Raw genomic sequence first — 112,614 nt, 5'->3', positions numbered from 1 at the left:
CTCTCAAGTGATAACGAACCTCTTAACTGATTGAGCCCAACTTAAATAGTTTGATAACCCTCTTAAGGGTATAGTAATGATCTTAAGTAAATCACTCTTATTAGCCATATTCACATAATCCTTAGCCATAAAATGTATCAAGTAATCACTAACTAAAGTGTGACAAATAATCTATGCATGCTAAGTTTTAATTGAGAGAGAAAGAGGGAAGTCAATTAGTAATTTAGCTCTTTCATGCACATAAACAAATAGTAAATCACTCCACATGCTGGCCCATGCCATCTAGGAAAAATGTCGTACCTTTATCAAGAAAGAATCTCAAAAGATCTTGCTCAAAATCAGAATGTTTCCAAGAAGAAAACTTTCCTTCTTGACTATATGTGTCACTTGTATTAAAAAATCACAACCTTTGACTTCCCTTTTTATCTTGAATATTTTAGGTAGGAAATCCCAAATTATAATCCAGCATAGAGAGTCTAAAACTTTCCTTGCGGCAATCAGGAAGCAGCCATCAACGATTCAATGGAAAGCAAACCAGAAAACCAACAACATTCAACAGCCTTCTAGGAAGTTCAACAATTTCAAACATGATTTTGATCATACTAATCCACGGTTATAGCAAAAAACAATAAAATCCTGATAAATAAATAAATAAACTAATTTTCCAAGGATTCAAACTAGCAACAAGGTTTAAATTGCTCCTTTATCGAACTCGCCTGAGTTTGAGAAAAACGAATTCAAAAATCTCACGAAAATACATAAGACATAGCAACACTTAATCTTTTATCCAAATATGACGAATATACTCATTCATCAATCTCCTTCTTGAGATGAATGATCAGTAAACATCTCAACAAAAGAGAAAGAAAAAAAAACTTATCTTTGAGTGAGTTGAGTGCTTCAACCTTGCTTCTTGCTTCACCAAAGAAAACTTCAATGTGAAGCTTGATAAAACAATCCGATTGATCAAGGTCTTAGCCTCGGGATCCTAAACCCATTGTTCTGATACCATGTTAGATTTTAGATCCCATGATAATTAATGTAAGCTAAGAAGTATAGGTAAAGAAGAAATCGAAGAGGGAGTAGAGCAGAGAAGAGGAACAAGTGAAAAAGAAGGAGAAAGAGAGACGATTGGAGAGAGTTTGAGAAAATGGGAAGGAGGATTAGGGTAGAGTGACGTGCCTAATCCTCCCCCTTAACATCAATTTACAATAGAAAAAGTGTCATAATTACATCAATGTCGTTTGCCCTAAAAAGGGTGTAGAAGGGACAAGATAGAAAGAGATTTTACATCAATACCACTATACTCAAATTACAACTTCCAACAGTTATGGCATAAAAAGCTATAACACATAAGAATAGATTCCTTGATCAAATTAGCAAATAAAAACCTAATGAGAGGACTGCTAGATCAAAAATTTGTAAGAGAGGGACCTTGTGATGCTTGCCAACTTGCAAAGAAACACACAAAAAAAATTCAAGTCAAAGAACACAGTTTCAACCTCTCGACCTCATCAACTAATCCACATGGATTTAGTTGGATTTACTCAAACCTTAAGTTTAAATGAACAGCGCATCGACTTAGTGGAGGTTGAAACTATTCTAGGTTCATAAGGGTAGATTTTCTAGCACAAAAGGACGATGCTTTTTCGTCTTTGTTTGTAAAACTATGTGAAAAAAAATTCAAAAGGATCAAGGCTATAGCATTGTCAAAATTAAAAGTGACCATGGAGGATAATTTTAAAATTCACATTTCGAGAAATATTTCACAAAGCATATAGACCATACATTTTCACCTCCTCAAACTCCTCAACAAAATAGTGTAGTTGAGAGAAGACATAGAACCTTAATCGAAATGGAGGGCTATGCTACATGCATACGACATGCCAAATAGATTTTAGGCCGAATCCGTAAAGACCACTTGCTATATCATAAATCAAGTAAGAATAAGGCCCCTTCTCAACAAAACTACTTATGAGTTGTATACAGGCACCTTTCTCAACACTACCTACTTTAGAATTTTTGGATGCTAAAGTATTCATATTTAAAGAACCAAAGGTAAAATTAGGAAAATTTGACTTTAGGGCTAATGTAGAATTTTCTTGGGATATTTATCTCATAGCAACACATATAGAGTTTATAACAAGACATCTATGAGAGCCAAGGGGTCACTACATTCTCCCGCCTCACCACTACCGATATCTTGTGCGCAATCACCATGATGGTAGATTTGGATTTCAGGTACTTCATGGTGAGTAGGATGATGGACATCGCCACCAGTTCTCGAGCGAATGGTCTCCTATTTTCTCAGCCAATTACCACCATCCTATGCCACTACGAGGTTGACTTCACTGATAAGGAGAGCATAAACATGACGAGAAAGATATCTATCGGTTAGACAAAAGTTGGAAAGTTTAGCTTCGTTAAATGGTGAGGTCAATGGGTCTAGAAGGAGGTGATTGGAAAGGAGTCACTTCAAGCTATCGGCTCTAGGTATGAGATGAGCCCGAAAACTCAAGCTAAGCAATTCGAGTTTACCAAGTGGAGGACCATTAAAGAAGCTTCTTCCTTTGTAGACCGATTGAAAGCCCTTGAGGACACAATGGACAACATTTGGGCCACTCAAGCAGCCATTCTTGCCACACAAGAACAGCTGTAGTCCGGCTAGATCAAGATACGAGTGAAGTACTAAGCCAATCTGCATCGCCACCTTAGTTCCCTTAGTTGCCTTTCGACCTCACTTTTTTTACTCCCTTATGTATTTACATCTGCTTACATTACTTTTATTTTGATTTGAGCCTTTATATTTACTATACTTTTGTAAATTTGAATATTATATATGAAATGGCCTTTGAGCCACCTTATGTTACTCATGTTTGAAATTCTCTATCTTTTTTAGTATGACAAAAAGGGGGAGAAACAGAAAAGACCTATTCGACACACTAGAAGAAAAAATCAAAACATAAAATCTGAAATTAGATATGCATAAATTAAGGGGGAGCCATTTCCAAAACTTGCACATTTTACTTTGCTCCAACCTTTGGGGATGTAGTAGTTTTTAATTTTTCAACATTAGGTTTTGTCATCATAAAAAAGGGGGAGATTTTTTTATCGAAAGTTGACTCCCTTCTTGATTTTGATGGTAACAGAACTTAATTGAACCGACAATCGCAAATCAAGTATTTCAAATATTTTTTCCTTAAAGAGACATCAATTTCAAGGTGTAAAGCATTGAATCGATACAAGCTTCTCAATGACCTCAAGCTCCATAGAATGTCAAAGAACTCTTGAAGAAGCACCCCTCAGAAGATTAACAAAATTGAAGATTAGAGTTTTAGAAATCACTAAGAAATGTCAAAAACTCTGTCTATGTAAGAGACCATTCCACTTCTTCTAAAACTTGAGGTATAATGCAAATTTGGAGCTTTAGGACATATTTTACGGTCAAACATGGTTTAAAAAATGCATACAAACATTTTATACATGTTAGAATCACTTAGGATCATTAATTCCCATGCTTTAAAAATCCACATGGAGAACTGACATTGGAATGATCAATCAACCTTAGTTGATTGATCAATCATCGAAAACATGGCCAAATCGTGCTACAAAGCATGATCAATCAACCCATTTTGACTAATCAATCAATATTGTCAAGCCAAAGCAAATTCATGTTGATTGATCGATCAACCTCAGTGATTGATTGATCATGTAGAACTTTGCCAGCCAAGGACATAAAGCATGATCAATCATAACAAGGTCATTGATCGATCATACTTGTAATGCACTGCTAGCGGGAATTCTGATTGATCAATCTTACCATGTACATTGATTGATCAACTTAAAATGTCAGACCCAAGGGAAGATATTGATCGATCATACCATCGATCAATAAGTCACATTTCGATAAAAAATTGTCATTACACACAATTGATCGATAGACGACTTTACACTAATCAATCAGTGTAAACTCAAGTTTTTGAAAATGGGTAAAAAATGATTGGCATGGCTTGGGGAACTTATAAATACCCCACAAAACCTCTCATTGAAAAGTTAATGAGTTTTTATTAGCATATCCACCGGCATTTATTCTCAATCCTTTGAAAATTCTTCCTATGTGCATTTTTGAGAAAGAGAGAGTCAAAACCTTGCAACATTAAACAGTTCTTTCTTTTACCATCTCGTTGCATACATCGTAGTCAAGGACCAACATTCTACATTGTGCTACAAAGACTGGAAACTTGGATCTCTGAAAGGAGAAAGATTTCTCTCCAATTTGGCAATGGTGTAAGTTTTATCTTTCTTTTGAATTTTTCATTTACGATAGGTTCATCTAGAACCTAGTTAAATCTAGATAGAAAAAGATCTTACTAGAGCTAGAATCAAGCCAATCTCTTAGGGAGATTATATTGTAAATTGTGTATTTGACCATACACGTGGATTAAAAGAGAGTTGGAAATCTATTCTGTGTAATTCCAGCTAATAAAGTTAAATTAGTGGAAGTTTCAAAGCATGAGTTATTGGGCGGGCAATATTGTGGTGTGTGAATTTCTACACTTTTAATTTGCCTATTTACTTTATTTATTATTCTATGCCTTAAGTTTTTAAACTTGTAATTCTCAATTCACCCCCTCTTGAGAAACCACCTAGGCCAACACAATTAATATTTAAGTTGTGAAAAATGCTTCCATCCATGTTGTGTTTAACGGTAAAAACCCATTTGCAACCAATAATTTCTTTTTTTTTCTTCAAGGGAGTAAGATCCCATGTAGGAATTATCACATAAGGTCATCATCTCTTCTTTCATTGTTGTTCTCCACATAGTTTGTTGAAGAGCCTCTTGGTATAACTTAGGGATTGGAACAAAAAATAATGCTACAAGAAACAAGCAACAATTGAGAGATATTGGGGTTCTTTATGAATTGCAATAGATTGAGTATCAAATTGTGGACCAAAATGTATAGGAGGAGATTGAGTACTTACCTCAGAAGGATCCACAAAGTGCACAGGATGGTGTTGGCTAGTAGACGTGGGGTCACAAGTGTCGAATTAGTAGGCAACAACTGTGAGTTGACAAGAGAAGAATCTTCCAATGACACTATAGGTTTAGGCATATCTAAAACGGATTAGTTCAAGTAAATTTAGAGGAGGAGTCAATAGGTTTACTACAAATTATGAAGTTTAATCCCTTTTGCACAAGCACATCCACAACACCATGACTTTTATAGTGGTTCACAATCATTGTTTTAGATTGCTACTCCACTCCCAAGAATCTCCTGCCCTAGAATTAAAACATCCACTATGTTTAGCCAAACGACATCTACTATTTAGAAGCACATATGTTCAATTAAAAAACCTGCTCAAACAACTAGGCACTCACAGCAAGAAACACAATACATACATGAACAACTAGGGACTTATGATCAACAAAATTCTAAGTGCAACACTTAGAAAAGAAACTTATAGTTGGTCACAAAAGACCAAGGAGCGAGGGTTACTTGCTTTACAAACAAACTCTCAATGCCTCTTAATAGGCTAATAAAAATATTACAACAAGATAAAGTTCACAAGTATCCTATGTGCAACTACCAAACTGAGCAACACTCTATAAAATAGTTTGAAATATATGCCAATATTTTAAAGAGTTTTGATATTACATATAAAAATCACTCAAAATATGTAATAAAAATCATATCAACAAGCAAGATAATCAAGATAGATGAAAAATAAACTTTTGATACTTAGCATGCTTCGAGACAAAAAAACCTCGAATTGAAAACTTCAAATCTCCAAATTTCAAAATAGGGCCACTAAGTATGACAATAATGCTTAGAAATTTTGTGGCTTTGTATATACTAAAAGCAAGAGAATACTTGGGTATTTATAGGCTTAAATTTCAATTTGAAAAACTAGTTCTTACTAGTTTTCAGCTTGGTTTCTAGCTCATGTCAAAATCACGATGTAAAATATTTAGAAAAATATACATAAAAATACTTAAAATATTCTGTTCGAGTTGCTTAATTTTTTAGGTAGGTCACTTACACAATTTGAAGATCTACAACCAGATATATCACTTCTCGAATAACTTAGAATTCTATTTTTGGAGTTTGGGATTGAGTCCTTTGCTCTAGAGTGGCATCCGGCTTTTTTAAGGATCAAATCTTTCTCTTGACTCCTAAAAACTTTAGGTGGCTAATACCTCTCACCCTACCAATTGTCTTTAACAATGGAAAAAAAAAAGGCTCTCTCATAGTCAGATGGTAAAATCTGACATAGACTTGGATGAACAAGATATCATCCCTTTAGAGTATGTTTGGAACCCCATGTTAATTCTCATTTTCTTATCTTTTTTTTTTTTGTTTTCTAGGGGTTTCTAACAGTAAAAAGTAGCCAAGATACTTTCTATAACATATTGAAGAAAATGTTATATGGCAAGAAAATGCACCAGCGAACAAGTAGATCACTACAAGCAAGCGTGTAGACATATGCCCTACGAAAACCAGGTTGGCTTTTATATCTTTAAAGTTGTTGTTACGACTTGTCAATGAACAAAAGCCGAATAAACTACTGTCGTTAAGATGCAGATGGTTGGAGAATATGTGTGGAGACGACGTGGGAAGGGAAGAAAAAGTGTTTTTGAGGGATGATTCAGAGGTCCAAACGGAGAAGCAATAGCTACGTTTAATGTCTTCTTACATCGAGCTTGAAACGATTGCAATATGTACAGTACGATGATAGAGACAAAATACCCCCCAAGAAGACGAAGTCAACCTATTTGAGCGTAAGCGATTCTGCTGCGTCCCTTGGTAGGTCTAGAGGCAGAGACGTGAGACCACTGATCCACCACCCCCTCCAATCCCAACTCTCTCACCTCCGATTGATCCAAGACGAAGCTCCCCGTGAAGTCGGTCCCCGCAACGGCAATTCCCCTGTGGGAGGGAAGCTTAGCCTTCCGACGGCCGGCTCCGAGGGGGATGTTCCGAAGAGTCCCGCCGGCCGTCCAGTAGCGCCGGCAGCCTTTGCAAAAGTGCCGCGGTTGGTTCACGTTGTAGTTGTTAAAGTAACAAAATTTGGTTTCCGCACTTTTGCATCTGGGACATGGCAACGCTTTGTTTGGCCTCTTCTCGGCTGTGGGACCGCCCTCGTTGTCTGTTTTCTTCTCTTCTCCGACGTCTTCCTTGTCTTCCCTACCTTTAATCTCCACTGGAATCGTTGCACCGAAAAGTTTGATCTTTGGTGCGCTAGAGGCGTCAATTTCTGCCATTAGAGATAAGAGAGGATAAAAGCTGAAAGAAACACAACTAGTCTCCGAGCATCTTTGACAGGCTCGGTGGATTAGAAGAGAAAGAGATGACTGGTGGGTTTTATAGGGAGGAAGCAAGAGAGAAGCTTCAGAAATATTTTGAAACCCATGTGATTGCCGGCGAAGCCTCTCGCTTATTTTACGTCAACTAAATATGTCCTATACGATGCCGAAGGCATAAAAAATAATGTGAAAGCCTTCCTTCGCTTACGTGAACTCTTCACGCCGACGACACCCAAAACTTGCATATGATTCAGTCGAGCTTGATTTAAATATTTCGAGCCGAGTTTTAATCCAAACCTCATCTCGAACCTAAAATTGTTATCGACCTCGAGCCCAAAAATTTTAACTGAGTTCGAGTCAAGCTCAAACTTCAACATATATTTAAAGTTTTTCAAAAAAAAAAAAAAAAATATATATATATATATATATATATATAATAAATTATATATAAAATTATGCATATATTTTACATAAAATTGGACATGACCTTTACATAAAATTGGGTATAACCTAGATATATAATACATATATAAGATTGGGCATGACATCTACTTAAAATTGAGCATAATCTATGTATATAATATTTATATAAAATTCGGCATGACCTCTACTTAAAATTGGGCATAATCTATGTATATAATACCTGCATAAACACTCCATAAAATTATCTATACATTCCATAAACTCTCCATAAACACTCCAAAAAATTGTATATAAATTCCATAAACACTCCATGAAATTGTTTATACACTCCATACACACTATAAAATAGTCTAAACACTTCATACATTGCATAACATTATGAATAAACTCTATACAATAATCAAACACAACAAAATTAAATGAAATATTACTATCAATTTACAATCACCCAAATAAAAACTATAAATCCTTTAAATAAAATCCTATTACTATTAGAGACTTACTAGAAAATTACAAGAAATATTTTAAATTTTACTTAGGAAAGTTAAATGGACCTCTTATTGCCTTTTCTAAGGAAATAAATAATATTTAATAATTAATCTAATATATTACTATACTTATCGATAAATTTTTAATAAAAAAATGTCAAACACAAAATTGCTATGAAAATTGCCTCATGCTAAAAGTATTATATCATCAACTGTCAAATACTTATTCAAAATTTTTCTATACGGTTTTCTAGCCCATCTTAGCCAAAAAATCTCACTTAGAAAATTATATGATTTTCTAACAAAAAATTATAATTAAAAAAATATTTTAAAAAAACATGAGGCACTAATAGTCCCTATATTTCTACTAAAAAAAATTTTTCAACATTTTTTGAAAAAAACACTAATAGTCTCTAGAAACGTATTTCTACTAAAATATCTTTTCAATTTCTTCAAGAGCCATGAGGAAGGGACTAAGAGATTTTTTTTCCTTATTTATGATCTCGCACTTAGGGGTGGCTTCGAATAAATTAGATATAAAATTATGTATACATATTAAAAAAAAATAATGATAGGGGGGGTTCAGGATTGATTTTCAATAATGGATTAAAATGCACCAATATTAATCTTTTTTACTCCAATTGTTGTCTAGCTTGTTTTATAATTTTTGAATCTGGCCATAAATTTACTATGGCCTCCTTAGTGCTCCTAGATGAAAATTTAAATTCTAGGAAAAACTAGAAATATTTTCCTATGATACATATTTCCAAAAAAACTTTTAAATAAAATCCTATTGGTGACTTATTAGAAAATTACAAGAAATATTTTAAAATTTTCTTAGGAAAGTTAAATGGACCTTTTATTGCCTCTTCTAGGGAAATAAAGAAAAATTAATAATCAATCTAATATATTATTATACTTATTGATAAATTTTTAATAAAATAAAATGTCAAACACAAAATTGCAATGAAAATTGCTTCATGCTAAAAGTATTACAACATCATCTGTTAAATACTTATTCAAAAAATTTCTATACAGTTTTCTACCCCATCTTGGTAGGAAAATCTTACTTAGAAAATTATATGATTTTTAATGATAATTTTTAATTAAAAAAATGTTTTAAAAAAACATGAGACACTAGTAGTTCATAGAAACTTATTTCTATATAATATATTTTTAATTTTTTTAAGAGCTATAAGGAAGGAGAGTTTAAGGAAAAAGTTTTTATTTTTTATTTTTTTTACTTTATGATCTCGCACGTGAAAAATGATCTTCGCGTGGGGAGGGGGGATATTATTTCTCCCCAAATTTCTCCCTTGAATTTACTAGTTCTGGTTTTCTGCCGAGATGACGAGGAGGGAAGGGGGTTACAGCGCCGGGGAGGACCTGTCGTCGGGGATGACGGCAGCGACGGAAGCAGGGGTGACAAAAGCGGCTGCGACGGCAAGGAGAGGAAGAAATTGAACGGACGGCCACAGAGGCGGCCAGCAAGCAGCTATCGACGACGGTAGAGGCGGTGACAATAGCCCACGGGAGGGGCTCGACGGTGACGGGGGGAGGAAAAAAATTTCCTTACCTCGCTCTCACTCACGCACTCCCGCTCCCGATCCCGATCCCGATACTGATCCCGATACTGATCCCGACTCACCTAGAGCCGGCTCGCGAGCCGACGAACCGAACCTAGCTTCGGTTGAGCTCAACTCGTTAATTTAAAAGAGCCGAAATGAATCAAACCGAGCCGAACTCGAGCCGGCTCGATTCGAAGCCACCCCTAGACTCTTCAGCCTTCGCATCGGACGCCAAGTCTCCTTCTCTTTCTCACAAGTAATTACAAGGGAATTTAGCCAAAATAACCATTTAAAATAACTTATTTTGAAAAACAATGACGTCGTCAAAATATTTTGAAAACTACCCAACTTTGACCGGTCCACTGCATATGTGTGCAGTCAAAGGTGACACGTAAGCTTTGACTGGTTACATGTCGCCACATCATCTGCCATGTCATTAAATAATTTTTTTTAAAAAATAAAAAAATAAATACACTTTTTATTACCTTATATTTACAATAATAAATTATTAAAAAATCTAATAAACAATTAAAAAATTAACTCTTACTTATTTAACAATATTTAATATCAATAAAAAAATTTATCGTTACACTTTTTATCACTTTATATTTTTTAAAATAAAAATAAAATAAGTATACTAATTAGATTTAAAATATTTAGAAAAGTAAAATATTTAGAAATTTAAAATATTTATAAATTGAAAAAATATACAAAAAAAATATTTTAGAGTTTAAAAATACAATTTATTTTTATAAATTTTATCACATTATTTACTAAATAATAAATTATTAAAAAAATATTAGTTAATTAAAAATCTTACAACACCTTTTATTATCAATTAAAAATATTTATTAATTGAAAAAATATGAAAATTTTACTTGAGTTTAAAAAATAAATGTACCGGTACACTTTTTATTACCTTATATTTAAAATAATAAGTTATAAATATACGAAAACGATGAGCAAAAGCAATTGGATCACCAAAAAACCAAATGGGAATTACTACTGCTTCCGTTCTTTACTGTTGCTTCTGTGCATTTAACAAATGGATCGTAAAGAGAATATTTTAGTCACTTTGGCCATACGATCACGTTCTGTAGAAAAAATATAAAGAAGCATCTCCTTTCCTTTAGTTTGCTAAAGATAATACTTTTCGAGGGGAGCTTTTTTCCTACATTTGAAATAAAAATTAATAAAAAAGAAAGGCAAGAAAAAGTACAAATTAGAGACTAGGTTGGTTGGAAAGATTGCACTTTCATATTGCTTGCTTTCATAGCTTTTATTCAATTTGCTAATTAAGAATCAAATTTAAGTATAATTAACTAAGAAAGTCATCTTTTACAGATTATTTTTTCTGCCAAGTTGGTGATACAATGCCCCATATGGTATTAAAGAATATTAGCACCAGATTACATATGAGTACTTAAGCTCATGCATGGTAAAACTAGACCAACTTACGTTATAAGTACCCCACACTACCGCGTCAAGGTCATTATTGTAAATTATTATTTGATATCTTCAAAGGGTGTTGTTTAAGGGATTAAATCACATAATTCATTATGTATTGCTTAGATAGTATAGTTTTATCATTATTCTGTAATAGAAGATAAAAGTTGATTCAATAATTTTATTATGATCTCATGGTAGAAGAAGATCGCAGGGACATTGGATTATAGTTTCAAGACTTTTCAAAGCTTTACAAACATGTTGGCAACATAGAATCTTTTTTTTTTTTTTGTTCTTTTTTATAAAGAAGACACAAATCTAGCACTACAAAACTTTGAGAAGACATAAGTAAGCTTCGGTGGCATTGATGTAGATACTCTATGATTTTTGGTTTTGTGTGCAAACTGTAACCGAATGTATGTAAATTAGATTAGCGTAATTGTAGGAAACTAATTGTTTCCATTAATCTGTGATTTTGTTCCTTAATTTTAGTATCTAAATTGGACCTAAAATAAGGATGTAATGTCTTCTAAATAGCCTCCTAAACGGAGAAGAATACATCAAAAAAATTCTTTGAAATCCTTCGTTTTTTTCAAAGCTTTACACGCATGTTGGCAACATAGAAACTTTTTTTTTTTTGTTCTTTTTTATAAAGAAGACACAAATCTAGCACTACAAAACTTTTAGAAGACATAAGTAGGGGTGGCTTCGAACCTAGCTGGCTCACGAGCGGCTCGAGCTCAGCTTGATTCCGGCTTGGTTTGATTCGGTATACCCGAATCTCGAGTTGAGTTTGAGATCTAGGATCGGCTCGTTTAAATTAACGAGCCAAGCTCAACAAAATCAAGGTTCAACTCAAAAGCTCGTTAATTAAACCAGTGGTGCGGGATTTGGGGGAGTCGGGATCGGGGAGCAAGACCGGAGCGAGGGGGAAAAATTATTCCTCCCCTCATCACCGGCGAGCCCCTCCAACCGTTGTTGTGGCCGCCTCTGTCACCATCGACAACAGCCTCGCCGACTGCCTTCTGCCTTTCCATCATCGCCGATTCTATGGTTGCCGCTCGATTTCTTCCCCCTCATCTACCTTCGCATTGTTTTCGTCGCCGCCACCTCCGTCTCAATCATCATCCCAGATGAAAGTTCCTCGTCGGTGCCACTGGTTCCATCGGCATCGTTCCTTGTCTCGACGGAAAGCCAAAACCAGCAGAAGATACCTAAGTTAAGGGGAGAAATAATTCCCCCCGAATCTCGAGCCAAGTTCGAGATGCAGGATCGACTCGTTTAAATTAAAGAGCCAAGCTTGACAGATTCAAGGTTCAGCTCACGAGCTGGCTCCTTAATTTAACGAGTGGTGCGGGATTTGGGGGAGTCGGGCCCAGGGAGCGCCGAGCAGAGCGAGGGTAAAAAATTCTTCCTCCCCTCATCACCGGTGAGCCCTCCAACAGCTGTTGTGGCCGCCTTTGTCTTTGTCGACAGTTGCCTCGCCGGCCGCCTTCTGCCTTTCCATCGTCGCCGATTCTGTGACCGCCAATCAATTTTTGTCCCCCTCATCTGCCTTCGCTTTGTTTTCATTGCCGTTATCTCCGTCTCAGTCGTTATCCCCGACGAAAGTTCCTCGCTGGCGCCACTGGTTCCATCGACGTCGTACCTTATCTCGACAGAAAGCCAGAACCAACAGAAGATACCCAAGTTAAGGGGAGAAATAATTCCCTCCCCCCCCCCCCCCCCCTTGGATCTCGAGCCGAGTTCAAGATCCATGATCGGCTCGTTTAAATTAAAGAGCCAGGCTCGACACAATCAAGGTTCAGCTCGAAAGCTCGCAAGTTGGCTCGTTAATTTAACGAGTGGTGCAGGATTTGGGGGAGTCGGGACCGGAGCGCCAAGTGGAGCGAGGGGGAAAAATTCTTCCTCCCCTCATCACTGGCGAGCCCCTCTGACCGCTGTTGTGGCCTCCTCTATCGCCGTCGACAGCTGCCTCGTCGGCCGCCGCTGCTCGATTTCTTCCCCCTCATCTACCTTCACTTTGTTTTCGTCGCTGCCACCTCCGTCTCAGTCGGTATTCCGGACGAAAGTTCCTTGCCGGCGGCACTAGTTCCATCAGCATCATTCCTTGTCTCAGCGGAAAACCAGAACCAGCAGAAGATACCTAAGTTAAGGGGAGCAACCTCCCCCCATCGCGCGAAGATGATTTTGCACATGATCGTAAAGTGAAAAAAAAAATTGAAATTGAAAATATATTTTAGTAGAAATAAGTTTCTAGGGACTACAAGTGTCTCATGTTTTTTTAAACATTTTTTTAACTAAAATTTTTTATTAAAAAAATCATATAATTTTCTAAGTAAGATTTTCCTGCTAAGATGGGCTAGAAAACCGTATAGAAAATTTTTGAATAAGTATTTGACAATTAATGATGTAATACTTTTAGCATGAGGCAATTTTCATAGCAATTTTTTGTTTGACATTTTATTTGATTAAAAATTAATCAATAAGTATAGTAATATATTAGATTTATTATTAATTTTTATTTATTTCACTAGAAGAAGCAATAAGAGGTCCATTTAACGTTCCTAAAAAAAATTTAAAATATTTCTTATAATTTTCTAATAAGTCACTAATAGTAATAGGATTTTATTTAAATATTGTTTGGAAATATGTATCATAGGAAAAATAATTCTTGTTTTTCCTAGAATATAAAATTTCAACTAGAGGCACTAAGGAGGCCATAGTAAATTTATGGCCAGATTCAAAAATTACAAAAATAAGATAGACAACATTTGGAGTAAAAAAAAAATATTGGTGGGTTCTAATCTATTATTGAAATTCAATCCTGAACCTCCCCTATCATTTTTTTTAAATGTATGCATAATTTTATATATAATTTATTTTACATATATTTTATATAGAGTATTAAATGTAGCTTAAGCTCGAACTCGTTGTTAAAATTATTAGGCTCAAGTTCAATTACAATTTTAGATTTCAGGCTAGGGTCGGTCGCGCTCGAGTTCAAAATATTTAAATCAAGATCGACTTGAACAAGGTTCAAACTCAGCTGGATATGATGCCACCCTTATGCCGAATTTTAAGTAGAGGTCATTCCCAATTTTATGTAAAATGTATGTATAATTTTATATACAATTATTTGACATGTATTTTTTGAAAAGTTTTAAATGTATGTGGGAGCACGAACTCGAGACTTGTTTTTTTTCAAAAATTTTAAATGAATGTTGAAGCTCGAGATCGGCTCGAACTTGGTTAAAATTATTAGGCTCGAGCCTAGGCTCGGCTTGAGTTCAAGTTCGAGTTCGAAATATTTAAATCAAGCTCGGGTCGAACATGGGTAGGTTCGAGCTCGACTAGGCTTGATGCCACCCCTAGACATAAGTAAGCTTCAGAGGCATTGATGTAGATACTCTATGATTTTTGGTTTTTATCTTCACCTATTAGGGTGAAGGGCATGGATGTAATTACCACTCTTTAACATCTATAAATAATGGTCAAGGGGGAGGACTAGTCATTCACTCTCACTAATCAATTGCAAGAGTTCCAAAATTTAGAACTATCTTTGGATGTAGAGTTCATTCTGGTAAGAACTTGTTTGGAAACTTGTTGTTTTGATATCCCAGTACATGAGATTTAATTTAGAAACTTTCTTTGATTTTTGGAATTATTCTGGTAAGAGTCTAAACTTGGAAGGTTTCCATCTCTAATCCAACATATGAGTTCTAAATCAACGAACATACTTATATGAAAAAAGGGACTTTGACTAAGAAGGAAAGTTGTTGTTATTAAGAAAGGAAAGATTGAAATCACCAAAGTTGTTGGAAAAGATTCAGCAACGTTGGTCCAGCACTTGGTTTATGTGCCAGCTTTTCTTCCTTGCATTCTCTTTTTACTTCAGCAAACTTCCCTTATTTAAGAAAGCTTTCCTTATTCCCATGCTTCTCCCTTGAATTCACCAAGCTTTATACATGTTTTAAACCTCTACATGAAGATTGGTTGAAGCTTCTTCATGTCGGAAATACGCGTACTCAACACCCCTTTCTGATTTTTAGTATTAAGATACTTGAGTTATACTTGCTAATTACTCTGATATTCAACACACTTGTGAAAGGAGCAGTTGTCTTAAATCAGGTATACAACATTCTATCCTTGTTATATTCTTTGGGTTTGAGCTATTTGGAGAACAAGTATTGGATCTTGAGCGGGTTGTTACGATTTCATTAACTACTCAAAGAATTTGTAATTCCATTGTTCCTATTTTTATTTTTATTTTTTGTTGTTGTTGATGACTAGATTTTTTCATTGCTGAAGAAGTTGTTGTAACATGGCTGGTAAGAGTGATTTACGTAAAATCACTACAGTTCCTTTGAAAGAATTATTGAACTGCCTAAGTTGGTCTCAATCCATTAAGTGGTTTCTTATTACTAGAGATTTATTGGGCCACTTAACTTAGTCATCTCCAATTGTGGATGAAGAAGATAGTACATCCACCAAATGGCTTAAAAGAGGATACACTTGCTATTACTTGGTTGATTAACACTGTGGAAGAAAGTGTTGCAAATAATGTTGTTCATCAAACAAGTATGGGACACCTGTGCAAAGTTATATTCTAGTGTTGATAGCTTGCAAAAATTATATGATATTTTTCAAACAATGTATAAAACCAAACAAGGGAAGAGCTTGTACGATTATCTTGCCTGATTTAGGGGACTTATTCAATAATAATAAAAATTCTCAGCCCTACTCTACCTATATAACAATTCAAGAAAAATAACGGGAGACATTGGTAGCCTCTTTTGCCTTGCTAATATCAAACCATATCTTGAGGTTGCTAAATCTCAAATTCTTAGTTCAGTTGTTTTTCACTCCTTTGATGACAATTCAGCCACATTGATGTGTATCCCAGATCTATCATCCACCTCACATATTGATGTTTCTTTAAGTATGTATTCACATATAGGGGTGGAAATTAAAGTAATATGGGACGCAAAAGAAATACTAAAGGTGGTCGTGGAAGAGGTGGTAAGGTTGGACAAAATTCTTCTAGATTTGACAATTGGACTTGCACTTATTGTGGGGGCTTAAATCACTTAGTTGAAAATCTTTGAAAAATCTATGGTAAACCAGATTGGGTTACAACAAATCAGGTATCTACAAACAATGGAGACAAGAATGAAGTCATGAGACTCATAGAGTCAAGAAGACGAAGAGGATTTATAATTACTTCAAACGTTAAAAAAAAAATGATGGTTCCTACTCCCAACAAGGCTACTCCCACTACTGCAGCAACTACTATCACAAGTAGGGTCTTTGCTATGTCACCTTCTTTATCCTGGATCATTAGTTTTGGAGCCTCTGAGCATCTAACAAGTAATGGTAACCTTTTGCACTCTACCTCCTTGTCTGATTGATAAATTTTTCTCTATACTAGATGGATCCCAAACCAAAGTACATGGGTTGGAGTCCACCTTTGCTACACCTACACTTCACCTGTAAAATGTTCTTTTTTTTTTTTTCAGTTTCCTTTAAAACTCTTATCGATCAATCATTTGACCAAAAAATTTAACTATTCCATCACTTTTTCTCCTACTTCTTGTATTTTTCAGGATCTATAGATAAAATAGGAGATTGGTGGAGGTCATGAACAAGGGAGCCTTTATTATCTCAACTTACCTGCAATCACTGCTACATCCAGTTCTCATATTACAACTCTTCAATGGCATAATAAATTAGGACATCCCTCTCTATAGTCTCTCAAGCATATGTTTCCTTCTTTGTACTTTAACTCTAGCTTAAATTGTGAAGTTTGTCAATTGAATAAGCACTAGATGAGTACTTATTCTCCTCGAGCTGAACCTAAAGGTGTTACTGATTTTTTCTTTAGTTCATGTCAATGTGTGGGGACCTCAAAACATTTCTATTGTTTCTCAATCAAAGTACTTTATTACTTTTGTTGATGATTTTACTTTGGTAACATAGTTGTTTTAACTTAAGGACAAATCTGAAGTCCTACCTACCTTCAAATATTTTTTGTTATGTTTTCTACTCAATTTAATGAAAAATTACAAGTTATTCGATCTGATAATGCCAAGGAGTATATGTCGACGAGTTTCAATCTTTTTTGTAGGGATAATGGCATCATTTATCAGACTTCATGTATTTACACACCACAACAAAATGGTGCAGCTGAGAAAAAGTATAGAAATCTTCTTGAGGTTGCCTGGGCTCTTATTCATCACACGCTTGTGCCCCATTTCTAATTGGCTGCATGTCATTCTTATTGCTTGTTTTCTTATCAAGAAGTTGCCTTCCTCAGTCCTTAATGACAACTCACCATACTCCCTACTCTTTCCTAATGAAGATATGTTTTCTCTTCCTTTGAAGGTATTTGGGTGTACTTACTTTATTCATGTCACATCTCTACACACGAAGTGTGACCTGAGGGCTATTAAATATATCTTTTTAGGCTACTCTCATACCTAAAAAGGATATGTTTTCTGTGATCCCTCTCTAAAAAAATGTGTCTCCAAAGATGTGACATTTTTTGAAAAGCAACCTTTTTACTCTATTGATGGTCCCCCATCGGGTATTTCTTTAGCTAATGGGTTTCCTAAGCCTATTATGTGTTGGCCAAGGTGGCTTCTTAAGAGGGTGGGGGATGAATTGAGATTTTCAAGTTTAAAACTATGGCATGTAAACAACGAATCATGCAATATCACAATTTCAATAAAAGTAAACATTCAGACACCATAGAAGACAAGGAGAATTTTTGTTATCAATGTTCACCTATTGGTATTTACCGCCCAAAAACCCTTTCTTGAAAAATTCCACTATATCAAAGCTCTAATAACTAGAATTTTCACAAAGATTTTGGCTCTCTTTAAGCCATATGTAGCTCAGTACACGTTTTTTACAATTACAATCTCCTCAAGAGATTGGCTAGATTCTAGCTCTAGTCGGCCTTTTCTATGTAGATTAAATAGGTTCTAGATTAACCTTTCACAAATAAAAATGAAATAAAGGAAAACTTATACTCAAATACTTGGAGAATATCTTCTCCTTGAGAGATCCAAGCTTCCACTTCTTTCTAGCACAATGTAGAGTGTTTGGGAGCTTATCTATCTATAATGAAATGCAAGGAATAGATGGAGGAAAGAGGATTAGGAATGCAAATATGTAGCACTCTTTCTCTCAAGAAGTACTTGAGAAGTATTTCAAGATTTAAGAATAATGGCTTCAAGAATTTTCCAATAAATGCTTAGTAACTTCTCTATGCGTGCTTTGGTGGTATATTTATAATTTTTCCATGTCAAACTAGTCATTTTTTGCTCATTTGCAAAAATTACTACTTTGATTGATCGATCATTATAAAGTGATTGATCAATCAATCGATCATAATGGCTCTTTTTTAATCAAGATGTCACTTATTGATCAATGGATTGATTGATCAACAAGTTACCGTTGAACCAGAAAAGTTAAGTTGATTGATCATTATCAAGGGATGATCGATCAATCAAAATTCCCTCTAGCATGCAATGCAAATATGATCAATGAATTAACTTCCTATGATCGATCATGCTTTATGTCCCTGACTGGCAAGATTCTGTCTGATTGATCAATCTTATCGGATGATTGATCATTCCATATAAATTTTGCTTGCCAAGACAATATTTATCGATCAATCCAAATGGGATGATTGATCATGCATTATACAATAGTATGGTCATATTCTGGATGATCGATCAATCGATTAAGGTTGATCGATCATGCTTTATAGTCTTGGACAACACACTCTTGGATGATCAACCCTTGGTGGAGTTTGAACCCATAGTCAACCAAGTTCATTGACCGAAACACATTCAAGTTGGTAATTTCATTGGAGGCCTTAAATCAGAAATAGTAGCTGAGGTAAGGGTATTCCATCCTAGAAACCTTACTGAAACAATTTACCAAACTCATGTACAAGAAGAAAATTTGTCTCTCCTACGGTTCTAACCTAAAGGACCTCCCCCCCCCCAATCCATTCAAACCACAATTCCACAATGGAATAGCACTTCTTTTGGGGATGAACAAACCCGAAGGCCATTAAAGAGGCTCTCCCTTAAATAAATAGATAGAAAGTGAAACAAAGGTCTATGTTTTAACTATGACAAAAAATTCATTTCGGGTCACAGATGCAAAAGATTTTAGTTTTACTTGCTTGAGGATGAAGAAGATGACTCAAGTTCGCAATTTGAGATCATAGAAGAAGAGATCTCAAATTTCAAAATATCCTTCCATGCCCTCTCTAGGGTTCTACAACCTCGAATCATGCAACTTGATGGGTGGATCAAATGCCATTAGGTACACATCTTGGTTGATAGTGGAAGTACTCATAATTTTATGTGAGGAAAAATTTCAAAACACCTTGGACTTCCTCTATATCAAATTTAAGTTTTTTTTGGATATGGTGGGAGAAGGGACTAAAATCCAATGTTCATCTAAAGTAATGAATATATCAATTGAGGTCCAAAGATCTCATATTCATGAGGATTTCTTTGTCCTTCCGATGAAATGAATGAATTTGGTGCTTGGAATGCAATGGTTGCACACCTTGAGAGAAGTTATTTGGGATTTCAAACACATTAAATATGGAATTCTCAATTGAAGATACTCAAATTAAGTGGAAGGTCATAACAGAAGGTGAGCATGACTTTGTCCAACTAGAATCCCTACAAAAAGTGGCATCCTCCCAAGATTAGGCCATCCTATTCCAAATGGTCAGGCCAACGATACTGCAAGGTGAACCTGAGCTTCCTCCTCCATTACAATATATGTTCAATACCTTTCAAGATGTTTTCTCTTATCCAAAAGGTCTACCACCAAGGTGGCTCCACAATCACCGGATTTCGATTCAACCTAGTGCCCCTCCTACAAGCACACAACCCTACCGCTATCCACATGTTCAGAAAAGTGAAATCGCAAGGTTGGTTAAGGAAATGCTTCAAGAAGGCATCATTAGAATGAGTAATTGTCATTGATGAGTTGCTTGATGAAGTAAGTGGCGCACAAACTTTTTTTAAACTAGATGTTTGTTTGGGCTATCATCAAATCCAAGTAGTTGATAGTGACATCGAGACAACCGCCTTTCTGACCCACGATGGACACTATGACTTCTTGGTAATGCCCTTTGGCCTAAACAACGTACCGACTTCCTTTCAAAGCTTGATGAATGATGTGTTCCATCCCTTCTTGCAAAAAAAAATTTCATTAATATTTTTTTAATATATTAGTTTATAGCAAGATTTTTTAGGAACATCTGCACCATCTACATAAGGTCGTGACCACACTTCAACACCACCACCTCCATGTCAAAATAACTAAGTGCACTTTCACTTCATTGAAAGTCCATTATCTTGGACATGTGGTCTCTCAAGAACGTGTGCCAGTCAAACATGATAAGGTCCAAGCTATGCTAGACTAGCCCTTACCAAAAACCATGAAACAACTGCTAGGGTTCTTAGGTCTAATCGGATATTATCGACCTGTTATCAAGGATTATGCTACAATTGCTTGACCTTTGACTACCTTACTAAAAAAAGATGCTTTTATATGGGGTGACGATGCCACCAATGCTTTCGAGAGCCTCAAATAGAAAATGTGTATTGCTCTGGTGCTGGCTCTTCCAGAATTTTGAAAATGTTCCTTATTAAATGGGATGTTTCACGAATCGGTATTGATGTAGTCTTCATGTAGGATGGACAACCAATTGCTTAGTATAGATGACCTCTCAAAGGTAGGATGATCTCTTGGTCCACTTATGAGAAAGAGACCTATGCGCTGGTCCAAGCTGTACAACATTGGTGACATTATCTAATTGAGAGAAGGTTCACGGTTCAAATTGACCATTGTTCTCTCAAATATCTATTGCAACAACATATCACTACTCCAATGCAACAATGGTGGTTGGTGAAACTGATGGGCTATGACTTTGAAATTACTTAAAAAAAATAATCGAGAACGCAATGGCCGATAGTCTCTCCCGTTAGTATAATAATACTCTCCACTAGTTTAGTACTTTGCCTGTTTCTTTACTGTTACAGGATATTATAGAGTCTTTTGTGATGGATCCAATCATACAAGAGATGCTCCAAAAAATGTGTCAAGATCCCTCCTCAATGCCCCACCACAAGGAGGTCAATTTGCTACTCTTCTTTCATAATCAACAATACTCACATAAATGAATAACTCTCCCACCACTGGTCCAAGATCTCTCTTCTGGTTAAGCCTTAAAAAGCATGTCAAGGCATATGTGGCCATTTGCAATGTGTGCCAACGAACCAAATACAACACTAGAACACCAACAGACCTCATGGAACCCTTACCTATACCAAACAAAGTTTGGGAAAATGTATCGATGGATTTCATTGAAGGGTTTCCTCAATGATTTTTGACGTTGTAGACAGGCTAAGCAAATATGCTCATTTTTGTGCCCTAAAGTACCCATACACTGCAAAGACCATTGTTGAAGCCTATCATATAGCCAAACTACATGATATGCTATGAACTATCACTTCATATAGAGACTCAATTTTTTAAAATTCCTATTGGAGAGAATTTTTGTTGTAGGGCATAACTCTACAAAGTGAAGTGGTCAACCAATTTTTAGAAACCTATTTGCATGGGTTCGTAGGCGACAAAACATCTTCTTGTAGCCTTTATCTTCCTTGGGCAGAATACTCATACAACACTTCATATCATCCTTCCTTGAAGATGTCTCATTTCGAAGTAGTACATGACAGACCTCCCTTGATCATTTCATCATATGTGAAAGGCATCACATATGTCACTGCTTTAGAAGAAACCCCGTAAGATCGAGATTAGACCTTGAAACTAGTCAAACACCATCTTGCCTTAGCGTAACAACGCATGAAGAGTCAACATGATCACAAACACAAGAAAGTCGAGTTTTCCATAGGCGATTGGGTCTATCTCAAGCTTCAACCGTATCGACAATAATCACTGACCGCTAAATGGAATCAGAAACTTCCTCCAAAATTTGTGAACCCTTTAGAGTGCTCCAAAAAATTGGCAAAGCGGCATACTGTTTGCAACTACTAGACAAATTCACCATCCATTCGGTATTCCATGTCTCTCAACTAAAGAAGCGACTCAAAGAAACCCAAACCATTTCCACCACTCTGCCATACATTAAAGGTGAAGCAACCACTCTCCCATTGGCTATATTGAAGAAACGTCGAGTACGACATGGCTCTTGCTTACATACAGAGGTCCCCGTTCAATGGGATCAAACCCCACTAGAAGAAGCCATGAGGTAAAGTGAGGATGACTTCCTTTTTCACTTTTCGAATTTTCAACTTGGGGGTAAGGTTGAACGTCAGGAGGGGTGGAATGATAAGAACCCTAGAATCCTCAAATAAAAATCAAAGAAGAAGCAAGAAAAAGCAAGAGAAAAGGTGGCGCATATGTGGACCCATGCACATGTATGGAGGGTGTAGGAGCTCAAGGGCAAAAAAGGAAAAATGATACTCAAGGGTAAAAATGGAAATAATGTTAAGAGTAAAGGGTTGAAATGGAAGTCTTACTTTCCTTCTTTTGATGGATTCCTAGAATTTCTAATTTCCTTTATTAAAGAATCTTTTAAAAATATGATTGTAATTGATTTGAAGTTTCCTAGATTCTCTCATTTGATTTTGTAATCTTCCTTTCATTGATATAATTAAGGAGCCTAATTGATTAAAAAATTTCCCTAAACACGTAATGAAAAAATAATATAAATAGGGTTCTTGGTTAAAAGAAGAATCAATCAAGTCTATACCTAAAGTCTCTCACTTGTTTTGCCTCCTCTCCCTCTCTTAAAATTTGTCGCTCTCTCTCCTCTTCTCTCCCACTTTGTCTCTCTCTATCTCTATCTCTCTTTTGCCTGAAAGAGCTTTAATTATTTATTTTGAAGCTGAAAAGATAAGACCTTCAAGAGCTTATCATCATGATTGGACCATGACATACCACCGTCTGGTTGGGTCTCCAGTTTACCGAGTGGCCAACAAAAGTAGAATTTTCCTAAATTACCGCAAAAAGTTACAGAACAGAATAACGTGTCATTTATTCTTGTATAAACTAGTTCATAGAGGATCAGTAGGTACCAGCAGAGTTTGCCTCTCTGCCCCAAAGAAAGAGCAATAACAAAAAGGTTCTACATCGGGAAGTATAAATACTTCCCTCCTTGAACCCAAATAGCACAAATATATTTTCTTAATATACCTTACTGGAAGTACAATAAGAAACCTTAAATCCATATCCTAACCAGTATTCTGCATCCCTGCAGCAATACCCTTCATAGTCAAGATGAGAGTATCCTCCAGCCCAGGTGCATATTCACTAGTTGGGTTCAACTTGACCAATTCAGCAGCTGGCTTTCTAGAGTCCATGATTTCTTTTGATAAGTGTGGCCTCAGCTCCACAAGGTAATTTGGATCTCTTATCCGCTTCAATGTGTAAGCTTGGTGCACATTAAGAGTTGTGATGTACGAATCACGTAATCGGAGTCTCTGCTTCAAGTAGGGGTCTCCTTCGAGAAGATCTTTGTGGCCAGCAACCTGCAGATAGAATTGAATCAGGACTGCTTAATACAGTAAATGCAACAGTATAACACAAGTGGCAAGATGATTTTTGCAGTCAGGAATCTGCAGATAAGCTTGAACCAGGAATATCTTAACTCTTTCTTAATACAGTAAATGTTTGGAAAAAGAACGCAAGTAAGATGCAATCTATTTTATCCTGAGAAATGATGATGCAATCTTATTTGCAGCTGCTGAAAGAATATAGAAATCCCAAGGATTTTCTTTCCCTCTTTAGACAATGGTGGTTGAGAAGTTTCAACTTCTTCAAGATCAGGTTGAAATGTTTCGCCTATCCATGAAACGTTGATGCTCTCCCAGGTATTGCCAAACCACATGGCTGTTCATCAAGCTTGACTAGTTTTTTTTAATGTTGGAAACCCTTCGCCCTGGTGAGAATTTAACCCAATATCTCACAATAGAAACCCCGCATTGTAACAATTGAGCTAAAGGTCTAAGTCAAACTTGACCAGTTTCACCATAACTTGAACAAGATGTCACTTTTAGTGTCACAAGCAAAATGGCAAGCTGACAATTTTTTTTCACAAAATTGTTACCATGGAAGTGAGGAGCCCACACCCCTCAGCAGCATTGATAACAAAGATATAAAACGACAATAAATTAATAAACCCAGAACTTAAAATCAAATGATAGCTGATTAGTGTTACCTTGAGAAGCAAGCTCTTTGTTTCTTCATAGTTGGCTCTCAAGCGTTCGCCTATCTCCCACAAATCCTCAGACACCAGGAGCTTGTCATACAAGGCAGCAATGCCTGGGTCTCCCTTTGCAAAAACCATTTCAACTAAGTCAATGGTGACCCTGAAGAATGGCCATTCATTATACATCTCTTGTAGCACATGGAGATTCCTAATATCCTCTTCCATTACATGCTTGAAAGCTGCACGAAATCCAAGCCACACAGGAAGATGGAACCTTGTTTGGGTCCAGGCAAATATCCATGGGATTGCACGGAGTGATTCAATACCCCCACTTGGCTTACGTTTGGATGGTCGACTTCCAATATTCATCCGACCATACTCCAGCTCTGGTGTTGCCTGTCAGCATAAAAAACCAATCATTAGTTTGCCTTGGTCTGTTGTTTAATATTCACAATGACCACATGGGAAAATAATTCCCACCAATCACAACACACTTATCAAACCTGGTTGAAAATGGAGAAATGCTAATATAGCGCAAAAGACAAACAAAACATTACTAAGGCATGAAATGGACCTAGACAAAGTGGTCAGCTGGTTTTCAGAATTTGGCTGAAAGATACCATTAATACACTGCCAAAGTTCAGACAAATTGCTGTTGCACTTCACTGTGCAACACCAACTTTGATGGTTTTGTATCAGAACAAGCCAAGAAAAGGTCAGATCACTTACACGACGGAAATATTCAACGAAACGTGGCTCTTGGAAAACAATAGATCGATACTCCTTGGTAGCAAAAATGGCCATCTCATCCAAAAGTGCACGCCATTCTGGCTTTGGTGAGATAGGAGGACGCATTCCATGTTCAAGAGTAGCAGCTGTGAAGCGCTGCAGTGTCCTAAAACACAAGTGCTCCTCTCCAAAAGACTGCTCAATAACTTCACCTTGAACAGTGACACGGAGTGATCCATGAATTGTATCTGGTGGCTGAGACAGTATGGCAAGATGGGTCGGGCCACCTCCTCTTCCAACTGTTCCACCACGACCATGGAACATGGTCAACTTCACTCCATACTGTTTAGCAACCTTTATTAGCTCTTCCTGAGCTTTGTATAACTGCCAAGCAGCAGAAAGACGACCGGCATCCTTTCCAGAATCGGAATAACCAATCATCACTTCTTGCTTTCCATCAATCCGGTTCCTGTACCAATCAATAGAAAAAAGACGTGCAACAGCTGCCGGGGCCGCCTCAAGATCTGCAAGCTTCTCAAACAGTGGCACTACTCTCAGTGGCTTCTTCACACGACATTCACGTTGCAGAAGTTCAACAGCAAGCACATCGGATGGGGAAGTAGCCATGGAAATGATGTAGGCCCCAAAATTATCAGATGGAAGCTCCGATATGACATGTAAGGTATCAAGCACATCAGCAATCTCTTCTGTCTTCGGAAGGTCAGGTCCAAAAAGTGGCCGCTTGCCACTAAGCTCAGACAATAACCATTCTTGACGTTTTTCTTCAGACCAATCTCGATATGAACCAATCCCTAGATGTTTTGTGATGGCATCTATAACATCAGTATGCCGATCTGATTCTTGCCTTATGTCAAGTCTCACAAGTGACAGGCCAAAGGTGGACACTTGCCTCAAGAAATCCAGTAGGCTTCCATCAGCAATAGGTTGGTCCCCACATGAACACAGTGATCTGTAGCAAAGCTCAAGTGGCTCTAGAAACTGGATTCATGGAAAGTTCAATATCTTTTAGAGATTAGCTAAATACTGATATTGTATCTTTAAGGAAATAATAAATCTTGGATTAATCAAGCATTTGCAGCACCAACCAAAAGACATACAGTGACAGGATAAGATACCTGCTCAACATTGGTGAAAGTTGCCTCTTCTGGGATGTCAGAGACCCCATTGGCCAACATATGGCGAGACCGTTCACGGGTAATATATAATTTATCTCGCACATCACCAAGGATCACTCTGTAAGGTTCACTTACAGGAACTTGTTTCCAAAATTCTACACCAAATAAAATTAGGGATAGTTAATTCAATGCGTTCCACTGACCTCTACAGGTAATTTACAATGTTCAAGATGTAACTCATCAATTGGTATATCTATATGATGGATGTAATTTCATGATTAGATTCCTGAGATGAAACAAATATCTATCAATTGGGAAAATTTTCTGAGTTGCCAGAGAGAGCAGTACTTATCCCCCACAAAGGTTATCTTTTCTATCGTGGTTATATTTCTAGAAGGAATAGGTTATAGTACCTATATAATGTTTAGCATCCCTCTTTGAAGACCTGTGCAACTCATTTGCTCGAAAACGAAGCTCATCACTGCATCGCCACATAGATAGCTACAAGCATAACAGGGAGCACAATATAAGCCGAATAAGCATGCTACCAAATAATTAAGGATAAAACATGGTAAGACAATGGGTCAAAAACAAATATGACCTGTAATCAGATAGGTTTTAGGTGGATAGATATACCTCAAACATCAAATCTTCAATCTGGGAATAATACAAGTTTGCAGCCATCATTCGAGCTAACAAGCATACATCTCTTGTAACCTCTGGTGTTACACGAGGATTTCCTACAAACAAAAAAAGGTTTAGTTATTATTATTTCCTATTACCATTTCCTTCAATGTAACACAAAGACATCCCATGTTACATAAAAAATGTATGCATTTTCTGCTAACTATATCTCTTTAAGCAGCAAGAGCTAATGAAATATAAGATTTCTTGAAAATCTTTGGACTTATCAAAAACTTGAATTGACAATAAAACTTCATACCATCACGATCTCCACCCATCCAGGAGGAGAACTGAATAAGTGGAGCATTGTAAGGGACACGCTCATTGATACCAATGTTCTTCAAAGCCGTGTCAACTCTCCTAAGAAATTTTGGAACACCCTTCCAGATTGTTTCATGGAAGTAACTCATTCCAGCTCGCATTTCATCCTGTGGGGTTGGAGGAGTCCTGCGGATTTCATCAGTACGAAAAGCAGCTTGGATCTGTACATAGCAAAAACATTAGGCAAAATCATTGTCAATTATCCATCTTTTAATGGTGCTTACTTTGACACTACAGAATTTCATGTATAATTTCACATTACTCCACTACTGACCTCTCTCTGCAGTGCCTCATCTAGCTCCTGCTTATCATCAGGAGTAATGTCCTTAGCATACAACTGAGCCAGACAATTTCGTATCCTGCAAAAAAGCAAATAAGAAAAACCAGGGAGAATGTTGAAAGATCAGTGAAGGAAGGAGAGGAAGGGAGAGAGAGATTGTACTTGTTTGATCAACAAACCTTGCATGTTTCTGAAGTAACGATCTACGTATGGACTGAGTAGGATGAGCAGTAAAGACAAGATCGACAGTCTGATTTTTAAGAGCATCAAAAACTTCTTCAGGTGACTTCTTAAGTTGCACCACAAGTCTTTTCAGAGTTTCTTCAATATCTGACTCTGTTGTGGCAGAGTTCTCATCAGCAAAATCTCCACGCTTCAGTTTAACTCTTCGTCTGTAAGCTATCTGAACCTCCTCGGCCAAGTTGGCCAAGTTAAGCATGTGTGAGAAAGAGCTAGCAACAACAATGGAGTCGCCAGGATCCAAACTGGTCAACACATTTCCAAGCTCTTCAAGCTTCTTTGGGTCATGATTACCCTCATACTCAGCAGAAACCTCATAACACTCTTGAACCTACGAAAACAAGATATACTTATATTAGAATTGGTAACAAATATCACCAGATATAAAGAAAAATGATTAAATTTAGGATTAAAATGGCATAAGAGAGATATCTACATACTTATTAAGCAGCATAGTTAAAGTGGATTCACTAAACTGAAATATCAGATCAAAATCCCATGGGAAAAATTATCATGTCCAGCGCTTTTGGAGAAGTCCACCTAGGATTGTTTAACTTGCTAATTTCACCCAAATTCCGAGCATTTCTCTAGTCATAACTAGGAAGAGGGCATCAAGAAACACAATCTGCCACAGTGGTTATTATTCTTCCCATTTATTGAATTAAACTAGTCTCACTAATATCAACCAAAAAACAGAAAGGAATGGGTGACGCCCATTATTAAAAAAAAAAAAAAAAAAAAAAAGGAGAGAGAGAGAGCCCCTAAACGTGGACAGAGTTCGAACAATAATTGACTCCATATTGATAGTCCTGTATCTTCGATTATATTCTATCAGAAGTCAATAAAACCCATATTGCAAGTAAGGAGTCCATTTCGATTCCATCCTCCCTATCGAAAATGTGTACTAAAGCATGGATGAGTAGAAGAAATCCATACCGTTTCTTTGATATCATCACCGTGTAGATCTTGTAAAATATCGAGGAACCGATCCAAAAGCAAAGCGTCATACTCCACTAGCTTGTCATCTTCAGAGACCTTGCCAGGCGCCAAAAGCCTAAGCTGCGCATCGATCGATGCCAACTTCTCAATCGAACGAGCCATCTTGCTCTCTACCGAACCTGTTCCTTCCCACTCTCGGTATAAATATACCAAAACCTTCCGTCCTTCACCAAAAGCAATAAAAGCACGAGATTTCCGCTGGTTCCAGCGAAAAAAGCGCAGAGAGAGCTCCCAACAGTTAACCCAATCACGGGCTATAAAAAGAAAGCGAACTCAGCAATCGCTCGTAAAATCCACTGGATTCAAGGGCAATGCACATCCAGAAACTGGAAGCAGAGAGGAAGGAATCACTCACAATCCAGAGACAGAAGTGAGTGGTCTGGCAAGAAGAGGTGTTTATCTCTGGCAATTTATAGAGAGTCGAGGGAGGAAGTCTCTGAACTAACTCGTAGTAGAAGCTGATACGGGAAGGCCAAAACGAATCACCGTGGCAAACTAGCAGTTAGCAACCAACCGGATGGAATATCCGAAATCCGATATCCGATCTCCATTACAACTTGGAATAAGAATAAATGGACATTTTCAAATGACAAAAATGCCCGCCTCTGTCCTCCTCCACGGTTACTTCACCTCTTTAACCATTTTCTTGTAACTTTTCCGTGAATCATTTTCCTTTCACAGATTCCTTGCCCTCTCGTTAATTAGAGAAGACTAAGGAGAGGATAGGTTTTTGCCCCCTCTAAATTTCTAAGAGTAACCATTGATTAATAGAAACTCTTTGGTTAGTTATATGTTTTTGTTTTATAAAAGGAAGACGGTCACTTTTCACTTGTAGACATGACACGTGAATTTGGTGTTGGTCCAGGGGCTTCACATCCGGACATGACAAGGTGTAAGACTCTCTCTTCCACTCTAAAACACTTTTTAGGGAAATTTGCAAGATAGAGATTAATGGCTTGAGAATTTGCCAATTAATGTTCATTCACTCCTTTACACATGGTTTAGTGGGGTATTTATCACTTCTCTAACTCAAGCTAGTCGTTATTTGTCCGTTTGCAAAAATTAGTATTTTGATTGGTCACTATAAAGTGATTGATCTATCAATTGATCATAATGACTACTTTTTTATCAGACAGTGACTTATTGATTAATGGACTGATCAATCAATATGTTACCATTGGTTCAAAAAGTTAAGTTGATCGATCATTACCAGTGTATGATCAATCAATCAAGATTCCCTCTGGTTGTGCAATATGAGTATGATCAATCAATGTGTTTTTTTTATGATCGATCATGCTTTAAGTCCCCTATTGGCAAAGTTCTGAATGATTGATCAATCAAGTGGTATGATCGATCATTCCATGAGAAATTAGCTTGCCTGGGCAGAGATGATGGATCATGGGTTATAGTATGAAATGGTCATGTCCTGGATATCGATCAATCAACTATAGTTGATCGGTCATGCTTTATATTTTTAGCCTATACAATTCTTGATGATCGATCATTCCAATGCCAGTTCAAAAGTGTAGACTTTTAAAGCATGGGAATGTTTTTTTCTAAGTGCCCTAGCATGTTCTAAATGATGTTTATGATGATTTTAAACATGTCTAAGTACAAATTATAACCTAAAGCTCTGATTTCACATATGTACTTAAGGAAAGGGAGTTTAAAATGCTCTCTTACAAAGTGATTGAGTTTAGATATTGTCTATTACACTTAAACTATAAACTTCTCATTGTCTTCTTCCTTGGGGGTGCTTTTTCAAGAGATGTTCTTCAATTGTGTTTGAGGTCTTTAATTTTGGCTTGAAGCTTTAGACGTTGAGATGTTTTTACCCTTGAAGGTGAAATACTTAGATTTTTAAGTTATTAGATCAATTAAGTTTTGTTATCATAAAAAACAATATGGGAGTCAACCTACAGTTAACATTTGGTACATCTCAAATCATGCCCACGAGTTATGGTCCAAACTCCAAAATGGTCACAAAAAAAAAAAAAAATTCTCTACCTTTTGGTTCTTATAACATGTTACAGAAGCCTCCATTTACAAATTTTCTATCGCCTTATACATTTGGTTATTTTCTCCAATACAGAAGAACAATCGATCAATGTCCTAATATCAATAAATATGATATCTTTCTAATATTTTATCAACATTGGACATTTTATTACTCCCCCTTATATATTATTGTAAGTCATTTTTTAACTTCTAAGCATGAAAAGTTTTGGATAAAAACTCACAAAAAGTTATCCGTTTTGTTGCTTGAAACTAAGTTCATTTCCCTTCTAAAATTACTTAGTTGAAATTTACAAGGTCTATTTCTTTCTTAAGTAATAAATGTAAAATCTTTTTAATCTTGATCAATGTGGAACTACCCTAATAGGGGGAACCAAGATTTGTCATCTCTATGAACCATGAGGAGCCATCTTGGATTTGGTTGAGTCTAAGATGAGTTAAACATTCTCACTCTTAAAAATAAAAATAAAAAAAAAAACTTGTTCTTAAAACAATGACATGGTTTGTGCTTGTCAGAGCTAGGTGGTTCCGGTCCACCTGGGTTAGGTTCCGTCCACCCCTGGTCCACATGGGTTAGGTATTTGGCTTTCCGTACTCAACAGACCGATCTTTTGGATTGTATTGGCTAGGCGGTAGGGAATAGGAACGATGGGTGTCAAAGCTAGGTGGTTACGGTCCACCTGGGTTAAGTTCCGTCCGCCCCTGGTTCACATGGGTTAGGTACTTGGCTTTCCGCATTTAACATACCGGTCTGTTCAGTTGTATTGGCTAGGCGTTTGCCAGTACTAACTGTCATATTCATGTTAGAGGTTTTATTATTCTTAAGTTTAATAATTTTATGTTATTAGTAAAATAAATAACATATTGTGTAATGTCCTCATAAGCTTTATATACTTACACTAAAGTCCTCTTAGTGTCATCTCAAAATCATATTTTTTATATCTAATTTTATAAAAATTATTATAACATTTAATGATAGGTTGAACAAGAGATCACTCCCAATTTAATTAGATTCATCAAAACTTAGTCACATCACTAGGTTGGTAACTGACCCATATAATAACTTTGATATCTACATCTCTATGAGGGGTTGTTTTGGTAATATTAAGAGACTAGAAATCACTCTAGGATTGTGATTTTGATGTTACATTTAGGTTAAGAGGATGCCCACTTTGATAGCTTGATTTGATAAGCCAAGAGGAGACAACAAGTGTTGAAATTTTTAATGTTTTGTCACCGACCCACGCCCTTCCGTTCGTGATAAGTTTATTTGAAGAATCTCACATCAACTCTGCTTTGCTGGGAAGAAGGCTTTTTTGTTTAAAATTGTCTGCTTATCTTGATACGCGAGCCACATCCAAGAAGACTTCAATAAAGAAGAAATGCTTATTTTCTTTAGTCCACTCCAAGAGGAAAGAGAGAAAAGCATTGGCCTTCCAACTTCCGCAGTGCCGTTCATGCTTGGAAGTTGACCATCAAATTTCAAAATGTTAGGTAAGGTGGGTGCCTCCCTCGTCTTCCCCAAGTTGCAGAGGGAGAGTCACTCATGCCTTTGGAACTCTCCATATATCAACTTTATTCTCCCAAGTAGCGTGATTTTGGTGCTTTTTTGTGCTTATTTCTGCTTCTTATTTGACCATACTTGATTATTTCGGATTTAGTTTCATTGAAGTTGGACGACTCAAATTATATTATATGGAAGGATCTTGTTCGTAACTATATATTAAAGGATTCTCTCCATTAGATTGAGGACTCCCTATATAGTAGTTTTCTAGATAAAAGTAGTATAGAAAAAGAGGAAATTATAAATTTCTTTATTTCCGATTAAGAAATACATTAAGATTGCACTTACATATAAGGGAACGAATCCCGTTTGAAATAAAAATTACAGATCTGTTCATTTCGAATCATAGGACCAGTTATTCTCGGATCATAAGACCCATTATGTTCAGATTTTCAACACTCCCCCTCAAGTTGGAGTATATGTTAATAATATCCAACTTGCCGAGTAAGTCTGCAGTTTGGTCGTTGGTTCGGATATGGGTTGTCTTAATCATCCTTGTTTGAATCTTTTCACGAACTAAGTGACAATCAATTTTGATGTACTTGGTTCGCTCATGAAAGACCGGATTTGAGGCGATGTGTAAAGCAACTTGGTGTTCACAATACAACAAGGCTGGCTAAGTATGTATGATTTTCAAGTCTTTCAAAATGTTCTTCAACCAGGTAATTTCACAACATGTAGTAGCCATAAAACAATACTCTGCCTCGGCAGTTGATCGAGCCACCGTTGTTTGCTTCTTTGTTTTCCATGAAATGGGTGATTCTCCAAGAAATATATAGTACCCTGTTACTGACCTTCTTGTGTCCCTGCAACGAGCCCGATTTGCATTCACAAAATGCATGTAATTGGAGTATGCTTGTAGAGGACAATAGAATACCTTGTCTCGGAGTTTGTTTCAAGTATCGAAGAACTCTATGCGCTGCCTCAAGGTGTGGTGTATGTGGTTTTTCCATAAATTGGCTTAGAACATGGACGACATAGACCATATCTGGTCTAGTGATGGTCAAGTAGATCAATCTTCCCACAAGACGCCTGTATGATGAAGGATCATTTAGGGGTTCACCATCGGATTGTGTAAGAGCCAAGTTTTGCTCCTAGAAATCCAACATCTTCTAATATCTCCAAGACATATTTCCTTTGGAAGAGAGAAATCTACTTTGAAGACCTTGCTACTTCTATGCCCAAGAAGTATTTGAGCTAGCCAAGATCCTTAAGTTTGAACTGTTTGGATAATAACTGTTTCACATCTTCAATGTGTTACAGATTGTTACATGCCAAAATCACGTCATCAACATACACAAGTATTGCTGTAAAACTGCCTTTGTGGGATTGGAAGAATAAAGAATAATCTGCCTTTGACTGATGAAACCCAACAATCTTGAGGCTATAAAAAACTTCAAAAACCACTGTCTAGAAACTTGTTTCAAATTGTATAGCGATTTGTTTAGTTTGCACACTCGAGTCTCCTCCTTTCGTCCAAAACTAGGGGGTAGTGACATGTAGACATCTTCGTCAAGATCACCATGTAAGAACGCATTTTTGACATCGAGTTGGTGAATATGCCATCCTTGAATAATAGAAACACTCAGTAGGACACGTACAGTGACTAGTTTGGCAACTGGGACGAACATTTCTTGATAGTCAAGTCCTTCAATCTGGTTGTATCCTTTGGCGACTAGGCGAGCTTTGTAACGCTCAACAGTGCCATCAAATTTGAGCTTGACTTTGTATACCCATTTACATCCAATGGGTTTCTTTTCGGGTGGAAGAGAGATGAGCGTCCATGTGTGGTTAGCCTAGAGGGCTTGAATTTTATCATGCATTGCTTGACACCATTCAGGATCCTTCATGGCTTGTAATAAAATTAGTTGGTTCTTTTATAATGGCTCATGAAGTGGTAAAAACTTTATGAGATGGGGATAACCGGGCATAAGAAAGAACGTGAGAGAGGGCATAAGGTGTACATGATGTGGTGACCACATTGGAGGCAGAAGATTGTTCAAGTCGTGACAGTAAGGTCGCTTCCACATGAAAATCATGAAGGAAACCAGGTCGCTTAATGGGCCTGGTAGAGGGGCGACGGGCAGGAGGTTGTATGGGAGTAGGAGAAGGTATTTGAGTGGAAGAAGTATGATCAACGTTGAGAATGTTAGGACTTGGTGATTGAGGAGGTGTGTCTGATAGAGTGTTAAGGTAAGGTATGTCTGGTATAGGGTCATCATAAATAGCAGACATTATAGGAGGAGGAAACATGGAACTCTTATTTACAGTGAAAAGATATTTAAAAGGGAATTCATTTTCAAACAAAGTAACATCTCGAGAGATAAATACTTTATTGAGTTGGAGATCATAAACTCTATATCCCTTTTGTCCATAAGGGTACCCAAAAAAAATGCAACGGATGACACGTGCATCAAATTTGGAGGACTTGTGGGTGTGAGAAGAGGCAAAACATAAACATCCAAAGACTCGTAAATGAGAGTAAGTGGGGATAATATGAAATAACTGCTCATAAGGTGTTTTACCTTGCAAGACTGGGGTAGGTGTTCTATTTATGAGATAAGCAGTTGTTAAAATGGCATCCCCCCAAAATTGTTTAGGAAGATGGGCTTGAAAAAGTAAGGCGCGGGCCATGTTTAGCAGGTGTCGATGTTTGCGTTCAGCTACCCCATTTTGTTGTGGGGTGTGAACACAACTGATTTGGTGGACAATGCCTTTGGACAAGTAGTAAGTGGCAAGAGTGAATTCAGAGCAATTATCACTACACACAACTTTCACCTTGGAAGCAAATTGGGTTTCCACCATACTAATAAAATTAGTAAGGTGAGTTTGAGTTTCAAATTTGTGATGCATCAAATAAATCCATGTGCATCTAGTAAAGTTGTGCATAGTAAAGCCATCAAATAAATCCATGTGCATGTAGTAAAGTCATCAACTATAATAAGTAAATATCGGGCCTCAGAAATCGATGTAATATGGTAACCCCCGTAATATCAACATGTAATTTTTCAAAAGATGATGTGCTAGAAATTGTGATCAAAGGAAATGACAATCTAGTTTGTTGAGGCAAGGGGCAAACTAGACAATTGTTCGAACTACAATAATTTTTATTCAAAAACAGAAATGAGACAGATACTTGATATGATGGATGCCCGAGACGTTGATGCCAAATACTAGATGAAGAATGTATGGAATAACATGATGATGGTTTTGGAGGATCAAGGTAGTAGAGACCCTGTAGTTCAATTCCCGTCCCAATCATCTTCCCCGAGCCTAGGTCCTGTATGGTACAAAAATGGGTAAGGAACACGGTAATGCAAAGAGAATGAAGAAGAAACTTGCTGATGGAAATAAAGTTCAATTGGAAAATTGGGACACATAAAACATTGTGAAGAACCAAGCTAGAAGAGAAAATGACTTGACCAACATGTGTACCATTAGCATGAGAACCATCTGGTAATTCCACTGTTTTGTTCGTAACAGCTCGCCAAGACGTAAGCAATGTATGATAGCAAACAATATGGTCAGTGGCTCCACTATCTAGGATCCATGTGGCTTGCTTATTGGGAGAGGAGAAGTAAAGTGCTTTACCTGAAAGTTCGTCATGAGTAGAGGAGTTACCCACATGATTTACCATTGATGGCTTGTTATGGCTGAGCATTTGTAATATTTGTTGGTATTGTTCCTGAGTAAAAGGAAAGGAGTTGGACATGTTCTTCTTCTCTGTGGACTTAGTAGATTTTGCAAACTTGAGTCTTCGATAGGAATCAAAGGTGTGACTCTTCAAACTGCAATAAGTGCATTTCGAATGTGCTCGACTATTTCCAGCATGGTGACAGTCTTTGTGACATTTTGTACAGGTGGATGGACCACCTTTCTTGTATGAATTTTTGATAGCGAAAATTGCTGCCTCAGGTTGAATGATACTCTGTTTATCTGATACATCTTTCTGTCGTTCATGTCTGAGTACTAGGGAATAAACCTTGCCAATTTTAGGCAAAGGGTCCATTGTCAATATTTGCCCACGTACGGTAGTAAAAGATTCACTTAATCCTATGAGAAACTTGATGATTTTCTGTGTTTCTCGATAGGATGCTTCCTCTTTCATAGAGCCACAACGACAATGTGAGATAGGACCAAGAGAATCTCTTTCATCCCACAATCCTTTGAGTTTGGTGAAATATGAGTTAACAGACATATTATTCTGTATGCAATCATGTATTTCATTCTCAATGTGAAATAATTAGACATTGTTTACTTGAGAAAAACGGTCGCACAATTCATTCCAAACTGCTTGTGCTCCATCACAATAGAATACGTTTGTTGCAACATTTCTGGAATTTGAACTCAATAACCAAGTTTTGACAAGGTTATCACAACGAATCCACTATTGTAATTCATTGTCAGTATTGTTGTCTGGTCGCTATAGAGATCCATCAACAAAACCAAATTTGTTTTTGACGGTGAGGACCATAGTCATGGAATGACGCCATGTGCTGTAATTCTCCTCAGTGAGAAGTTGTGGTACGAGAACCAACCCAGGCTGATCTGAATGGTGAAGATACAATGGGTAATTCAGATTAGTAAAGTTCGATGTCATACTAGAGATATCTTTGTTGGAAGCTTGTGTGCGTAGATTGCGGCTCAGGCTTCGGCTCGGGATTTTGAGCTAGACTCCTTAGGTTCGAGTTGACTCGGCACAAACAAATAAAAAACTGGTATGGCTCGGCTCGGCTCAATTGGTTTTGGCTTGGCTCTGTATTATGGCTAGGCTCAGCTCAATTAGTTTTGGCTGGGCTCAGTGTATCAACTCGGCTTGGCTCAACTAATTTTGGCTTTGACCTTGGGAAAAATCGTTGATTTAATTCAGCGCATAAATCTGCCTCTTATTGCTTTTCTCTTCGGACCAGAGTGAAAGAGAAAAAAACACGAAGAATCGGCGAACCAACTGAACGGTTGATAAATGTCGGCGTTGCCAGGTAGGACGTCGAAGCGCCGTTTGCGAACATCGTCTGTGCGGCAGAGGAAGGCCAGAAGGCGCAGTGGTGGGACGATGCCAGGAGGCTCAATGGAGAATTTGGAACCCGAGCGAAGCCGGAAATGACAATGATGAATCCTTGATGTTGCATTGACGGATTTGGGAGAGACAATTGCTGGAGAATAAAAGAGATCTGGTTGCGTCTCTTGACCATTGATGTAGATTTATCTCCATCCGTCGAACGAGGGTTTGGACCTTGACGAAAATGTCGTCGGAACTGGAAGCAACAATGAGATAGACGAGAAAAAATATAGAAAGGTGCGATTTCAGGATCGTCGCTCTAAAACCATGTAAATTTCTTTAGTTTTGATTAAGAACTACATTAAGATTGTGTTATGGTCCTGGGGTTAAGTACATATGTCTTCCACTCCTAACAGGTCGGTCTTTTGGGTAGTATTGGTTAGGTGCTTAACATATTGCACTTACGGAAATAATCCCGTTTATAATAAAAAATACAGATCCGTTAATTTCGGATCATACGACTAATTATTCTCGGATTGTAAGACCCGTTATGTTCGAATCTTCAACATAAATTGAGAGAAATCCCTAGTACGAAAGAGTGGTTGTTGGAGAATTTCTAAGTGGTTTGAGTAGATTGAGGCAACCATGTCTCCTGATATTATTTCTTAAGTTACCGAAATTCAAAATGCTTATGATTTATGGGAGTCATAAAAAAAATTTGTATGCTACCCAGACAAAGAAAATGCCTACCAGCTTAAGATGCAATTGTAGAGTTCTATGTAGGAACACAAAAACCATTATAGAACTTTGTTGAATAGTTGGTATGAAGAGTTTTACATGAATGACTCTCACAACAAGAAGTCTCACAAAGCTATAATTAATATGGTGGAGTCTAAGCAGAGTCTAATGGAAGTATGTTTCCCAGAAGAGTCTCAGTTGAAGGTGTTTTAGTTATGTTAATCTTATATTTATGTTTGGTTGTTTTATTATGCTATGACTTATCTTTTTAAGCGTTAGACTTTGGAAATAACTAGGACAAATGTAGTTTAATTATAATCAGATCCTACTTGTTTCCTCTATTATTAATAGAGGCTCCTTGTACTCAAATTACAACAAATCAATAAAATATTTCTCTAATCCAGAAATTGATGATAGTACCAGAGCGAGTTCTATTAGTTGACTCGATCAATCCATAAAGATAATATGATCCTTTTCTGATTTATCATATGTAGTGGTTTAGGTTTATATTCTATCTTTTTCTTCCTTTTTTTTCTTCTAATACCTCTATATGAAACTTTTTATATTATAAATTATATATTGACAAAAATATCTTTGACTCTACTTTCCAATACAAAAAGAATTTTGACATGAGGACCTAGAGAAGTTTCTCTTCTTTATATTCTATAAAACTAAAATATTATTGAAACGCGTATAGCGAGAATTACATGAAAGTAAATGGTTATATGATGTTTTTGCTCTAGCTTAAAGGGGAGTATACAATAGTATAAATTGAGCATGAGTAGAATAATTTGGTGGCTTAGATATTATATTTTCATGTAATTCTAGCTATATGCATTTTAGTAATTTTTTAGTTTTATGAAATATAAAGAGGAGGAGCCTCTCTGGGGTCCTCACTCATGATCCTCTAGAATTTTCTCCCACATTCATTCTCTTTCTTTCTCTAACTTAATAACGCGCGAATTCCTTCCTACCATATTTTGTCTCTTCCATAGATCTTCTTCTTATCTCTTCCATTTACACTCATTTTATCAACTCACCAAAAATACAAAGTGGAGACAATGTTGTTCTTGAAGAAGACTTAGTGACGAAAAAATATGAAAGTGTATGCATTTTTAATTATTTGACATTATCTTTTTATACTTACATTGTCATAATAAAAACACATATTAATTAATATTCTTACCAAAATAAAAAATGAAGAAACAACAAACAAAGATACTTTTTTAATATAATCAACCAATTATGTTATAATAATTATAAGGCATGAAAATCACCTTTTATTTTTTTGAATAGTTCTTCAAAAAAAAAAAAACAACGTGTTAACTATCCTTTAAAAAAATAATAGAAAATATAAAGTAAATAAAATAAGAATTATGATTTTTAAATTTATATTTAATTTTTTATATATATTACACTTAATGTTTCATAATAATTTTACAAAGAAGAGGCCAATATCTACAAAAGATCAACAACAAGATAAGAAATAAAGGAACAACCTCAAAATATGCACATTCAAAATCAAGTAGAAGTGGAGAATACCATTGAATTCCAAATATGTAGTAAAATTGATGCAAACGTATAATTTAGAATAATTTTGTCATAAACTAATTATGTATATAAGCATGTGATAGTAAGAACACAATTCAACAAATGATGACATTACAAAATTACTTAAAGCATATAGTTCAGAATAATTTTTTTTATCACAAATGAATTATATTTACGATATTTAATTTTACTAGTATAATAATTCAATAGCATACAATTCATATAGTTACACTAATTTTTTCTTTTTTATCTGAATGCAATGCATTTTTTTCCCTCTTGTTCCTTGCATTATTTGTTCACAAGTGAAGTATAATATTTTTTATTTTTACTGTGTAGAGTTTATGTTTTGATTTTATGATCTTGTTAAGTAGATAATTGTTCTAATATTCTTTGTTATTGAATTTTATGTGTTATGCTTTTTGTATCATTTATCTTTTTAGATGGATTTTTGTTGCTAGTTTGATGCAACAATTCTCTAAGTCTCTATTAAATAGGGATGGCATCAAGTCAAGCCATAAGTTCGAGTTTGGCTTGATCTGAATATTTCAAACTCGAACTTGAGCTCGAGTTCAGCCTCAAGCCTAAAATTGGAATCGAGCTCAAACCCAAATATTTTAATCGAGTTTGAGCTTGAGCTTGAGCAGGGTTCAAGCTCTAACCTCCATTTAAAACTAAAAAAATAATAATAAAATTAAATTAAGAGAATATTGTAATGAACTTAGTAACATTGAACTGCAAGTTATCAAAGAGGAATTGAAGACTTTGCAATGGAACATGCTAATGTATAATAACCAGCTTAATAGACCTAAAAGAAAGAGCAAAAATTTATATCAATAGTGTTTATTCCATAGGCAAGCAACAACATTAGATGTTAAGGGACCCAAAAGGGTTGAACAATCAATCCTCTTTGAGGTTTGGAGTAAATAAGAGCAACTATCAACCAACTAAAGAGGGAATTGACAAGAGCAATTAGAGTAAATGGTATTGTTAAGAGATACCCACATGTGTAGAGGTGACATGGCTAGTAAATAAGGAGAACTTTCATAGAGGACATAGAATTGTAATTATGCAAGCAGGTGTATGTCTTCTTCCTCCTTACAAATCCTTGTGTTAGATCTGGGACCATAATAACTGGTATCAGAGCAAAAACACAATGGGCCATTCTATATCCCCAGAAGAAGAGGAAGGCGAAAATCAAGTCAAAGGGAAGCTTGAAAACCCTAGAGCTCGTTGAGGAGAACTCTAAGTCTGTTTAACCTAAAATTAACCTAAAATCAATGCTTGTCTTTCTCATTACTCTTAGCCCTTAAATAGGATTCACCCTGTTATGGTTTAATATAAAATATTCCAAAAATACCCCTATAAATAAAATATTCCAAAAATACTCATGTGGCCTAAAACTGAAATAAATAAAGTAAATTAAAAAAATAATTAAAATAATAATGTTATTGTGTGCATAACAAGGATATAGAATTGTAATTATGCAAGCTGGTGTATGTCCTCTTATGTTTTTTTTCTTTTGAAGCATGTACCCTAAGGGCATTATAATCATTATAAACACCTTCACACAACTATAAATACAACCTCAAGGTATGGGGTAGAGCATTCAAGTCTCTTCCTCTTGGCTCAAATTCGTCTATACACTTCTCTCTCTTTTCCTCTCCTCTTTCCCATGGTTTCTTTTTTCCTCTCTCCCAAGAGCTAGAATTTCTTCCTTCTCTCCTTCCCTTGAGAGATCTCGTGTTTATGTCTTATCCCTAGAAATCAACATGGTATCAGAGTGGGCAAAGATCTGAGATGGAAAAGGAGAAGAAGATAGAGAAGAAAGGGAGGAAGAAGAAGAAGAAGAAGAAGAAGAAGAAGAAAAGGAAAATAGAGGAGTTTCTCGTTTTCCTTAAGTCTTTCTTTCCCTTTTCTTACTTTTCATTAGTTATTTTACTCTCTTACCGTATGTTTCTTATAAAAAATTATATACCGCTGGAAAGATCTTTGAGTCTAGTTTCCAACAAAAAAAAAAGTTGAAATTATGTTTTTCTAGAAATAAAAATTGACATGTGAAGAGGCAAAGGTCAAGCAGTGGAAAAGTTTGGTGTAGCACTAGAAAACCTCAACTTCCTGAATGGTTTGTAGCAAAATTATTGAGGATTTATATTGAGAATTATATCTAAAAAGAAAGCTATGCGAGTGTATTTTCTATCCCAATAAACCATTTCTCAATTTAATCTTTCTAGTGAAAGATATCTACATTGGAGGTATCAAAGGTTATACTGGTATCTTGTTGCATGTAAAAATTCGAATGTATGCCGAATTTTTTACTTCACTTTTTGAGTTCCTAATGTTGGTTAAGTTTCTTATTTGTTTTCAAAATCTAGTTAAAATTTTACCAACTTGAGTATCTTTTCTTCATTAAAAAAATTCTTTCTTTGATCTTACTTTACATTAGTTTCCTTAAGAGAAGTTTTTAACATTATAAATCTAGTTTCCTTTTTTGACAAAGTTTGAAATTTTTGAATTCGAAAGCCTTATTTGCTCAGTCTAAATTTCAAAAATTAGTTTCCTAAATCTCCCTTATTCTAGAAATTATCTCTTGAATATTTTCTTTGCAAATTGGTCAAGTTGTGTTAAACAGTAATTGACTTATTAGTGAAGTCTATTTTTGGAAAGTTTGAATAATTATGTTCCATCTCAAAAGTTTCTTACTAGAGATTTCTTTTAAATTTCCTTTATAAACATGATGATTGAGGGAACTTAAAAAATATCTTCAATAGCTTTATAGAGGAATTATTTTTTAACCTCCTGGTAACTTTTTATCCATCTATTGGTCTAATAGCACCTCCTTCTTACTTAGAAGTATGAAAAACTGCATTGTGTGCCTCCTTCTTTTTTAAATATGTGAGCGACTATTTTTTTATTCACACCCTTAATTCCTCAAAGTATATTCTTCAATTTTTTTTTTGATAAAATCACTTCTGAGCAATGCCTATAGACCCACTACCTAAAGCATAGGAGTATGCCCATCATGAAGTTTGAGTCAAGTCTTTTATTCTTCACCCAAGAGGTGATATGTGTTCTAGCTACCCTTAAAAAGTGACTAGTCTCTTTGTTGTGCCCAAAAGTTGGGTTATTTTTTCGCCATTGAAATTGAGTGGAGTGTGTTTTAGACTATGACTGTTTTGACTGGTGTATGAAGTATTGTCATATGGCTCGGAGTGATTTTTTTTTCTCTCACCATTATGATGTGCAAGCTGGGTCTATTGGTAAAAAACAAAGAGATCATCAGCTTGAGGTGGAGAAGTAGAAGAAGAAGTACAAGAAATAGGCAACCAATAATGAAGAATTCCACGTGTTGTGGTAATCAAATTTTATGCGGCTAAAATATTCATGTAAGGGAGAGACAAGATGAAGACTACAAGCAAGATGTGAACAAGAACAAGATGAGTCACAACAAGCAATCAAAATTTCTTTTCAAGCACAAAAGTTTCTTAACCAAGATTATTTGCAAGTGAAATTATATACACCAATTTGAGGGGAATGTTAAGGGACACCCACATGTGTAGGGGTGACATGGTTAGAAAATAAGGACAACTTTCATAAAGATAACATAAAATTATAATTATGCAAGTTGATGTATGTCTTCTTATGTTTTTTTTTCCTTTTGAAGCATGCAACCTTAAGGACATTATAATCATTATAAACACCTTCACACAACTATAAATGCAACCTCAAGGCATGGGTAGAGTATTCAAGCCTCTCCCTCTTGGCTCAAATTTGTTCATATACCCCTCTCTCTTTTCCTCTCCTCTTTCTCATGGTTTCTTCTTTCAAACTAGAATTCCTTTCTTTTCTCCTTCCATTGAGATCCTTTGTGTTTATGTTTTGTCCATGTATTTTTCGTAGAAAAAATCTATGCGAATGAGTTAGCTCAAGGGCTAACATACCGAGTTTGAAAAATCTCAAGTTTGACTTGTTATACTTAACGAGCTTTATTTCAATTTTGAGTTCGAGCCAAGCTCAAGTAAAAATTGAACTGAACCGAGCTTTTTCCAATCTGAGTTCAAACAGTTTGCGAGCCGATTTCTATCAAATATCCCAAAGAGGCCCATAAGTATATATGGAAGAAACCTCAGAATAATTGAAATGGATTTCAAAACTTGAAAGATCTAGTCAGTTTGAACAATTGTGTTCTGTGTGAGCCCCAAAGCTCTATGGAACCTCTTAGCTTTAGCAGTTGGTTGTTTTTCCACCGACCGTCCGCGTCTGATTGAAAGAAGGCTTATTCCTGATTGCAACTCTAGCGTGGGAACCACGCGAGACGGTTTTTGTTTATGATGAGAAGATTTCCTCCCAAATTCGAGCCCTTTCGGTCTAAAATGCCATCTACGGTCTGCTCTCGTGGGTCAACCACATCAAAACCCGGTTTGCTAATTGAGTTATCTTGCTTCGGCCTCAAGCCATCATCTCATTCGTTGGGCTTGAGTGAAAAAATTAACTTCAAATTAGTATTAATAAGTGATTGTCAGGCCACGAAATCGCAGAGGACCCTTTGCACCTTGGTCTCGTCCGTTGGATCGGGAGGCGCAGCAGAAGCGAGGCATGGACCATGGTGTCCGTAATGGTCCCCAGTGTCGCGAATGAACTAATAAGATTCCAATTAAGAAAAGAAAAAATATCTAATTAATTATCTATTCGTTGCTTTAAAACCCGGAAATTCGATCTAGCCTCCGTCTTTTTATTCTCTGTTGAGACGCTCGGTCGAGGGTTTTAACTCTTCGTCTCCTTCTCCAAAATCTTCTCTCCAATGGCCAACAGCAATCTACCTAGGAGGATTATTAAGGTTAATTCCCGTCTTCTTTCTTCGATCCCTCTCTCAATTTCGTCGCTTGATATCTGTAACTGAGCCCATCTCTAGGGGTTTACTCCTGACAAACCTGCATCTCTCTGTCATTAGATTGTTCATAGGCTTATGGCCGTCTTCGTTTTGATTTTTTATTTTTGATTTTTTTTTTTATGATTAGTTTCGAGGGTTTCTTGATGCGGTTTTAATCTCTCTTTTCTGTGTATCTGACCAAGCAGGAGACACAACGGCTCTTAAGCGAACCAGGTACTTCTCGTTTCTTTTACTTTTCTTCTTTTTTGTGTATATTTTTCTTTTTTTATTTGATAAGGTGGTTTATTAATTCATATTCTATTTGCGTTTGCTTTTAAGTTGAATTGTGCTCTCTAATGGTTTGTTTCTAGCCCATTTATGAAATTAATGTTTGTGACTTAAAATATTGATTTTTTTCCTTTTTTTTTTGTTTTTTTTTGTTTGGTGTGTGTTGTCAGAACCTGTGGTTTCCTAACGACTTATGTTTTTGTGTACAGCGCCTGGAATTAGTGCGTCTCCTTCTGAGGACAATATGCGGTACTTTAATGTTATGATTCTTGGACCAACACAATCTCCATATGAAGGTAAATGATAGTTTCGACTGTGCACTATGCACTATAGATTTGTTTCGAAATGGCAAAGGTGTTTTCTTTGACTGCCAGTCCTGGTTGCGTTTGTTCCCTCCTCGTTGTTTTTGTTTCTATTACAGTTGCTATTAGTTCCAATGACTCAGAAGAAAAATTGGTTCATCTTGTCTTTTTTTTTTTTCTACTTTTTCTGATTGATAAGTTCTTGCTGCTTTAAAGCATTCAACAAGTGTCTTTCTATTTTGTTGTTGAACAAACCAGTGGGTACCATGGGTGTTCTAAAAATTTCTGAAGACCCCTCTTCATATAGCTGATATTAGCATATGGTTTACATTTTTTCTGGTTACAATTGTGGCGTCAGACTACCTTGCACCTGTCTTCCTCCTTTTTCACGTATATGATGCAATAATAGGGTAATTGGAGTTTTGAGTGTAAGGAGAGTGTGGTCAATGTATTGGTTGTGTCTGTCTTTTGGCCAGATCTCAGGATTGATCTTATCCTAAAGATAGTGCAATGCTCTTATTGTAAACTTTTATTGATCTTAATCCTAAAGATAGTGCAATGCTCTTATTGTAAACTTTTATCTTATGTAGTCATTATGCCTCTTACTGTTGTCCATAAAACGAAGTTTGGGTGAAGCATTGTTTACCATTTAGATTTCTGTTTGCAAAGTTAATCCTAATTCTTTCATTTAGGATTGTCTGCTGAGTTACTTAACAGTTATTTGTTATTTATTTTTCATTTTTAAATTTTTTGAAAATATAATGTTTAAGTTGGAAAATGAGATAAGGGGTATATATTTTTTTTTGTCATTGTTTATGTGTAGGAGGCGTTTTCAAGCTGGAATTATTTTTGCCTGAAGAATATCCAATGGCTGCACCGAAGGTACACAATTTTCAGAAAAAAGGGTGAACAGATCTGTTTTCCACATTAATTAATTTTTCCTTCATGCAATTTCCATCAATTCGTAGCTGCCCTTATATATCTGTGCTCAACTTTGGTTGATGGTGCTAGTAATAGCTGATTTTTTTTCATGTAGTCATAGGAAAGCTCATGGTTAGTGAAGTTTTAGTACTAATGGTTATAATTATAATTAAAAAATTATGCAAATCCAAATTAAGCTTCAACATACTGTTATTGGATGTGAGGGAGAGCATAACAAATTAAGTTTTGGAAAGTTTTCATTCATTTTGAAGAAGGGTGTTTTATGTTTTCAAGCTTTTGTGAATGTCTAACTTTTTGTAAATTTGCATCTAACCAAAACCAGACCATTGTGTCAGGTTTCCCTTTTTGATTTAAGAATGCTTTAGGGTGGGTTCATTTCATGATTGTACTATCTTTATCTCTTTTCTTACACCCAAATCATCTCATTGCTAAAAGGATTTCCTTTGTTTTACTTAGACAACACTTGCCGCTTGACTTGATTGATTTCCTTTTCTCTTCACCCTTGCAAATCCCGTTTTACATCGTATTAGGATTCATTGGAGATGAAAAAGGATTTTGCAATTTGTTTGACATCTAATGCTATATCTTATGAAACTTATTTTCTTAAGTGTGATCTTGCATAAGCATTCCTGGAACTACTGCACAAATTCCTTGTTCAGTTCTGGTTCTATTTTCATATGGTTAAACCCTCTTATGTGAAAGTAGATATTATCTGCTAATGCATACTTGGTAAGTGGCTTTTTTTTGTTTGCACTTTATGTTGTCTTTCTTAACTTTATAAAATCCTTTAACATCTGTGATTAGTTCTATTTAAACATTCTGAGTAGGTGTGAGTGCACTAAAACTGTGTGTTATATATGGAATGTAGTGGAGAACTCTTAATGTTAGTGGGGAGCTCGTTTTAGAACTAAACCTAGAAAACTCTCAAATTTTGTGTAAATCCTGTTAGAAAGTTAGTGAGACATTTTCATAGCATGTTTGAAACAGTTAGAACACTTTTTTTGCTACATTTGTGATGAATTAATCTGAAGCTTCGTAAAAATGCTTGTATTTTTAGGTTTCCTCAAAACATGAGGGTAATGTGGTCTTCACCTCAATGGTCACATAGGGGTTTTCTGGTTTAAGGTCTTTTGATTTAAATCTCTATGAGCTTGGGGTATATGTCCATGTGTAACCAAGATTTGTTGAGAACCATTAATAATGTTCTGAAACAGTTCATTTCGAAAAAAATGTTCTGAAACAGTTGTAATATTTTTCAATTAATGTGAGAATGGAATTAAATACCTTCCAGTAGTCGCATTACTCAAATGATGGGTCATGTTACTTGTGCAATTTACTTGTGGCGAGAACAATTATCTATACATCACCATTCTAGATCATTATGTATGTGCTTTAGAGGCTTAACACTGCATTCTTCATTATGTGGGTCTCTGGTGTATCTGCCCAGCCTTGGTGTCTTCCTCAGATCTTTGATGAGATCCTTGACATTGTGAAGGGCATTTGTGGGGGGTCTCTATTCCTTATCATTGATGTAGTTGCTAATTCTTGTTTTTAACATGTTTTAATTTAGAGAGGGGGGTGCTTTGCCAACACCTTTTCATGGGGGACTATTCTTTTCCATTGATGACGTTCTCATTTGTTTTTAACATGTTTTGTTGTTTTGTATGTTTATATTTTTCTAGTAATTGCTGGTTTCTTGCTCTTCTTGCCCTTGGCCCCTCTTTCTAATAAAATTCTCATTTTTTTTTTTCGTTAAAAATATATTTCACTGTAATTGCATTCATGTTGTTAACTCTGTGACTCTTTCTAATAAAATTCTCATCTTTTTTTTTTTCGTTAAAAATATATTTCACTGTAATTGCATTCATGTTGTTAACACTGTGATTGTAGGTCATAGAAGTACTAAGAAACTATCTGTAGAGTCATTGAGAGTGTCGATCTAAATATGTATACAGCTGCTAATAGCTAACCTTGATAATAAGGTCAATTTCAAAACTGTTCAATGTCGTTATAGCCATTGTCATGTATGGGAAGCTCTTGTACCCAAGCTGGAGAAGAGACCATAATGTTTATATAGAGAGCTTATCCTAATGTAGCATTTATGAAGGTTCTGTTGATAAAATACTATAATGGGCTTTATGAATTATTACCGGTTTCTCCAAGCTTTTGAATTATGTTCTGTGGTCATATTTGTTTACCCATTTTCTACTAAAAGATATCAACTCCTTGATCTGCTGTTAGAAATTAAGTTCTGTGGTCATATTTCTTTATCTATTTTATACTTGGAAATGTCAAACTCCTCGATCTGCTGTTCTTTAGTTGTATAATATATAACTTTCACTTGTATTTTCATATTGTGTTTGTTACATTTAATGATGTGCTTTACTAAATGAATTCGTTTATCCTATAGTTGATGTCTTTTATACAATGCCAAAATTTTCCTGGGAAATTGTGTTAGTTTTCTGGATACGTTCATGTCAAAATAAGCAGTTTTTTCTGTTTTCATCTAAAGTTTGCACGATAGATGCTACTGTCCTTTTCCTTAACCAAAATTTGTGGTATCATCAATACCTCTGAGCCATTGTATTGAATGAATGTTAGACTCTGTATTCTCTTTTTGCCCTAGTTTACAATTTATAACCTGTTTTTACCCTTTTCAATACAATATGATTAATTCAATTGATCTGCTGATTTGCCATTAGGTTCGCTTTCTGACCAAAATATACCATCCAAACATTGACAAGGTACGCTGCACTTTGTTCTTCGCTTCCATTCTTTCTGAATGTAATCATCATTTCTACGGCTGAGGTATTTTTTTCTTTTGCAGCTTGGAAGAATATGCCTTGATATTCTGAAAGACAAATGGAGTCCTGCTCTCCAGATTCGAACTGTGTTACTGAGGTAATATGACTGGTTCTCCCTGGCCCCCCTTCCGTCCAATTGAGTTATAAAAGAGGTAGGTTACCAGCTAATCAGACCCGGACTGGACTGGTTGGTTGACCCCACTTGCTCTGTCTATCGGGTCTGAGAAGCATAAAACCTAGAGTTAGAAGAAAGAGTGGTTGCTCTGGCTGGTTTGAGTGGTTTAACATTAGTCAACTGAATCTGGTAACCTTGCCAGGTTGTGTTAGTAACACTGCTTAGCATATTTTTTGTATCGTTTTGAGGCTGTTATCTTTTTGTCAGTCTAAGATTTCATTCTTGTAATTGTGACAAATTGGATTTTGAGTGGTTTTTCCTTGTGTAACATTTTTTTTTTTTGGGTTTTTATTTTTCTTTTTTGTAAAGTATTCAAGCTCTTCTAAGTGCTCCAAATCCGGATGATCCTCTTTCTGATAACATTGCAAAGCATTGGAAGACAAACGAAGCTGAAGCTGTTGAAACAGGTAGATATTACGTGTTTTCACTTATAATGTAAGGTTTTTTTATGCTTTTTTTGTGTGTTTATGGATGCAAGACATGCATTGCAATCTACTTAAGTGGTAGTCTTCTCTCTTCTAGACAGCATTTTGTACACATTGTAGTGGTCTCTCTCTCTCTCTCTCTCTTTTGGTTGCAGTCTATAGAAATTATTTATGCTAGTAGTATGTTTTGCCATTATGATCGTATGTTATATTTTAGTTGACTGTTTTGATGCAGCTAAGGAATGGACCCGTTTGTACGCAAGTGGAGCATGATGGATGTTGTGAACTTGTGCGTTGGCAAATAACATGTTTATTAAGTGTACTTTTGGGGCCTGTTTCTTTTGCCCATAGAAAATGAAAGTTCTGAATTGTCTTGACTATACAAAGATTACATCGTTTTGAAGATTTCCTGTTGTCTGCCCTTTTGTTTCCTTGTTCAATTAGATTAGATAAATGTGTGCCAAGCATCATGTTGCATCTGATCTGATTTTCTCACCTTGCAATTTCCAATTGATTGGAGAACATTTGACTCATGTAAGGAAACATATCAAACTCAATCTCGTGTTTTAAAGGCTCCAGGCACTCCTTCCTAAATAGGTGTGGGCTAAGGAATGAATGCTCTTTTCGAATGTATAATTTTTTCATTCCTAAAAACAGGGTATAATTTTCTTCCTCCTAAGCACTAACGAGTTTCCCTACAGTGGAAAGTGAGTTATCTAGTGAATTTATTTTCACTTAATTCTTATGAAAAATGAGTAAAGATGATTTTTTTTTTTACCTCCCTTGGCGAATTCACTTTGTTCCTATTGCTCTTTTGTTTTCCATGTGTTCATTTCTCCTCTCCTTGCTCTTTCTATTGTGTACACTAACACAAAAAAATTACTATTGTTAGGAGAAGTAAATCACCCTATAATTTACTTTTACTTTTTTTAGGTAATTTATTTTTCAAGTGTTCTAATCCCCACTTAGTAAAACCAACTTTAAATCTGATCAAATAAATGATAAATTATAGGTTTACTAAACTTTAATAAATATGAATACCTGATCTTAAAAGTTGGTTCAATTATCCTTTGTTAGCCAATCAACCTCTTAGAAATAACTATAGGTTCAATTATCCTTTGTTAGGTTTAACACATTATTTTCTAAAATTGAACATCATAAGTTTTTTTTTTAAAATATTAGAATAACTATAATAATAATCGTGAGTGAAAATTTTAATTTATTGAATAAATTATATTTCGTTAATTAGCATAGAAGTCTGTACTTTGTAATATGTTCTTTGGTTGATCAATCATATTTGTTAAAAATTAATATATTGCTATCTAGTTGATCAATCATACTTTTACATTGTTGATCATCCTTGTTATTTGGAAGCTTGTCATCCACTACTATTGATCAAATAATGACTATAGAATTTCCAACCAATATGTTTAGAAAATCTAATTTTTTGAATATAACCACAATCACTCTCGAAGGTTTGTCAAATTATTTGTGTTTGTCATAATTTGTCAAGCGATTCCTTATTATCAGGGATCTAGCTTCACACTTAACAAAAACAACGCCTATGATGGTCATTGATAATACTACTTATAAAAAGTGGTTCAGAGAATATACTAAAGTTATTACATGGCTTATTAACAACATAGAGAAACATGTTGCTAATAATATTGTCCATTTAGAGACAATGAAGATCATCTGAGATACATGTGCTAAGTTGTATTTTAGTTCTAACAGCTTGTAGAAGATCTATGACATCCTCCAAAAATGTTTTATATCAAACATGAAGACAATGTACATAATTTTTTTGCATGGTTCAAAAGCCTCATGCAAGAATATAAACTACTCTAGCATTACTTGACAAATATGGCTATTCAAGAACAATAGAGAGAGGTCCTAGTAGCTATTATTTGCCTTTCAAATCTTAAGTCATACCCTAATGTTGTCAAGCCTCAAATTCTTAGCTCAATTGCCAAGCTTTAATTTGGTGACATCTATGCCACAATACTACATTTCCCTATAACTACTTTAGAGCCTCTAGCTCCACAAACATAAATTTTAGAAATGTATTCACAAGGGTGTTGATTTATAGGGTTTTCTTCACATAATTACAAGGGTCTAAGAGAAGAGAGAAGAGAGAAGAGAGGGGAAAAAAGGAAGAGAGAGAGAGAGAGAGAGAGAGAGAGAGAGAGAGAGAGAGAGCTTGTGTAGAGAGAAGGAGAAGAAATTGAGCGAAAGAAAGAAAGGGAAAAGAGAGAGAGAGGTGTAAGGGACAAATTTGAGGTTTCAATGCTCTACCCCATGCCTTGAGGTTGTATTTATAGTTGTGGGAGGTGTTTACAATGACTACAATGCTCTTAGGGCTATATGCTTCAAAAGGAAAAAAGACATACACCAACTCGTATAATTACAATCCTATGTCATCTCTATAGAAGTTCTCCTTATTTACTAGTCAGGCCACCCCTATATGTGGATGTCATTTTAACACATGCCCTCAAGCTGGTGCATAAGCATAATAAATCCCCAATTTTGTACATGTATCATGGAGAGGAGTCACTATTATTGTTTTGGTGAAGATATCTACAAGTTGGTTCTTTGATGGAATGTGGTGCATGGTGATCTCTCTAAGTTGTAACTTAACTGTAATAAAGTGGCAGCCAACTTCAATATGCTTGGTCTTTTCATAGTCTCCAAAACAATCAAACTCTTTCTTGAGAAAACATTTGCCATTAGACAATATAGATAAGAACAGCGTTTAGAAGCACAAGGAAGATGACATCATTTATTATGTCCAAATATCACTTATCTTTTCTCACAACCAAGGCAACATAAAGAAAGAAACAATAAAATGGTCTCACACCAAGCAAAATTAGACCAATTAGACCAATTGTATTGATGGTTTATTGAATGAAATAGAGACCATAGCAAAATGAATAGAAATAACTTGTCTACAAAAAATTCACCACTATTCACTCTATACTTATTGTTGATTGATAACTAATCTACATACGAACCTGTTGAATGTTTTACACCAAATATTATTAAGAGTGCAAGAGTTAAACAATGAACTACAACTGAGATGACCTAGTCCCCTTATGGGGGGTTAGTCCACAATGACGTGGAATGAATTCCCCCCGCATTACCTAGTTCATTAGAAAATGGCGTTAGTGTAAAAATAATTGAATTGAAGTGAGATTACACCGTTTCATTCGCTCAGGCAAAAACGGGAGAAAACTGATTCCTACCTATTTTGTGAATCATCCACTTTCCTCGTGCCACTCGTGTTGCCCCCGCCCCCCCACCTTGCGATCCTTCGACAAAGGTTTTGTTTTCTCCCTCCTCCCCCACTCCCGTCGACCTTCCTCCCTCTCCTCTCCCTCTCGACCTCCGTTGCAGAGCACAGGAGGCCGAGAGGCTCTGAGACGCATGGGAGGCCGAGCCTTTGTCGCAGAGCCTCTCGGCCTCCCGACTTCTCTTCTCTTTCGGCCTCCCTCTCTTCCCCCTCTTTTCTACCTCCTCTCGGACTCCTCTCCTCTCCCTCTCGACCTCCGTCGCAGAGCACGGGAGGTCGAGCCTCTGTCACAGAGCCTCTCGGCCTCCCTCTTTTCTCCCTCTCGGCATACCGTCGAAGCGCTGCCTCCGTCGCCGTTGTCCGTTGGCCCGCCGCTGAGGAAGACGACATAAAAAAATTATAAATGTTAGCATCGATATGAGAGAGAGAGAGAGAGAGAGAGAGAGAGAGAGAGAGAGAGAGAGAGAGAGAGAGAGAGCTTTAACACCCTTAAACACTTATTAGGCTTCTATAAAGTAAGGGGTGGTAAGTACACAGGTGGGCTTTCTTTTCTACTCACTTTTAAGTGTACAATTTTTTTTTTAATGACTTCAAATATTTATTAATTAAAAAAGTCCATGACTAAAGAATTTTTTTAAAGAAAGAAACAATAATGCATAAAACATTATGAAGCTTTAACACTCCTGCATTCTGAACATTGTAGATACTTTTGTTAGGTATATTCTGCATTTGTCTTCTTACAACCACCGTTACCTCAAAATAGACAAGCTCAATCGTAGCCCCAGACCTAACCCATGATCAAAATTTGAGCAATCTTTTAACCAAACTAATGTAAAGGTCCAGGTGTAACTCAAAATCAAATAAAAAAGACCAAATGAATAGTCATAAAACAAAACAATAGTGCTCTAAGATAGTTACTAATGGTGTATGTGATAATCCAACAAGCATAGAATGATAGAATTGGGTATTACCTTGACATTGAGTCTCTACAAAAAACATATCCTAGCAGCATATCTCCAATTTCACTTCATAGCTTGGCCGAATCAGGTCCAACTCTGAAGATTCAATCACATCATCCTATTGACATTGAAAAAGTTCAAACACGAAACTGTAGATAAGAATATAATTAATGTCACAAGATGGTGGATTTTTCTTACCTTAATCTCAAGAGACATTATGTGTAAGAGCCACAATCATTTTGTCTTTGCAGACAAGCATTCTTTCATCTCTACTTTTTAATGCAGCACTCACTAGAGGAATACCTAGAAATGGTGTTTGATTGTCATAACGATCAAAACATACAAAAATATGATAGGGGGAGGAATTTCCCAGTCCAATTCAATTTGTGGAAACAAAATGATTACTGAAAAAGAAACAGCAAAAAAAGGCAATGTTGGGAGGAGAGAGAAGAGAGAGGTAGAAAGGACAACTACTTGTAGATTGAGGACAAGAAGTGACAATGTTGAGAGGAGGAAGACAATGTTGAGAGACCTAGGTCTTGCAACATCGACGAGAGGAAAGCTTTAGCAAGAAGAGCCAATTTTTTGGTAGTACTCGAATTAGGTCATCTGACATTTTTCCAACTAAGAGATTTTTCAGCCTATCATTTTTGGAAAACCTTGCCTAGAAAATTATTCAATTTTCCAAGTAAGAATTTTCAGGTTGATATGTGTTTCAAGGAAACATAAAGGCACTAATGGTTCCCAGAAAAAAACATTCCTAATTAGAAATACTTTTCCAGTATTTTATAGAAAAATCATTAAGAGAGCCTAAAATTTTCTGTGTATGTGATAGAGATAAAGGATGAGCGTGATAAAGGATAGAGATAACCTCAAATTGTATCCAGCTACGACACGTAGTTGAAAATTTGTAAACGATACGACATCGTTGTAAATCTACAAATTCTCCATTCTTATTAATGAAAAAATGGTGAAAATTATTTCACTCATCTCGCTAAACTTCTATATGGTATAACAACTTAGATATCTATGATTTCTCCTCTCTGGCATAGCTAAAGAACCAGAGCTGCAACTCTTTGTTCCTTCCTCTTTTCCGTCATCGAGCTCGTTTGAATCACCGCCATCAAGGGACCCAATTCCGGTGGAGCCTCTAATAGTTACCAACGACCACACCTGAGCCATCACTCGGCCTCCTGATGCCCTGCACCAGCAGTCCCGATGGAGGCCCAATTTTGACTCTTCGTCATTGAGTCTACCACTATTCCGACTCTTTTCAAGCTTCACCTTTGTCATTGTTGTCAACCTTCACTGTTGTTGTTGCTATTAGTTCTATCGGCAACCCTGCATCAATTGCGCTCCCCCTTGTTTCCCTTCCTTCGACCTTCGATTAATCAAAATCCCTTTGATTAATTGAATGAATGGGAAACAACACATGTGCAAAAAACGTGTGTGAAGTTTAAAGCATTGACACATGCAGATTTTCGTATGTGCAAGAAAAAAAAAGGGGGGGAGGTACACTATCCTCAACTCTACTTTGACGACTCCACACATTCCAGCTTGATTTACAAGTTTGCACTCATAGCTGATGGTCAACCCTGACCCCGAATCTACCTTAGACCCTACCAATGGTGTCATGGACAAGGACACACTGTTCCACAATGTCATGTCTTTTGTCAGATGTATCCACACTTGTCACCACCACCATCTTCTTGCTCCACTCGTCAATGCCAACCACGATCATATCTTGCAACTGCCACCTATTCTATTGATTCCACTTGGCTGCTAGATAGTAGCGCATCACACCGTGTTACATCCGACTTGAGTAATCTCTCTGTTCACACTCCTTATGATGGCACTGATGACATGGTAATTGGTGACGACACAGATCTCCCTATTACACATATTAGTTCCAAATCTCTCTCTGCACCTCTCACACTTTTTCCTTAAATAATATTCTTTGTGTTCCTACTATGCAAAAAAATTTTATTTCAATCTCTCAGTTTTGTCTATCTAATCATACTTCCATTGAATTTTTACCTACTTCTTTTCTTATGAAGGATCATCCTCCACCCAGTCTTCACCGTTAATAGTCTTTTTCGGTGTCAAAATCACTTCGTTTGCCTGACATCATCACTTAAGTTATTTGTCATCTCCAATTCTAAGGCTCATTGTCTCTACTTTTCAATTAGATTTATCGAATCCTCTAAATTTTACTTTCAATTACAATTCTTGTCAATGCAATAAGAGTCACAAATTACCATTCTCCCACTCTCTTGTCTCTTTTCCCTTCTTGACGTTGTCCTCTCTGGTGTTTGAACCTCTCCTATTTATTCTATTAATGGTTTCAAATATTATGTTATTTTTGTCGATCATTTTACAAAGTATATATGGTTTTATCCTCTCAAACAAATATTACATGTATTTGATACGTTTGTTTGGTTCAAATCTCTTGTTGAAAACTTCTTTGGTAAACGAATTAAAACACTCTATTATAATAATGGAGGGGAATATAAAAGCAATGTCCTCTTTTCTGGCTACTAATGACATTTCTTTTCTCATGTCTCCTCCACATACACCTAAACACAATGGGTATTCCGAAGGACGACATCGTCATATTGTCAAAACAGGTATGTCTCTTCTTTCTCATGCTGTCATACCTCTATCTTACTGGTCATATGCTTTCTCTACTACTGTCTATCTCATCATCTGTCTACATACTCCCACACTTAATCTTCTTTCACCATATGCCAAACCCATTGGCACTCCTCCTAACTACTCTAAACTTCGAAGTTTTGGTTGCCTTTGTTATTCATGGCACATGCCATACTCTTCCCACAAACTCACTCCATATTCCTCTCCTTGTGTCTTCCTTCGGTACTCTACCACTCAAAGTGCCCATGTATATCTTGAACCCACTACCTCTCGTTTGTATATGTCACGTCATGTTAAATTCATTGAGTTTATCTTCTTCTTCACTACACTTCTGTCTCACCTTAACCGTCCTTCATCTGAGACACTCTCCCACTAGTGTTCTTCTGTGTCCTTACTTCTGACTACCGACACATCAACCACTGCTTCGATCCCTGGGCCCTCTGCAAGTTCCATTCAAGACCTCACACTTAACCCCACTCACACACTTCCCTCATTGGCCGACCCACACCCATCATCCCTACCTACTTCCTCTCCTCCCAGTGTTGTTGTCACTAGATCTAAGAACAACATTTACAAGCCCATCCAAAAATTAAACCTTACAACCCAACTTCCTACTTCTGCCAACCATGAACCAACAACCATGACTCAAGCTCTCACCGATCCCAAATGACATCTGGCTATGTCTGATGAGTATGATGTTCTTGTTCGGAATGGGACATAGAAACTTGTTCCCTCAGATCCCTCACAGAATATGATTGGTTGAAAATGAATATTTCGTACTAAATATCTCTCTGATGGCTCTATTGACAGGTACATGACTCACTTAGTTGCCAAAGGGTTTCACCAACGTCTAGGGTTGATTATCATGAAACTTTTAGACTTATTGTCAAGCCAAACACTATTCACGTTATTCTTAGCCTTGCAGTAAGTCGTGGTTGATCGCTTCAATGACTTGATGTCAACCATCGGGCTTCATTACTTCACAAGGTTATTTATAGTCTCAAGTAAGCTCCGCGTGCTTGGTATCATGAGTTGCGCCAGTTTCTCATCACCTCTGGCATCACCAACCCTCATGCAAACTCCTCTCTATTTATCTCTCATACAGGTACTATTGTGTTGTATATTTTGGTCTATGTGGATGACATTATTATTACAAGAGACAATGATCAAGCTATGTCAACGATCATCCACCTTCTTAAATATAAATTTTCACTCAAGGATCTTGGTTCCTTGACTTACTTTCTCGGAATTGAAGTTGTTCTTCATTCTCGAAGATTACTTCCGTCTCAATGCCGATATATCTCTAATCTACTTGCTCGCACATGCATGACAAATGCAAAGCCTGTACCTACATCAGTTGCCACATCATCTACTCTTACCCTTTAGTTTGATACCATACTCTCTGATCTATCTGAATGTCGGACTATTGTTGGTAGTCAGCAATACTTGTCTCTTACTTGCCCGGACATTGCTTATGTGGTGAATAATTTATCCTAATTTATGTATTTCCCTACTACTGACCACTGGGATGCTGTCAAGTGATTGTTGCACTATCTTTGTGGGACGTTGGATCAATGTATTGTACAACATTGACAATCTACTTTGTCTCTCAATGCGTTTTCTAATGTTGTCCGGGCAGGAAACAAGGTTGATTTTACTTCCTCCGATGTCTATCTTGTTTACCTAGGTTGCAATCTTATCTTTTGGAGTTCTAAGAAGCAACGGATTGTGGGTCCCTCATCTACAAAGGTGAAATATCGCTCTGTTGCAACCACTACAATTGAGATCCATTGGATCTACTCTCTTCTCACTAAACTTGGTGTTTTTCTTCCATACCAACCAAACCTTTATTGTAACAATGTAGATATTATAAATCTGTGCTCCAATCTAGTATTTCACTCTCGCATGAAATATATTGTTTTGGATTACCACTTCATTCGCGAATAAGTTCAGAATAGTCGGGTTACTCATGTCTCTTCTATTAATCAATTGGCTAATGCTTTGACCAAACCGCTTCCGCAGTGTCACTTCATCTTCTTGAAGACCAAGACTGGACTCTCCTCTCGGAGCTCCATCTTACGGGAGTATGATAGAGATAAAGGATGAGCATGATAAAGGATAAAGATAACCTAAAATTGTATCCAGGAGGTACGACAAGTAGTTGAAAAATTGTAAACAATACAACATCGTTGTAAATCTATAAATTTCCCATTCTCATTAATGAAAAATATGGTAAAAATTATTTCTCTTATGTCGCTAAACTTCTATAGTATGTATAAATATAATTTTTTTTTCTCTCAAGAACAGTCACGTTTAACAACAGGGAATCGTCCATTATTTGTTTAATTGCTCCTGATCTTATCTAAAGAAGCCGGACCTTTGTTTAAGACCATTTGAGCAACTCGAGTGCATCTGGTCTTCGCCCTGACATATTAAAAAAAAAAAAAAAAACAGACGTTGCTCGCTGTTGAAACACGAAACCGATTGGCCACTCGATGTTCCAGTGCCCGCTGAGCTCGATTAAAAAAAGACGCAAGAACACGAAAAGAATTGATCAATCAGCGCAGGCCAGCAGCCTTTGTTTAAAAATGGCAACCAGCATAAAAATAAGACTTCTCCTGTTCTCAATTATTGAGCTCCCACCTTTGTCCGTTTCTCCTCGGTCAGTTTCGTCCTACTTACTCCAACTTGCTTTCAAATTTCTCTCATAAAATGGCCGTTAATTAGTATTTTCTCTTCGTCTGCTTCTCCTCGGTCAAATTAATAGCCTTTACACGTTTAAGAGTTTTTCTTCTATATTCTCTTTAACCTCTCCATTGAATGTGGTCTCTGTGTCTAGCCACCACGTACAATTTTTATTTTGTTCAAGCTTTTTTATTTTGGGAAAAAGGAAAGAGGAACGAATCCAGTAAGCTTTCAGTCGCATGTCTTATTCCTGTGATGTCAAATGAAAATATTTGAAGAGGAAGGTGAGGTGAGGTTTCTGAGTTCCGAATCCATTCGTCTTTCGCGTGAAACATAAGAATAAGACTCGAGGCAGTCGCTCCCCATAAATACCCCCCATCTCAGACTCCAACCTCTCATCCCAACGGATCAAAACTTACTGCTCCCATCTCTCCAATGGCTTCCTTTCATCTCTCCAACTGCAATCAAAATCTCTTCCAAACTCGGACTGACTTGAAGCACAATCTACCTTCACTTCCCTCGTCAACTCAGTTTTCCTTCTTGCCGACTCTACGTCGGCACAGTGGAGCTAAGTTTGGTGATTTGCGCCTGAAATCCCTCACCTTGAGAAGGCTTCAGGTCGTCAGTCAGTTGGACAAATCCGCCGAGCCATTAAATTCGTCTAATGAGCCTTTGCTGAAGATCGGGATCATCGGGTTCGGTAATTTCGGTCAGTTCATAGCCGACGGGCTACTGAGACAGGGGCACAAGGTTTTGGCAACCTCGAGATCAGATTACTCAGACTACTGCCAGAAGCATGGCATTGAGTTCTTCGGGTGAGGATCATTTCATTAAGTTTTTTGGAATCTGAAGTATCGTTATTGCTCTAATTTGTAAGTTCCAGGAGAAAGATACTTAACGTTTGCCTGCTTTGCAACAGGAACGTTGATGGGTTATGTGAAGCGCAACCAGACGTTGTACTCGTCTGCAGTTCGATCTTGTCGACTGAGACAGTACTCCGAGGAATTCCATTCGATAAGTTGAAGCCGGACACCATTTTTGCGGATGTTTTATCTGTAAAGCAGTTTCCTAGGAATCTCTTCCTTGAGGTAACTTCATCTATCCATAGGTTTGAGCTAAATTTAATCAACAAGTATATACGATTTCCTCTGATTAACTCATCGAACAATGGGATTCTCAGGTTCTTCCTCCAGGATTCGGAATCGTCTGTACCCATCCAATGTTCGGTCCAGAAAGCGGAAAAAACGGTTGGGAGGACCTGGCCTTCGTCTTTGACAAGGTCCGAATCACAGAGAAGAGCGTTCAAGAGCAGAAATGCGATAACTTCTTGAGCATTTTTGAGCAAGAGGTCAGAATTTCTTATATCCTGTCTGTCCCAGTTGAGGATTTTTTGTTGGGAACAAATCGCCTAACAAATCGTTTTTGCCTTCTCCAGGGTTGTCGTATGGTGGAAATGTCCTGCGAAGAACACGACCGCCATGCCGCCGGCAGCCAATTCGTGACTCACACTATAGGAAGGTAAGAGACTCGGTCATCTTTGTAATTACTCGGCAAGGTGATCTATATCGAACCTGCAATTTCTAAAGAAACATCTCCTGATCTGCCTTTTGCAGAATATTGTCTCATCTAGACTTGGAATCGACGCCCATCAACACCAAGGGATACGAGACTCTTTTGCAGCTGGTAATGTGAAAAAAAAAAAAACTAATACGTTTTGTGGATTCTTGAAAAAGGAGCTGCAGTACTCGTCCGTGAATCTAACAAACATATGCCTTTCTATTACAGACCAAGAACACGGTCAGTGACAGCTTCGATTTGTATTATGGGCTGTTCATGTACAACGTTAACGCGACGGAGCAGATTGAGAATCTGGATAGAGCTTTCGAGACCGTGAAGCAGAAGCTCTTCGGTAGGCTCCACGACATCTTGAGGAAGCAGATAGTGGAGAGAGTCCCAGTGCAGGGGGCACCACAGCAAGCAAGGAAACCCACCTCCGAGGCCTACTTCCTGCCAAAAACTGATGATATAAAAGATCTAACCTCATTTGCGGCCACCCTGCCACAACAAGACCGGAATAACGAAGCCATTTCAGTGCCTGGGGAAGCAGGAGCTGGGAGGAGATGATTGACTCCAGGACCCATTTCATTTTCCTGGACCAAACAAAAGAAGTTTATTCTTTTTGTGCAGTTCCAATTTTTTTCCTTCTACCTATCTGTAACATATTTGGCACATATCATTGTAACGCTAATAACTGCGGATCTTTTCTTCTGCAAGTTGTTTTCTCAGAAGAACACGACAGTAATGAAGAGAGTCATCTAGTCTTACCCAACCAATATGAGACTATTTTTACCAAGTAATCCTCAAGTAATCTCTTGCTGCTAGCATCTTTGGTAGAACAAAAACTTCAGTTATCAGTTTCAAAATCCAAATATCTTCAATTCTTCTTAATAAATTGCTCTTAACAACGTTCTTTTGGGAACAAACTTCGTTTGAGTGCTTATTGCTGTCGCTGATCAACAGAGCACCAATTTACATCCTCCCACTTTGATCCCACCTGATCCAGATCATGATCATCACTTTTCAAAGTGGTCTCTGGTTGAATCATCGGTCGAGTTGCTGCAAGTTTTTCCTAAGAAAGTCAGCGATTAAATTCAGAACGAAGCTGCAGTTGAAGGCAGTGGTTTGGCGGTCCAATTAATCTCCTAGGTTCACACCTGCGAGAGGACTGGAAGCAAATCAAAGCAAGAGGTTCAAACTCGACGTCCCCCATAATTACTTCGGCAGAGCCTCTATCTAAAGAGTTTTGAATAAGGAAGCAGCTTCAAACAACAGCAATCCTTCAAACAACCCTCAAGAGTTGACTAACAGTAGCTCGAATCAGACGTAACTACTCTGACTTAGCATTCCGTTGAACAGGTAGCAGCAAGACTTGCCGACAATCTCTGCACGGAATAGTTCGTCAACTGAATTCATAAGAGATCAAGATGAGAAGAGGAAATTTTGGGGACGAAGAAATTTTCCATAGCAGATGCTATTCGGGATAAAAAATAATGAGCCTTTGATTCTGTGTCACCACCGCCGAGGAAAATTCTACTGCAATGGCTTCGACCTCAAGCAGGCTCAACAGAGCGGCGCGGCCTTCACTGACCGCCTCCAACAAATTGTTTCCTCCTCCTAGTGGGAGATCATGGCTGAGTTCGAAGATCAAGAAGTTGCAGGACACAATGCGCTGGAGAGGATCGTAGGAAACCCGAACCTCGGCCAGAGCTTGTCACAAAATTCGCCAGATTCCGACTCAGACTTGGCCGCGGCAGAGTCCGACTCTGGGAATGGTGGATAGATGGCCAGACGGTGGAGCTATACGTCTTCTGCCTTGGGTTTTGATTGCTGCCACGGTTAACAAAACCCACAAATTTCTCCACCATTTCGGTCAAGGTAAGGGACTTTTTCATGATTCTTCTTTCCTGGTTTTTCTTCTTTGAAATCTTACTTTCTGCAATAGGGAAGAGTTTTGGTAGCCGTAGTTGGGCTCCTTTCCCATTCATTTATCAGAAAGAGAGTTTGGGGAGGCCTTGAAAGAGCTATGGCATTTTTATTCGATATGTTTACTTGTCCGATATCCATTATTGCTGCAACTATGTTGATGCGATGCCCGTTGCAAAAGACTAAAGGGAAACATCAGCAATGGTTGTTGAATGAGGAAGATGAGTTCATAAAGTAAAGATTGGAAAAAAAGTTACAAAACAGTTTAATGACTAACTTACATAAGACTTAAAAAGGAAATTGAGGAACAAATAAGACATTAGAAAGTGAAAAAGAAATTGATAGTATAATTGTACCAATGCCTTAACTTTGGTTTGTGACTCATACTCAATAGATACAAATCGGTCCATAGAACATGGAAACATAGAGGGTAAGAGTTCAAATTTACATGTGAGATGTTTAGAGGCTCTTAAGTCAATGATAAATGGTGATGAACTCGAGCATGAGAGAAATGAGTACATACAAATTGTAGCAATTATAGTTGTTGATGCACTTTGTGGTGTAGCTACCAAATTTTAAAATTTTGGAACAATTCATAATCTTCATCCGAAACTGCCATCTTTCCCTTAGAGAGCTTTGGGTTTATTTCATTCACTGAGGTTGATACTTGATTAGCCTTAAAATAATTTGGTTTCTCATATAAATTCCAACAGTTTTAACTAAATGATTGTTCAAACTACAAAAAACGCACTTCCTCGGTTGGCTACTTTCACCAGATCCTCTTCCTCTAACTTTACTGTAGGATTTGCCTTGGAGCACTGACAATTAGGCTGAATAATTCAAAACAAAAAAAAAGTTGTTGATTAAGAAGGTAATTCCAAACACAATATGAACAAGGAAAACTTTCTAAAGACCTTCAAACCTCAACTTATGGTTTTATGGAAGTAGAGAACTAATAAAATCAGCAACAATAAGAGATTGAAACCAGGATTTAAGAGGATTTTTTGAATTTTTATAAGGGAATTTATGGCTTATAAAATCAATCAAAACAAGACAAAAATATGGAGTTCCAAAAAAAAAATGGAATCTAGACATGATTTTGGTCTATTTGAACTCGATTTTGCTTTGTAGAATTGATCCTAAAAACATTTTAGGGTTGATTCTAACATGATAAGGAATGATTTTAACACACTTATATGATGTAGGGCTTGCCGAAATTTGGAAAAAAATAGTACATTTACCTCCTCTAATGGCAGAAATTTTGTCTCTTTTTGCACACTCAACACCTTTGAGCAAGTTTGCTTTAACAACCTTACAATCTCAGCTCTAATACCATGGTAGATTCTAGGGTTCCATCACTAGAAGGCCTAGGTTTTAGAAGAAGAAGAGAAAAACATGTAGTGAAAATAGTTGTAAGCACACTAGTGTATTTTTTTAGTGCATTCACATAAAAATAAGGAACAAATAAGAGCATAAAAGACTTAATAATCTTGTCTTTGTCCATTACAAATTGTTGTTGGGGTAAATTAATTAAACTATCTTGTTCGTTTTAGTTGTTAATTCTCAATTGATTAATTTTACATAATTTATATTTTTTATTGTAGGCGAGAATCAAGCTAAAGACTAGAGTTATGATCCAATTTCTTTCGAGGAGATCGATTTACTAGCTGGGTAACTAGCAGACCTGGTATAATTGATGTCACAATTAGTTCAATCAAAGAGTGGAGATGTAGGTAAACATATTATAAGTGAGACTATTATGAATTAATATTCGTTATCTGATAGTCGATACTTTTTGTATTTGTCGAAACGACTAAGCAAAATCACAACAAAGGAATTGTTAATATTGATGAAGAAGTGGAAGGAAATCTATAGTTGGTGACAAGAAAGGTTGGATCTCATGGTGACAAGATGAACATAATTATTTTGATTTTATTATAAGAAATCGATTATATTAGAATTGTTGAAAATGTAAATTTTTAGGAGATAAAATTTAATGTTAAAGATGGTTCTCCTTCCCTTTATCTTTATGAATGTCGCATGGAAAGGAACAAAAAGGAAAATACGCAGACTCTTTGGCTTTTGGGATGGGAACACCAACGCAAGTAAAGAACACAAATGGAAGGGTTTCCATGATCTTATAAATCGTTGAATTATGACATTAAAATGTAAAGGAAAATGTCGTCGTCGTCGTCTTCATCCTAAATAGAAGACGTCATCCGTCATCAGAAGGATATAATGCAAAATCCTGACTGGAACATCCCCGAAATCAAAGTCAGGCAATCTCAGCTCTCTAATCCTTGAATTCCCCTGAGAGCCTCCAACCTTGGCCTTCCTAGATTCCACCTTACGGAAGAGATGCACCACGTCACCACCACCACCGGTGCTCTTAAAGAACGTCCAGCCAACTCCGGCAAGGATGCGTGCAAAAGTACTGAAACCGTCAACTCGGTTGCCGGTTAGACGCACGAACAAAGAAAGCGAACAAGAGGAGCTTTGTCGATCGTTGATAACAGGGTCCTTGCAGGAGACAAGCTTGAAGAAACCTCTACATAGGCGAAGAAATTTTTGGAGTTGAGACAGGGGAGCGCAGGAAAGATCGGGAAATGGAAGGGATACTTGGGTGGTTGACGACGATGGTGATGATAAGGAGGACCATGAAAAGATGATGGTAGAGAGTGAGGGATCGGGTGAGAAATCCATCCCGATGTCCCGCGCAAGGTTCGCCAGCTTGTACGCATCGAAAATGATTTCTTGAGTGGGGAGGAAAAGAAGAAAGGATCGATGAGTTTCCTCACGACGACGGCGATAGAAATGGTTTAGGAAGCAGGGGTCGGTGATGGTGTCACCGAAAACCAAAGAGCGCACCAACTTTAGGGAAAGCATTTTTCCTCAAATTTGAGCTACTGCCATGGCAAAGTCGCAACGATGCGCCTACCTTGACCATCGAACAGGAACTGTAAGAATCTTCCCAGCCGACTTACGAAGAAACATCCATCCACAGGTGACAACAACGAATTATTTTCTAAACAATCCTGCTCCCAGCACGAAAGGGATCGCCTGTCTTCGATTCTCCAGACGTTTTAGTAGCTCAAAAATTGGTTTTAGCTGATTATCCATATTTTTTGTTTGTTAAATGGTATATATAATATAAAAAAAATATTATCTATATATTTAATTAGAATATTTTACCCGTTTATTCGTTTATTAAAAGAAATGGAATCGAATAATACCTATTACATATCCGTGTAAACCCTTTTATTGATATATAATGGTATTATTATTATTTTTTTAATACGATCAATGTAATCGTTGCCTTACACACACACATACCTTTGCAAGTCACCCATCAATGTCTTTGCTCCTTACTACAAGTTAGGCAAACATGTAATAGTCTTTTGCATACATATACCCATGTTGATTATTCAACAAGATCCTTACTCCTCACTACAGGTGAGGTAAACATATACCGATAGTCTTTTGCAACCACATACCCTTGTTGACTACTCAACAAGGTCCTTATTCCTCACTACATGTGAGACAATATACTAATAGTCTTTTTCATCTACATACCCTTTTTGAGTATTCAACAAGGTCAATGAGGCACAACAGTTTTAGAGCTAGACTTGATCCTGACTTATAGTACTAGCTAGTTTCGTATCCCTTAATCAGTGTCTCGAAAAAGGTCAAAGTGAAGTCCACATCATCTTGCCCGTACCTTGATAAGGTCCATATAATCCTCTCTTGGATACCTAGTTGAGGCCCTAACTCCCCACTACAAGTAGGGCACAAGTTTTCCTCTCCTAGTCACCCAGTTGATGCCCAACCCCACTACAGGTAGGGGAAATTTTTTTTTCCTCTTTTGATCCTCCAGTTGAGACCTAGACTCCCCGCTACATACAAGGTATAATTTTTCCTCTTCTAATCACTCAGTTGAGTCTCACACTCCCCGCTACAGATGGGGCACAATTTTCTAAAGAATGCCTACAATTCCACACTCTTAAGTTTAAGTAAGGTGAATAAGACCATCCACTCAAGTCTATAATAAGATTCTTAGCCAAATTCCAAATGTCCATTCACTACTGTTTTATACTATGATATCTTAGGAACAAACATTACATATACACACATAGTTTTCAAATGTTACAAATGATGATTATTTAAGCTATTTATTCCAAGATATAAGAGTGGCCACTATTTCATATCCACGTCTCTTTCTCTCTTATTCCGCCACTATCATTAACGAAATGTAACACACTTCAGATAAATTTTTTTGAGAAGTGTTGAAGAATAGGAAAATATTTCATAGACACTTGGTTTGTAATTTTAGGGTTAAAGTCTATTTAGATTAAGGGAAAACTCATAGCATGATTTGTTTTTTGTAAGAGTAAGAAATAAGTTGCAACTAGGTTACTATAAATTTATTTAATACTAATGACTACTTACTATAAATATCTCTTAGAAAAATTTGTGTAATATAAACTACTCTAATATAGGATATAACTGTGACTAAAGTGAATTTAATTATATTTCTTACATATTAGTTTAATTTTTCTTAAATATTTTTAATTATCATATTAATCTAAATCCAAGAAATTAATCTATGAACACAACGTGATACAACAATAGGCCAAGTGAGATCTAAAGTTGAAATTGGCAGACAAGTAGAAAAATAACGATTGTGAATTATCAATAGATAAATTAACAAAGTAAATAACTAAAAAATTGAAGAGTTATAGTGCGAATGGAAACTAGAACTGGGTGATTGGTCACTATTATAAGCACATGGGCATGTGGTCTATAAAGTAAGTACTCACACCTTCATGAAGAAGGCAAGCATGTATAAATTATTGTTAGATCATAATTCAAACAAAGATGAGTTCCCTCCATACAATTGAAAATTATGATTTAAAGAGTCTGAGGGACTCCTTCCATGTATCCATTGTATCCCTCGCATTCATTATTACGTTCATAATACAATGATTTGGGGCATAAGTATGCTTAATATTGTCCAATCTCATTCAAATTAAGTAGATGTCTAATTGGATCAACCTCTTCTATTGATGACACATGTTTTCGGTATGTCATCATATGTTCCCATGTTGGTAACTGTATGCTCTTTGTTGTGTCATCATCACATATGTATGTAGAGTCTTACACATATGGTCGTCTAAGATGATCCAACTCATCTTCACTCAATAAATGATCATTGTCATTATCGTGTTTCTCCACTTCCTGAGATGGCGATCCTATCTCCGCACTAAGCCATTTGGAACACCATTCCAATCCCAATAATAGTGGCTTTTGAAACTAAATTCTCCATGGTACAAGGGATCATCATTTGGCTCATAAATGTTATTGAGGTTGATCATATTCCAATACTCTTCATTGCTATCATGATGAAATTTTGACTTATGTCCAACATTCTTGAATCGCATGTTATTATTGTATACTAAAAATACAAGGTTATTCATATTTTCCAACACCAATTGATTGTGAACCTTGTTGTGAATCCTTGAAAACAAATTCTAATTCTGTTCATAACTTGAAAAAGAGCATGTCTGACTTAATATTCATTTTGCCACCCTATATTTAGTGATCACTCATCCATGACGGACACTAAAGAGGGCTAATCCGATAACTTTACTAGTTGAAAAGGGATAAAGAGGCAGGATACAATCAAGTTTCTTATCCAATCCAAAGATCACCTCGCATGTTGCCAACTTATCAGTTCAAACATGATAAAACTCATACAATCATCAAGGTTTGCTTGCATAAAAAGCCAAACAAATGGGTTTAATAAAGTATCAGATTGTTGAAGCTTATATGGTTGGTTTAGATTGGTGTATTCAGGTGATATATATTTGAGCTAATAAAAAGATCATGACCCAACCTTGGATATTATATGAATCGCCTTCTAGAATTGATATAGTTGGGTGTAGATTGGTATTTGCTACCAAATATTATGTTGATGGGTCTTTGGAAAGGTACGAAGCAAAGCTTGTTGTAAAGGGATATATACAAACTTATGGTGCAGATTACTTTGAAATATTTTCTCATGTGGCAAGACTTAGCTCTATTTGGATGTTACTATGATTGGTTGCAAATTTAGATTGGCAGGTGCAACAACTAGATGTGAAAATTGTATTTTTGTATGGTGACTAATCATTTGAGGTCTATATGGCATAACCATATGAAATCATTGCTCAAGGAGGAAGAACATAAAGTGTGCCATATACATAAAGCTTTGCATAAGTAGAGTCCTAGGGCCTTGGTAAATTTAGTAATGTTATGAGTAGCTTTGGCTTTGTGAGATTGTTCCAATCACTCAATATTTATTTTGACAAGACACTTGGGAAGAGTTACCTTCATCGTTTATGTTCATGACATAGTTATATCTAGAGATGACACTCAAGTGATATTTGAAGTAAAATAACATAGTAGGAAATATTTTTAGACCAAAGACTTGGGTGCCTTGAAGTATTTCCTAGGAATAGAAGTGGCAAGAAGGCCGGAATAGTGTTTTCACAATGGAAATACATTACTGATTTGCTAGATGAAACAAGACTTATTGGTGCAAAGACAGTTGTCACTCCTCTTAAGGTAAATCGTAACCTACATGATGAAACGAACTCCTTTTAAAAGATATTACTTTTTTCTAGGAGAGTTATGGGAAAACTAATCTATGCCATAGCTAGCAAACCAAACCTAGTGTTCTTTGTGGGGATCATGAGTCAATTTTTGGAGAAACCAAGAAAAGTACACTTAGAAGCAGTCTATAGAATACTTAGTTATTTAAAGAATGCTCTAGGAAAGGGATTGGTATATAAAAAAATATGGACATGTAAATGTTACCGATGTTTCTAATGATGACTATGTAGGATTCGAACTTGATAGAAGCTAAACTAGTGGCTTTTTTTTCACATTCGTGGGAGATAACCTTGTATCCTAAAAAAGCAAGAAACAAACAATTATTGATTGATCAATTTTTGAAGCTAAATAAAAAGCCCTGGCCCACGCAACATGTGAAATGATGTGGGTCAAGTCACTCCTTGTAGAGTTTGGATATTATAATCCTAATCTCATGTCCATGGCATGTGATAATCAAGCAGGTATTTACATAGTCAATAGTCCAGTGTTTCATAAATGCATGAAACACATTAAGCCGATTGTCACTTCATCAAAGATGCAATTATTAGGAGGAATCATTTCAACTCCTCATTTGAGATCATTTGAGAAGTTAGGAGACTTCTTTAAAAGCGTTGTCTTTCAAGTTGTTTAATAATTTACAAGCTAGGGATACTTAGACATTTTTTTCCGCCAACTTGAGGGGGGACTGTAAAAAAATAGTCTCTTTATTATTTTATGTAATCTATTACTTTCCTCCTTTGATTAGAGTAGTTGGACATTATTTCAATTTTCTATTGAGGATGTAAACCTAAAATGACTTAATAAATAATTAAAGAGGACATGGAGTTATGTATACATCTCCTTCTTTTCCCTCAACTTTATTCCTCTCAAAACCCTAATTCTTCTTCTTTCTTTTCTCTTTTCTCTCACTCATTCCTCATGGTAGTGCTTGTTTAGAGTGTTCAACCTCTCCTTCTTCATAACTAATGAAGTTATTAATGTATTTATACACAAGCCTTCTAGCACAAATATACGTGGTTTATGGTCAAAACTCAAGTCAAATATTAAAAACTCAAGTTACCAAGTAAAGACCTAACACTGGTAAAATTAAAGAGTTATTGCAGAGAAGAAGAACTCGCAAGAAAGAGGCCTCAAGAATAAGAAGACTATAGTCTAGGATAAAAGTCTAGAGCTCAAGAACTCTAACTGTAGAGTGGTCTTTAATCTTCCAAAGCATATTTTAAAGTATCATAAAAATGTTTGAAAATATTCAACTCATCACATTTTAGCTTTTTCCATGTTTTCAACCTCTTTGGAAAATCTGGGAATAAGTATTATGGATAATTGTTTTACAACGTATGATTATTGACCGATCATATTTATAGTGAATAATTCATCATCCAAAATGCATCAAGACAACAGGTTTTAATGAAGAAAACATCTGGTCTTTGAAAAATGACTGATCAGTAATTGATCAATCAAGATCGGAGGACATTGATCGATCACTGACAAGTGAATAATCCATCATTGTAGTGGATCAGTTTTTTTATAACTTTTCTCCCCAAAAACACTTCATGTATCCACTTCTCTTTCAGGGGTCTACCTATGTACTTGCTCATAATCACTGTTTAAATGGATCAATTGTTTACAAATCAATGGAAAAATTAGGTTATGACAATAAAAGTTTGGTTCACTAATTATGAAACATTTAATTGCTCGAATGCATCAACAGAACCTTTAAATTATATGATTTCGGGTAACAATTTCACCAAAATAGATTCATTAAGAAAAGCAAGAATTTTGGTTCTCCAATCATATCAGAGGCTTGTGCAGTCACACTAAAGAAATTCTACTCTCCCTGCAATTAGTCCCTTCACGATAAACCTCGGCAGAAAGCTATACTCTGAAGACTGAAGTAGTTTTCCATTGGTTCTAGTGCAAAAAATTTAATTCCTAGACAACAGAAACCTGTTGGTCAAACGTAGGCCAAACCTCCGCTGGTAGCTCTCAGCTTCAGCTTGTTTCAATCGGACGCTATTGATTTACTCCCTGCGGTTCCACGAATTCTTGTTAAGTCAAAAAACTGAGTTCGGTCAAAAACCAAAGTTTACAAGTATTTCTGTAGAATAAGATCCAAGCGTGGGATGAATAATGACACCGGCAGAAAAGCTTACATTTGATTCCGATATGAAGATCGCCATGACAAAGCCGCGACATGGATCAAGCAATTGAGATCGCTTTTACAGCCTAATTTATATTAAAACAAATATGCAAGAGGAAGAAGAAACTTGAAAAAAACAAAATACAAAAAAAAAGCACTACAAAAATAATTACACAAGAGTTGAGATTATACACAGATATACACACTCGAATCTGACTTCAGGGATTGGCATCCTCGAGCCAGAAATTTTGAGACAGCAAAAGCTCACCGTGTACTAATGTGACTCGGTGAGAACCTCAACTGTCACTCCAGTTGTCATCGTCAGCTCCCTCATCACTACCCACAGCCTGCAAACCAGAAACTTATAACAAGATTTGATTTAAATGAGGAAATAATTCAGTAAATAGATGGAAAAACTAACCTGGCGGATTGCATTTGCCTTCTCCAAAATTGCAGTCACATTAGTGTTCGTGATGGGACTTGGGTTGATGTTGGGCCTTGCGGTTATGGTTGGTCTCAAGTTAAATGACTGCAGATAAATCACAGGAAAGTGGATGCAAATCAGCATTGCCACAAGCTTACCGTTCTTAAAAGTAATTCTTGAATATTGAATTGACTTGTTCATGTCCTCAGTATCCCCGCTACCCACATGCACAACTTTATCATGTTACAAAAGGCAGACGACGAACATACTAAAAGATCACACATGCGACAAAGATTCGACCCTGAAATAACAGAGACAAAGTGTGTTCTTTGCATTTATCTTGACAAACCTTAGTTCTTATTTGATGCAAAAAGTCTTCCCTTTCGTTGACATCTTTCCCATTTGAAACTTGACCACGTTCCTTTCTTCCATTTACATTCTGGAAATCAAGCTGCATACAATGATTCATCATAAAGTGCACCAGATTCAACAGACATAAGGTAGAAAAATGAAGTAAACATGGCTACCTTGCTCTTGTTGAGGAATGGTGTGGTTCCTTCAGTATAAGGTGGCATAGCTGTCAAAGTTTTTGACTGCTTCTGAGGGATGGACATCATAACTTGTTGATCAGATGGATGCTCACCAGTTTCAGAGCTAGTAGCTTTCTCGGAAAATGACGTGGCACCTTCAGAAGGGAGCAATTTATTAATAAGGACTTTTGGACGCTCAATTTGCTGATCATTTGGCTGGGTGTTGGTTTCCAGTGTATTATTTGATCTATCATCCAAGTTCAATTTTGTTTTCCTCCACTGCAATGGAGGAAGTGGAGGTGGAGGAGGAAGCTCAATTGGACATATGAATGCAGTATCTAAAGTATCTTTGACGTTTGAACCATCTCCGGCAAGCTGACACATCAAACTACTCACAGCATCAAAACCCGAAAAACCCCATGAAGCAACTGTTCCAGCAGACTTCATTCCATTTTCAGCATTCAAATTGCTAACCTCACAAGCCTGGCAGGTGGAAGGATTTCTCTCTTCATCAGGGCCCAAAGTGCTTGTAATAGATGAACTTGATGATACTCTACGTAAAGCATCATATAACTCATGGTCCCCATTTCCATTCATTTCTCCAGATTCCCAATGCTCAGAATTTGAATCTGAATGAGGGCTACGAGGATCATCAGATAGATATGGAGATGATCTGCAAAACATATCATCATCAGATACAAATCCAGTATCCTGAAGCCGATTTGAAGACTCTGGGAGAAGTTGAAATGATGGAAATATCACATCTTGAGAGCTTTCACGAAAGTGGGTTGCATCAGGGAACTCAAGTTTCAGTTTATTAGTCTCCCCATTCATGGGATGGAATGATATTCTCATGTGTTCCAAAGGTGGTGAATGTGATCCAAATTGGAACAAATCTGGAAGAAGACGATCTTTGAAAGTTGCTTCACATAAATCATTGTAAAATCCATTCGGTCTTTTATGTTGATCAACACTGTGAGGTCCCTCCGGAAATTTCATTGGCTTATTGTCCTCAACATTACATGGCTCAGTTGTACTATGCACAGGCACAGATGCTTTCCTCCAAGAAGCACTTCTCAGAAATCGAGAGGTGAGGCTCGACATACTAGATGAAGTTTCCACATTATTTTGATCAAGTTCTCCAGCTGCACTCTTATTATTGGAGATGCCACTAGGACTTGATTCTTCGCATTTCTTGGAATTGGTTTCTGAATAACCAGTTACAGAGAATTGAGAATTCTGCTTTTGAACATTTGAAACACTGAAATCTGGAGGTTTTGATGGCTCAAGTCCCAAAAGTCCACCATTTGTCCAGATCTGAACAGGTAATATATCAGAAATACCAGGGGATTTATGCAACTGGGCCAAATGAGGTACAACCTTATTGTCCTTTGTGTCAGGAATTTTGGACCCAGTACATGGACCATTATCAAGAAATTCAAAACCATTTATTGGGAAAGTATCGAAGGGTTCTGACTTGCTAGACAAACCAGCATCTACGACATTATCTAAATTAGAACCTAAGCGAGTGGGATGAGGCTGCTCAATATGAGTGAGAATTTCTCCATGATGTGGGTATGAAGATTCTTGAAACCTTTCTTTCATTAAGGAAATATGTAATGGAGTTGGAGTTTCTCCATCAAAAGACTCTGATATTTGACCAGACTCTGATATTTGACTATCTATCCCACTTGCCTGGCTGGTTTGGTTTTGAATTCCTTGAGGACTTACATTGTGTTGTAGCTCAACTTCATGTTTGGTCTGACATTCAATGTCTGTTTCAATTTCAGAATCTATGGTGTTAAGGGCATCCATGTAGTTGTCAGTCTCACTTGTAACCTCATCAAAATGGTCTGCACAAGAAAGTGAATTTGGTGAATTTTCAAAATCGAACACTATTTCCTCATGGTGTGTGTTTTTTAAGCTCGTTGTCACCACCTCCAACTTTAATAGGCCAATGCTTGTGGGTGGACACTCTGAAGCAAGGCCTTGATCCTCAGGCATACTCTGCTCATTGCTAGGCTTCACAATTTCTATCTTTTCATCCCAGGCAACTGAAGTTGATCTTAGAGCACCTTGTTCTGACAATGACACATGAGGTGAATTCTGCCCATGATGTTCTTCATTTAGTTCATCAGGAGATGTGGAATGCTCATCAACAAATTTCACCCTTGGCTCAGCTGTATTCAGTTTACGATGTTCTTGTCCTTGGAGTCCCATAGAATAATCTGTACTACAAAGATGTCCGTCATTCTCCAGCCTGGTTTTTGAATCAAAAGATGTAGATTGACTTGCAACTGGAGAATCTGGTCTTATATTAAATAATTGTTCCTGAAGTCCTATAGATGAACTTGAACTCGTGTCATGTTCATGATAGCCCAAACTGGTTTTGGAACCATTAGTTGTGAATTCATGTGCGAGCTCAGATCTTGATCTCATTTTCAAAGTGGGGGTATTCTCTCCAGTTAACAGCTGCTCAGAGGTATGCAAAGGAATAAACTGGAGTCTGATCAAGCAGTAAGCAATTGTTAATTCCATAAACCATAATCAATGGACAAACATTTCTAATAAAGACATTGAAAATTAAACAGTAATAAAAGGCTAAGAGATGTTGAATAAGAAGTAACCTGTCACTGCTGTATCTTTGTGACATTGGAGAAGCCCGGTAGATGTATCCATTCTTGTGTCGCGATCCTTTTCTCTATTAGTAACAGGACAACTTATCAGTTACCACTATTTACTTCCCCACTCATAAGACACAGAAGATTAGTAAGTTTTAAATTCCAGAATTTACTCATGATTTATCAAAAATGATTTCTGCATCACTGTTCCAAATAATAACATCTAACCTCATAAAACCAACTCATCCAATTTAGAGTTAAGAACACATGAGAAATGCTTCAAATGAAAAAATCTGAAGAATACGAAGAGAGAAAGATACTAACAAAAGAGAGCCATTTCTAATTTGCAGATCATATGTGTTCCTTTCTTTCTTTTTCCTTATTTCCCTTTTTCCTTTCCTTTTCTGTTTAAGCATATAGATAAATTTTCTAACAAAATTTTCTACTTTGAAAACAATTATTCTTTTACCAGAATGATTGCATCATATGCCTCTCCTCAAATAACAGATTTTTTTTACGAAAGCTTTTATTGAAAAAAGGAGAGCGAATACAACAGGAGAGGAAGAAAACCCCAAGAGAGAAAGGAACAAAAGAAGGGCCTAAGTAGCCGAGGAATCTGCCATCATGTTAGCCAACCTAAGAGCATGGGACCAAAAGACCTCAAGGTTGTGGGATATGTCCATAGCTTTTGTCACCAAATTATCAAACCTCCAAGGAACCTCTACAGATTTCTCCATCTATCCAATGGCAATCCTAGAGTTCCCTTCAACAACAATAGGGCCAATAAAGTTAGTCTTTGAAACTTCTTGCCCTTGGAGTAGAGCCAAAATTTCAGCTTCAAGGGAATCTTTAACAACAATTGACTCCAGGTGGGCAAGGGGAGCATTTCCAAAGTTATCCTTGAAGACCTGCCCAACAACAGCTGAACCAGGATTACCAAGAGAACAACAGTAAAAGTTCAACTTGAAGGTACCCCCAGCTGAGAACAACCACTTTTAACCTCCTGTTTTTGTTATTTTCCTTTTCAGAAGAGCGCCAGGAGATTCAAATCACTTGACATGTTAGACCAGAAAATAATGGAATGCATGATGGCCTCAATCATTCCCACAACAAATTTTGAAGTGTTGGCAAAAGTGACACTTAGTCCTTGCTAGCCTGAAATTTTTATCAGACTATCACATTAAATCATTTTTTATCATTTTTGTTTTGCTACCATTAAATCATTATGTAACCATTTTACTTATCATCATTGTCATTGTTGTTGTTGTTATGACCACTATTACAGGTAATAGTTGTTGTCCTCTTTTTTTGTCTTTTTTCTCCAAAGTTGTAGTAGTTGTTGTTCTTATTATTACAGTCGCAGTAGTTCCTAAGATAATATGTTCAAGGAAGTTCTGAAATCTACCAAAACCCATTTTTTGGGGAGGCATACTGTAGTCTGTATGTATGTACCTTGTTGTTATGAGACTTCTTTTCTTTCTGAACTTTCTCTGCTTTCATCAATTCTGAGTTAGCAGATGCCTTTCCAAAAAAGGATGGGTCGGAATATCTCTTTAAACATGCACCAGTACCAGCAGGGTCAAACCTGAAACTTAACTCATATTACTTTTAATATTTAATAATTAATAAGAACCAAAGTTACCAATCAACTAGGAATCACACTTGTCAAGCAAGAACAGGCGTGGTGGGCCTCGACATTCCTCATATGAGTCCATGATGAATTGTGGTAAATCGCTTTGGCTAAAGTGATTCCTCTTAGTTCTAATATCTGCATGCCAGTCAGAACCTGCAAAGGAGTGATTTTTTATGGACAATGCGATATGGAACTGAACAATAAATCTTTGGAAGATTCAAAAAAGACAAATATAGTAACATCTATTAGAAAAAGTGCACTGAAGTTAGTGTGTTTAAAAAATCAACAGATAACTTACAAAAAGAGATAAAAACAACAGAGTGAAACTCTAGATAAAGAAAGTGATATGTTTCTGAGACTTTGAATATTCAATAATTTGTCATGAACAAAATTTCACAGATCGGATACTAAAGATAAATTTCTTCACTTCAAGAGATACTCTAGAAAAAAGGTGCAATCGAGTTTTGCTACAAAGTAAGTTGTTAAAGTTGGGTCCAAGTCCATCCCATAGTGACTGGCCGAAGTCAAAACCTTTTCCAAACTAATAGCCAGTTTTTTTCCTAACATTGAAATAAGTGGGTGCTAACAATCCTCTCACGTCCAGGCCTAAACAAATGACCATGGGCCAAAGACATGGACAACACAAATTGGGTAAAGATCAACAAAAGTACAAACTAGAGTCACCAGAATAGTCGCCTTGCTCTGATGTTATGTTAAAGTTGGGTCCAGGCTCATCCCAAAAAAGCTCACCAAAGTTTCGAGGTTTTTTTCCCAACTGTTAACCACAAAATTTTTCCTAGGGTTATCTCATGTGAGATCAATCCCACTCACATAAACAATTGTTTAGTCACAAAAGAGGGATCAGGAAAAAAGGTTGTCATTTACTTTCTCTATAACGTTAAAATGAAAAATGTTCAATTCAAGTGGTTTCCCTAGTTCACCATGAGGAAGTCGTAACTTTCATAGGCACTTCATAGTGCTAAGTTTAAGATTTGAATGCCATGGAAAGACTAAAGTACAATTCTAGACATGCCTGCATAAAGATTTAGGGTCTGCATTATCTTTGACTAGTAGAATACATATATTACTCTACATATAGATGTAGTCCCAAATTTAGGTAAAGAGTGTGGCACCTAACCATCAAATACAAAACAAGCGCAACATGATCAATGTGAAGAACTTGAAGAAGAATCTGAGAAGACAAGTTCTCATTTTGGGATAGGCCTTGGACCCAACTTAACATTCATAAAGTAAAACCAATAAGATCCCTTCATATTGCTGATGATATGACTTCTCAATCAAAAAACATTCAAAACTTTTTAGCCTTCATATTATACCACTAAGTGCAGGCAGTTAATATCCAAAACTTATTTAGGTCTTTTGTCTTTAGTTAACAGCCTCATTCATTTTTTTTTAATTTTAGCCGGTATGCCCACTAATTATTAAACGTGAAGGGAGATAGCTGCAATTTTAACAAGGCACATAAGTCAGGGCCAAAAGGGGAATTTTTAAGAAAAAAAAAGAAATTATTGGGTTTCTACCTGTGGTTAACACACTCATCTCTGTCAAAAACCAACAACAAACTATATTAATAGCCACCAAATTGACTATAAAATTGACCATCAGATTTGACAAAACAATCAACCAAAAAAGTAGAGACTAAGGTCATTGAAAGAGAAGTGGATCCTGCTCTCTGTTAAAATGTGGTATAAGGGGCAGTTTGGTCATTTCACATGATCTGTATATTTCAGTGACGGTACTATCATGTTCAGAATGTTTACATGTGTCTATAGTCCAGATTTTAGAGGTGTAGATGTGTAGTTATAAGGAGTTAAGAGTAAGAGGGGTATAAGTAATTGTCCCTTAACCTCACTTAGTGAATAAAGAGAATTAGGGGTCGCATTCAGAACCCCAACTAGAGCTTCTCTCACGCTCTCTTTAAGCACTCTTTTCTCCTCTTTGCTCTTATTCTCTTCTCTCAATCTCTGTTTCTTATTTCTTGACATGGTATCAGATCAGTAGGGTCCTGATGTCAAGCCTGTGAGAACCTCTCCTTTCTCCTTTGAACACAGCATCTTCTAAAAAAAGAGGATTTTGAGGTTTGATATTGATTAGGAGTCAAGGTTTGATTTTTTGGGTTCTTTTTCTGCCATAACCCTAAGGCTGATGGTTTTTTTTTTTTGTCTATTGAGCAATTTTATGTCTGATTAGAGCCCAAGAGGGTTTTTGACTCAGAGGATTATCCCATCTACCAGGTGCAGAGACTTAAGATTTGGTCTGGTGTCTTTGCGTCACCTCTTGGTAGGCTGACGTCAATCTATTTTGTGCCCAGTTTGGCAGTTTAAGGTTGGATTTATGTGAATTCCATGATTGTTGTATGCCATTGATGCATATGTGTGTATTTGATCAAACCCTGATTTGTGAAGCGGAGCCCACATAGTTTCTGCAGGGATATTGCTGTGGTAAAGTTTTTGGTGCATTATTTTGATAGTCGTTTGTGCTTATGGCTGATTTTTGGTGAAATAATCATCCCCTCAAGGGAATTTGGAGGCTCTAAACGCAAAGATACAATTCTGATTAGTATTAAAAGGCTAAATCGACAGAATTATCTCAGTAGGTTTAAGTCAATTCTTATCTACCTTAAGGCCAAACAGAAGTCAAAGTTCATTAGAGATGATCCACCAGTTTCTTTTAAAAATAACTGCGAAACAAAAGATAGCCAGGTCATGACCTAGTTACTCAACAGTATGATTGAAAATTGAGAAATCAGATTATGAACTATAAACTACCAAAGGAATCTGAGTATCTTTGGAAACATTATATGCACAGAATAGCAATCAATCTCAAGTATACGAGTTGTATCCTAAACTTTTTAGCCTTAAGCGAGGTGAAAGGATAATCATCGAATACTACAATGAATTACAAGGCATTCTATAGGAAATCAATGTCTCATCCTTTCACCATTGATGAAAAGAAGCTTCGAAAGCCATAGGGAACGATACATGTTGCTAAGTTCTTAGATTGATTGGGACTAGACTTTGATGCAATCAGGGCTTAGTTGCTTGCCTCAGATGACATCTCATCACTCTCTACTACCTTTAATAGAGTTATACATGCAGAGACAACAATTACATTCAAGGGAAGTAAAGAAGTTAAAGGTGTTAATGTAGATGCACTAAATACTCTTGGCTAGAATCTATTAGAGGTCGTAATGGAAATGCCAGAGGTAGAGATAGAGGCAGAGATGGTTCATGTAGAGGATGAGGCCGAAGGGAGGGCAAAAGAGACAGAAAAAGTATTCATTGTGGATGCACGAATCATTTTTTTAATAAGAGCTAGAGTAAGTTTGGTAAGCCCTCATGGGACAATTCCTTGGTTCAAGACAGCACCGAGTACTTTGCTAGATCTATGGTAGGTATTCTACCAAGTGCTTCTGATGAGTTGCAGCAGCTTGTCCAACATATTAACCTCAACTTCCTCCTCCTTAGCCTACATTTCCTATCGCTACCCTTGCCAGTTCAGGTATCTGCCTTACACATGCGCCCCATGTCTTCCTGGGTTACTCAGGAGCCTCCACTCATATGTCAGGTATGTCATCCTTATTAACTGATTTGAAAGTCTCCAATTATAAAATGTGTTACATTTGTTGATGGGTTAGGAGTGGTCAAAATTGCACCTTCCCGATTCATGTCACGACAATCTATATTGTTCGTTCCTAAGTTTCTACTTAATTTATTATCAATTAGTCAGCTTCAAAGTCTATGAATTGTTCAATGACTTTTTATTCTTCTCATTGTGTGTTTCAGGATCTCATGATGAGGAGGATGATTTGTTTCGCGTGTGAGAGAGGAGGCATATATCATCTGGAAGGCCACCCATAGCTGCCTTCACCTACCATTCATGTTGAGTTTCACCCTTCCAATGGCACTTACGGCTAGGACATCCTTCTCCTACAAAGTTGGTCCAACTATTTCCTACTTTTCCTTCAAGTTTGTCATTTAAGTGTGACTCGTGTCGATTGGGCAAGCATTATCGGACTACATTTCCTTTAATCCAAACAAAGAGTAGTAGTTTGTTTGAGATTGTTCATTCTAATGTATGGGGACCTTGACCTGTTTTTAGAATCTTTGGATATATAAGTATTTTGTTTCCTTCATTAATGATTTTAGTCTTGCAACTTGGGTGTATCTTCTACGAGAGAAATTAGAATTATTTGATGTATTTCAAAGATTTAATAACTAAATCAAGACCTAGTTTGATCTCTTTGTTTTTTTCATGCCAACAATCGTTTGGAATTTATGAATCAAAAGTTTGATGGTGGCATCATTCACTAGTCATTGTGTCTTCACTCCACAATAGAATGGAGTAGCTGAATGTAAAAATCGTTATCTTTTAGAAGTTGCACGCACAATACTTATTCATATATATGTTACCAAGTCCTATTGGGGTGATGCAGTGCTTATTGCATGTTTTCATTGTGTAAGGCTTACCTACTTTTGTTTGTTGTAGTAGGATTTTGGAGAAATATTTTAAGCTTTGTAGTTAATTAGAGTTTCATAGAATAGGCAAGTTTAAGTTGTTTCTTTTATATTTTCTTGTCAGTTTTTTTTTTCTAATTTTTATAGTTTTGCACTTAGAATAAGTTTCTGATTTTATCTTCTCTTTATGGTAGTTTCCCATTCTCTTTTATCTTTTTGATTTTTGATTGGTTAATACTACATACTTTTTGTCATGGCGGATGGTTTGAGCTCCAGACTTCTTCCACACCATCTATTTCATTACAAGGAATACAGGGGAAATCAGATGTATCTTGGAATCATTGTAGGTTAGTTGATAGGGAAGGAGACAAGGATAAAAAGATCCAATGCTTATATTGCTCTAAGACATTTAATGGTGGAGGAATAAATAGGATGAAGGCACATCTTAGTAATAAGGACAGATTGCTCCTAGTTGTAAGGTACCTCCTAGAGTGGAGTATCAAATCTCTAAAGCTTTAGATGAATTTGCAAAGGAAAAAAGAGAAAGAGATCATATTCATCTGAAGAAGATATAGTTGATTTGGATGCTGAGAATGAAAGGGAAGAACCTTCATGAGAGAGCACACAGTAATGTGGAAGAAAGACATTAAAGGCCAAACCACCTACGGGTAAAGGTGTCTTGAGTCATAACGTTTCCCACATACAACACCTTGGTCTCAACCTACTAATAAAAGTTTGAAGGCTGGTAAAGATACTATTGAAAATGCAATACTAGCTATCTTGAAATGGATATATGATGCTTGCATAACATTCAATGCCCTCAATTCCTCTTATTTCCAACTTACGATTGATATCATATGTTCCATCGGCCCAGCATTCAAGGGTCCTTCAATTCATGATGCACGAGGTAAATAATTGGACTTGACAGTTAGTGTGGTCAAAGATTATGTTTCCTCTTTTAAGGGTGATTGGGAAGAGACAAGATGCCCTATTATGGCAGATGGGTGGATAGATACTCGTAATAGAACATTGATAAACTTTCTTATTTATTGTCCATGGAGTATTGTTTTATTGAAATCAATAGATACATCTGAGGAGTCCAAACTGCAGAAACTTGTTTAATATCTTTAAGGATGTCATTAATTATGTTGGAACAGATAATGTTGTCCCAATTGTTATCGATCATGCAGCTAATTATGTAGCAGCAAGAAGGCTTTTAATGCAAGAGTTCCCAAAGCTACATAGGACCCTTTGTAGTGCTCATTGTGTAAATTTGATTCTTGAAGATTTTGCAAAAGAAATAGGAGAAGTGCAGCAAGTAGTTGGTGATTCAAAGACCATTATTAAATTTGTTTACAATCACACTTTTGTGCTGACTTTGATTAGACAGCTTAGTAGTGGTAGAGAGTTGATTCGTCTAGCAGATAGCTTAGTAATGGTACAGAGTTGATTCGTCTAGTAGACAATTTGCTACTAATTTTTTGACACTTTCAGCACTATTTCAAAATAAAAAATAAAAAATTTGACACTTCAGAGTCTCCAAAAAAAATAAAAAAATAGGAAGCTTTGATGTCAATGGTAATTATCAAGGTATGGACTGACAATACAATTAGCAAAATAAAGGCTCGAGTGGAAGTTTATCATGTGGTGTTAAACTCAGATGTTTGGTCGAAATGTACCTAGGACATGAATGTCACAAACTCTCTCGTCAAAGTGTCAAGGATGGTGGATGGTGAAGATAAACCTTCTATGAGTTACATATGATGAAGAGATGAGGAGAGTGAGGGAGACAAATCGGGCAGTGACAAAAGGGAGAAGAGAAGAGTATGACTCTTATATGAGGATTATTGATAGTCAGTGGGCAGCCAACTCAATCGGCCTCTCCATTCAGTAGGTTATTGGCTGAATCCAAGATTTTATTTCAGCCCCTTCTGTTGCTAGCCATCCTAGAGTAAATGTTGATCTTTTGGATGTCATTGAGAAGTTCTATTATGAAAATCCTAAAATTCAAGTGAAATTTGGTCAAGAACTACAAATGTATCAAGACGCACAAGGAGACTTTGGACTAGCAATGGCTATCAAGGCTCACAAAGACATGCTTCCATGTAAATTTCTTGAAACTTTTTCTCTTTATATGTTGATTGTTTCAGTATATTTTTTCATTTACTTGTTGTTTTCTTATTATTTTGTTGTTTACTTAAACATTTTACAGCTCAGTGGTGGAAAATTTTTGGTAATGCTGTTCCACTTTTACAAAAGATGGCTATTTGAGTTTTAAGTCAAACAAGTAGTGCATCTGGATGTGAACATAACTGGAGTACTTTCAAGCAGATCCATTCCAAGAAGAGGAGTAGATTGGAGCAAAAGAGTCTTAATGATCATGTATATTCACTACAATTTTCAGTTAAGGCAAGTAAAATCAAATATTTGTGTAAATTTATTTTTGTGAAGATTTGATTTAGTAACTTACACACGCAAATCATCCTTTTATTGTAGGGAAAACCTCAAAAGAAAAAGAAATTTTTTTATCCAATTTCTTTTGAGGATATGCATTTTATAGAAGATTGAGTTATAGACAATGATTCTTCCACCATTGCTGTTAGAGAAGTTGAACAATGGGTGAATGTGCGCCCACAATGTATTCAACCAAAGGTTGACAATGAAGGTATAAACTGTTTATTATTGCTAAAAATCAGTGTTGCTTTTTCTTACTTGCTATAACTAATGATTATCTTTGTGTGTTTGTAGAATCATTCAAAGAACAAGAAGAAGTGGCTCAAGAAGCATTTAATCTTGGCAAGGGAACTAGTGAAAATGAATTGTTTGAAGATGATGCTGAGGATGTTTCGAAGATGATGTTTTGGATGTTGGAAATTATTTTTAAGATGTTTGGAGATATGTTCTTTATGATGAAAATAATGTTTAAACTTTGAATATGGTGATGATGACGTTTAGGATGGAGCAATAATAATGATGTGTGGAGTTGTTTAAACTTTAAACTACTTTCAATTTTGGACAATTTGATTTCATGTAAACTTTTGACTTATGCTACTTGGCTCTTTTGAATTTGATTAGAATGGATCATGAATCTTAAATTTTGTTGATTGTTGTCCTATAATTTGAATTTGTGATAATATAAATGGAATCAATGATGATACATTAATAGTTGTGATTTTGTGATGGTCATTAGTTTTAAATTGTTATTGGGTTAATGTATTTCTTACTTGATTTCTTACTTGCTATAACTAATGATTATCTTTGTGTGTTTGTAAGATCATTCAAAGAACAAGAACAAGTGGCTCAAGAAGCATTTAATCTTGGCAAGGGAACTAGTGGGAATGAATTGTTTGACGATGATGCTTAGGATGTTTCAGAGATGATGTTTAAGATGTTGGAAATTATTTTTAAGATTTTTGGAGATATGTTGTTTATGATGAAAATGATGTTTAAACTTTGAATATGGTGATGATGACGTTTAGGATGGAGCAATAGGAATGGTGTTTGGAGTTGTTTAAACTTTAAACTACTTTCAATTTTGGACAATTTGATTTTGTGTAAACTTTTGACTTATGCTACTTAGCTCTTTTGAATTTGATTAGAATGGATTATGAATCTTAAATTTTCTTGATTGTTGTGCTATAATTTGAAGTTGTGATTATATAAATGGAATCAATGATGATACATTGATAGTTGTGGTTTTGTGATGGTCATTAGTTTTAAATTGTTATTGGGTTAATGTGTTTCTTACTTGATTTCTCTAAGGATGTGGAGAATGACTCCATAGGTTGTCGACTTATATTTTTAGGTATTGAATCCAGGTTCTATTCTGTATACATTTTGTTATGTTTTTATGTTTAAAAATTTTTAGAATATTTAATATTTTTTTAGAATTTAATGTATACTTTAAATATTTTTACATATTTTAATATTTTTTAAACATAAAAATATGAGATCTGCACCATTCGACAGGCTGTCAACCGGTCCGACCCAGACACAGTCACCTAACCAGGTCGGCAACCATGTTAGTTTATATCATTGGTTTTAGGAAAGTACTCTATTATGGTACTTTCTAAAAGTCAGCCTGTTTCTACTTGTATTAGTTTTCTAGTTTGTTATTAGTTTTCTAGTTTGTTATTAAGTCCTAGTTAGGAGAGTTTTATTTAAGAAAGTGTTTGGTTTGTAATTTCCTTTATTATTAGTCGATTTAGGAAAGTCATAATCATTGTTGGTGGTTTCTGCTTCAATTATTTGATGAAATTCTTTTTAAGCAAGTGGTTTTTAATTTTAGCAAGTCAAGTTCAATCTAATTAGGAAGTCTAGTTCTAGGAAAATTCTACCAAAGTGATGTAGCCTATTTTGGCAAAGCAAGGTAGTTTAAGAGTCTGTCTGTAAATTGGGAGGTATGACGTAACTTTCATATGTTTTCAAGATTCAATTTTTTATATTTGGTTGCTCAAAGAACCATTGCTTCTTTTTCCTTTTGTTTGCTGAGAATACTTGCTGTGTAGTTTTTCTCTTTAGTGCTAGCTACTGCTAGTTACAAAACAGCACTTGAATATTCAATTTCTCCCCTTAGAACTTGAAAACCAGGAATGTTCAAGAGTTGAAAAAAAGGGGGTTACGTTACCAATATACCAGCATTCTCTATCAAGTTTATTTCAGTGATTTGATGGTCTTATTTGGTATCAAAGCTAGTGTACAATCAAGGCCAGTGCCAAGACTCTAGATCCTAAAAAATAGCATGGACAGTATGCCAGAATCAGATTTTGAGGAGTTTACGGTGGACATCACAAGCAAATTCAAGCAGCTCATGAAGCAATTGTCACATTACACTACAAGTACTGCTACGAATATGGAGTTAGCAATATGGGACTTGAGGATTATGAAGAAGGTAAAAATTTCTTGTTTCAGGGTAGGAAATTCTTGGTTGGGTTACCAATATTCTAGCCTTCTCAATCAACTTTATTTTGGTGATTCGGCGGCACTACACCCCCAAGAAATAATGGCAAGAGTCTAGCATCAAGAAGAAGAAAGTTCTCTAATGAAAGAAGCGAAAACCAAGCCGCATTCTTGAAGGGAAGACATTATAAACTCAGTGATCACAGTGCATGAACTTATAGACCACTGTAAAAAGAGGGAAGCAAGGGGTAGTGTTAAAACTAGCATTTGACATAGTATATTGGTGGTTCCTTGACTTCCTATGGATTTAAAGAAAGGTGAAGGATGTGGCTTTGAAGGTGTATAAACTTGGTTTCGTACTCATTTCTCATTAGAGGTACAACAAAAGGATTTTTCAAGAACTCAAGGGGATGGAAGCAGGAGGACCCTCTCTCCTGCTACTCTTTAATGTGCTGGGAGAAGCAATTGTATTCTCCATTTCGGACAGGTAAAGAAAATGTGACGATTTCAGAATTTGGTCCTACAGACCCAGAGCTCAGAATTCCTTCTTGCCATTTGCAAATGATACCAACATCCTATGTGAGAGGCAGGAAGACCAGGTCCCCATCTTTGAGATCATCTCAAGGCGAAGGGTAAACTAGATATGTCCAGCCTATATGGGAAAAATCTTGAACCACGGAGAGTGAAAACAATGGCTGATATCCTGTCTTACAAAGTCATAAATCTTCCTTCTATCTTGGCCTACAACTCTGCAAGAGTAGAGCTATCAAGCAACTAGGGATCCCCTTAATTGAACAATTGGAAAAAAGACTGATAACTTTGTAACGGCAGCTACTCACGCTTGCAGGCAATGCAACACTTATTAAGCCAACCCCCGCACACTTACCCAGTTATTTACTATCCTTAATTCCTTGGCCAACAAGCACAGTCTCAGAGCTTGAAGCAATTCAAAGAAAATTTTAGAAGTGGAGAACTCTAGACTGGTTCAAATACCTTTTAGTGAAAAAGAATCACGTATGATCAAGAGGCTAAAAACATGAATCAATGTTCTAAGCCAAATGGCTATGGAATTTCGCTGCGGAGAAATAATGCAATAGGGAGAAGAGAGATGTAAAGGAGTAACTTAATCATGCCATTTTCAATTGCTCCATCACCACGTACGTGTTGGGGGTAATTCTAAGCTAGTTTGCCATCCAATGCCATTCCTAGCTTCATCCAAGTATGAGAAAAAGACCATGGAAGATAGCAAAAAGAAGCAGTGCCTTGGAGTCTATGGCAATAAAACAAACAAAAAAAGTTTCCCCACTTACCTAGTTTACTGGGCCATGTGGTTGAAATGAATAATCACTCCATTCTCCTTTGGACCTGTCCACTCCAGCAAATGCGCCCTTCCCCCGCTTCATAATAAGATATCACTATTAGTCCATTATAAGTAATCAAATCCTACACCCCCACCCCCTCCACATGGCAGCCCCACATGAACGATGGTCGAAGAAAAATTTTGATGGTTTTCTATAGGAAAACCAATCCCGCAGAAATCCAAAAGAGTATTAGAAACCACTGCAGTGTTGTCCTTCTCATTTTCTCTAAGACTCTTGGACAATGTTACAAGCAAAAGCACATACTCTTCTTGTTAAGTTGTGGAGCCTAATTAACACCTTACGCTGAGTTGGTCGCGGTAACGTCGTCGTGGGGGTTGGAAGGAGGGTGCGGGGGCAGAGCTATTAGGGTTTTTAATAATCTTAATCCGAGGGGCATCTCGAGTTGCAGCCCGAGAGGTTCGAGAGAAACACCTGTAAGTGTGTGATTTCTCTTGTAAACTATTTCAACTTCATAGTAGATTACTACAGCAGTAGAAGATAGGACGTGGTCTCCCCTTGAGGCGAACCTATATAAATCTTGTTGTGCTTTTCCGTGCTTGTTTTCCCCTTCTTCAGAGTTTATTATTATTGTTCTCGTTAGTTTAGGATTAGGGCATCTAATTCCTAACACTTCTCAATGGTGTAAGGCATTTTCCTAAAGTTTCTAGGATCCTTTGATCCTAGAAGGTGATTCAGTAAATGTCATCACTTGGATGGTCAAGAAATCAGCACCACCCAAGTGACCAGGTTACCTATTTGATGAATTTTCAGACATCATCTCAACATGGACTATCAAACTGAAGAGATGTAAGTTGCAGAGCCAATGGCTTATTAGATCAGCCAGCAAAAGTTGAGCTATCCTGAAGGCAGCTTGCTGTGGGCATTACCCTTCCATTCTACAGCAGTGGTGAAATTTTCCCTATATATTATGTGCAAGGAAATACTGGCCTCATAAGATCAAAACATACCAACATTCTCAAAAAAATTAATAAAACACACCTGCAGTGTAAGCAAAATGTATATGACTTCTTTGGGCTGAAATTGCTTGTTCAAGAGGAGGAAGTGCTGCTTCAATGTTTTGTACACGGATGATCATTTTATGGCTTCTATCAGCTGTAGCTGTTGCTTGTTCATGCAACTCATGAAAAACTTCTGAAGCAAACCTGCAGCGGAAACCACAAAGTTGCTTTATCTATTGTACTACAACTGTAACAGCTTACTCTACGTAGCATGCATCTTTCCGGACAAGATACTTACACAAGCGAGAATTTTTGCAAGCTGGCAGTTTTCCAGTAAATATTGACATAGAAATGGGTAGTATCAGATATACTAAAGGCACTAGCTGATAATGAAACAACCTCCCTTAGTAGCAGTTATAATGATGACTGCCGACATACAAACTTAGAGTCTCCTAGTGCTTTCATATTGATCTATATGAGACATCTTACTATGGTTTGGGACTACATATCTGAAGATTATGTCAAACCAAAAACAGATCATTAACATATAATTCATATAGAGCTAAGATGTTAAGTAGGGTAAATAGCAAACTAGGAGGAAAATAATCACTCATGCCCATCGTTGAGAAACTGGCAATTGGAATCAAATCGGATAACCGCTACTCTCCAACTCGGATCAGTAACTCAGATGAGTTTTCTCAGTGTTGACTCAATGCATGTATATTAGTATATAGACATTAAATAAATAGATATGTATTTATATGTATGTATATATATTATAAAATGAATTTATATAAGACTATGTAGCAACTATGTAAATAATGTTAATTACGGGGAAAAAAACTATGTACATAATGTTATTCTTTGACAAATATTCTTTAATTGGTAAGCCTTTCAAAAGAGCAAACAGTCTTTAAACTTGATTTCAACATGTCATGTCCAAACAATGAGTTTATCATGCAAAATTTTAAAATGTAAAGGGTATCTAATTGATACTATTGTAATTTCTTAAATACAATTTAAATAACATATAATGAGTTAGTAAATTTACTTCTTTATGTTATTTTAACTAGCAAAGAGACATGGATTGATACACGGAAATCTTTTTAAAAGTGACTTATGAAAATTGAAAAGGTGGAATAGTCACACTTAGATTAGTGAGTACAAAGATCTTGAGTTTGTTAGTTGGTAAAGAGGTTTCCTAAGTTGGCTAGTCATTTTGGGATAGGGCCTTTGACCCAATTTAACATGGTATCAGAGCAGGTACTCATATGTGGGCCTACACCTAAAAACTATCTACTTGTAGACCCACAAAAGAGGGCCTACACCTAAAAACTATCCACTTGTAGAGCCACAAAAGAGGGCCTACACCTAAACTGCCTACTCCTAAATTATCCACTTGTAGAGCCACAAAAAGATGGTCTACACGTGAGGGTAAGTGTTAAGGAATAGTGTTCCACAGATTAGTGAGTACAAAGATCTTGAGTTTATTAGTTGGTAAAGAGATTTCCTAAGTTGGCTAGTCATTTTGGGATAGGGCCTTCGACCCAATTTAACAAGATTGTAGGTGCCAAATGTTCAATGGGACATATCGAGTCTAGATTACAATTAGTTCCCTATCACAATGGTAGTATGAAATTTAAAAAAATAATAGTGTGAAATAGATTAGGTTTTAGAAACCCCTCGTCTCTAGTTTTAACTTAATCAATGGTAAAATTTATAATAATGTCTCTACTTCCCTTAAACCCAAAGAGTCCAGTTTCTAAGGAAAACATTTTCCTGGAGAATAAAAAAAACTAAACAAACACAAAACTATAGCTTCTATCACTCTCCCACAAGCTGCAGCTCATAGCTTCAGCTTGTTAAATTATAAATTGTAAATTTATAAATAGGGGAGAGGGACCTCCAAACTCTAATGTCCCCAACACTTTTCTCCTGCAAAATTTCATGGCATCACAGACGCAACAAACTTAGATGGTTAAAAAAAAAAGATGATCGAAAAGAAGAAAGGGATTAAGAAGATGAGAAAGAAAAAAAAAAAGAAATAAGCAAAAAAAGATAATCAATTTCAAGTGTCAAAAGTGGAAATCGCTAAAGCTTTCGTGTTTCTCTTTCTCTTCGTGTTAAAATATAAGTTCAGGGGTATTTTGGTCATTTTGTAAATTTTCACTTAAAACCTGATTATAAAGAAGCACGAAGGGCCTTTCCGGCTTGGATTCCAAGGCAACAAAGCTGCCCATCTTCCAGAAATCTTTTTCCTCTTCTATTTTCTCCCCAAATCACCTATTTTTCATGGTATTAGAGCAGTAACGCAATTCTTGGGTAAGTTTCTTTCGATTTTGTGGATCTTCTGTCCATTTTCAGCAATCTTCTTGAAGATTTTCCCCAGATTTCTGGACTGGTAGGTTAAAAATTCCATTTTTTTCCCTTTTTCTGCCTATCTTAGCCTATTGGCTAATGACTACTACTTCTATTTGATTGAATGTTAGGATTTAGAAGTGTTTGATGATCCCAATTTGAGGAAATTTCTCAAATCTACATGCGTCATCAACCTAATGTTTGCGTCATCATCCATATAGCCTACGTCATCCTGATTTCTTGCAATTAGATCATTCTTTCATCTATTTATGGTCTCAATTGCTGGAATTGAACACTATTGGTTCTAAATTGAATGAATTGGGTACTGCATTGCCCTAATTGAATTCGGTGTAAGGCCCACTTGACTACGCAAACATAAAAATTTGGGGAAAGTGCTTCCCTTTGGTTAATTGATGCTCTAGTGTACTTAATTGTGGTGTTTGGTGATATTTAATGGTTGATTATAGCACACGGATTGCTGTCCAAAGAATTGCTGAGAGCTCAGATGTGAAATTCTCTCAGTCTATTCATATAACTACGATCCGGTTGAACTGATCGAATTATGTAAACTGGTCTAGATTAGTTTTGATGTATTTGAGAGCCAGAAGAATTGCAAAATATATAAATGATGATCCCCCGGTACCTGTTACTGAAGATTGGGTGATAGAAGATAATTTAGTAATGATCTGGTTGGTCAACAGTATGGAATATAGATTTTGAGTTGCAGTGTTGTTAAGGCAATGTGGACTACATTGGCTTCCATTTTGTCTCAAGAAAGTAATTTGTCAAGGGTCTACAAGTTATATGTGAAGTTCTTTAATATGAAGCATAGAGTTAGATCAGTGATAGATTACTTCACTGAGCTGAGGGGAGTACTACAAGAGATTAGTACATTCCATCCTTTTACTACGAATGTCTTCAATGTTCTTAACAAAGAAAATCAGATTCAAGTAGCCCGATTTTTGGATGGTTTAGGGCATGAGTATGATGCTATTAGAGCTCAATTGTTGGTCAATGAGGATGTGACCACTCTTGAACAAGCCTTTAACAGAGTTCTTCGAGCTGAAGGTGCAATTGTAAATAAGAATGAGTCAAGTGGAACCCTCACAGAAGCAACTGCTCTTAACCTTCAATCTTCTATTGGTAAGCCTGATGGTCAGTTTCATGGTGGTAATAATAGAGGTAGACGTGTTCATGGTGGTAATAATAGGTCGCTCTTACACAACCCATGGTCGTGGCCGAAATGATCGGGGGGATCAGAAATGTGTTTATTGTGGTAGGACTAATCATATTTCTGAGAAATGTTGGGACAAATTTGGTAAACCTACTTGGGCCAACTCTATAGTCAAGGATAAGGACGCCTCTTGACACACTAGATCCTATGAGGAAATTCGGCAATTATTACAGTGACTGGGTCAACTGATTACGTTATCTACTGCTTCTCAGACTATCAAGACTCCTCCTTCTTCCTCAGCGAGTGCCATGATGGCTAGTACAGGTATGAATGCACTGAATGTGTCTTATTCCCCCTTTTGGATCATTGATTCAAGAGCCTCTACACACATGTCAGGTATGCCCTCTCTATTTCAGTCCATTATTCCATCTCATTCGTATCGTCGAGTTACTTTAGCCGATGGATCCACCTCTCCCATTCAAGGGGAGGGTATAGTTCACACTACTCCACAAATATCGTCAGATTCCGTTTTATTTGTACCAAAGTTTTTAGTTAATCTCTTGTTTGTGAGTCATATAACTAAATCCTTAAACTCCTGGACTTTCAGACGAAGAGGATGATTGGTTCAGGACATGAGAAGAGAGGGCTCTACATGCTGGATGATGTATCCGTTTCTTGAGCTGTAGCTATCACTACTGCAGATTCTTCTTACTTGTGGGATCTGCGCTTGGGACATCCCTCACCAACTAAGTTACGTCAGTCTTTTCCTTCTCTGCCAATCGATATTTCATTTGATTGCGAATCTTGTCAGCTGGGAAAGCATCATCGCTCCAGTTTCCCAGTTAGTTCTAGTCAAAGCACCAAATTGCTTGAATTAGTTCACTCTAATGTATGGGGTCCATGTCGGATTCCTAGTCCATTTGGTTTTAAGTATTTTGTGTCGTTCATTGAAGATTTCAGTAGAGTCATTTGGGTGTATCTCCTACGAGAGAAGTCCGAAGTATTTGATGTATTCCTCAATTTTTTCAATGAAATAAAAAATCAATTTGGCGCATCTGTGCATGTACACCATACTGGCAATGGTTTGGAATATTTTAACCATAAATTTTCAGTATTTTGTGTTTCTCATGGTATTACCCATCAATCATCCTGCCCTTATTCACTACAACAAAATAGGGTGGTTGAACATAAAAATAGACATCTCCTTGAGGTTACAAAGACACTACTACTGCATATGGACGTTCCTAAATCTTTTTAGGGAGATACGGTTTTAACTTCATGCTACTTGGTTAATCGTATGCCCTCATCTATTTTGAGTGGTCAAGTTCTTCTTCAGGTTTTAAAACCCAATTATAAATTGTTGGGTGCGGTTCCTCGTATTTTTGGATGTACCTGTTTTGTTCATATGTTTGGAACTTCGGTCGATGAATTGTCACCTCGGTCTGTCAAATGTAGTTTTTTTGGATATTCTCGTTGACAAAAAGGGCACAAATGTTATGATCCTATTCGACGTAAAACATATGTGTCAGCCGATGTGACCTTCGTTGAAACATACTCCATATTTTTCATCATCTATTGAGCTTCTTGTATCACCTAAATCTCCTTCAGACAGTCCTGTTCCTATTGCAGTTTTGGATATACCAACGTCATCGAGTTTTTCATTGTCTCTTCGTGTTTACAGTTGTCGCTCTTGTACTCCTATAGTGCCTCTAGCAGTTACTTCTACAGAGCTCTCTTCTCATGATCCATCAGCTTCCTGATTGCATGCACCTGTACTTTTGCAGTGCCTCCAACAGTTACCTCTACAGAGCTATCTTCTCATGATCCACTAGCTTCCTCATTGCTTGCAGATCCTGTTGTCTCTGATTTGGATTTGCCGATTAGTCTACAAAAAGGTAAACGATCTTGTACTTCTCATCCGGTATCCAAATATGTGTCTCTTGATTTTTTGTCCCCATCCTTCAAGTCCTTGTTATGTCATTGTCTACTTCCCATATACCTCGTTCAGTGCAAGAAGCCTTATGCTCTCCAGAATGGAAACAAGCTATGGATGATGAGATGAGTGTTTTGGTATCTCGAGGAACATGGCATCTATGTGATCCACCTGCAGGAGCAACTGTTGTGGGGTGTCGTTGGGTTTATACTATCAAATATAATGTTGTTGGCTCTATTGAATGGTACAAAGCTCGACTGGTAGCGAAAGGGTATACGCAGACTTTTGAAGTTGATGTCTTTGAGGCATTCTCTCTTGTGGTCCGACTTACTTCGATACATATCTTAATATTTGTGGTTGTTAATTAAGGGTCGGCCTCTCCTTCAACTCGATGTGAAGAATGTCTTTCTATATGGTGATCTACATGAGGAAGTGTATATAGAGCAACCTACCGGATATGTTGCTCAGGGGGAGACAGAAAAGGTGTGTAAGCTATAGAAGGCTATTTATGGACTTAAATAGAGTCCACGGGCCTGGTTTGATAAATTTAGTGATGTGGTACTACAATTTAGGTTCTATAGGAGTCATTGTGATTATTCTATGTTTCTACTTAAAAGGAAGACTGGTATGGTGGTTTTGGTTGTCTATGTAGATGACATTGTGTTATCTGGTGATGATCTTGACGGTATTACAGAAGTTAAACAATATATGGCCACACATGTTCAGACAAAAGATTTGGGCTCTCTCAAGTACTTCCTTGGCATTGAAGTTGCTCGTAACAAGCAAGGAATTGTTTTTTCTCAGAGAAAATATATATTGGATATGTTACAGGAGTAAGGTTTATTAGGTGTTAAACCCATAGACACCCTCATGGAAGTTAATCATAATCTACATGACATCCAGGGTTCTACACTCAAGGATAAAACTCAATACTGATGGTTAGTAGGTAAACTGATCTATGCTACAGTTACCAGGCCGAATATCTCATTTGTTGTGGAAGTTGTGAGCCAGTTCATGGAAAATCCTCAAAAAGTCCATCTAGAAGTTGCTCACAGGATTTTGAAGTACTTGAAGGGTGCACCTGGAAAAGGTCTTCTGTATACTCAGAATGGGAAAATTGATGTACTTGGGTATTCTGATGCCAATTATGTTGGGTGTAAGATGGATAGACGTTTTACATTAAACTATTGTTGTTTTGTTGGAGGCAACCTGGTAAGTTGGAAAAGTAAGAAACAGACAATTGTGGCTAGGTCCAGTGCAGAAGCCGAGTATCGAGCAATGGCTCATACAATTAGTGAACTTATGTGGATTAAGTTTATGCTTTTTGAGTTTGGTTTTACATTACCTGACCCTAAGGTTATGAATTGTGATCCAAACAACCATTTTTATTGCTAACAACCTTGTATTCCATGAGAGAACAAAACATATAGAGGTTGACTGGCACTTCATTAGAGATGCAGTTATGCAGGGGAAGGTGGTAACTCCTTATGTAAAGTCTTCAAACCAATCGGGAGATATATTTACCAAGCCATTGAGGAGACGTGAACATGTATCCTTTAATGACAAGTTGGGATTGTTTGATATCTACTCTCCAACTTGAGGAGGTGTTAAAATACAAGTTCAGGGGTATTTTGGTCCTTTTGTAAATTTTCACTTAAATCCTAAATATAAAGAAGCAGGAAGGGTCTTTTTGGCTGGGATTCCAAGGCAGCAAAGCTGCCCCTCTTCCAGAAATCTTTTTCCTCGTCTATTTTCTCCCCAAATCACCTATTTTTTCAGTATCGTTTCGTTCTCTATTAGTTTTACACATGGTCTAATAGCTTATCTGCCATGTTCGGCCGTATTTTTATCTATTTATGTCATTAAGTACTTGCTCCAGTCTAACCTAGGCACTAAACTTTGTTAGTAAATTTTCAGTCATTCTTTCAATAAATTACTCTCGGCAAGCTAGTAACAATATTCTTGGAAAAGGGTGTAGTTTCAGAACTCTTGGTTCATCATTTTCTATCAAATCTCTTGTTGTCTTTGGTGATCAAAAAATGAAAAGAAGGACTCTCATCGGAAAAAGGTAGGAACTATTGGTCAAATAAACAAGAAAAATTGAAGTTAATACATTTATAGGATTTCAAATACAAAGTAGTGAAACAATCCCTGAGTAAGAAAAACTTGAATCGGATTGTGTGGGAACAATTTCAAACACATATAATCTTTCAAGCGTAGATAAACTAAAATGTTAGAACTCAAACACAGCCACCATTACCTAATGGCAGCATAAAACTACTCACTCAAGGATGACAATAGAAAGCCAACTAAAGGACAATAGAAGGCTGTTAAAACTTAGGATTCCATGATGTATAATCAAAGTAGAAGATGATTAAGGGGTGAGAAGAAAAAGAAGAGTTGTGGAGAGAAGGTCTAGGAGGAGAAAAAGAAGAGTAACGAATTTGGAGAAGGAGAAAGAGGCTGGAGAACTAGGGTTGTGGTATTATCCTAACCCTCCCCCTAAAGCTTTATTTATAGATGCTAAAAGTATCAATATTAGAAGTATACCCTTCACCCTAGTAAGAGTGAAGAAGAGACAAAAATCATAAATTAATTACATCAATGACACCCTAATTACATCATATCTCCAAATAAAGGCAATAGACCAAGTAACAATAGCAATAGGAAACCACCCACTGTTAAGGGAAACAGTAGAAAAATGGGTAATTCAAGCCACAACCACTTAACGGCAGCAAAAAATCAGTCACTCAAGGTCAGCAGAAGAAAGCCCACTGAAGGAAAACCATAGGAAACCACACAATTTACTTGAAAATGATGAGATTTGATTAAAACAAAATACAAAAAGAAGTGGAGAGAAAGCTTTAACCCCCAGGGGGAATAGAGTCCCCTACAAAGATGCAATATCTGGAAACACAAGACTTTGCAAGACTATTAGCCTAGTGATAGCCAAGTGGGGGAACCACCTACTTTCAAGGGAAGAAAAAAATTGCCAACTTGTAAGGGGAACACTAGGAAACCGTCCACTTTTAAGGACAGCAATAGGAAACCACCTACTTATGGGTAGCAAGAAACCACCCACCTAAGAGCAACAGAAAACAACCCATTTAAAGGAATCAGAAAAACCACCCACTTGAGGACAACAGACAACAACTACCCAGTTAAGGGCAGTAGTAAATCATCGGGGATGAAATCACCCACATACTCCCACCATAAATATTATTGCAGTAAAAGGTCATATCATCCAAGAGCATAGCAAAATTGAATCAAAACCTCTGCTTTTGTATCTAAATCCACCTCCACCGTATCAAAGTGGTGGTAGATGAATCAATCCCATTCCCGGGAAAGGGAGCTAAGTAGAATGAGATCAGCAAAGAAAGTGATTGTTGGAGCACTTTTATCTTTTCCTGCTCATGGTAAGCATATCAACTCCTTTGTTTTAAGTAATAGTTAGAATTTCAATGAATTGAAAAGAGTATGAAAGCTGGGAATATTCATTGGGAGCTTCGACGAATTTGCTAAGCACTTTACATGGAAGATTAGATCATACCAAATTTTTCTATCTTTAAAAAAGATAATCATCCTCCATGGAGACCTGGACTCAAAAGAGTAAAAACAGGAAAATGTAGAAGCGCTGGAGGCCTTATTGGTGAAGCTGTCAGCTGATTTTATTCTTACCTTGATGCCTCAGGTCAAAGTAGCACCATAAGCTATTATAGGAAGAAGAAGTTCATGTGTTTTTAAGAAGAAGAACATTGTCATTACTGAAAGAAAAAAAAAAAACATTAGGTGGCGCAATCGATGTTGACTTGTGTCCTTGAGACCACAATCAAGCATGAATCATTCACTTGAGACATCCTGCTGTACAAACACCAGATCGATGATGCAATTTATGAAGAAGCCAAATTGGCAGGAACTAATCATGCAATTTGGAAGAAACTTCAACACATTAGCACTAGCTACCACATAACATGTAAATGAAACGACTCGTTTTAAATTCAAATCCAGCTGCTGAACTCTAATAAGAGAAGCCTGAGCATTATTATGGCACACAATTTAACATTCTAGAGCAGTGGGACGAAATTAGGACACTCAGAAAGAAGAAAGAAATTTCTGGGAAAACGACTCACTCGGCTAGATCGCCTAACTGGCGCAAGATTCCAACCAGTCCAGAAACCGCGACTCCATCCAGAATCGCCTTGGGATCGTCTTTGTTGACGGATCGGTAGAGGTCAGGGTCTCCCAAACCAAACTCGTTCCGCACATTGAACTGGATCAAAGGCATTTCGGTAGTTTTCCGTTTACGAGATACAGCTGAAATCACGGAAACAAAAGTGTTCCAGAATGAAGTGGCGAGGGCAGAGGATATCCGAGCAGAGTTTTCATGGCGGAAATGATATTGTTTGAGAAAGGGAGGTGGTGAAGGGAGAGTGATTAGGTGGCGTGAAAGCAGCGGGTTAACTGCCGCATGCTAACAGCAGCACTCGGATCGAAAACATTGCCAACCTTGCAAGCGATTCCTCGTCCTGGTCGTGACATCAGTACCGACCTGCCGGGAAAGAATTTAAATTACATAAATTTCCATGTTATCATTAAAAAATGACTCTTGTGTCACTACTCACCAGACATCTATCCGGAGAAGAGACAGGTGAGCGACTACCCTTTCTGGAACTCAGATAGTGTGCTTTTTATTAAATTAAGACAGGTGTAAATTCAAAGATCTTTGCTGCCTTGTTTTCTGGAGAGCGCATCTTTTTAAAGAGGAGAAGAATCCCACTCTGGGAGGAGACAGTTGACCTCGCCCACTCTCACAAAATCAAGAACTCGACAAAGCATCTGATTCCAAGCCGGAAAACTATTTATTTTTAATGGCGTGGGACCCACATAAAAATAATATAATTTTTTATTTTTTATTTTATAAAAACTTAAATTATTTATCTTATTATTTCATTTATTTACCATTTGATAAATAAATAAATATAATGAAGTAAATGACATTATTGTAAACAAAACAACATTTTTAAAGAAGAAGAAGTTTGGTGTAGCCAACTTTGGCTGGACTTGAGTTCAAAAACATGTCCTTGAACCCGTGCAAAAATGATAAAAGGACACTCAAAATTGAAAAGTAAATTATAATAAATAACATCAAATGGAATAAAATAGAATGGTAAATCATTAAAAAGTAAAAGAAATAATATATAGGACAATAAATAGTAAATCATAACGACAAAAAAAGTGAAACATAAAATAAAAATAGTGTAAAAATCCTTTTAAAATTAGATTGGACACATAAAAATAACATATCGAAACAAACATATCTAATATACTTAAGGGCTTAACAAAGAGACTATTCACTTTTTAAGGATAACTCAAACACAAATCACCTCTTGGGTGAAGAACAAAAGGCTTGACTTGGGCACACTCCTACACTTTTTACGTGATGGGTCTGGACATTGCTCAAAAACATAAGATGATAAATGAAAGAAATACTAGAAGAAAACATCTTTAACCAAAAGGAGGCGATTATGCAACACTCATGCATCCAAAGTGATCTTCTTCTTTTTTAAAACTAGGAGAGACTATAATGCTATAAATTATAAACTTGACCAAGTATATTTTTTTTTGGGTGACCACAACTTTTCGAAGTTAAGTAATTTTGAAGATACACAACCAAGTAACAAATACACAAAACATGAAAAACAACATTGAAGTAACATATTGCACACCTTGAATAAGCATATCATGGAGTCATTAAGTATAATCAAAACTCTTTAATTAAAAGATAAATTTGGATTAAAAGTTTGGTTTTAGGATAAAAAGAAACTCGATTCAAGACAATGAAAGGAGAGATAATAAGAGAGAAAAATAGGGAAAAATATTTTTTACAAAACTGACCTTTGACAATTTTGATGTCGATATCTCCAAAAATATAGCTCAGAATAACAAACGGTTTCTTGTGAAAGAAACTTGATTCAAAGAGATTTAAATTGATACCTAATTTGGTATAAAAATATTCATTATTAAATCTTTTATAACCTCTTAATTTTCTTCATTTTATGGCTTGACCATTACCGACTCCAATGTGAATGTCTCCTTAATATAGATAAAATTGACATAATTTTTTCTCCTTTTGAAACTAGACTCCAATGCATTTCATAAAAGTAGAATTTTTATTCATAAAATATAATTATTTTGAGAGAAATAATTAGATATATTTTGGGCTCTGTAATGTGGCCGAAAACTGAGTACTCATTTATCTAGCATGACTATTGACCCTTGCAAAATTGATATCTCCCTCTAGAAAATTTAGATTGATAATTAGTTTAATAAGGTAAAAAATAGACATATAGATATTTATTTTGACATATAAAGAATAACTTGCGGTCAATCAAAAATATTTAGAAGAATAACTTTTTTAATGCTCCACATCACCAATCAACAACCAAAGCATTGAACTGAGGAGATGGAGCAATCTTTTTTTTTTTTTTAATTTTTTCACTGAAGTCGATATTGGCCATTTTCTTCTTCGTCTTTTTGTTTCTTATCATTTATTTTATTTTTTTATCATTCTTATAAATAAAATTACTTTATCATTTTTATTATAAATATTTATGGAAAAAATAACTTATTATTTTAATTACTTAAATAAAATAAATATTTTTAAAAATAATAAATTCTTCATTTGAGAATTTATTTAATTTACGAGTACATATTATTTTATTTTCATTAAATATATTCATTACATATTAGTTTATTAATATTATATAAAATAAAACTTTCATTATTTTGTAATTATTTAATTAAATTATTTACCATTATTAATTTAATTCATAATCATACCAAAAAGTATTATATAAAATATAAAAATACTAATAGATTTATAATAAAATCAAACTATTTGATTCTAAATATAATAAATTAATAATTAATAAATTGAAACGTATCGGCTAAAGACTTGCACCGTAAGAAAACACTATATTTATGGCATTGAGAGTTTATGGCAGCTGCATCACCGTCACCGTAGCGTGTCTCCGGCCTTTCCAGAGTTCAAAAACGAAACTGTAAGTCAGGCCTTTCCCCGTATATCCAGAAGCTGGTTTCTACGTCAGGTGGTTGATTGCCAGCTTACCAACCTAAAGCCAAACGCCATTGATTGCCCCATTTTAATTTCCTACACGAACGCCCTCTCTCTTCTTCCATTTGCCCGTCTAAAGAGTAAAGAATAAAAAAATCAAAATTCCGTTGAAGAAGACAGAGCATCACCAGGTTGAAACCTTCAATCTTTAAAGGCGGTTTCCTCAGTGGTAACGACAAGTGGCTATAATCTATATTATCTTTTCGGGCTTCCCCTGCGAGGAAAGAGCTCCATTATTTGTTTAAACTCGCTCCTGTTCATTTTTTATTATATCTGTTGCAGAGACGGAGAGAAGTGGTCAAGACTCAGAGATGGAGTTCCCCACACAGTATTGACTAACGCAGGAGGGCACAGAGCAGCGACTGCGACTTGGCTAAACTCAGTGAAGGCTTGAACCAAACGAGGGTGACGATGGGGTTGGTAAAGAAAAGACAGTTTCTTACCTCTCGCATCTTATTCTTAATGGCGTCCCCTCACGTTTTGAGAATGTGTATTATGTAAGTGTAGAGGGAGGAAAATGAGACGCGTTGTGCGTCGCTGCCTCGCGGCGTTGACAGTCGATGCCCACGCAACACTCGTGGTCGAGAGTAGAATTTAGCGAGCGACGCGAGAAGACTAATAATGCCCTGGATTTGGATACTGCTCTCCGGGTTACCAGAAAAGCAACGTGAGAAACGTGAAAACAAATCTGATTGAAATTTTGCTCCGTGGTTCCAATCTTAGTAGTGGCGATTGTGCTACAAGAAAAGGCAAAATGTCAGCCTCTTTGGGTCTGTCATTCAGGCCATTATCGTAGCATTATTGTACCATATTAAGTTCAGTTTTTTCACCTCTTTAGAATGATTTTCTACCCAAATGATAGCCTTCCAAAAACCAGATGGTTTAGGGCTTAGGTACAAAAAGAAATACCATCTTTCGAGGGTATATTGGTAACTTCTCTCTACATATGATTGCATAAATTGATCTCTCTTCCTCCCTTACCCTTCGGAACAGACCTTAAAGAATTTCAGAACGAGAGGAAGCTTTTTTGGCCGTCAGAAATGGCTTCCTTTCATGTCTGCAGCTGCAAAACATATCTCCTTCAAGCAGAGATCAACACAAAACAAAATCTAGCTTCACCAGCCTCAATTAGTCAAATTTCTTTCCTGTCAAATCTCACGCCCAATAACTCCAGTGCTGCTAAGCTTAAGAAACCAAGCCTCAAGTCCGCCGCTCTGAAACGGAACCAGATCTTCAGCCGCGTCGACGATTCTACAGAGCCATTAATATCATCAAATCGGCCGCCTCTGAAGATAGCGATTATTGGGTTCGGGAACTTCGGTCAGTTCATAGCTAAGGGAATGCTGAGACAGGGCCACAAGGTTTTGGTAACATCAAGATCTGATTACACAGAATATTGCGAGAAACATGGCAGTCAGTTCGTCAGGTGAGTACTAGTTTGAGCGGAGCCTTGGAATTTAAATAGGTAGACTACCAAAGGGATCTGAGAGCTTGAATGCTTATGTTTGATTTCTTTGGCCACAGAAACGTTGATGACTTGTGCGAAGAGCAGCCAGATGTGGTACTGATTTGTAGTTCGATTTTGTCCACTGAATCTGTAATCAGAGGAATTCCAATGCACAAATTGAAGCCGGACACCATTTTCGCTGATGTTTTATCTGTGAAGCAGTTTCCTAGAAATCTTTTCCTCGAGGTAGCGATTTTATTTATATTTTTTCGTTTTAAAACTTTCATTGTCAAGTTTGAAAGAGTGGCGAGATTAAAGAACGGGATCTCCAGGTTCTTCCTCCAGGTTTCGGAGTTGTTTGCACGCATCCAATGTTTGGACCAGAAAGTGGGAAAAATGGCTGGGCAAGTTTGCCCTTCGTTTTCGACGAGGTCCGTATCGCTGAAAATAGCGTTCAGGAGCAGAAATGCAGGCAGTTCTTAAGCATCTTCGAGCAAGAGGTAAAGGAATTGCAGACTCAACTAGCTCTATTAATTACTGCAACTCACGTGTAACTTCTGGCTAACAATTTGAAAAAGAAACCTCTGCTTTAGTAAAAAGAATCAATTCTTGCTTACAACTAAAAAGAATTTTCTACCCCAGGGATGCCGGATGGTAGAAATGTCTTGCGAAGAACATGATCGGCATGCCGCCGGCAGCCAGTTCATTACTCACACAATCGGAAGGTAATTATTTAGCTCTCCAAAAGATAAAATGTTCATTGAAAGCCAATTTCGCTGACATATCAAACTGTTCCGGCGGCAGGATCTTATCTCATCTAAACCTGGAATCAACCCCCATCAACACCAAGGGCTACGAGACCCTCTTGCAGCTGGTATGTCAAAATCCCGATATAATTCCATCGCCCCCCCCCCCCCCCCCCCCCCCCCCCCCCCCAACCCTGTTAGAATAGATGAGCTTAATTTGTAAGAATTTTGGTTGTACAGACGGAGAACACGGTCAGCGACAGCTTCGATTTGTACTATGGGCTGTTCATGTACAACGTGAACGCGACAGATCAGATTGAGAATCTGGACAGGGCGTTTGAGACGGTGAAGCAGAAGCTGTTCGGTAGGCTCCATGACATCCTGCGGAAGCAGATCGTGGAGAGGGTGCCGGTGCAGGGGGCGCCACAGAAGACGAGGGAGTCGAGCTCCAAGCCCCAATTCCTGCCCAACAATGAGAAGATGAGGGATCTGACATCGTTTGCAGTGCCTCCCTCTCCCGTCGAGGAGACCGGTGGTGGGGCGGTCCCTGTGCCTGAAGAGGCACGACTGGCCGGCAGATAGTAGTGGTTGGGACGAGTGGAGTGGTTGGTTGGTGAGAGAATCTGTCCCCTTTGAGATGCGTTGAAGCTCGATCCGAGTCCACAGGTGGGAGAGACCATTGGAGGGTGAGTGGACTTTATGCTTGGGGATAATTCGAATTAAAATTTTAATCTAATAAGTCGAATTTATAGTGAAATAATCGACGCTGTTGCAGCGCATCCGGCGTAGCGTCGTCTCCGTTCGCTTGTAGTGTATTGACCTATTTGTCGTGTTTTATTCCGGTGTTCCAGATATATGTTGTATTTTGTTGAGAAGCAAACCAGGTGGCTTTGACAAGAAGGTTAGACAGACTTTTAACTTTCCATGGGTAGTGTTGGAGGGATTTAGAAGAACCCCCATTCATGGCCATATGCAAAGTGGGGGTGGGTGATCATGTGAGACAAATTGGTCAAATGTACAATTATTAGGCCTGATGATGTTTCAACAAACCTCAAGCTGGGTGGAGGATGGATTGTATATTTTTGTTAAACCTTTTTTTTTTTTTTGGAATTTTACTATTTTACCTAAATTTTTACAAATATTAACACAAATAACCCAATTTTGATCCATCTACTCGTGTCAAATAGAAGATGATATGTCACATTTGATTGTTTTACGTGGTGTCATGTTATCATGCCACATCAGCACTTGAAAGGGTTTAATGCCATGTCCACTTACACGTAGCAAAACACCGTGTCATCATCCACGTGGGATGTCATGTCATTATAACTTGCCATCACGTGCCTCATTTGCACTCCAAGTCATCACGTGCCTCATCAATACTCCACGCCAACTCACCTTTTTTCTCCCATTTTTTTATTATTGATTTAAGTTATTTTTGTAATTAAAAATATTTTAAAAATACTAATTTTTAGTTTTAAAAATCTTATATATTTCATTTCATTACCTTCATTTTAAAATAATAAAATTTAATTTTTTTTAATTATTTAAAAATCTTTTTCTAATGTAATTAAGACAATATTTTGTAAAAAAATAATTTAATTTTTAAAAATCTTATTTTTATGTTAAAATACCTTTAACTGAGATTCTTCTTAGAGTCCACCATATTAATTTTGGCTTTGTGAGACTTTTTAATGTGATAGTCATCTAATACTCTTCGATACCTACTCTTCAACGGGACCAAATTCAATGTAGAAGCAAGAGTGAGGAAAGCAGGAGGCTTCCTTGTGTTGGCGATAAAATGTGCATGGATGCGCTGCTGAGTGTTCGTGGAAGGACTTCGTGAGCTTCGTCAAAAGCTCCAAGCAATAAGCTTTTCTCTCCAACCTCTCACTGGTTGTTGTTTTTGTTCCTAGTTCTCCTGTTGATCTTTTCTTCTACTCTTAAAAAATTTTAATTTTAAAATTTCTTTAAACCTGGAGGACCTCTTCCATTGTCGGCGCCTCCATTGTCGATGGCAGCTCCTCACCGGCGCCCAGCCTTCGCTTCGTGTGTCTCGACGGAAAACCAAAGTCCAGAGAGTTGAGACAGGAGAAATAATTCCCCCCCCCCTTCGTGAAGACGATTTCGCACGTGCAAGATCATAAACAAGTAAAAAAAAAAAACTTTTTGTCCCTTCCTCATGGCTCTTGAAGAAATTGAAAAGACATTTTAGTAGACATATGTTTCTAAAAACTATGAGTGGTTTTTTCAATAAATGTTGAAAAAACATTTTTAGTAGAAATATAGGATTATTAGAGCCTCATGTTTTTTGGGAACATTTTTCTAATAAGAAATTCTTATTAAAAAATTATATAATTTTCTAAGTAAGATTTTCTTGCCAAGATGGGTTAGAAAACTGTATAGAAATTTTTTGAATAAGTATTTGACAGTTAATGTTATTATACTTTTAGCATGAAGCATAAAAATTTTGTGTTTGACATTTTATTTGATTAAAAATTTATCGATAAGTATAGTATTATATTAGATTAATTAATATTTTTTATTTATTTCCCTAGAAGAGGCAATAAGAGGTCCATTTAACTTTCCTAAGAAAATTTTAAAATATTTCTTATAATTTTCTAGTAAGTCTCTAATAGTAATAGGATTTTATTTAAAGATTGTTTTTTTGGAAATATGTATCCTAGGAAAAACATTTTTAGTTTTTCCTAGAATATAAATTTTCAATTAGGGGCACTAAGGAGGCCATAGTAAATTTATAGCCAGATTCAAAAATTACAAAATAAGCTAGACAACATTTGGGGTAAAAAAGATTAATATTGGTGGGTTCTAATCCATTATCGAGATTCAATCCTGAACCTCCCCTATCATTATTTTTTAAAAAATTTATGCATAATTTTATAGATAATTTATTTGACATATAATTTATGTAGATTATTAAATGTAAGTTAACCTCGAACTCAGTTAAAATTATTAGGCTCGAGCTCGATTACAATTTTAGGCTCGAGGCTAGGTCGCCTCGAGCTCAAGTTCAAAATCTTTAAATCAAGATTGGCTCAAACAAAGGAAGGTTCAGACTCAACTAGATTTGATGCCACCCTTATGCCCAATTTTAAGTAGAGGTCATGCCCAATTTTATGTAGAGATCATGCCCAATTTTATGTAGAGATCATGCCCAACTTTATATACAATTTATTTGACATGTATTTTTTTAAAAAAATTAAATGTATGTAGGAGCTCGAACTCGAGACATGTAATTTTTGAAAAGTTTTAAATGAATGTTGAAGCTCGAGTTCGGCTCGAATTCAGTTAAAATTATTGGGCTTGAGCTCGATAACAATTTTAGGCTCGAGGCTAGGCTCGGCTCAAGCTCGAGTTCGAAATATTTAAATCAAACTCGGCTCGATGCCACCCCTAGCTGCAGCCACTCCCCACTACTCCCTTATTGTCACCGCTTGGCCTCGCCCTCAATGCCCCCCTCTCAATCACCCTCTCCTCCTCTCAACCTAGACTTCATCTCAGCCATGTCTCTCACTCTACTTCTCCATCCTCTCACAGCCCCCTTTATCAAAACCGAAGCCTATCATTTCATCTCCTCACCACCCCCTCTCTCAAAACCGAAGCCTATCCTTTCCTCTCAACTCCCCCTCTCTTAATACCCTATCATTTCACCCTCTCTCTGCTCCCTCTCTCAAAATTGAAGCCCTATTCACCCTCCAAACCCGAATTTTAGAAACCAATTTAGCAAGGTGATTTTTTAGGGTTTTTATTAATTGAATATAATTATTGTGTTTAATTATCATATTGATTTTAATTGTCATAGGGTAGACAAAATATAATTCGTGTTGTATTGGCATCTCTTTGTTCCAATCTGTGGTGATTGGGTTTTATTGCAAACATCTGTTTGATGACGAAGAGTTGCAAATTATATTTTTTGCTCGGTTATTTTTTCTCAATTAATGGCTGTAGATTTTTGTTCATCCTCTGTTTAGCTATTTTGTTTTCTTCGATGTTTTTCTACCCTTTAAACTAAAATTATTGAATCTAATGCCGCAATTGTAAGTTTTTCATTGTATTGTGCTATGAAAGTTGGAACTTATGATATCTTACTACATCAAACTGGCAATGGTTGTGTTGAATATGGGTAGTCATTTGATCCAAGATATTTCTTTCTTTTTTCTATTTTTGCTCTCTCTGGGAATATGACTATTCGTCAAACCACATTTATGTTTTCAGTACTTCTTAAATGACTATTATGTGCCTAAATCATAGTTACTGAAATGCATAAGGAGGCTTGTACAATCGATGCTCTATAAATGGAACGTGGGGATAAAAAAAGGAGTGAATAAGAATTTAGGGGAACGCTGAGATGAGAGAAATCACAAGAAATGAGTCAAGCATGATGATTTCGAAATTATGTAAAGAATGTATAAGACCATTTATGTAGATGATATATTGTAAATGGAATAATAGGTGTTAATCATATTTGAAGATGATTTTTCAAAATTAATATTTATATTTTAATAAATTAAAGTTAATGAAATGTGTTCCGACAAAAAATAAATTTTATTTCTAAATCTACAATATTTTTTCAATTTTTAATTAATAAACACTTTCAATCCATAATAAAAGGTGTTAAATAAGTAAGAGTAAGATTTTTTAATTAATTAATATACAAATTTTATATTTATTATTGTAAATATAAGGTAATAAAATGTGTACAGATAAATTTTATTTTTAAATTCTAAAATAAAATTTTCATATATTTTAAATTGATAATAAAAGGTGGTAAATAGGTAAAAGTACGATTTTTAATTAATTAATATAGATAAATTTGATTTTTTAAATCTAAAATAAAAATTTCGAATATTTTTTTTAATTTATAAATATTTTAAATCTATTATTAAAGGTTTTAAATAGGTAAATGTAAGATATTTTAATTAATTAGTATAAATATTATATTTTTATTTATTTAAAATATAAGGTAATAAAAAGCATACCTTTAAATTTGATTTTTAAACTCTAAAATAATTTTTTTAATTTGTTTTTGTTTGATGATGGGCTCCTGCCTACACGACCAATGAAGACCCACATATCTAAGAGTATTATAAGATAGGCAACACGACCAAGAAATGCCCACAAGATGGGCCCAAGCCATAAGAAGTAGGACCCATCATGATTACCACGAGCTCGCATCCTCATCACATAAGTTGGAAGATCAAGAAGGACTTACAAATTTCTTCTCTAGACTTTCCTATCTACCCTCTCTATTTGCTTTTGGGTCTAGTCCGGAGTACGATAACATTACCTCATTTCCTAAGGGTAATTGCCCAAAAATGAAATATCGTAGCAAGGATGGCCTAATTGATATTTTAATATGTAATCGTACTAAGAGGTTATGTGTCATGTAATGTTTAACATAACTTTGCAAAAAATGTGATAGCATTGTAATGTGATGATACAAAAATACAAAAAATAAGAAAATATTACAGAAAATGGGAACAATTCGTCATGCAAACTTATTACATTCACATACAAAAATTACGAAAAAGTGTCCTTGTAATAGTTTTGGGTGAGCCCCTTTTCTTTCATGGCTGAGATCTAGAGTTTCTTGTTTTACAGACATGCTTGTTCAGTTCCTTCCTATGCCTCTTGCAAGAGAGTGAATTATACTCTGGCAAGTCTATTTTGCTATAATTTTTTAGGACCATTGATTTAAAAATCTTATTTCAGAATTTTTAATAATTGCACGATATAATGGAAGAAACTGAGAAAAAATTATTCATAATGTGTGTTTTGGGGTAGTAAATACTTAACTTATTAATAAAAAATTTAAATAAATTTGTTAGTATTTTATTAATAAATATCTTATGTACTTTCCACTATACTTTTTACTAAACGCTACCACAAGAAATTACTTTCCATTATTTTCTTTTATTGTGTACACTAACATAAAAAAATAATTCACTTTCACTTTCACTAGGTAATTCATTTTTATTTTCACTTTAAGTAGGTAATTCATTTTCACTTGCACTTTCAGTAGGTAATTCACTTGCAAAGTAAACTAACCCCCCCTTATCTCATTTCTTAAGTACCTACTCTTCTTTCTTTGGTTTCTAGTTTTTGTGATGGAAAACCAATGGGCGGTTGGTTCATCTCTTGACGTCGTTAGTGGTGCACAAGTACCTGATTCATGTTGAGGAATCAGATGAACCCAAAAATCATCTCCACGGTTTAATTTCTGGAATCCAGATTCTGTAGTATATTGTGAATCATCCGGATGAAGCAGGCAGGATGTCTCGAACCCTCGTCGAAATTTATTTTTTTTAGTCTCTCCCCAGCACTCTTCCCTCTCTTGGTCTCCTTCTCTCGTTTCTTCTTCCTCCGAAATTTTTTTCCTCTCCCTTAGCCTCCATCTCCCTTCTCCCTTCTCTCTCTCTCTCTCTCTCTCTCTCTCTCTCTCTCACTCTCACTCACTCACTCTCCCTCTAGGCCTCTCACTCGCTTCTACCTCTCTTCTCCCTCTCAACCTCCCACTCCCTTCTCCCTATCACTATTCTCTTTTCCATTCAGTCATCTTTATCTTATGGTTAGGTCCTAGAAAGGTTTTAGTTTGAGTTATGTTTCTCTTTTATCTATATTGAGTTATTTAATTATGTGAGACTTATCTTTAAGTGTTAAAGTTTGGGTGTAATTGGGACAAAGATAAGTTTATTGTAATTGGACTCTACTACTTTCCTCTATTATAAATAGAAGTTCATGTAGTCTGATTATAAAAAGTTGATGAAGTCAATGAAGTATTTCTCTTTTCAATATATTAGACATGGTATCAGAGCAAGTTCTATGAGTTGACTTGTTCAATCCATAGAGATAATGAGATCTTTTTCTCTAAACCCTAAACCCTAAGTCAAGGTTTGTAGTTTTTTTTTTCAGTCCCTACACCCGTTGTTTACTTTGCATTTTTCACATCTATGCTGATATTTTAATATTACAAATTATATATTGTCGAAAAGATATTTGAGTCTACATTCCAAGGAAAATGATTTTTTCCAATCAGAGTTATCTACAAAGAGAAATCAATATTTGAATGAGCGCAAAGTCAAATTGTGAAAGAGGTTCGAGTAGCAGCAGAAAGTTTCAACTTTCGAGGTATTTTATGCTATCAAGAACTAGACTTTATACGGAGATATATATATATATCAAAAGAAAGAGCTGTAAGTATATTCTCTTACATATTCAACCAATTTTCAATTGGATTTATCTATAAAGATAAATCGATATTTTAACCAGCGAAGGTAAGATTGAAGAAATGGTTCGAGCAGTAGCATAAAACTTCAACTTTCGAGGTATTTTATGCTATGAAAAATGAGATTTTATATAGATAATTCTATATCAAAAGAAGTATTTGTAAGTCTATTTTCTTACCTATTCAACTAATTCTCAATCTGAGTTTTTTATAAGGAGATATTGATAGTGTAAGAGTCAATGGTCATGCTAGAAAAAAAAAGGAGAAACAATGCTTAGTTTGGCAATATGATAGAGACTGAAATCTATTAGATTATTTATCTTTTGATAATTATTTTTTATGAAGGATTTTTATACTTGGATGAAAGTTTTTAAATCCGGTTTGAGAAGGAGAAAATTTCATATCAATCTGATCTATATTTAAAGATATATTCGCATTGGAAGAATCAAAGGTCATGTTAGTATTACGTTGTATTGAAAATTCCCAATTTATGCCCATTGTTTTGTGTCACTTTTTGAGTTGATATATCAGAAAAAAAATCTCACTTCTCCCTGGTTTGAGGGCTTATTTATACATCTCTGTTATTTGGGCATATTGCTACATCTATGATATTTGGTTCAAGCTGGGATCACTGCCATTATTTCCCAGCTTGAGGGGGAGAAATAGAAGAAAGAGGTATTTTATTCCATATGTTGTGGATAAGTTTATGTGACAAAAATATTCAAGAAAGGGGGTGCACAAAGATGAAGCTTCTACATCTAAGAAAAAATATTTATATCGGATTATAATTATTTCATTGGTCCTTCTACAAGGTTTATTATTTTGGTTTTTGTTATATGAGTTGGAAGATGGTCGTGTTATATTCAACTGCAGTTATTATGTCTCTTTGGGGACATTATTATTGAAGAAGAGGTGGCCTCAATACCTTTTCTCATACCATAATTTATTTGACTCTAAAAAATATTACGGTTGGGACACCATGAGCGCCGGTGCCTAGATTGGGACATCATGATAAATTCAACTCTAAAAAATATCATGGTTGGGATACCATGAGAGTCTGTGTCTGGATTGGGATACCATTATAAATAAACCCACTACCCCCCCCCCCCCCCCCCCCCCCACCACCATATAAATGGTTTTTATTACTCCCCCCCCCCCCCCCCCCCCCCCCATATAAATGGTTTTTATTACTCCTACCACTTGAGAGTTGTTGTCCTGTGGAGGGACACGATGGTGGATACTTCGGAGCAATGTCGATAGACACACTACCTACAGAAGACGAAGTGTGCCCTACATCTAGCATTAGGACTGGAGGATGGAAGGATGCAACACCGTGAGGGGGAGTGTTGGAAGATGAAGGCATATTGAAAGATGTGCCATTTTATACAAAAAGATTTTATACATCATTTGCAGCAAACTGGGTGTTCATGATGTTCTCTCACCCCCAGCTTGAGGGGGAGTGTTGGAAGATAAGCTCCAGCCTACACGACCAAGGAAGACCCACATATCTAAGAGTAATAAGATGGTTCACACTACCAAAAAAGGCCCACAAGATGGGACCACACCCATAAAAAGTAGGACCCACCATGATTATCACGAGCTGACATCCTTATCACATAAGTTGGAAGATAAAGAAGGATTTACAGTGCATTTTTATCTTATGGTCACGTCCTAGAAAAGTTCTAGTTTGAGTTATGTTTGTCTTTTATCTATATTGAATTATTTAATTATGTTAGGACTTATATTTAAGTGTTAGAGTTTGGCTGTAATTGGGACAAAGGTAGTTTTATTGTAATTGGACTCTACTATTTTCCTTTATTATAAATAGATGTTGATGTACTCTGATTATAATAAGTTAATAAAGTCAATGAAGTATTTCACTTTTCAATAAATTCAATAATTTTTAATTAATAAATATTTTAAATCGATAATAAAAGGTGTTAAATAGGTAAGAGTAAGATTTTTTAATTAATTAGTATACTTATTTTATTTTTAAACTCGAATATACAATTTTCATATTTTTTCAATTAATGAATATTTTAAATCAATAATAAATGATGTTAAATAGGTAAGAGTAAGAGTTTTTAATTAATTAATATATATTTTTAATAATTTATTATTTTAAATATAAGGTAATAAAAAGTGTATCGTTATGTTTGATTTTTAAACTCTAAAATAATTTTTTTCAATTTATAAATATTTAAATTGATGATAAAATGTACTACAAGGATGATGATGTAGTTT

The 112,614-nt window shown here is 36.3% G+C and overlaps 7 protein-coding genes across 10 annotated transcripts; 4 read left to right on the top strand and 3 right to left on the bottom strand.

The window, feature by feature from the left end:
• The first annotated feature begins 21,653 nt into the window (after nt 1–21,653).
• Nucleotides 21,654–22,082, top strand: LOC137948841 (uncharacterized). Its single transcript, XM_068795022.1, has 2 exons — nt 21,654–21,734; nt 21,840–22,082. Exons 1-2 carry the CDS (start codon nt 21,654–21,656, stop codon nt 22,080–22,082), a joined length of 324 nt encoding a protein of 107 aa, XP_068651123.1.
• Nucleotides 22,083–23,314: 1,232 nt separating this feature from the next.
• LOC137951127 (phosphoenolpyruvate carboxylase 2) lies at nt 23,315–29,302 on the bottom strand. The gene is made up of 10 exons (XM_068797729.1): nt 28,834–29,302; nt 27,837–28,228; nt 27,652–27,736; nt 27,316–27,538; nt 27,009–27,112; nt 26,786–26,873; nt 26,373–26,527; nt 25,237–26,235; nt 24,517–24,903; nt 23,315–23,827 (listed from the first exon to the last, which is right to left on the bottom strand). The coding sequence occupies exons 1-10, from the start codon at nt 28,996–28,998 to the stop codon at nt 23,531–23,533; spliced, it is 2,895 nt and encodes a 964-aa protein (XP_068653830.1). The 5' UTR covers nt 28,999–29,302; the 3' UTR covers nt 23,315–23,530.
• Nucleotides 29,303–44,496: 15,194 nt separating this feature from the next.
• On the top strand, nt 44,497–50,054 carry LOC137960434 (ubiquitin-conjugating enzyme E2 36). Its single transcript, XM_068808067.1, has 8 exons — nt 44,497–44,598; nt 44,838–44,865; nt 45,129–45,215; nt 46,045–46,103; nt 48,866–48,907; nt 48,991–49,064; nt 49,452–49,549; nt 49,803–50,054. Exons 1-8 carry the CDS (start codon nt 44,563–44,565, stop codon nt 49,838–49,840), a joined length of 462 nt encoding a protein of 153 aa, XP_068664168.1. The 5' UTR covers nt 44,497–44,562; the 3' UTR covers nt 49,841–50,054.
• A 9,533-nt stretch (nt 50,055–59,587) lies between these two features.
• Nucleotides 59,588–61,361, top strand: LOC137948812 (arogenate dehydrogenase 2, chloroplastic-like). Its single transcript, XM_068794991.1, has 6 exons — nt 59,588–59,967; nt 60,072–60,240; nt 60,333–60,500; nt 60,588–60,670; nt 60,766–60,835; nt 60,938–61,361. Exons 1-6 carry the CDS (start codon nt 59,588–59,590, stop codon nt 61,274–61,276), a joined length of 1,209 nt encoding a protein of 402 aa, XP_068651092.1. The 3' UTR covers nt 61,277–61,361.
• Nucleotides 61,362–64,831: 3,470 nt separating this feature from the next.
• On the bottom strand, nt 64,832–65,521 carry LOC137948804 (uncharacterized). The gene has a single exon (XM_068794978.1). The coding sequence runs from the start codon at nt 65,519–65,521 to the stop codon at nt 64,832–64,834; it is 690 nt and encodes a 229-aa protein (XP_068651079.1).
• Nucleotides 65,522–71,553: 6,032 nt separating this feature from the next.
• LOC137951102 (protein SCAR3-like) lies at nt 71,554–98,308 on the bottom strand. 3 transcript variants are annotated; one of them, XM_068797695.1, is made up of 9 exons: nt 97,927–98,308; nt 88,372–88,535; nt 76,664–76,787; nt 76,454–76,586; nt 75,008–75,081; nt 72,378–74,886; nt 72,200–72,301; nt 71,848–71,955; nt 71,554–71,773 (listed from the first exon to the last, which is right to left on the bottom strand). In XM_068797695.1, exons 1-9 carry the CDS (start codon nt 98,079–98,081, stop codon nt 71,723–71,725), a joined length of 3,420 nt encoding a protein of 1,139 aa, XP_068653796.1. In that variant the 5' UTR covers nt 98,082–98,308; the 3' UTR covers nt 71,554–71,722. The 3 variants fall into 3 exon arrangements, with proteins under 3 accessions (XP_068653796.1, XP_068653806.1, XP_068653814.1); XM_068797705.1 differs by having other exon boundaries at nt 72,200–72,289; XM_068797713.1 differs by lacking the exon at nt 88,372–88,535 and having other exon boundaries at nt 97,927–97,967.
• A 3,507-nt stretch (nt 98,309–101,815) lies between these two features.
• On the top strand, nt 101,816–104,293 carry LOC137951120 (arogenate dehydrogenase 2, chloroplastic-like). Of its 2 annotated transcripts, XR_011112116.1 has the most exons (7): nt 101,816–102,357; nt 102,456–102,624; nt 102,711–102,878; nt 103,021–103,103; nt 103,183–103,252; nt 103,365–103,810; nt 103,976–104,293. XR_011112116.1 is itself a non-coding variant. In XM_068797722.1 (6 exons), the coding sequence occupies exons 1-6, from the start codon at nt 101,972–101,974 to the stop codon at nt 103,704–103,706; spliced, it is 1,218 nt and encodes a 405-aa protein (XP_068653823.1). In that variant the 5' UTR covers nt 101,816–101,971; the 3' UTR covers nt 103,707–104,293. The 2 variants fall into 2 exon arrangements, 1 of the variants encoding a protein (XP_068653823.1); XM_068797722.1 differs by having other exon boundaries at nt 103,365–104,293.
• The last annotated feature ends 8,321 nt before the right edge of the window (nt 104,294–112,614 follow it).

The sequence above is a fragment of the Aristolochia californica genome, unplaced genomic scaffold (assembly GCF_029961685.1).
Source record: "Aristolochia californica isolate CCGP_79_NKW_82.1479 unplaced genomic scaffold, dmAriCali1.0.hap1 SCAF_1, whole genome shotgun sequence".
Lineage (NCBI taxonomy): Eukaryota > Viridiplantae > Streptophyta > Magnoliopsida > Piperales > Aristolochiaceae > Aristolochia > Aristolochia californica.
Note: the sequence above shows the minus strand (reverse complement) of the source record. Positions and strands in the feature narration are given on the sequence as shown.

Bases quoted from the DNA above. Each gene is read 5' to 3' on its own strand.
- LOC137948841 (XM_068795022.1), top strand. From the start codon at position 21,654: ATGATTTTTGACGTTGTAGACAGGCTAAGCAAATATGCTCATTTTTGT. The intron at 21,735-21,839 runs GTTGAAGCCTAT...TTTTTGTTGTAG, and splicing joins CATACACTGCAAAGACCATT to GGCATAACTCTACAAAGTGA.
- LOC137951127 (XM_068797729.1), bottom strand. From the start codon at position 28,998: ATGGCTCGTTCGATTGAGAAGTTGGCATCGATCGATGCGCAGCTTAGG. The intron at 27,737-27,836 runs GTTTGTTGATCA...GCTTTTTTGCAG, and splicing joins TTACTTCAGAAACATGCAAG to GATACGAAATTGTCTGGCTC. The intron at 23,828-24,516 runs GTAACACTAATC...TTCTATCTGCAG, and splicing joins CAAAGAGCTTGCTTCTCAAG to GTTGCTGGCCACAAAGATCT.
- LOC137960434 (XM_068808067.1), top strand. From the start codon at position 44,563: ATGGCCAACAGCAATCTACCTAGGAGGATTATTAAG. The intron at 48,908-48,990 runs GTACGCTGCACT...TTTCTTTTGCAG, and splicing joins ACCATCCAAACATTGACAAG to CTTGGAAGAATATGCCTTGA. The intron at 49,550-49,802 runs GTAGATATTACG...GTTTTGATGCAG, and splicing joins AGCTGAAGCTGTTGAAACAG to CTAAGGAATGGACCCGTTTG.
- LOC137948812 (XM_068794991.1), top strand. From the start codon at position 59,588: ATGGCTTCCTTTCATCTCTCCAACTGCAATCAAAATCTCTTCCAAACT. The intron at 60,241-60,332 runs GTAACTTCATCT...TGGGATTCTCAG, and splicing joins CTAGGAATCTCTTCCTTGAG to GTTCTTCCTCCAGGATTCGG. The intron at 60,501-60,587 runs GTCAGAATTTCT...TGCCTTCTCCAG, and splicing joins TGAGCATTTTTGAGCAAGAG to GGTTGTCGTATGGTGGAAAT.
- LOC137948804 (XM_068794978.1), bottom strand. From the start codon at position 65,521: ATGCTTTCCCTAAAGTTGGTGCGCTCTTTGGTTTTCGGTGACACCATC.
- LOC137951102 (XM_068797695.1), bottom strand. From the start codon at position 98,081: ATGCCTTTGATCCAGTTCAATGTGCGGAACGAGTTTGGTTTGGGAGAC. The intron at 76,587-76,663 runs GTGTGATTCCTA...GTTAAGTTTCAG, and splicing joins CGCCTGTTCTTGCTTGACAA to GTTTGACCCTGCTGGTACTG. The intron at 74,887-75,007 runs GTTACTTCTTAT...CTGCTTGATCAG, and splicing joins CAAAGATACAGCAGTGACAG to ACTCCAGTTTATTCCTTTGC.
- LOC137951120 (XM_068797722.1), top strand. From the start codon at position 101,972: ATGGCTTCCTTTCATGTCTGCAGCTGCAAAACATATCTCCTTCAAGCA. The intron at 102,625-102,710 runs GTAGCGATTTTA...CGGGATCTCCAG, and splicing joins CTAGAAATCTTTTCCTCGAG to GTTCTTCCTCCAGGTTTCGG. The intron at 102,879-103,020 runs GTAAAGGAATTG...TTTCTACCCCAG, and splicing joins TAAGCATCTTCGAGCAAGAG to GGATGCCGGATGGTAGAAAT.